This window comes from Leucoraja erinacea, chromosome 9 (genome assembly GCF_028641065.1).
Source record: "Leucoraja erinacea ecotype New England chromosome 9, Leri_hhj_1, whole genome shotgun sequence".
Lineage (NCBI taxonomy): Eukaryota > Metazoa > Chordata > Chondrichthyes > Rajiformes > Rajidae > Leucoraja > Leucoraja erinaceus.
In genome coordinates, this window is record NC_073385.1 from 40,798,636 (window position 1) to 40,932,528 (window position 133,893).

General features: G+C 42.3%; 1 protein-coding gene across 2 annotated transcripts; it reads left to right on the forward strand.

Moving 5' to 3' along the window:
• Positions 1-10,551: 10,551 nt before the first annotated feature.
• Positions 10,552-92,177, forward strand: inf2 (inverted formin 2). 2 transcript variants are annotated; one of them, XM_055640632.1, is made up of 23 exons: positions 10,552-11,100; positions 46,019-46,432; positions 50,892-51,007; positions 52,807-52,966; positions 54,737-54,770; positions 55,052-55,193; positions 56,068-56,209; positions 60,414-61,187; positions 64,634-64,779; positions 64,913-64,974; positions 66,246-66,348; positions 66,432-66,517; positions 68,793-68,893; positions 70,723-70,793; positions 72,805-72,912; positions 72,994-73,064; positions 76,598-76,718; positions 77,025-77,189; positions 83,599-83,701; positions 84,499-84,675; positions 87,205-87,906; positions 89,611-89,670; positions 91,737-92,177. In XM_055640632.1, the coding sequence occupies exons 2-22, from the start codon at positions 46,039-46,041 to the stop codon at positions 89,664-89,666; spliced, it is 3,834 nt and encodes a 1,277-aa protein (XP_055496607.1). In that variant the 5' UTR covers positions 10,552-11,100; positions 46,019-46,038; the 3' UTR covers positions 89,667-89,670; positions 91,737-92,177. The 2 variants fall into 2 exon arrangements, with proteins under 2 accessions (XP_055496607.1, XP_055496606.1); XM_055640631.1 differs by lacking the exons at positions 10,552-11,100; positions 87,205-87,906; positions 89,611-89,670; positions 91,737-92,177 and adding an exon at positions 36,366-38,224 and having other exon boundaries at positions 84,499-84,842.
• Positions 92,178-133,893: the final 41,716 nt, after the last annotated feature.

The window sequence follows — 133,893 nt, forward strand, 5'->3', positions numbered from 1 at the left end:
TCAGGCAAGAGGTACTGAAGTTTGAAAATGCACACCGCCAGATTCAAGGATAGTTTCTTCCCTGCTATTATCAGGCAATTGAACCGTCCTATCACCCACTAGGAAGTGGTCCTAACCTCCCATCTACCCCATTGGAGGCCTTTGCACTATCTTTAATCAGACTTTATCGTGCACTAAACATAATTTAAGAGGGAGTTAGATGTGGCCCTTGTGGCTAAAGGGATCAGGGGGTATGGAGAGAAAGCAGGTACAGGATACTGAGTTGGATGATCAGCCATGAACATATTGAATGGCGGTGCAGGCTCGAAGGGCCGAATGGCCTACTCCTGCACCTATTTTCTACTATGTTTCTATTATTCCCTTTCTCCTGTATCTGTACACCCTGAGCAGCTTTATTGTAATAAACTATAGTCTTTTCACTAACTGGATAGCACCCAACAAAATGTTTTCAGTGTACCTCTGTACACATGACAATAATAAAATAAACTATCGGTAACTATAGTTCCAGAAAGAACTACAGCCAAGTACAGTTAAGGATGGACGATAATCACTGGCATTGTCAGGATTCCAGAAAATGATTTTTTTTAAATGCCACCAATTCATTCTTTTTTGTATTTCTAAAATAGAAATGTTAGTCTAGGATATACTGTTAATGTGATACCTTTCTAAAGCAAAATGGATTTCCCCATCAAACATGTTTTCTGCAATTTGCTGCCTGTTTTCAGGTTCTCTAGAAGCTGCTTGACACCATCTTGGGACTCAGTGGGGCACTAATGGATAACAGAGTGCTCGTTGTTCTCCAGCTGAACCCCAGTCTCCATTCTGATTTCAGCGTGAAATCTGATTTCAAACAAACTATTGAAAATCAATGTCATGTCGACAATTCACACCATTACTAAGATAGCACCTTGGACAATTCTAATGTGTACAAAATATACACGACCTCCTCATACTTGGACATAATGTGACATAAATTGGCAATCACGAATAAGGTCACATTTTGCATTAATTTATCAGCTACTATTTTAGACTATGAAGCATTTCGATTATGAAGCATTTTCTTATCCAAATCATCTGCAATGTGCATTGAGTATAAAGCACACTGACTCATATCACCAAGGCAATTGCAAGCTTATTCCATTTTATTTTGAGCCAATTTGTATTGTAGCTGATACACATCCAACGTTAGAATGAGCTCAAAATGCATAATGCTCCCAAGGTGCACACGAGGAGAAAGGGCTTGGAAATGTATCATTTATTTATTCATGGGGTTTCCATTTTCAACTTAGCCATTCAGCTATTTATCACTATCTCAATAAGAATTCCCTATATTAAAAATAAGTGAGTGCTCATTTGAATGGTGCATTATCTTAGCCATTATGTGAATGGAAATTATTAATAACCTTGTTTACAATTCCTGCATGTTCTTTGCATTTTGCAGGCTTTGTGATAAATCACACTTGCATTAAACTCAGAACATCAACATCACAGTGGATTCAGTGCATCACATTTAACCGAATTAATGGAGTTTCCTATTCATTAACAGATTCATTGTGAACTATGTAAATTCTTACCATATACTTCCTGTGTACTAATTGAAATGTTATTGATACTCACTTTTTCAGCATTGATCATTGCCTTAGATAATAGAGATATAGAGTTTAAACAAGCACTTCGGCCCACCGAGACCATGCCGAACATCGGCCAACCGATCCTACACTTTAGAGGTGATTTACAGAGGGCCAATTAACCTACCAACCTGCACATCTTTGGAATGTGGGAGGAAATCGGACCAGCCGGAGAAAACCCACCCGGTCACAAGAACCTGCAAGCTCCGCACAGACAGCACCCGAGATCAGGATTGAACCTGGAACTCTGGTGTGATGAGGCAGCTGCTCTACTGCTGTGCCACTGTGCCATCTTGTAAATACGCCAATAGTTAACCAGAGATCAATACAGAGGTGACCAATTGCTGAAGAGGTCATCCCTATTACTAGATCGTGTGACCTTTAGGCCCAACCCATTTTGATGTTTTGATGTGGCTTATTGGTTGGCTGTCCAGATATTGGGAGCACCCCAACAATTCAGTCAACATTTTGAGCTTCATTAAAAAAAAATTATAGAATGAATGCAGTACTAGAGGGGGTTTTTGCAGACCGAGTTATTCTCACCTAATGTTTGCAAGAGTTATATAAATGAGGTACATTAGTGTATTGTTGAAACATGTAGTGTTGGTTTACAAATAAGGACATAACTGTTGGAGTAACTCAGCGGGTCAGGCAGCATCTCTGGAGAACATGGATAGATGTCGTTTTGGATCGGGGCCTTTCTTCAGAGACTGAAGAATGGTCCCAAACCAAGTTGTCACCGGTCCATCAGTCTGTAGTAGAGTCCCAACCCGAAATGTCAACTATCCATGTTCTCCAGTGATGTTGCCTGACCCGCTGAGTTACTCCAGCACCTTGTGTCTTGTTTTGCTATGTTTATTAGTATGCATAGAGTCATACAGCATGGAAACAGGTCCTTCAGCCCAACTTGCCCACGCTAATCAACATGTCCCATCTACATTAGTCCCACCTGCCTGCATTTGACCAATATATATGGCCCATGTCTTTGAACCTTTCCATATCAGTTACTTGGTTCCCTGCTATTCCTTCCCCAATCATAAGTATCATCCTCTTGCAACATGTCCTGCATCTCAACACTTACCTGCCGCCTGTACCCTTTGACCACTCTCGTGTCCACCAGTCTGGTGCACAGGTGCAACAACCCTTAGCTTGTCCCGCGCCATTCTGCTCCTCACTGCCTCTGCCCTGTACACGACGAGCTCACTTTCCTTGCTTCTTTGTTGCTCTGGTTTCCTCCCACATCCCAAAGACATGTGGGATTGTAGGTTAATTGGCCTCGGTAAATTGTGTAGAGAGTGGATGGGAATATTGGATTACATAGAACTTGCATGAACGGGTGATCGATGGTACGCGTGGACTCAGTGAGGCAAAGGGCCTGTTTCCATGCTGTATCTCTAAACTAAATGGAACTAAACTAAACTAAATAGTGACCTCGCTCTTCGTCGACTAAGTCGCAACCTCTCAGAGACCTGGTCTACTCATTTATTTTTCATCTTGTTGTTTCACTAGGGGCGCTGCATGATGGCAGCCTCTGCCAACAGTCTGTCTGTTTTTCTATCTTTTTTTCCATTTTATTTTAATAGTATGTTTTGGAGGATTTTTTAAAGATTTCTATGTGGGGGAGGGGGGTTGGGTAAGGGGGAAACCATTTCCCAGTCACTTCCTTGCGAGGATGCGACTATTCTCCGATTCGCATCTTCGGCCCCCCCCCCCCCCCCCCCCCCCCCCCCCCCCCTTCCTACCAACTGGATTGGCGCAGCCTTTCCTGCCGGAGACCGGCCAAAGCTTCAGCGGCGGCGCAGCGCTGGATACATTGCAGAGCGGGCGATGCCTTATCTGGGATCGCCTTTTGAAGCTCCGCAGTGTTGGGCCTGCTGCTTCAACATCGTGGAGCTGTGGTTTGCGGAGCTCCCAGCCGCAGGCGGCGCTGACTTCTACATCGCGGAGTCCTGGGATCCCTTTGCCGAGGGTCGCCAGTGTGAATCTCCGCCCAGCTCGGCCTTTGGTCTCCGGTAAGACGTGGCCGATTCGGAGGACCAAGCCGCTGAGAATGTTCTCCCGTTCCGACGTTGGCGTTCCATCATCCCGGCGAGATGCCTGAACACGGGGCCGCGACTGCGGAGGGTTCAGGAGGCCCCGACCACGGGTGAACAAAGAGGAAGATGACTGAACTTTGGTGCCTTCCCTCACAGTGGGAAACTTTGATTCCGCTGTGTGCGGATGTTTGTGTTAAAGACTATTGTGTTTGGTGTTCTTTTTTTATTCGTATGGCTGTATGGTAACCACAAATTTCACTGTACCAATTGGTGCATGTGACAATAAATGTCTCTTGTCTTGTCTTGTCTTGTTTTGTTGACCACCAACCTTCATGCAGGGTCCAAATCCATAACAAGCATGCAGGATCACATACTGAAATAATTTCCTTCATGCACCTAGTGTGATGGCCTGCACCATCAAAGCTGCAAAGCAATTCTGTACCAAAGAGCTCCAGATTCCTGCCAGACTCTCAAACAAGGCATTCATTGGCCCACTACATTCTGACACATTAACACATGTAAACAAGCAACGTTCATTTACTGAATGGTTTTTGTTTTGTTTTACAAACCTGCAGTTTTCTGTCATTTATTTGAATTGCCAAAATTAAATATTAACTCCATGTTAACTCCATGTTCTCTGGAGGTTGAGAGGAGACTTGATAGAAGTATACAAAATTATGAGAGACATAGATAGGGTAGACAGACACAACCTTTAACCAGGGTGGAAATGTCCAACACTAGAGGGCATAGCTATATGTGAGAGGGGGAAAGTTTAATGGAGATGTGCGGGGCAAGTTTTCACACAGAGGGTGGCAGGGGCCTGGAACGCATTGCCAGGAGTGGTGGTGGAGACAAATACAATAGCGGTGTTTAAGTGGCTTTTAGATTGGCACATGGAAGTGCAGGGAAATAGAGAGATACGAGTCATGTACAGGCAGATGAGTTCAGATCAGTTTAACTTGGCATTAAGTTCACCATAAACATTGCTGGCCTTCCTGTGCTGTCATGTGTTATGTTCTATGAGCAGAAGTGTAAATAATTTGTGGGTGAATACAGGATGTTTGAATGGCAAGGTGATATTTTATTTAATTTATGGGTGTTTTTTAAACATTATACATCATGTTACAGTGATAGCTGAAATCTTAACATTTTCATCTCCAAAACATTCTATTAGCGTGTTCCCCAAGTAAATATGTTCAGCCAGACCAACAAAGCTAATTATCTTACAGGCTGCACAAACATCAGTATTATCATTGATATTCTACTTGCATTTGTAATATTTGCAGAAGTAAACATGAAAAGCACATGAAATAAATGGAGAATAAGTAGACTACAACTTCTCAATTCACACAAGAAGTTCCTTCTTTCACTAACTAGAATAAAAATGATTAAATACCTCCTTGCAAAAATGATTCATCCCACCTGAGATATATGGAGCCAGAATTCTAGAATCCATAATCATAAATCTAGTGTACAAATTAACATAAAATGTCTACTTTTAGTGTACATCACAATATTTTATGTTTGGGTGTTCAGGAGCAAGGGCGCAATTTAGAGATCAAATTTCATGTTATTCATAACTCAGAATGATAATATAACTAAAATTATGCTTCATGCCAATTCAGGAAGCCTTTACCATTTAAAATGTTGTTGATTAATATTATATAAGTTCTATGAAAAAACAAACAGGGGAAAAATAAGGACATGCTTTCACTTTCTGGCAAAACGTGTAGTAAAGGTAGCTCTCAATTCTGTTATTGAAGCTTTCTATCCATAAAATTTGCACGGTTTAATTACATATCTATCTATCTATATATTACAAAAACACTTGTTTATTACTAAAACTCTCATCTAGTTTGGACGTCTGTCTGCATGTGTGTGTGTGTGTGTGTGTGTGTGTGTGTGTGTGTGTGTGTGTGTGTGTGTGTGTGTGTGTGTGTGTGTGTGTGTGTGTGTGTGTGTGTGTGGGCGTGTGAGTGTGCTCATGGAACTATGCCAAAACGCTACACAATAGCGCAAAAGGTTTTGCACCACCTTACTCGCCTTTGTCTCGTGGTTGTTTGTATAAAGTTTCGTTCAGATTTATGTTATATTTCACAAGTTATTGACATTTAAACATTTAAAAAAGCCCACTTTGAGAAGAATAACTGTGACTGTGCCGTGAGTTTTCTGGCAGTTGCAGCTATGACGTCACAATGGCATCTCACAGTCCTCCAATCACAATGGGATCTCATTTACATATGCTGCGTGAACATTCCGCCACTCGACAATGGGATCTCAGCTGCCACCCACCTTACTCACCTTTGTCCCGTGGGGGGGTTAGTGTGTGTGTGTGGGGGGGGTTAGTGTGTGTGTGCGGGGGTTAGTGTATGTGAGGGGGGGGTGTTGTGTGGGGGGGTTTGTCTTTGTGGGGGGGTTAGTGTGTGTGGATGGCGAAAGTGTGTGTGTGGGGGAGCGTTAGTGTGTGGGGGGTGGAATAGGGGAGAGATTTCATTTACATAACTTTTCTTGTGGGGAGTGGGATGGGCGGTGGGGGGTTTTCACATGGTAATGACTGATTGGCGTTTTTCAAAAAAAAATTCCAGTACTTTCCTCTGACTCCGCCCCCCACGTAGTGGCGCAGCGGTAAAGTTGCTGTTTTACAGTGCGAGAGATGTAAGGTTCGATCTTGCGTTTCCTCCCACATCAAACACATGCAGGTTTGTAGGTTAATTGACCTGTAAATTTCCCGAGTGAAGGATAGAACGAGTGTATGGGTGACCGTTGGTAGGTGCGGACTTGGAAGACCGAAGCACCTGCATCTACGCTGTATCTCTAAACTAAACTAAACTAGTCGTAGAAATTCCTTCTGTTCTCCCCAACTCCCATTTTTTTGTCTTCTAAATTTTCCTACGTCTCACAATAGGATCATTCTGATAAATTTCTCTCGCCACAGATGCTGTCCAATCTCCTAAGTCTTTATCGCATTTTCTGTTTTTTGCTGCAGTTACAACATCTGCAGATTTTTTATTGTTGCATTCAATCAATGAAGTAGGTATTTTACATTCACAGTCTCCTTCAAGAAACTCTGACAACACTACTGAAATCTTGCCCATGGCATATTCTCATTAGATTAAAATCTGTGCAGCCTATTCATGCAAAAATTAGGAAATCTGCCTTTAAAAATCCTGCTGCCAACTTTGTTTCTTAAAACAATGGGAACAAATATACCAATCTGAAAAATGGTCTTCACATCACTGTGGTAAAAAACAATTTCATCTGGTCATTGATTATATTTTCTCCTGAGCTAATCAGTTACAGAATTGTCTTGTAGAATTCACTGTACTTGTGTATATCAGAATAAACTTGACATGGAGTCTTAGAGTCATAGAGCTATACAACACAAAACAGGTACAAGTTGATATACTGGGATAGTCCCCTTTGTCTGCATTTGGCGCACATCCCTTTAAACACATCCTATTCATATATCAGTCCAAATTATTTTATAACTTCCTCTGATAGCACATTCCAGATACAAATTACCTTCAGAGAGAAAAAGTTGCCTCCAAGTTGCCTCTTAAATCTCTCCTCTCAAGTTTTAGATTCCTGTATCCTGGGAAACATACTTTATCTGTGCCCCCCATGATCTTGTACCGTGGCGGACTGGCCAATGGCAGATGGCAAGTGTGCCCCTGATGAAGTGGGCCCCCTATATCAAGTGGGGCCCCTATATCAAGTGGGGCCCCTGATGAAGTGGGCCCCCTTTGTCTCCTGGCAACCAATATTTTTAGACCCAGTCCGTCACTGATCTTGTACATCTCAATAAATCAAACCCCAGCCTCCTATGCTCCAAAGAGAAACGTCCTAGCTTATCCAACTTCTCCCTATGAACTCAAGCCCAGGGAGCATCCAGGTGAATCTTGTCTGCATCCTGTTCATCGATCCTAAAACTTGGTGAACACAATTGCACACTGTGCCTGGGGCGCTAGAGCTGCTGCCTCACAGCTCCAGAGACCCAGGTTCGACCTTGACCTCAGGTGCTGTCTGAATTGAGTTTTATGTTCTCCCTGTGACCTTGAGGGTTTTCACCAGGTGCTTCAGTTTCCTCCCACACTCCAAAGATGTACACATTTGTTGGTTAATTGGCTTCTGTAAATTGTCCCTCATGTGTAGGATAGTGCCATTGTATGGGGTGATCGCTGGTCGGCGCGGACTCGGTGGGCTGAAGGGCCTGTTTCCGCACTGTATCTCTACAGTAAAGTCTAAAGTGTGGTCTCGCCAATGACTTGTAGAGCTACAGCAGACATTTGCTGAAATAACACTGGAAATTTTGCTTTACTAAATGACAATAATCCAACCTATTCCTTTTCACCAGAGATGCTGTCTGATCCGCTGAGTTACTGGCAGAGAGCAGCTGAAATGTGCCCTGTAAAGCTGCCCGAAGGTGTAGGGACAGGGGTTCCAGGAAGGTATTGCAGGGAAAGAATTCAGCAGAGATCATGCATAGTTCATTTAGAGGACCTGGGGGAACATCTCATTGAAATAAAGAAAATTCGGAGATGCCTAAAAAGAGTTGAAGTTCCTTCAGAGAACAGCTTCATCCCTCTCAGCATGCCTGGTCTTTGATGAGTCTGAATTGATGTGAATAAAACTAGATACAGGGGCCAAGACTATTTTGTGTTTGTGAAAGAAATGATGCCACCTGGAAAAGGTTATACATCAGGTTAGATGGTCGAGGTCCAGGAAACTCAATGGTCCTCTTACCAGCGAGAGAGCAGTCCTAACCTCCCATCTGTCTGAAGAAGGGTCTCGACCCGAAACGTCACCCATTCCTTCTCTCCAGAGATGCTGCCTGTCCCGCTGAGTTACTCCAGCTTTTTGTGTCTATCTTCGGTTTAAACCAGCATCTGCAGTTCCTTCTTACACACCTACCATCTACCTCATTCGAGACCCTCAAACTAAATGTAATTGGACTTTACCAGACCTTTTCCAGCACTAAGCGCTAGACACTTTATCCTGTAGCTGTGCACTGTCAATGGTTTGATTGTAATCATGTATAGTCTTTCCACTAATTGGATAGCAACAAAAATAGCTTTTCACTGTACCTCGGTACACATGACACTAATAAACTAAAATGAACTAAAATGAACTAAAATAACTAAACTAAAGACGCATGGTCCAGTTAGGTGGCAATTAGTCCCATGCAGCTATAAGGAGGGTCTTGGTATCTGTTGCCATTTCCATTTTACCGTCAGCATTTATCATTCCGGCATCCACACCAACACATCAGGTAATTATTTGTGGTTATCAGGCACACCCAGCAAGGGTTCTACTCACTTAGTGATTCATGGAGAAACCATGAAACTTGTCATGTGCACAAGGATATGGGCAAGCCGAATGTATCAATTATTTTCAAAAAGCCACAGCATACTTGTTGCAGCAGGCACACACAATTTATCTTGATCCATCCGTACAATTCAGCATTCTAAATTACTGCTATTGATTACGGCAATGGCACTAAACGTTATAGCTTTTATCCTGTATCTGTGCACTGTGGACGGTTTGATTGTAATCATGTATAGTCTTTTTGCTGTTTAAGAAGGAACTGCAGATGCTGGAAAATCGAAGGTAGACAAAAATGCTGGAGAAACTCAGCGGGTGAGGCAGCATCTATGGGGCGTTGCCTATTTCCTTCGACTGCCTATAACTACATAGCGACCCCGCTCCACTACACAACGAGTTCAAAAGAACCATGCCGACCAATTTTTACTCGCGGAAAAATTTTCAACATGCTGAAAAATGTTCCTCGTCCAAACTGAGGCCTCGAGTATGCGGGAACTTACCTCGAGCATGAAGGAGAGTTCCAATGACCTCATAGGAACTCCTAGGACCATGTGTTGACCATGCTGCGAGTTTGAGTCGAGAGCAAACTCTTCTAAACTCACAGATTAGGTCGCCGCAGTGGGACAGCCCCTTAAGGGTGTGTTATTCTGAGGCTGTGCCCTCTGATCCTAGATTCTCTCATTACGGACACATCCTCTCCACATCCACTCTACCCAGGTCTTTTATTATTTGGTGGTTTTCATGAGCTACCCTCCTCATCCTTCTAAACTCTAGTGAGTACAGGCCCAGAGCTTTCAAATGCTCCTTATACATTATTCCAATCATCTCCAAGATCATTCTCGTAAAGATCCACCATATCCCCCTTCTAAAGGTACATATTTTTATTTTGAGACTATGCCCTCTCTACTTGTGTATGGTTGTCCTATGTATGGTAAAATGTTATTGAAGTGTATGCAAAAAAATAATTTCACTGTACCAAGGTACAAATGACAACGAAGTACCATTAAGCATATATATGTTGGAGGCACTTTCTAAAAGTGTCCGCTGGAACATGGGTTTTTAATTTGGCTGAAGAAATTCCTAAATATAAACAAAAATCATTTGAATTCTAAACCAAACAAATAGAATTAGGAATAACACGTGGCACAGTGGCGCAGTAGAGTTGCAGCCATACAGCATCAGAGGCCCGGGTTAGATCCTGACTATTGGTGCTGTCTATATGTAGTCTATACATTCTCCCTGTGACCACGTGGGTTTTCTTTGGGTGCTTCGATTTCTTGCCACGTACTAAAGACGTCCAAGTTTGTCGGTTAATTGGCCTTCTATAAATTGTCCCTAGTGTGTAGGATAGAACGAGTATATGGGTGATCGCTGGTTAGCGTGGACTCGGTGGACAGAAGGGCCTGTTTCCACGCTCTATCTCTAATCTAAATTAAACTAATTTGAATTAAAGCAACGGAAATTTCTCTGCACTGAACAAATATTATGTGCAGCCAATAAAGTGTTAAAGTCGCCTGAATGATTCTTGAAATGCAGCAAATAAATGCAACGCGCCACATCTGACTGCACTCACATATTTTTTTTATTAAATGAGGCTTTTAAATGGGATTTTTCATTCCCAAGCCATTAATTGTAATAGTCATTAAAACAACTTTGCTTTACTCTGAAAACGTCTGAAGTTGAAGTTAATTTCCACAAACTTTGAACAGAGGAGCAAGGATATTATTGTTAAACGAATGTCATGTGACGAAAGCATGGAATGTGTGTTTCTCTCAGTTGTGAAATATGACTCCGCAGCCTTGTTTCAGGCAAATTCTAGAGGAATTCAAAGCAGCATTTATACAGCAGACTTTCAGCAGTGGGTGAAAACTGTGCTAATGAATGTTCTGAGCACAGGCGGCGAGGAGGAGTCCAGTGACTACACCCCTGATATGGTGAGCCATGCTGATTGGGAAGGAGTGGGGCTGAGGTCATGTTTGCTGCTCAGATTGTACATCAAGGCTGAAAAAGTAACACACACACACACAACTGATGGAAGAAAGCTACATGAAACTTGGCTTTAACGGCTGCTTAAAGGAGACAAAAATCCACATCTGTACATCTGGAAGTTATTGGTAAGTGGCAAAACATTCAAATTCAGATGCAAAAATATTTTTAAAAGTAGTTTAAATAAGATCGTGATTTGAACCTCTATATTGAAACGATCCTACATAGATTTTGCAAACACTTTCAATAATTCCACAAAATATCACAAATAAACTTTCCTTTGTGAAATCTTCCAATGTTTAAATCAATACTTTTGTTCACAGTTTGGAGAAGGGTCTTTATAGTTCATTGACTCAATACATTTCAAACTCGGTAAAGAACTTTACAAAGTGTAGACATTTCTGTTTAGCAAGTACGTGTTCTGTTTAGTTTAATACAGCGTCCAGTTTGCAAACAACACATTCTACAGATGAACATTCAATTACAATACCAGTATTTTAATTTAAATAATTAATTAATTTTAAAGATTTATTAATTATTGCTGCTGTATACTGTAAATAAAAAGTAGAAATACTGGTTGAGGTATCAAAACTAGCTGTTCTTCATTCAAATGTACCATTGCATCAACTAAGTTCGTTGCAGACAGGTTTAACATTCCAGCTGTTAGCTGTCACACTCAATAGTGCACCACACCCTCGGTAACCATTAATGTGCTGAACTAGCACACGTGTCTCAATTCTATGACTCAGAATTAAGAATGTTACAGAAACGGACCGAATTTACTCTGAATCATTTAAGTTGCTATGTACTGCAGATGCTGGGTTATATCAATAATAGACACAAAATGCTGGAATAATTCAGTAGGTCAGGCAGCATCTCTGGAGAAAATGGAGTCTGAAGAATGGTCCCGACCCAAAACATCACCTATCCGTGTTCTCCAGAGACGTTGCCTGACCCATTGAGTTACCCCAGCATTTTGTGCCTATCTTTCATTTAAGTTTATTTTTCATATTGCAGAAAAGGAACCAGAGTACACTTGCGGGGTTAAAAATAAAACATTAAAAAGCTCAGCACATAATGTAATGAATGCACATTGTGGAGGTTATTATGACTCCAGACTAGACCAAGGAATGTTTACGTGTGAAAGTTACCACAGATCTGATGTGATTAAGTCAGGGCTGCCAACTCTCACGCTTTGAGCGTGAGAATAATGCATTCGGGCAAATTCTCACGCTCTCACGTTGATCACAAATTTCTCACGCTCTGTCATGAGAAATTCTGTGATCAACGAAAATTTCAAAACTCATATAAACTGCATGGGCCGCGGGTGTTGGAGAGCCGGTGCTGAAGGAGGGATGGAAGCAGAACCAACGACGGGGCCAGATGCGGGGAGCCGGCGCTGGCGAGTGTTCGCGGGGCTGGTGAGTGTTTGCGGGGCTGGTGAGTGTTTGCCGGGCTGGTGAGTGTTTTCGGGGCTGGTGAGTGGCTCGCTGCAGCTCCGGCCATGGAGCAGCCTCAGTGCAAGAGTCCCGGGCCGTCGGAGGCGTCGGAAGTGTTGCGCCGCTGCCATGAGAGTCTCTGTTCCGAAGGGACAGAGACTCTCAAAGGGAGGGGGAGAGAGAGAGGGAAAGGAGACAGGGAGAGAGAGAGAGGGGGGAGAGAGAGAGGGGGTGAGACAGAGGGAGAGAGAGGAGGGAGAGGGGGGGAGAGTGAGGTGGGAGAGAGGGGGAAGAGAGAGAGAGGGGTGAGAGGGAGGGGAAGAGTGAGAGGGGGGAGAGAGGGGGGGAGAGAGAGAGAGAGAGAGAGAGAGAGAGGGAGAGACAGGGAGAGAGAGAGAGAAGGGGAGGGGGGGGGGGGGGAGAGAGGGGGAGGAGAGAGAGAGAGAGGGAGAGAGACAGAGAGAGAGAGAGAGAGAGAGCAGAGAGAGAGGGGAGAGAGAGAGAGAGAGTGAGAGGGAGAGAGAGGGGGTGAGAGAGAGAGAGAGAGAGAGAGAGAGAGAAAGAGAGCAGAGAGAGAGAGAGTGAGAGAGAGAGGGAAAGAGAGGGGGGAGAGAGAGAGAGAGAGAGAGAGTGGGGGAGAGAGAGTGGGGGAGAGAGAGAGGAGGGGAGAGTGAGGGATGGAGAGAGAGGGGTGGAGAGAGAGGGGAGAAAGAGAGGTGGGAGAGAGAGAGGGGGAGATAGGGGGATATAGAGGCAGGGCTGCCAACTCCCATGCATTGAGCGTGAGAATCACGCATTTTGTCAAATTCTCATGCTGAGCACAAATTCCTCACGCTCTGTCGTGAGAAATTCTGTGATCAACGAAAATTTCAAAACTAATATCAACTGCATGGGCCATGGTTGTTGGAAGCAGAAGCAGGGGCTTGGACAGATGCGGACGGGGAGCGGGGCTGGCGAGTCGCTCACTGCAACTCCGGCTATGGAGCAGCCTCAGTGCAAGAGTCTTGGGCCATCGGAGGCGTTGGAAGCATTGCGCTGCTGCCGTGAGAGTCTCTGTGCCAAATTCGCCCAGGTGACCGGCATGGATCAGGCTGCGGCTTGGTGCATCCTGGAGGACAACCAATGGCTGCTGGAAGTAAGTATCAAGCACTGGGTAGAAACGGTGGAAGATAGTGGACTTCAAATGGGAGTGGTTGGAGAAAGCACCCTGCTTGCCTGCTAGATTTCCACTTACTGTAACTGCAGGAAAAAATGTTCCCTATGTTGGGGGAGTTCAGAACCAGGGACACAGTTTAAGAATAAAGGGTAGGCCAGTTAGGACTGAGATAAAGACAAACGTTCTTCACACAGAGTGTTGTGAATCTGTGGAATTCTCTGCCATAGAAGGCAGTGCAGGCCAATTCACTGGATGTTTTTAAGAGAGAGTTACATTTAGTTCTTGGGGCTAATGAAATCAAGGGATATGGGGAAAAAACAGGAAAGAGGTACTGATTTTAGATGAATAGCCATGATCATATTGAATGGCAGTGCTGGCTCAAAGGGCCGATGACCTATTCCTGCACCTATTTTCTATGTTTCTATGCTTGAGTATTTGGCAATAAACCTCGACCACTTGATTTTGAAGCATTCATGCATGGTGGAGGTATAATGTAGTCATAGAGTGATACAGTGTGAAAACAGGCCCTTCTGCGCAACTTGCCCACACCCGCCAACATGTCCCAGCTACGCTACCTGCTTTTGGTCCATATCCCTCCAAACCTGCCCTATCCATGTATCAGTCTAACTGTTTCTTAAATGTTGGGATGGTCCCTACCTCAGCTACCTCCTCTGGCAGCTTGTTCCATACACCCACCACCCTTTGTGTGGATAAAGTTACCCCTTAAAAAGTTACCTCTTAAAAATACTTCATACAAAAAACATTGAAATCATACTTCTACAATGCACTAAAACATGATTTTAATACCTTGGGAGGGGGGACAACCCCACTTCCACACCCCCTCCGCACTCGGCTGCTCCACTCCCTCACCGGGTACCCCCAAAGCCAGTGATCAGTGATCGCTCAGCCTCCCCACTTTCAAAAACGCTCCGTGGCCCCTGGTTCAGACAGAGAGCACTGCCAGATGTGAGCGGGGAACTGAGGCCAGTTGTCCATGATGTCTGGATCCCAATGCTCAGCGCTTCATGTTTCGGAGTTGGCTAATGTTATTGATTTGTAATTAGCCTGATTTGTAATTAGTTGACAAAACCTTAATTTATTAATCTGGAATATCCAGGGGGATGGGATAATTGTAATACTAAAATGACATGCAAGGTGTCAGGCTGTCTGTCACAACATACAGCCCCGATAACCCATTATTTCCTTCAGTTAAATATTGGGAAGGTAGCATTATTGTCATTTTCCACTCAACTATTATGTTTATACCTCACTGACTATTTCTAACCCCCCCCCCCCCCCCCCACCCCCCCCTAAATTCCTTTGACAGGTTGAATAGAAATGTCCCCAATCTCATTGTTTTATTAATTGAACACATAGATGAACATCCTCAAGGAGTGTAATCAGATGGAATCTGATTCAGATGCGATATTTAAGAGCTTGTTCAAAGAAGGGGAATATTTTAAAGGAGTGACAGAGATACTTGCAGGGGAATGAGGATATAATTATTTGTCTTTAGTTTTAGCTTGAACCAGGACATCTGAAGATTCAAAGTTTAATATAGTAATTGTACTGATACTGACCCCAACCAACCATGTAATTAATATCATCCATTCCAGAGGTTTTACTTTTATGATGCCATTTAAACTTCACTTGGATTTTAATCATTTCAATGTAAAAGTAATTGGGAATGGGGAGCATTGGAAAGAAAATTGTCCTTGGTACATATTAACTGTAATATAATAATGTATGCATGTTGGTAGATGCAATCAAAACAAAGATCTTTTTATCATTGTTGTGTTATGAATACCACAGAAAATATGATGTACTCTCAAGATCACATTTAATAGAATAATATTGCTTAAATATATAGTTATTGGACTTTGCATTTCGGAAATGTCCAAGCTGAGAGGAAGACAGCACAATACTGAAAATATTGGGGGTGAAAATGACTTCAGGACAGTTTGTTAGGAAAATGAAGGAAATGGTAACCGAATACTTATACATCAGAGTGAGTATAATTTTATGGATGATAAATTGTGTTCAATCAATTGATGACTTCTTTGACAAAGTAACTAGTATGTTAGATAACAAGGAAGCCAATGGATGTAGCAAACTTTGTTATAGATAATTTGGTCTGTGAAGTGCCCCATAAAAGATTTCTGCATTAGATAAGCACCTTTGGACTTGAACGTAATAGGTTAAGTCCAGGGGGTCAGATATGGGGCTTTATGTGTGGGCCAGATATATTGTCAGTGCAGAGGGGCTAGGAGCAAGGCCAAGTGTGCATCCATAGTCAAGGTCGGGAATAGTACGGGGTGTGCAGTCAAAGCTGGGACCAGGGGAGTGATCAGCACTGGGAACCAAAGCAGGTAAGCAGCTATGATCAGGCCAGGTGTAAGGCTGGACTCAGGGTCAGGAATGAGAGAAGGAATGCAACTGGAGTCAGGGTCAGGAGTAATACCAGGACCAGGTGTGCAGTGAGACCCAGGTTGGTCAACATGGGCCAAGTGTTTGATTATAATCTGATTTCCATACATGGATATACTAAGATCATTCATGTGCTGCACATGTTGATCAGAGCCTGGGCTCCACTGTGGAATGTAATTAGGAATGTAATTTAGTCTAACCCTATTCATAGCTAATCCAATTTAAAGCATATATATTGCATTCAAGTGTAAATTAAAAGACTCGCTACAGTATGCACCATATTGCACAATTTCAAGCTGAAAAATGCAAAAGTCCCGTACCAATGGGAGGTGGGACACCCTCCTCCCACCACCCCCGGTCACTACGCTCCCTCGGGCTTGGTCTCTCACAATTTCTTAATCCCAACTCTCACCCAATGTTGGCAGCCCTGTTAAGTCGCAATGTTACAAAATTTTGAGATTTAAAAAATCAACTCTGCAATTTATCCCATCAGATAAAGCATAAAAAGAAGTTTACTTTGACACCTAATTCACTTCCATATCTCAATTATTTAAAAAGTTATGGCCATTTTCATACTCGGAAATTAGCATCTTGTTCCCTATTGATTTTCTATGGACATAACAAAAAAGATGTGATCATGGACAGTCAAAAGCCCATACCTTCTTAAAAATTAAGAGAACTGAATGAAATTTTCAGTTATCATAGATTGAACCATTCTGAAACAAATATAAAATAATCTTACTTGGATGACCTGAAATTAAAGCATATAATTAGTTAGTTACCCAATTGTAGCTAATTTCAAACTTCAATTACTAGATCTAAACATCTATCCATTTCTTAATAAATGATTAACATTTTTAAATAGCCTGTGTCCAAATAATATTCACAAATAATTCACAATAAAACATGATTTTTAAATCTCATTTACATTAATTTATAGGCTAAATGGAAGGAATTTAGTGTTCAATTGCTGTAAATTAAAGTCCATTTAAATCAGCTTTCTAGTGGGTTCCTGTGAACGCGCTGGTTTAGAACGTTCACATTGCGCTAGATTTGTACCCTCAAATGCCCAGAAAAATACTGCGTGATATAATGTGCCAAAATTAGCTACTCGCAATATTAAACTTTGTATAAAGGGATCTTAAGAAGCCATTTTTAATGTAAAAATAAACAGCCTACCTCCTGTTGTCTGTTGTATGAGACCCTGCCGGTTGCCGGGGGTCGGGGGTTTAGAGGTTAATTGTTAAACTACTATAACACTTAGCCAAAGCTCGTAAAACTAATAATAGCTCAAGCGAGGGAATCTGCCAGCGAATTTTCGTTAATAATTAACTAGGCTGAATATCCTCGATTTGAACAGTCTAGAGAAAATCGCGTTTTAAACCCACCCCCCTCTAAACGACGCCAAAATCGCGCACACGGGCTGGAGCAGCGACGCATCAGGTACGCTTTGCAACATACCTATATTAAGTGGTGGCATAATTTTAGACTGCCTGACTGAGTGGAGGGAGACTCGTGTGATACAAATTTCAGTTCAACAATGTTCATTGCTAACAATTTAGAATGACATTTATATGTGTTGAGTCATTTCCTAGATTTGACAGGAAAGCCCTTGCAGACTTAGTTATGAATAGATTTATTTGCTCAATAATAACTAAGATCTTCTGAAGTAGCTTTCACATGACTTGCTTATCCTAAAGGAAGTATGGTTGTGAAACAAGATGACTGACATACAATAACCTGTTGAGAGACCACGGGACAGTTCGAATAACCCTGACAGCAACAAAATTAATTTAGTTTAGTTTAATGATTTAGTTTAGAGATACAGCATGGAAACTGACCCTTCAGGCCTACAGAAAACAATTAACCTACAAACCTGCATGCCTTTGGGGTGTGGGAGAAAATAGAAACACCCGGAGAAAACCCACAAATTGATGATACAGTGTCGTTTGTCAAAATTCACAATGACATAGAAGGGAGCCATTTGACCCTTCGGGTCTGTGCTGGCTCACAGAGTAATCCCATTCACCTGCTTATTCCCCTATAAGCCATGAGGCTGAGTGAGCTACAACGTTGGCAAGAAGGAAATGTTCTCCTGTATACTCTAGTGGCCCTATGCTTTCATAAAGGATAATGTGTTGGCAATAATTAAATTACTGACTGCGTAATTTAGATGTTCGGACTAATAAGAAGTTTTTTAAAACACCTTTTAATGGGCAACACGGTGACACAGCTGGTAGAGCCATTGCTTCACGTTTCCAGTACCCCGGGTTCAATCCTGACCTCTGGTGCTATGTGTGAGAGGTTTGTACCATCTTTCTGTGATTGTACGGAGTTTATACGTTCTCCCTCTGTGACCGCGTGGGTTTTCTCTGGGTGCTCCTGTTTCTTCCCACATTGCAAAGACGTCCAAGTCAAGTCAAGTTTATTTGTCACATACACATACAAGATGTGCAGTGAAATGAAAGTGGCAATGCCTGTGGATTGTGCAAAAACAACAGAACAGGACCAGTATTTACATTTTAGGAAAGAAAAGACACAACACAACAGTAAATTAGTAAAAATGTTTAAGAAGGAACTGCGGATGCTGGAAAATCGAAGGTAGACAAAAATGCTGGGAAACTCAGCAGGTGAGGCAGCATCCATGGAGCGAAGGAAATAGGCAACGATCCGGGTCTGAAGAAGGGTTTCGACCCGAAACGTTGCCTATTTCCTTCGCTCCATAGATGCTGCCTCACCCGCTGAGTTTCTCCAGCATTTTTGTCTACCAGTAAATTAGTAAATTAGTCCCTGGTGAGATAGAGTTTACAGTCCTGATGGCCTGTGGGAAGAAACTCTGTCTCATCCTCTCTGTTTCCACAGCATGACAGCGGAGGCCCTAGCCTGACCGTAGCAGCTGGAACAGTTCATTGCTGGGGCGGTATGTTGCTGGCCGAGCTTCAGGTGATGAACAGCTTGTGTGTGCCTGTTATCCTGACAGTTATTAAAAGTCCCAGCACAATGATGCAATTATAAAGAAAGCACATCAGCGCCTCTACTTCCTGAAAAGATTACGGAGAGTCGGTATATCAAGGAGGACTCTCTCAAACCTCTACAGGTGCACAGTAGAGAGCATGCTGACCGGTTGCATCGTGGCTTGGTTCGGCAACTTGAGCGTCCAGGAGTGGAAGTGGCTGTAGAAAATTGTAAACACTGCCCAGGCCATCACCGGCTCTGACCTCCCTACCATCGAGGGGGTCTATCGCAATCACTGCCTCAAAAAGGCTGCCAACATCATCGAGGACCCACACCATCCTGGCCACACGCTCATCTCTCCGTTGCCATCAGTTAGAAGGTACAGGAACTTGAAATCTGCAACATCCAGGTTCAGGAACAACTTCTTCCCCGCAGCCATCAGACTATTAAACACAACTTCAAAATAACTCTGAACTATAACAGCCTATTGCACTTTATCTGTTTATTTATGTGTATATATATATATATGGATTTTGCAGATTTCAAGCTCCTGTACCTTTTACCTGATCGCAACGGAGAGATGAGCATGTGGCCAGGATGGTGTGGGTCCTTGATGATGCTGGCAGCCTTTTTGAGGCAGCGACTGCGATATATATATATTATATTATATAGGGTATAGGGACACACTGATCTCATCTGTATATATGCTTACAATATTCTGTTGTGCTGCAGCAAGCAAGAATTTCATTATCCTATCTAGGACACATGACAATAAACTCTCTTCACTTGACTTGAAGTGCACTCATACATATTATGTACTACAACCAATGTATTTGTTTACTGCATGGGTAACTCAGCATGTTTGTTGACTTAGAACCGTATGGCCCAGAAATGGGAGTGGCCATCAGGAACAAAGTCTGCAGAATTGAATGAATTTCAGACATTTCCTCTGTATTCTGGCCTTAACGAATTGAGATCTGAAACTCACAGCTCCTAGTTCAGAAAGCTCAAAGCTACAATTTTGTAAATCTTCACAATAGCTGATCACACAAGCATTTTAAAAATCTGCCTCTTCTTTTAAGACTTGCATCAGAATTTACAATACAATCAGAAAACCAACAATAATATAGACTTTGTATGGGAAAAGGTCTTAGAAACATAGAAACATAGAAAATAGGTATAGGAGTAGGCCATTCGGCCCTTCGAGCCTGCACTGCCATTCAATATGATCTTGGCTGATCATCCAAATCAATATCCCATACCGGCCTTCTCTCAATACCCCCTGATCCCTTTAGCCACAAGGGCCACATCTAACTCCCTCTTAAATATAGCCAATGAACTGGCCTCAACTACCTTCTGTGGCAGAGCATTCCACAGATTCACCACTCTCTGTGAAAAAAATGATTTTCTCATCTCGGTCCTAATAAACTTCCCTCTTATCCTTAAACTGTGTCCCCTTGTTCTGGACTTCCCCAACATCGGGAATAATCTTCCTGCATCTAGCCAGTCCAACCACTTAAGAATTTTGCACTTAGCATTGTTAAGGTTCAAAATGTGTCATTTAGTGGGCACATTTCCAAAACCCTGGACTATTCAACTGAAGGCCTGAGCACAGCAAATCGGAAATTTAATTTCAAGTAACGTGGAACAAAAAGCCAGCAGGAGTGAAACATAGGGATCATTGTCAAAAAGCAAACTGGGTCAGTGTTGTCCTTCAGGGAATAAAATCAACCATTGTGGAAGGTGTCACTTTCGTTAATTAATTTTAGTTGAGTGTTTCATAGTTTACAATGATCAACTTCTGCAATACCCACAGAATCACATAGCTCTCCAATATTCTCAATTTTTCTGCAGGAATTATGTGCTTTTAGATCTTTTGTTTGAGTTTTAAAGATACAATTGGAAACAGGCCCTTCGGCCCACCAAGTCCGTGCTGAACAATGATCACCCATACACTAGTTCTATCCCACTCACTAGGGACAATTTACAGAGGACAATTAGCCTACAAACCTGCACGTCTTTGGAATGTGGGGGGAAACCGGAACACCCGGAAAAAACCCACATGGTCACAGAGAGAACTTGCAAACTCCATACAGACAACACCCGCAGTCAGGATCAAATCTGGGTCTCTAGCAACTCTACCACTGTATATATGTTAAATAATCTCATAATTTCATAAGAATTCTCTTTCTATCTCGTACTTCAGCTATCACTCCAACAAATGATCTCCAAATGCCAGGTTTGTAACTGCTGTCAACACACAAACTCCTGTTTGGATTGTTTCGTTCATAGCTTGAACTGTTATTTTATTTTTGTGTCAACTGTTATTCTCTCCTTAAATTTTGGTTGAAGATCAATTTTGTCCTGAGTCTTCTGTATATCTTGATGTGAAAAACAACTTAACTGTTGATTGCTAATGGATGACTCATTTCTAAACTTGAGGAGCCTTGTCATAATCGTTTGTACGGTATTTCTTTCACAATTCTCATTGACCACGCAGCCTGAAAGATGGAAATAATGCGTGTTTAACACCATTTTGTTTTAAAAACTAATTACATGAGGCATGCAAAAGAAAAAATCCAAATATTGATAATAGACGGCTCAATACCAAGCGCTTCCAAAATTTGTCTGCTCAACACATTTAATGTGACTAAATGTGATAATTATAATCTTATTCCCTCAACAAATCATTTTGTTAATTACAGTATTTGCCTCGTTCAGACTATCTTTTTAAAGGTTTTTCCCCCCATTTTAGAACAATGCCCATTTGTATTATTTTTAGCTATTTCCACTGCAGTCATTGGAAAATTATCTTCCACTATTTTCGGTGAAAAGGTCACACTTTCACATGCCTAAATTCTTATATAATATCCTCGGCAAGATTTATGCAACAGCACTTTGTTTGAAATGTTATGTTCTCGTATAATCATATGGAGCTGATATAATGACCGGTCTTTACAAAGTGACCCTTGTCAGTAATGCTTCTGAGGATCAAGGATTGCTACCACAGGTCACTGGTCTGTGATCAAGGTAAAAGGTTCAATCCAATAAGAACTTGTAATTTTATTTTACTTAAACATAGATGTTTGTTGTTCAGTAAGTTAGCAATCTAATCATTGAAACATAGAAAATAGGTGCAAGGGTAGACCATTCGGCCCTTCGAGCCAGCACCGCCATTCAATATGATCATGGCTGATCATCCAAAATCAGTACCTCATTCCTGCTTTCTCCACATATCCCTTGATTCTGTTAGCCCTAAGATCTTGAAAGCCAATGAACATATAGTACAAAAAGTAACAGGATGTTCACAAGAATAAGGAGAAGTTGGATAAACTTGGATTGCATTCTCTGGAACATCAGAGGTTGACGGGAGATTTGATCAAAGTACATATAATTATGAGAGGAAAAGAAAGGGTAGACAGTCAGAACCTTTGTCCCAGGAAGATAATGTCAAACACTGGAGGGCATAGCTATAAGGTAAGAGGAGAGAAAGTTTAATGGAGATGCGTGGGGCAAGTTTTATTATTACACAGAGAGTGGTAGGACCCTGGAACATGCTGCCAGGGGTAGTGGTGGAGGCAGATACGATAGTCGCATTTAAGTGGCTTTTAGATCAGCACAAAAACAGACTGCCTCGAAACTTACCACCCCAACTCAAACATTCTGAAGATTAATGCCTCCATTTTGGACTCATCAATTTTGACCATACCTCTGAAAGTTCACTCATTCTAGGTAGCACAGAATCATCTAAATCAATCTCAATTCCAAAAACAGACTGCCTCAGAACCTTGATGGTGAACTCAAATCTGACTACATATATGTGCTGATGCGTGACTATTTGGGATATCAGGAAGAAAAGCCTGTGATGGGGTCAGAGGTGTGGGGCCAAATAAAAAGGAGTACTGCAGCTTGGAGTAGAAATTTTGGAGAATGAGGCATCTTAGATATGAAAGAGGGGATGTAAATACATCAGACTCCTCTGAAATATGTCCCTGTGATGCTACTGCAAGCAAAACTTTCATTGTGCCTGAACCTTAATGAACGTGCATTTGACAATAAACTCAACTTGACTTGATATATCTCCATCCTCAACATTGGTTGGGCTTAGCATGGGAATGATGAAGCATTCACAACCATGTTCAGCCACAAATATAGAACATATCACCATCCTCCTGAGATCCTGTCAGAGCTTGCTGATTGGTCTGAATGTCCAGAAGCCACATAACCATATAACCATATAACCATATAACAATTACAGCATGGAAACAGGCCATCTCAACCCTTCTAGTCCGTGCCGAACACGTATTCTCCCCTAGTCCCATACACCTGCATTCAGACCATAACCCTCCATACCTTTCCCGTCCATATAACTATCCAATTTATTTTTAAATGATAACTTGACTTGGGCACATGCTGGTAAAAACTATGCCCAGCCATTTACAAATAAATACTTCAAACTCTTCTTTGATCGTTAGCAGCAACTAGAACAATCACCTGGAATTAAAGGAGGTATCATACTTCACGAGAACAAATTAACTAGAAATAGATGAACCAACATTGTCACATGAGTCTAATCAACCCGATCAGAAAAAATACATTTAAAAATAGATGCACCTTTTATCTTGCAAAAATTCCTTTTTAAAGAATAAAGTTTATTCTTGAGGCAGTTTAGAAATCCATCATTGATAGGATTTATCAATGTGAATCAGAGACTACCACATGGAGCTTTTACACACCTTTGCCGTTCCTGTCTGACAAACACCAAAAATCTCCCAAGGGCCGGCACAGTGGGGCAGCAGTAAAGCTGCTGCCTCACGGCGCCAGAGACCTGGGTTCGATCCTGAGCTCGGGTGCTGTCTGTATGGAGTTTGTACTGTAACCACATGGGATTTCTCCGAGTGCTCCGGATTTCTCCCACACTCCAAAGACGCAGATTTGTAGGTCAATTGACTTCTGTAAATTGCCCCTAGTGTGTAGGTTGTCAAAGTCGAATAACATAGAAATGGTATACAGGTGATCAATGGCCAGTGCAGACTCAGAACTAAACTAAACCAGGCCATGGAAACATTGTTTCGCAGTTCCTCATGCTTCCAGACAGCCAAATGAAAAGGAACATTCTGAAATAAACTTTCCAATTTGCAAGCAACTGTTTGTTTGATCTAAATGGAGCAAATTGAGAAAACCTTCTTTGAAGTCATGGAAAAAGAAAGTCTAATTTAAAATCCTTGTATGGAAAATCCCTGAGGCTGTTTTTCATTTTTAGTTCATGGTGTATGATAAATTGGTTCCGCTATGGGAATTATTACTGAATGTAGCATTTCATAACTGGGTAGCAACAAATCACAACAGTATAACTCTTCAATAAATATGGACTTTAGACTTTCGAGATACAGTGTAGAAACAGGCCCCTTGGCCCACCAAGTCCATGCGAACCAGTGATCACTAGCACTATCCTACACACTAGAGACAATTTACAATTTATACTGAAGCCAAATAACCTTCAAACCTGCACATCTTTGGAGTGTGGGAGGAAACCGGAGCACCTGGAGAAAACCCACATGGTCACAAGGAGAAACTCAGTACAGACAGCACCCGTGATCAGGATCAAACCAGGTTCTTTGGCAGCAATTCTACCACTATGCCACCGTACAACCCTATGGGCCAAATATTGATGGATCAAATGGCCTAATTCTGCCCCTATCTCTTATGATCTTATGGCCTTTGATAATAATCATACAGAGTCATAGAGCCATACAGCTCTTCGGCCCAACTTGCCCACACTGACCAAGATGCCCCATCTACACTAGTCCCACCTGCCTGCTTTTGGCCCATATCCCTCTAAACCTATCCTATCCATGTACCTGTCTAAACATTTCTTAAACATTGAGATAGTACATGCTTCAACATCCTCCTCTGGCAGCTCGTTCCACACACCCACCACCCTTTGTGTAAAAAGGTGACACCTCAGGTTCCTATGATTTCAGCCAATAAAAAACCATGACACTGATACTGACATTTAATCTTCACTGGATCACATATCATTTTCAATAACCTGAAAACTACATTACGAATTTAGGCAAAATTATCTTAATATATCTCCAATTTCCAGCAAATGTAGGAACAAGAAACTGCAGATACTGGTTTACAAAAAAAAAATAAACGTGCTGGAGTTACCTGAAGAAGGATCCCAACCCGAAATGTCACCTATCCATGTTCTCCAGAGATGCTGCCTGGCCGCTGAGTTACTCCAGCACTTTGTGTTTTTATCCATTAACTGTCATGCAGGTATGTTTAAAATGCAGGCTGCGGGTAGAAACCCCATAAGGGCCTGTCCCACTTACGCGATTTTTTTCGGCGATTGCCGGCACCTGTCATAGTCGCAGTAGGTCGTCGAAAAATTTCAACATGACCAGAAAAAGATACGACTCTTTGGGCGACATGTCGCGGGGTGCCGACACTTTGGTCGTGAGTAGTCGGCCAAAGAGTCGTACCTTTTTCTGGTTGCCGCTTGATTTTCAACGTGTTGAAATTTTTTGGTGAAATCTACTTTAGGGCGTAAGTGTGACAGGCCCTTAAGGCAGTATATTTTCAGCATATTATATATTCACGCTAATGTCAACCAGCACTTCTTTGTAGGCACAAAACATCAAAAAGCCTTTTATAAATCTAAACACGACCACCTGGTAATTACTTTCAATGACAACTGATAACTTGTTCAATTAAACTGCTAAGCAGTATTCAAGACCATAGAACTGTTGCTGCTAAATCTCACCACTGTTTGCTAAAAATCCAGTAAAAAATTGGTAGAATTATTCAATCTGAAAGAGTTATACCTGCGCACTATAAGATTGATTAGTAGAATGGATGTTACAATCCCTAAGGTTTTTCACTACAATTGACATTTGGTATTCTTGGGGATGACCACCAGGTGATTTTGCTACTAATCAGACACATCTTCAGTTGTGTACCTCAACGCCACTGGGTGTTTCGGCCGTTTATCATATAACACCCTCAGTCGAGGCAGGTCCACCGCAGGATGATCAGACCTGGGTTAGCCTCTAGATGGTCACGTGGCAGCCCAGACAGCATCTTTTCTCTTCAGCCACAGCCAGTGACTGCTTCATGCGGCTTTTTTCCTTTCATCTTCATCTCTACCGCTCTGTGGCTGGTTGGGCTCTGGACTCGTGTCCATCGGTGGGACAGTGCTTGGTTGAGCTTCGTCCTGGGGTGCTGATACCCTGTGGAACAGCTGTGGTGGTTAACCTGCCACTGGGCTTCACGCGACTGATTTGGCCTACCTCTTAGAAAGTAATGGTCAATGCGAGGCCCCTCACCAAGCTCTCCCAGGCACTTTTTCCTGCCCTGGTGGGTCTTGAGACCCTTCTCTGATGTTATCTTTTCCCAGCCACAGATGCAGCTTCATAGCTTATGTCCTGCCGGTGCTGCTGCTCTGTCAATTGCTGTGCTAGTTCTCTTATTCACAGTCGATTCCTTCCGTAGCAATATAAGGGTGGATCCAAAACGCTGATTAGCGATGGATCCTGCTGGCGTGAGGAGCTAGCCCATGCCAGCCCCGGTGGGGTTATTCCCTCCAGTCAGTAGTCTCTCCAGACCATCACTAGGTCTTTCCCTGGTTGCCAGCTGCTCTTTTGCAATGGTCACTGGTTTGATCCAGATGTTCAGATTGATTAGTAGGACTGGATGTTACAATCCCTAAGGTTTTTCACCACAACTGACACCCGGTATTCTTGGGGGTGACCACCAGGTGATTTTGCTACCAATCAGACACATCTTCAGTTGTGTACCTCAACGTCACTGGGTGTTTCGGCCTTTTATCACAAGAGACCCTCAGTCGAGGCAGGCCCACCGCAGGGTGATCAGACCTAGGTGTGTGTCTTATGGTTAGCCTCCAGATGGTCACGTGGCAGCCCAGACAACATGTTTCCTCTTCAGCCACAGCCAGTGACTGCTTCATTCGGCTTTTTTCCTTCCATGTTCCTCTCTACTGCTGACTGTGACTAAGACATATAATGCTTATTGGTGGGATAAAACAGCTGGGAAATTTGGCATCTCCAACACAATCATGATGCAATCACGCTTTCTTAGCCCAAGGTTGCACATTTTTATCTGCACTTTCTCTGTAGCTGCAACATGATATTCTGCAGTTACAATGATCTGCAGATGCTGGTTTACAAAAAAACACAACGCTCTGGAGTAACACAGCGGGTTACGCAGCATCTCCAGCATCTTTATGCCTTTTTTTACATTATAATCTATGTTCCATAGATGTTTCCATAGCATGCATGGTATAATTGCACTTAGGTATGGTATAATTTGCCTTCAATGCACGCAAACAAAAGTTTTTCACTGGATGTCAGTATCCATCACTATGACAAACCTATACCTTTTACATCATCTCCCTATAGCTCAGGTCCTCTAGTATTGGCAACATCCTCGTAAATCTTCTCTGCACCCTTTCTAGCTTAACAACATCTTTCCTATAACAGGGTGACCAAAACTGAACACAATACTCTAAATGTGGCATCACGGATGCCTTGTGCAACTGTAACTTAACCCCCCAACTTCTATACTTATTACTTTTGCCAATGATGGCCAATGTGCTAAAAGCCTTCTTACAGTAACTAAGCTATCTACCTGTAACACAACTTTCAAGGTAAAATACACCCTTTGTTCTTATTTCGTATCATCCCTAACATAATATCGTGCCTCCGGATCTGACAGGAGAATTATTTTCAACTTCAGCATAAATCATTGTAGCTCCTGCAAACTTGCAGCCAGTTCTCCCAAAGCCTTAATCGAGAATACAAACCAGATTTTACATTTGGCCAGCTTCATCAGAGACCCACGCCACTCTGACCACTCTCTCATTTCACTCCTGCCATAGTCGGGAAGAAGGTCGGAGCCTGAAAACTGTAACATCCAGGTTCAGGAACAGCTTCCCCTTCCAATCATCAGGCTATTAAACACCACAAACTCCAATTAAACTATGTACTATGAACTGCCCTGGGGACTTGGGACCGTGCTTTGCTTTTGTTTTTGCACTATATTGTGTTTTTTTTTAATTTATTGAACTCCTTTTTGTTGTATATTATGGTATCTACTGAGTACCATGTTTACATACCTGTTGTGTTGCTGCAAATAAGAATGTCATGGTTCCATTTAGGGCAGCATAGTGGCGCAGTGGCAGAGTTGCTGCCTTTACAGCGCCAGAGACCCAAATTCAATCCTGACTACTGGTACTGTCTATATGGAGTTTGTATATTTTCTCTGCGACCACATGGGCTTTCTCCGGGTGCTCCGGTTTCCTCCCACATCCCAAAGACGTTCAGGTTTGTAGGTTAACTGGCCTCTGTAATTTGTTCCCTAGTGTGTAGGACAGAACTAATGTACATGTGATCATTAGTCAGTGCGGACTCAGTGGGCCGAAGGGCCTGTTCCCACACTGAACCTAGTGCAATCAAGGCAGTTCATAGTTCAAAGGGGAAGCCTGGTGGTTGTTGGGAAGAAACTAAAACTATAAACTATATGACAATAAAACATTGTTGACTTGACAACTCGTATATCGTGTGCCTGCAGCTCAAAAGAGAATAGAAATTCAGCCTGGCCTGGATCTTGTGATTCTTGGAAATAAAGTAACAGTCCTCGCCACAGACCTCAAACAAAGATTGAGCAAGCTGCATGGAGTGGGCTTCCTGTTGCTGGTATCATTTATGGTCAGGCATCCGCTCTCAAATGTCCTTGGTATTTAGCTACAGGGATAGCATCAAGCACGTTAGGCAGCCAGTCACAAGAAAACATTCCCTTCAGATAGAAAGCCAGAAAATAAAAAACAATTTTGTTAGATATGTATATGACAAAAGGTCTGACAAGTAAGTTGGCTGATGACACGGTTAATTGGCAAAGTGGTAGATAGCAAAGAAGGTTACGAAAGGATACAGTAAGTCATAAATCAGATGGAAAGATAGGCGGAGAATTGGCAGATGGAATTTAATCCAGACAAGTGTGTAGGAATGCATCTTGCATCATATAATACTGTCAAAACATGTACATTAAGTGACACATACCTTGCAGCCCAAGATTCCTCTCTATAAAGTTAATATACAGAAGGACCTTTGGGCACAAGTTCAGGGTAAGGAATTTAAGAAATAGAGGTCAGGGGTGTAAAGCAAGAGGAACAACATTTCATAGGAATCTGAGGGGCAACATTTTCACACCAAGGGAGGTGGGTACATGGAATGAGCTGCCATAGTAAGCAATAGAGACAGGTACTATTACAGCATTTGAAAGGCACTTGGACAGGTACATGGATCGGAATAATTTAGAGGGATATGGGCCAAATTGGGCTAGTGGGACTAATGGGTTTAGATGAGGCATCTTGGATGGCATGGATGAGATGTTATGACTATAAAACTGCTGAAATTAAAATATCAGAAACACTTCTTAACATCGACAAAAATAATTGAAATACTTTGAACTGTTAATAATTTGATGGAAAATCTACCTACACATATAAAATGAGTTGATAAACACCACATTGGTTATTAAACAGTAATTGTGCTTTAAAAATTATTTACAGCTAATGTTGCATAACAGTTTCTCCAGCATTTTAGTCTACCTTTGGTTTTTCCAGCATCTGCAGTTCTTTCTTTAACAATGTACTCAGGTTATTTTACAGCATGAGCAGGTCACAAATATATCAAGTTCTCCACAGATCACTGACTTGTGAATAAGAATGTTAAAGATGATACTACGAGGAAGATGGGCAATTGTGGATCACATCTTCGGGGTTTCCGTGTTTAAATGCGCGTGTGGGAATTCCAGAAGTTGCTGTTTCACATTGCAAAGGCAGCAACTGCTGACAGTGTCACCACCAATAACTGCAAAATCCATGCCTCGGACACACGCAATTACACGCAACAGCAGAAATCTCGCAGGTTATCAAGTAGACCTAATATCTGTGCCAATGGTGAAACATCTGAGCTGGACATAATAGTGTAGCACAGTGGCGCAGTGGTAGAATTGCAATCTCACAGCGTCAGAGACCCGGGTTCGATCCTGACTGCGGGAGCAGCTTGTGCCGAGTATGTACCTTCTCCTTGTGACCGTGTGTGATTTCTCCTGGTGTTCCGGTTTCCCCCCACGTTACAAGGACATACAGTTTTGTTGGTTAATTGGCTCTGTAAATTGTCTCCAGGGTGTAAGATAGAACTAGTATATGGGTGATCGTTGGTCAGCCTGGTCTTGATGGGCTGAAGGACTTGTTTCCACACTGTGTCTCTAAACTAAACAACATTCAGCAGGGTTCCTGTGACTCAAAGTCCACATTGAGGAGAGATGAGAATGGTCAGTTGAGCGTTTGGACAGCTGCAACAGAGGGCCAAACACAGCCTTGTAAATGCAGAGGACAACTTCTCAGTCGGGTATTGAAATTAGTTATCAAGAAGGAACTGCAGATGCTGGAAAATCGAAGGTACACAAAAATGCTGGCGAAACTCAGCGGGTGCAGCAGCATCTATGGAGCGAAGGAGATAGGTAACGTTTTGGGCCGAAACCCTTCTTCAGACTGTACCATTGAAATTAGTTAGTTAGTTCATTTAATTTATTGTCATGTGAACCGAGGTACAGTGAAAAGCTTTATGTTGCATGCTATTCAGTCAGCGGAAAGACTATAGATTATTACAATCAAGCCGGCCACGGAATACAAATATATTGACTCAACAAACAAAATGTTGAAGCTCCTAGGATGGGTCATTTGCAATTTTCTTGCCTTCCTGCCCACTGTTATAATGCTGGATGCCAGTTACATATTAATTATTCCTAACATCCTGTGTTGCCATATCAATTTAATGGAAACAGTGCCAGATCATGTAATTGCCCACATTGACCAATGCCCAAAAAGGCCAGTGACACAAGGTCAGTGGAACAGATTGATTTCTCACCACTGCCTGACCCACATGCCCATGTCAGGGAGGGAGGAAATTGCATATTAATAGGCCAATCTCACGGGGCGACTTGACGCAAGATGTAACCAGAGTGAAGTGGTCGTGGTCTAGCACGATATCACACGATATAACGGGGGGTAGATAAAGAGTTCCCACGGTACTCGGCATTTCTGTTATTTGTGCGAGTGACTTGTCCGTCTCCCGAGCTTTCCCGTTAAATCTTGAATGAACATTGTGAACTGTGAAGTGCACGTGGCACAAATGATGTCACTTTTTTTTTCACACACTATAAATATCCTCCCTTGGTTGAATTGGCTCATTTGGAGACATGCCTGTACTGCCGTGACTTTACTGCAGGAAGATGCCACATTACTTAGACGATGTTAGTTGCGCCCAAGTGTAAATTTCCAACGTGTGTTTCAGAGTAAAGAGTCAGCGCAGAATCCTTGATAATCAAAAACAGTCTTAATCAGCAAGTTAGACACAAAATGCTGGAGTAACTCAGCTGGGCCAAGCAACATCTCTGGAGAAAAGGAATAGATTCCATTTTTGATCGGGACCTTTCTTCGGGATGATTGTAGGGGGGAACTGGAAGCAAGAAAAGACCGGGACAAATCAGGGCCAACAACAGATGACCTCAGCAGGGTATTTTGAAGAGGGGTCCCGACCCGAAATGTCGCCTAACCCTTTCCTCCAGATATGCTGCCTGACCCACTGAATCACTCCAGCACTTTATGTCTATATTTGGTTCCCTGATAGGCCAATTGTTGGCTAGGGATAGTGTGATCCCAAGAGGGAACCATCGTTGCAAACCTTGGACTGGTTAACCAACATTTACTGCATGGGGGGGGGGGGGGGGGGCAGGAGGGGGTGGGCGGGGGAGAGAGAGAGAGAGAGTATAAGGTACCTAAAATTAAATAATTCAATGTTTATAGTGAACACAGACACAAAATGTTGGAGTAACTCAATGGGTTAGGCAACATATCTGGAGAAAATGAACAAGTGGCGGTTGTGTCTATCTTCGGTATAAACCAGCATCCGCAGTTCCTTCCTGCACAATGGATCTCAGTGTCAGTCTCTGACTCCCGTTGGCAGGCCATTCGGCCCACAGCCCGCCCAGCGATGACTAACCCATGTCACAGGGGGATGGTGTGAAGGCGGAGTTAGACAGAGCTTGATTAATGTAACGGTTGTGGAATGGGCCATAATATGGCCAGGGAAACGCAGTTATTCGTGACGCCCCCTCCGCCCTTTCCCAGCTGTTCTCAATCGCACCCCTGGCCACACAAAAATTTATACTTTAAGAAGGAATACACGGAACATTTAAACTCAGAACGCTTCTAACAGAGTGAGCCATGTGAGCACTTTGATCATTCTCCCTGTATTTGCATTTGACAAAATAGTCGGAAATAAAAACGTTTAAAAGTGTTCATACCTTTTGCTAGGCCTAATTGGCCCTTACCTCTGCGAAAATAGTCTGATATTCCTAGGTGAAATGTCACCAACAATAATTGATTCTATTATTAATTGACTAATAATTGACTCTATTAGCGGAAAGATGCAATTCTGATCTAATATTATCAATGCCTCTGTCTTTGGAAGCAACACCAGCAATTTATTAAATCTGACTACATGCGGCACAGTGGTAGAGTTGCTGCCTCACAGCCCCAGAGACCGGGGTTCGATCCTAACCATGGGTGCCTTCTGTATGGAGTTTGTATGTTCTCCCTGTGACCGCGTGGGTTTTCTCCGAGTGCACCGGTTTCCTCTCACACTCCAGAGATTACAGGTTTGTAAGTTAATCGGCTTCGGTAACATTGTAAAATTGTTCCTGGAGTGTATAAGAATAGGTGGTCGGCGCGGACTCGATGGGCCGAAGGGCCTGTTTCCGCGCTATATCTCTAAAATCTGAAGTTAGGTAATGTCTAAAGGAACTGCAGATGCTGGTTAATACGCACAAAAGGACACAAAATGTTGGTGTAACTCAGCAGGTAAGTCAGATCTGGGAAGAAAAACATAAAAAGCTGGAGTAAGTCAGCGGGTCAGGCAGCATCTCTGGAGAAAAAGAATAGGTGGCGATTCGAATCGGAACCCTTCTTCAGACATCCTAATCGGAATTGAGTCTGAAGATGTGTCTCGTCCCGAAACATCACCTATTTTTCTCCAGAGATGCTGCTTGACTCGCTGAGTTACTCCAGCTTTTTGTGTCTGTCTTCGGTTTAAACCAGCATGTGCAGTTCACTCCTTACACGGGTCTCTGGAGAACATTGATTGGTAGCGTTCCGGACCCTGCTTCGGAAAGGCATCGATCGCTAGTCGGCGAGGACTCCGAGCTGTATCTCTCAAAGAAGTACATGTGAAAAATTTCTCACGGACCATAAAAATGCGGGACCTGTCAGTAAAGTCCCTTTTTAAAGATTATAGTTATTTTCTTAACATAACTCATGAATAAGTTGATGTCCATATGCGGATGCAAATCTTTATTTTTTAAATTCAATCCCACAGAAGACAATTTTTACTCACCTTCTGTCCCCTCTGTCCAGCTTCCGGGTTCACCGTTCGCAGGAGTTCCCACGGTAAACGTAAGAGTTATTATGGATATCGCACTGGCCACTACGTCCATATAATGTTGCAATGTTCAACCACAAGTGTACAAGTCACTCTTGGAGAAATTCAAGCTGGCTTGAATTTTCTCCCGAGTCACCAAGTTACACGAGTACCTGCCGTTAGCGCCACGGTGGTCCACGGTGGTCCAGTAATGCCGTATGGTTATCGCACGAGGTTCCCACGATGTTCAACTCTGGTTAACTCTTGCGTCAAGTCACCCCGTGAGATTGGCCTATTAGGATAGAAAATGTTTTTATGGGCATGACAGAACAATTTCTTGAGTCTTTAGTTTCAAATGATATCCCAGTGATTATAAACCATTGGTAGCCTGATGGTGACAGTTAGCCCAGGAACAGACCCTTTGGCCCACCCTGTCCATGCCATCCAGACTCCATCTATACTGATCCCATTTATCAGCGCTTGGTCTGTATCCTTGCCTTGGTAATTCAAGTGCTCATCAAAATACTTCTTAGATGTTGTGAGTGTCTCCGCCTTCAACGCACTCAGTCAGTGTGCTCCAAAATCGAGACATAGCTCCCTGCAAATTCCGCTCCAAAAATACCATTGAATATATTTTGGCTGTAAAAATATATATATATATTTTTTAAATGAATCTGACATGAACTTTCTCCCTTCTTTTCCAGTAATTTCCCTGCCTTTAATCAATTCCCTCAGATTTTGTCCTCTTTTTAAACTGGGAAAAAACACCACTGTTGGACAGAAGAACAACAAACTAACATTATAACATAACAAGGAACTGCAGATGCTGGTTTTCCAAATAGAGGCACAAAGTACTGGAATAACTCAACGGGTCAGGCAGCATGCACAACACACTGGAGTAACTCAGCGGGTCCTGGAGACCTTTGTACTACCTTTAATCAGACTTTAATCAGACTTTATTTTGCACCAAAAGTTGTACCCTTTAACTTTATCTGTACACTGTGGATGGCTTGAATGTAATAATGCATAGTTCTTTCTTTGACTGGATAGCGTGCAAACAAAGGTTTTTCACTGTACCTCAGTACATGTCCAAACACATGTCTTCATTAGGAGCATAGACATTGAAACACTTGTTAAATGCTCTGGAGCGGTCCTCATCCTTGATAGTATTTCTGCTCATGGTTAGTGCAGTCAAGGTTTAGAGAGATATACACAAAGTGCTGGAGTACTTCAGCAGGTAAGGCAGCATCTCTGGAGAAAATGATGGGTGACGTTTCGGCTCGGGACCCTTCTTCAGAGAGGAGGAACAGGCCTGAAGATGGGACCCAACCTAAAAGATTTCTCCAGAGATGCTGCCTGACTGAGTTACTCCAGCACTTTGTGTCTATCTTTGCTATAAACCAGCATCTGTAGTTTTTTGTTTCTACCTTAAGGTTTATAGGAATATTGGCCCACGCGGGCTGGTGTAGATGGGGCATGTTGGACATAAGGCCATGTGATAGGAGCAGAAATAGGCCATTCGGCCCATCAAGTCTACTCCACCATTCAACCATGGCTGATCTATCCCTCCCACCTAACCCCATTCTCCTGCCTTCTCCCCATAACTCCTTACACATGTGGGCAAGATGGGCCAAAGGGCCAGTTTCTGTGCTCTATGACTCTATGACTTGATGACTAAGAGACAGCTCTGGTGCCGATTCTCATTCTGCCCTTCCTATGAGTACAGACCCTGCTATAGCTGGAGCAAAAGATCCCATTTTGCACTCTCACTAATGTGCTGATAACAAAACAAGCTTTAGCATTTCAATTTAAGGTTCTAAAAACACCTCTTTCCAACCCTCCAGGGCAACAACACCCAAACAGCACTAATAAGTGAATGAGGAAATTACATGCCATTAAAAGAGAGCTGCCTGGGCTTGATCATTAACATTTGGCAAACTGCAGGCCTGAATTCCCCAATTTACAGGGGGCAGATTATTATCCAATGGGGTTAGGTTAGGTAAGGGTTAGGTTATTATTATCCAATGGGGTTAGGTTAGCCAAGAAGACGAAGGAAATTATTGTCGACTTCAGGAAAACCAGAGGGGGCAGACATACCCCCATCCATATAAACGGGACTGAGGTGGAGCGCGTCTCCAACTACAAATTCCTCGGGGTACACATCTCGGAGGATCTGTCCTGGTCCCCCAACACCTCCAAGCTGATCAAAAAGGCACAGCAGCGCCTTTACTTCCTGAGGAGGCTCAAGAAAGCTCACCTGTCCCCCCAGATCCTGACCAACTTTTACCGCTGTACCATTGAAGCATCCTTCCTGACCACCTGCTTCACGGTATGGTACAGCAGTTGCACCGTAGCGGGCAGGAAGGTACTACAACGGGTGGTGAAAACCGCGCAGTACATCATCGGTGCCCCGCTCCCTGCCATGGATGCCCTCCACCGAAAACGGTGTCTGAGACGGGCCGGGAAGATCATTAAAGACCCCTCCCACCCCAACCATGGACTGTTTGCCCTCCTCCCATCCGGGAGGTGGTACAGGAGCCTCAGGTCTCGTAATAGTAGGATGAGGAACAGCCTCTACAATAATACCGTCACATTGCTGAACTCGGAGTCCTGCCGATAGATTTCTCCAGTCTCTCTGTCCACATTGTTTGATTATTCTGTATTTTTATTTCTATATTGCACTATACTAAGGACTGACGCTAAACTGCATTTCGTTGTACCCATACTTGTATTTGTGCAATGACATTAAAGTTAAATTGAATTGAATTGAATTGAAGGGGGAGGTGCAGTGAGACCTGGGTGTCCTTGTACACCAGTCACTGAAAGTTGGCGTGTGGTACAGCAGGCAGTGATGAAAGCTAATGGAATGTTGGCCTTCATAACAAGAGGATTTTAGTATAGGAGTGTTGTGTATTTGGTGCTTGGAACTGACTTTAAAGAACACTCAGACACGGGAGTAAAACTAACAAGCTTCTTTATTTCAGGACGCCACCTTGAGTCTCTCCTGTGCATGTGTCCCATTGTGCAAGACATCAAATATGTTAATTACATACACCACAAAGAGTAAAGAGGTTCTGCAGTTGTATAGGGCTCTGGTGAGACCACATCTGGAGTATTGTGTACAGTTTTGGTCTCCTAATTTGAGGAAGTACATCCTTGTGATTGAGGCAATGCAGCGTAGGTCCTCGAGATTGATCCCTGGGATGGCGGGACTGTCATGTGAGGAAAGATTGAAAAGACTAGGCTGGAGTTTAGAAGGAAATCTTATAGAAACATAAAATTATAAAGGACTGGACGAGCTAGATGCAGGAAAAATGGTCCCAATGTTGGGCGAGTCCAGAACCAGGGGCCACAGTATTAGAATAAAGGGGAGGCCATTTAAGACTGAGGTGAGAAAAAACTTTTTCATCCAGAGAGTTGTGAATTTGTGGAATTCCCTGCCACAGCGGGCAGTGGAGGCCAAATCACTGGATGGATTTAAGAGAGAGTTAGATAGAACTCTAGGGGCTAGTGGAATCAAGGGATCTGGGGAGAAGGCAGGCACGGGTTATTGATTTGGGGACGATTAGCCATGATCACAATGAATGGCGGTGCTGGCTCGAAGGGCCGAATGGCCTCCTCCTGCACCTATTTTCTATGTTTCTACCGGTAGTGATAAAGACACAAAGTGCTCAGCGGGTCAGGTAGCAAAATCATGTGATGTTGACTCTATGGATTAATGTTGTTTGTTCCATTGACCCCATTACGAATGAAAGCTTTTCTGTACTGCAATGCTTCTAATGGTTTTCTGCTCCTACAAGATAGGCCTGCCTTTCTTGTGATTTGAATTGGATCCTATTTTGATTTTTTGACTAACCAGCTTCAAGCATAAGTGTCTGAATAAAGACATTTTCCAAAAATTCAGATACACTGACACATATTACACGTATCATGTAGAGACACATACACACACGAAGAATAATTCCTTAAATAATTTACCACATAATGTAAAAACTAAGTTTGCACCGAAATAAGATGTCGTCTTGTATTTCATGTGATTACAAGTTCTATCATGATCTGTCACATCAGTTGAAGTGTGTAGGAAATAACTGCAGATGCTGGTTTAAATCGAAGGTCTGAAGAAGGGTCTTGACCGGAAACATCACCCATTCCTTCTCTCCAGAGATGCTGCCTAACCCCGAGTTACTCCAGCATTTTGCGTCTACATCAGTTGAAGTACCTGATTCATTTTGTCTGAACTTTTTAAGCAAAATGCTTAGGATTAATAAAATAAAAAGTTAGCACCTGTGACAAACTTGAAAAGTTTGTCCTTACATTGTCCAAGGCAATTGTAAATTCACTACAAAATGGTTTCCACGTTTTGTGTTATTTTATTATTTTCATGTGACCCACTGTGTATACCATTCAACCAGCTTTTGAAAAGAACATCAGTCTGATGTATAATATAATCACTTGTGGGTTTTTGGCTGAAACAGCAGAAAGGAATTAGTCATTGATGTTGGCAGCCACTGTGCTGTGATTAGCAATTCAATCTCTGAAATCTGCTTGCAGAGGCACAGTGCAAGGGTTTTCGTTGCGTTAGTCACAGTGGCTCAGTACAGATGCCTGTGCAGCTAGTACACATTATCTTCGTGAAGAATTTCACTTTAGAAACACTGGCAAGCAGGATACCTTTAAAAGTTTGGTGTAAATCAAGGGGATTCATTGTAAAATCCGAGGATATTTGAAGAGAAGGCAACAGCTATTCTGCACGTGCAACTCCTGGGTAAGATCTTTCATACTGCATTAGTATTCAACAATAAGGTTATAGTTTAGAGTAAGTTAAACTTTCCAGTCATGAGGATTCAGTCCACTGAGTGAAGTGTGATGATGATGAAGTATGCTTGGTTAATGCTGTATTTCCTCTGTCAATTCAAAACAAGTATGTAGAGCATTAATTTAATGAAATGTGTGTTCATTTCATGGTTTTGAACAAACATAACAATATTAAGAATTTAATCACGTTGAATTGATCAATATATTTTTGATAGAGATTGGTCTTTGGCCAGTCTCATGATTGATTGAATCAAAGTAGATTTAAACCTGGTTGAAGAGGATTTAGTTTAGTTTAGAGATATAGCGCAGAAATACTGACTGTCCTTTCGATCTACCGAGTCCGCGCCAAACAACAATCAGCCAAATCCCACATACTAGGGGCAATTTGCAGAATCTAATTAACCTACAAACCTGCATATATTTGAAATGTGGGAGAAAACAAGGAAAACCCACGCAGTCACAGGAAGAATGTACAAACTCCGTACAAATAGCACCCGCAGTCAGGTTCGAACCTGAGTCTCTGCGTTGTAAGGCCGCACCGCAACTCTACCTCTGTGCCACTGTGCTATCCCACTGAACCACAGACCAATGGCCATTCTCCTTACCAGCTGGGGATAGTTTGCCTGCTTCACACACTCGCTCCATACCCCACCCTCAGTGCCCTGATCCCAGCCTCCAATCTCCCCTCTCCATATGACAACCTCTCCTTGATCCAGCTTTTAATCTCCCCTCTGTTTAGTTTCCATCCCTTGTCCTGATTGTAGTGTATAACCTTGCACTGCATTGAACGTTGATCTCTGATTTCCACATTTCTGAGTGATCCGCAATCTCTCGCTTTTTCGAGCTAAATAAATGTTTGGTCGCATTCCTGAATATCATCAACTTTTGAGATAAAAAACTCTGAAGATTCATAATGCAGTGTGAAGATTTTTCTGCACATCCCAGTCCAAACCAAAGATCCTTTGTACTGATATTATACTGCCTGGCACTAGGCAGGGAAAGAGAAAGGACGGCATAAAAACAGCTGTAGTATCAGTTGAAGGCTGCCAGCATTTGATGTGTGCACATTCTGTGACTAGACAGAGTCATACAGCGTGGAAAGAGGCCCTTCAAACCAACTTGCCCACACTGACCAACATGCCACATCTACACCAGTCCCATCTGCCTGCGTTTGGCCTATATCCATCTAGACCAGCCTTTTCCATGTACCTGTCTAAACGTTTCTTAAATGTTGCGATAGTACCTGCCTTAACTACCTCCTCGGCAGCTTGTTCCAGACATCCACCACCCTTTGTGTAAAACATTTACCCCTCAGGTTCCTACTAAATCTTTCTCTCCTCGCCTTAAACCTATGTTCTCTGGATTTTGATTCCCCTACTCTGGGCAAAAGTCTGCGCATTTACCCGATCTATTCCTCTCATGATTTTGTACACTTATGTGCACACATGTCAGTTGATAAGTGATTCTTCATTGAGTAGAAAAAAAGTTTGATTAGATATATTAAAAAAAAGACACTCAGAGAAGTAACTCATGTTCGCTGAAGATACTGCCTGACCCACTGATTTACTCCAGCACTTCTGGGGCAAATTATATTGCTGATACCAGTTATTGTTGATCACCACAAAGCAAATTACGCATGTACATATTGTATAATTAACTTGGAAAGTTAATGAAGAAAGACCCAATTTCTTCTTTCTATAGGTCAAATAAAATATTAATCAGTTGGAAAGGGAGGAGAATGGTTTGTTAATTGTTTCTGCTGTTATATAAAGAAGATAACATTGACAATATTATACTAACACAGATAACATTACTACTTGCTGACACATGTCCTGCTTCACCGACAAGTAAAAGATGGGAGTGGTTCTAGGCCTTTCTACATCTGCTCAGTGCTACCATCAGGTTAGCAAGCAACACCAATGATTTTAGACCTCTACTATATACCTATGTCAAAATCCTGGTAACAAATAACAAACCAGAGGAATCTGTAAGAAACATTTGTTTTTTATTCAATTGTTTATCTTTGCTACTTTGGATAAAAAGCAAGGTCAAATCCCTCAGGATAACTTTATTTCAACATACTTTGCACACAATTGTATTTGTATATAAGGTATTTACTCTCATGTCCAATCCTAATGTCACTAGTTCTCATCCCTGCCCATTAACAGACCCATGAACACATTCAAAGACATAAGAACTCAAAGTAGGGGAAGGCTCCACGTAGGATCACGGGCGACAAGTTACCTCAGTTCCCTTTTCCCCAACAAACGCTATATCCATTGTTTCTCTAAGCACACCAACACTTCTACTTCCTTAGATGGCTTAAGAAGTTTGGCATGTCCGCAACAACTCTCCCCAACTTCTACTGATGCGCTGTAGAAAACATTCTATCGGGATGCATCACAGCATGGTTTGAGAACAGCTTCATCCAAGTCTTTAATCGGACTTTCCTGGACGTGTACTAAACGTTATTCCCTTTATCCTGTATCTGTACACTGTTGACAGCTTAATCATAATCATATATAGTCTATTTGCTGACTGGATAGCACGCAACAAAAGTTTTCACTGTACCTTGGCACACGTGACAATGAACTAAACTAAACTAAATATGATTAATAAAATGAAAATTCATTAAAAATATCTAGGAGAGAGTCGCGGATGCTGGTTTATATCATAGACACAAAGTGCTGGAGTATCTTGGCGTATCAGGCAGCATCTCTGGAGAGAACAGATGGGTGACGTTTCGATTCTGGACCCTCTATTCTCCAGAGATACTGCCTGTCCTGCCAAGTTACTCCAGCACTTTGTGTCTATCTTTGGTAATATTGATTGATAGGTTGTTAATCCATTCATATGTGTACCTTGATGCTTGCTGGAATCTTCTTCTTGTTCTTCTTAAGCCCTTTACTCCTCTAGGGAGCAGGGGCCATTGACCAATTTGACTAGGTTGTTGGCAATTCTTTCGAGATCTCCGCAGTTGAGCCCACTCTCAGACATTTTTGTCTGGACACCTCTTCTCCAGCTGGTCCTGGGGCGACCACTTTTCCTTTTTCCTTGGGGGTTCCATTTCAGGGCTTGCCGAGTGATGTTTGTGGCAGGTTTCCTGAGGGTGTGTCCAATCCAACTCCATTTTCTCCTTCGAATTTGTAAGTCAATGGGGTCCTGGCTTGTTATTTTCCACAGGTCCACATTGCTTACTTTGTCTCTCCACCAGATGTTAAGTATTCTCCTAAGGCAGGTGTTAGTGAATGTTTCCAGCTTGCTTGTAGTGTGTTTTGTTGTTTCTATGTCTCTGATCCATACAGCATCACCTGTTTCATATTTGAGTTAAAGATGCATATTTTGGTGTTGAGATGTGTTTTGAGCTTCAGATCTTCCTAAGCATATTAAACACCATCCTAGCCTTATTGATTTTACTTTTTATGTCTGCCTCTGTCCCTCCGGTGATGTCCCCAACACTGCCTAGGTATGTGAATAGACAATAGGCAATAGACAATAGGTGCTGGAGTAGGCCATTCGGCCCTTCGAGCCAACATCGTCATTCAATGTGATCATGGCTGATCATCCCCAATCGGTACCCCGTTCCTGGCTTCTCCCCATATCCCTTGACTCCGCTATTTTTAAGAGCCCTATTTAGCTCTCTTGAAAGCATCCAGAGAACCGGCCTCCACAAAGAATTCCACAGACTCACCACTCTCTGTAAGAAAAAGTGTTTCCTCATCTCTGTTCTAAATGGCTTTAGTTATTTAGAAATAAATATTCTAGCATAAATGCTGATGAATGTTTCTACCTCCTCTAGAGCAGTGCTGTGCATAAGGATAGGGTTGCTGGTTTTGGAGTGGATCCTCATCACCTGTGTCTTTGCAGTATTGGGTGTAAGACCAGGTTTTGTTGCAGCTTTTGAGTCTGTTCGTCTTCTCCTGCATTTGTATCTGTGTGTGTGAAAGGAGACCTATGTCATCTGCAAAGTCAAGATCATCGAGCTGCTCCCACATTGTCCACTGAATTCCATTTCTTTTCCCTTCAGTTGTTTCCATCATGATCCAGTCAATTGCCAGGAGGAACAGGAATGGTGACAATAGACATCCCTGCTTGATGCCCATCCTGACACTTGGCCTGCATGCATAACTTTGCATTAGGTGCATGAAGCCAAAGAATCCAGCTAGGATTTGCATTTGAGCATTGATCACTTCCTGACCATGAGTAAAAGGGACATAAAATAATGGAAATGATTGACAAAGCAAACAGTGTCTTTGCAGAGAAAAACAAGGTATTGTTATCAAATAGACAATCAACCAATGGGAAGGAGACAGTTAGTTAGTCAAGGGTGACAAGCAGGGTTCCTTGGGGAGCAGCCCAAATTTGTGAGTTCGGAGAAGGTCAGGAGTGTGAACTTCCAATTTTTGGGCGTGAGAGAAAAAAATGATTGATTTGAAAACGTAAAGGCAGCTAATTTCCCGGGACAGTAAAGAAACGGCCAAGGATCTTGACTTGAAAAAGACTTCATAAATATAACTGATATTTTTATGTTGTCACACACATTTCTATTTGTCAAGTCTTAACTTCTTCACATTTAATGTAAGTGACTGCATTTCATAAGCCCGTTAGGTATTAATTACATACAGTATAATGCAGAAACTGTTCACAATAACCCAAGTATTTCAAGTTCACTCATGCTGACTTCATGGAATATAAAACAGAACAATGTACCTCAGAACAGGCTTATATTCCCACAATGTTTGGGCCAAATACGATGCCTAGCTAAACTGATCTGCCTGCACATGACCCATATCCCTCCATTCCTTGTATATCCATACATCATTAATAAAAGCCTCTTAAATGCCACTATCTTACCGGCCTCCACCACCACATCTGGCAATATGTTCCAGGCACTCACCACCTTCTTGGTAAAAACTTTCACCGCACATTCCCTTTTGAACTTTGACCCTCTCGCCTTAAAGCTATGCCTACTAGTATTTCCACTCTGAGAAAAAGGTTCTGGCTGTCTACCCTATCTATGCCTCTCATAATGTTATATACTTCTATCAGTTCTCCTCTCAACCTCTGGCACTCGAGAGAAAGCAATCCAACCTCTCTTTGTAGCTAAATACCCCTAATCCAGGCAGCACCTTGCTCCACCCAACCCTCTGCACCATTCCTTCTCCATATCTAGACTCATTCTAAACAAAGGAGGCTATTTAAACATTTGAGTACTAATATAATGTATTAACAATTAATAAGGGAATGTCTCAAACATACAATACTTTGTTAATGATTTAAACTAATATTGCCTTGGTCCGTGGTCACTGTTGGAAGTGACTGTTAGAATGATGTCATGTCATAAATATTTTGCTTTTTAAAATTTTATTTTGCGCTTCATCATGGAGTAAACTTAATACTGGATTAAATTTCACAATCTATTACTCCCACGAGGTTCCTGTATGCTCAGGAGAATTGCCAGCATTTTCCAATGCTGTATTTCTGCCATGTACTCCCTTTAGCAACCAAATGGGAGCAAGAACATGCCGAATTTAACATCCAATCTCTGAAATGAGCTCCTTCACCCAACTCTTCTGCAGAGCCATGAATTTATGAAATATCTTGGTTGACGAAGAAATAGTGAAATCTGGCTTTGACAGAGACACTCTCACTTGTGCAGGAATGAAAAATATAAACCAGATCTCAGTCTGGTGGCTTGATATCCATTTAAACTTGTCAAGCAGCTGTCAGCAACTTATTCCAAGTCTGAAGAGCAGGAAGCTGGAAAATTAAATTAGGATGCACCAACCTCCTGACTCACTGACATGACCATTTCCTCAATTTGAAAAGCTGATTTACAGTTCAATTGGGTTATTATCAAATAATAGACACAAAGTGCTGGAGTAACTCAACGGGTCAGGTAGCATCTCTGGAGAAATAGGATGAGTGACATTTTGGGTCGGGAGCCTTCTTTAGACTTCTGGAGAAGGGTCCTGACCCGAACCTTCACCCATCCTTCCTAATGAGGGAAAATTAAACAAAACTTAATGACGAAAATTCTAAAGTTCACTGCAGATTCATTCCCGAGTCATTGCAACATATTCAAAGCACTTGTGAGCAGAGGAGGTACAGACCGTTGTTCATTAGTGGAAATTAATCAAAGTAACAACAGCAGCACATTCAACATCAAACCCTAAACTACTATGTTACAGAGATTGACTTTCCTTCACTTCAGTTGTCTGAAGAGGGTTGTCGACCCAAAACGTGACATATCCATGTCCTTCAGAGATGCTGCCTGTCCTGTTGAGTTACTCCAGCATTTTGTGTCCATTTTCACTTCAGTAAGCTGCAGACTTTGGACTTTATTTACCAGAGGTCAACAAACAGCAGCAGATTAATCAAGGTAACATAGTAATGACCCCTTGGACCCACCAACTCCATGCCAACCATCAGGCACCATTTACACTAATGCTACATTAATCCCATTGTTTTCAATTATCCCTGGTTTTTCATCAATTTGCCCTATTACTCACCTGCACGCTAGAGGCAATTTACAGTGGCCAATTAGCCTACGAAGCTGCATGATACTGGGATGTGGGAGGAACAGGATCACATGAAGGACACCAGTGTGGTCATAGGGAGAACATGCAAACTACATGTAGACAGCACCCGAGGAGAGAATTGACACTGCAAGGCAGCAGTTCTACCAGGTGCACCACTGTGCTACTCAGTTCAACAGTTTCATTCTCTCTGTGTGGGATTAGTCTGAATCCCAAAGAAAACATTTATCTCGTTTCCCATTTTCCTTTTCCATTTTTATGCAGAGTATTATCACCGCAAAGATTCCGCTCTCAAAATTAGCTGGAAGATGTTTGAATCTGATTTTGGGCGAGCTCTGGCCCTATTCTGCAAGAGAGCCAGGCTGACAAGACAAACTAATTGTGTTAGAACAATATAAAATGTATGTGGGTAGACACAAAATGCTGGAATAGAGAGAAGGAATTGATGAAGTTTCGGGTCAAGACTTGTGTAGACCTATAGGAAATGATTAACAGTCAGCACAGACATGGTAAGCTAAGAGACTGTCTGAGGCTGCATGACTATGACTAAAATTAGATGTCATCAGACCAAATATGGGAATTAGGGTTTTCTGGAGAAAAATTAGGAAACACTGCTGTGTGAAAAAGGCGATGGATGTTTGGAATTCTCTTCCAGAATTGTTTTGAATCTGTTACTGAACAACTTTGTGGGAGAGCAGATATGTAGGATTAGATCACATATCACTCAATGAAGTGGATTATCGGGATAAATTACTTACCTGTGCTGTATTAGGGTTTTGTATGTTGTTTTTGTATAAAAATTGCATGTCACAGCATGACGAAATTGGGTCATTTAAAAAATGAAAACCAACAGCTGGAATATTCTGTGTTTAAGAGGGAACTGCAGATGCTGGAGAATCGAAGGTTACACAAAAAAGCTGGAGAAACTCAGCGGGTGCAGCAGCATCTATGGAGCGAAGGAAATAGGCAACGTCTGAAGAAGGGTTTCGGCCCGAAACATTGCCTATTTCCTTCGCTCCATAGATGCTGCTGCACCCGCTGAGTTTCTCCAGCTTTTTTGTGTAGCTGGAATATTCTTCTGCTGCTGGTGCAGACCTGCACTCAGGTGCAGTCATACCAGTGCTGTTGCAAGCAGAGACATATATTTGATTAACTTTCAAAATCCAAGACATTTTCTAACAAGCTCTTCACATTCTATTCCGCAGGCAAACCAAGAATACGTATCATGGCTGCAAAGCAGGAGAACAAATCGAAGAAATGGGCCCTTGTGAAAGAGAAGGTCACTAGCCCAGACACAGACAATACAGAGGCCAACTTGGAAAATGCTGAGCCCGAACTCTGTATACGCTGGCTGCAGATCCCGACTGTTGTGAACTACTCAGGCCTGAAGAAGCGACTAGAAAATAGCAGCAATGACTGGATGGTCCAGTTCCTGGAACTTGATGGGCTTGATTTACTACTGGAGGCCCTGGCCAGATTGTCCGGGAGAGGGGTGGCAAAGATCACCGATGCACTCCTGCAGCTCACCTGTGTGAAATGTGTGCGGGCTGTGATGAACTCTTTAAAGGGCATCGACTACATCATAAATAACGAAGGCTACATTCGGAAACTTTCTCAAGGTATGAACTAAACATGTCTCGGTGGACAAAATGTGTAGGAAGGAACTGCAGATGCTGGTTTATAATGAGGATAGACACAAAGTGCTGGAGTAACTCAGCGGGTTAGCCAGCATTTCTGGAGAAAAAGAATAGGTGACGTTTCAGGTCGGAGCCCTTCTTCAGACTGGAAGATAGAAAAGGCCAGAACGAAACAAGGCCGCAACAGATGACCAGGAAGGGTGGTCAATAATGGCCCTTTGTTGACATGTGCTAAGGACAGAAGATACAAGGATGCGGACAGTGGAACTAGTAGAACAACAAGGGTGGAGGAGGAGGGGAAGGAATGCAGAAGTTACTTGAATATAGAGAAATCTATTTTCATACCGTTGGACTGTAAGCTACACAAGCAAAATATGAGGTTCTGTTCCTTCAACTTGTGAGAGGCCTCACTCTGACAGTGGAGGCCCGGGACAGAAAGGTCATCATGGGAATGGGAAAGGGAGTTAAAATGTTTGGCATGTTTCCTTTTCACCAGAGATGATGTCTGACCCGCTGAGTTACTCCAGCATTTTGTGTCTATCTGTCAATGTTACTGTGGAGCGTTAATGTGCTGTTCCATTGTTAATAATGTTTCCATTATTTGTAGGCCAGGTTTATCCTCAGTGCACCAATAGATTTCACAGGACACAGCGTGCTGGAGTAACTCAGCGAGTCACGCAGCACAGTGGCACAGCAGTAGAGTTGCTGCCTTAGAGAAGCAGTGACCCGTGTTCGATCCTGACTAAGGGTACTGTCTGTACGGAGTCAGCACGTTCTCCCTGTGACCATGTGGGTTTCCTCCAGGTGCTCCGGTCTCCTCCCACATTCCAAAGATTGTCCCTAGTGGGTAGGATAGAACTAGTGCATGGGTGATTGCTGGTTGGCGCGGACTCAGTCGGCCGTAGGTCCCATTTCCACCCTGTATCTCAAAACTAAACTATCTCTGGAGAATGTGGTTAGGTGATATTTCAGGATGACGTGGCGGGTCAGGCAGCATCTCTGGAGAATAAAGGGTCCCGAATCGAAACGTCACCCATCTGTTCTCTCCAGAGATGACTTTCTTCTTCTCTCTCCTCCCCTCCCCTTACAATCAGTTTGAAGAAGGGTCTTGACCTGAAACGTCACCTAACCATGTTTTCCAGAGATGCTGCCTAACCCGTTGAGTTACTCCAGCACTTTGTGACCTTTTGTGCATTAACCAGCATCTGTAATTCCTTCTTTCTAGATTTCACAGGAAATGGAAACTAAAATGAACAAAATAAATAAAATGGAGGTTCGGCATATGATTATAATTTCTGCAACTCAATAAAAACTATTAATAATTTTAAAAAATTAGTTTGATCAGATATGACCAAAATTAACATCTTCAAACAAATAATGTTTTCTATAATCTACAATATATGGCCCAAAATTTGCACCAAATGGTAAAGCAATAGGTCTAGCCACTGTCTTTAAAGCAAATTCCCCTTATGGCATGTGCTTCTCCTTTTGCAAATGCCCACCCAGACCAGTCATCTGTCATCGCTTAGAATACATTAATGTGGAAAACTTCAAAAAGGATGTACCTTTAGGATGGAGATGATGAGGAATTTATTTAACCAGAGGGTAGACAATCGATGAAATTCATTGCCACAGATGGCAGTGGAGTAATTGAAGTTTTTTTTAAAGCGGAAATTGATAGGTAAATTAATCAGTAAGGGCACTAAAGGTTATGGGGAGAAGGCAGAGAATCGGGTTGAGAGAGCGAAATCGATCAGCCATGATAGAATGGCGTAGCAGACTGGATGGGTCGAATGGCCTAATTCTGCTCCTATATCTTATGGTCTTATGTAATTAGCTGGTTAGCCAGATGCTAACAATCACTGCACCTAAAGAACAGAGATGTCAACATCTGGCTAAACAGTCAATTGCATTAAAGTATTCTAAGGCACCACACACCAGAATCAGAAGACACAAGCCACAAGTTAAGTAACAAGAAGGCACAAATTAATTTTATAAACATGATACGAATTAAAGATCGGAACGCATGCTTGATTAAAGAAAAAGCTGAAACATCATACACTTCTTAAAATAAAGAGCACTGAAATATTTTACTTCTTTAAATATTCATGCGTGGAAATTACAATACACATACAAAAGATTGGTTTCTTTGACAGGAAGAGCTTTAGAATATTTAGAGCCAATATTGAACCAATCTTTTAATAATGTTTAGTTCAGCAAAGATAAAATTTTCCGATGATCAAATCAAGTGATTAACTGAAATACTTATAATAAATAATAATAATAATTTTATTTATAGAGCACTTTAAAAACAAACATAGTTGCAACAAAGTGCTGTACATCACTAATCATTGACAAAAAAAGTTAATACACACCAAAAATAACAATCAAAAGAAATAGTAGGAAAAGACATGTAAAATAAAGAAACATCAAAAACACCAAAAACACTGGATTTGAAGATGGACAGTGAGGGGGCCTGTCTGATGTGCAACGGCAGGGTGTTCCAGAGTGCCGGAGCAGCAACAGAGAAAGCTCTATCCCCTCTAAGCCTCCGACTAGACCTCGGTACCTCCAGGAGCAGCTGACCAGCTGACCTGTGGGACCGGGCAGGAGCGTATGGGTGGAGCAGCTCAGAGAGGTAAGGCGGGGCGAGCCCATTCAGAGATTTAAAAACAAATAACAGTATCTTAAAATGAACTAAAAATCCAGGATTTGAATTGTGTTCCACTGGTCTAAAATTATTAATTTTTAGTCTAGTTTAGTTTATACAGGCCCACCAAGTTCATGCCGACCATCAATCACCCGTTCACACTTGTTCCATGTTATTCCACTTTTTCATCCACTCCGTACACACCAGAGCAGCACGGTGGCGCAATGGAAAGTTGCTGCCTTCCAACACCAGGGCCGGGTTCATTCCTAACTACGGGTTCCAGTCTGTACAGAGTTTGTAGGTTCTCCTGTTTTTACTCCCAAACTCCAAAGACGTTTGTGGGTTAATTGGCTTGGTAAAACTGTAAATTGTCCCTAGTGTGTGTAATGTGCAGGAATCGCTGGTCGGCCTGGACTCAGTGGGCCGAAGGGCCTGCTTCCACGCTGTATTTCTAAACTAAACTAAAAACTAGGGACAATTTACAGAGGTCCAATTAACCTACCAACCACACTACTTTGGGATTGAGATGGAAACACAGCTACAGGGACAACATACAAACTCCATACACAGGCAGCACCCAAGGTCAGGATCTGGGTCTCCGGCGCTGTGAGACAGAGGCTCTACCAGCTACGCCACTGTGCAGACAACTAAAAGGCTACTACCTCATTCACCTTTAATTGTTTGGCCCCATGTCTGCATCATTCGAGGTAAAACATTGGGAGGACTGGTAGATTGGCTGTCTCTTCTGTTTAAAATAATGACAAAAATTGCTTTAATGGAGAAAACTTACGTTGCAAGGTTGAACGACAATGCTTCCTTTATCAGTGAACATGTCCTTCTATTTTAGTTTCAGAGATACAGAATGGAAACAGGCCCTTCAACCCACCAAGTCTATGACTGTCCAGAAGAGTGTAAATAGTAGCTAAATAAAGTCCATTAGAGAGCAAAAAAAAAACATGTTGAAACTGTGCGTTGGAGAACTCAGCAGTTGTCAGAAATCTGGAATAAAAGGAGATATTCATAAGTAGAATTCAGTAAAACATTCGCTCTGATGGACCTCAGTGGAGAGGACACAGTGTCTGTTTTTGCCGATTGTCCACTATACCCAAGTGAGGGGGGTAAAGTTTAGCCCAAGGCCGGGAAGGAACAAAGGCGATTAAAACAGGGGGAATTCAGAGGCCGCCTTCATGCTGCTCACTCTCTCCGCTCCTGCAACCGGAAGCTCCCGCCATGTGGTGCCAGCTCAGTGGGTAACTAGCGGAAGAGGGGGGCAGTGCAATGGGGGCTTCGGTCCACTATAACCAAAATCTGCTGTATAGAGGTCCGTTATTGCGAGTGTTTGCTGTACATCATATTTTTAAACTCCATGGAAAAAATTCAGCCACATGTTTTGCGGAAAGGCCAGTATTTACAGTGAGAATAGTTAGCATAAAGTTGCAGTCCTCATCAATTCACTCAATTCCCTCTGCAAGACTTCATTGGCTCACTGTGTTGCTGAAAACGTTATCAGTGAGTAGCAATGTCAGGATTTCTGCATTTAATTTTGCACATGAAAACTCAGATGTTTCTATCAGTTTTATGGTGCAGCAATGGTAAAACACTGACAGTTTTGCCATCATCTGGGCTACTAAATTTGGGTCCAATTTAGATTAGTGAAAATAAGTGAGATCTGTACTTAAGCTGTTGCAGAAAGTGGTAAGAACAAGCATATTTCTAACTATAAGGTTCTGTTGCCTCAGGTAGAATTTTGCTTTCGTTCAAAATAATAGCATTGAAATTTTTGATTTGCAGCATTGGATACAGCTAACATCACCGTAAAGAAACAAGTCTTTGAGTTATTAGCTGCACTGTGTATTTACTCCCTGGAGGGTCATGATCTGGCTTTGGACGCACTGGAAAACTACAAGGCAAGTATAAAACTGCTCTTCAAAACATCCTGGCAATATGTTCTTGTTAGAAACACAGGGATCAGTAAGTGATATCACCCTCCTGGTACATCACTGGACTGGCCTCAACAGGGAGGAAAGCAGCACCCTTGTATTTCTATCAATGACAACCTGCTTAAAGGTTCACGGAGAAAAATAAAACTTTAGTCATGTTTAAAATGTAGAAATCCATCATGATTTTCTGCTTAAATGAAAACACCATCTGTGCTCTTATTCAGTTACGCAGAATGATGCAGGGTGTAAGAATATGCAATTAAAACAAATAATGCTGAAGGAATTCAACAGATGCAGCAACAACTGTGTGATAAGAAACACAGTTAATGTTTCAGGTCAATAATCCTCATAGGGCGGCGCTGTGGTGCAGCAGTAGAGTTGCTGCTTCACAGCACCAGAGACCCAAGTTCAATCCTGGTCACGAGTGCTGTCTGTGTGGTTTGTACATTCTCCCCGTGACTGACAGGCCATACCTGACAAAGTTAGCCAGGCATAATTTCCCTTAATAACTTTATCTTTTGAAATGTACTGTCTTGTGTTTTCATTAGCAGTTTTTTTTTTTCATTCCACAATATAAACCTTTCCCTTAATCCATTCAAATGGTATCAGTTGTACAATATAATGCTGCTGTACATCCATAATGAATAAGGACAATTAGAGAGATGATTTCAAACTGTTTTGATACCAATGTTTTAAATATGGAGTATTTAAGTATTTAATAAAGTATTTTTCTGGACAACCATTATATTGATCATTCTATCAAATTGATCTGATAACTATTACCATTTTACCTACAGGACCACAAACTCTCTTCTGCTTTAATTCATCTTCCCTTGTTGACATTGCACCAGACAGCTAAACTATGACCAACAAGTCCACACCTCCCTCTCGCTGCTGGCTCTCCACCACTTGTCTCATTCATTCTCCCCTGGTCACCTCCTATCAGAGATTCCTTTTGTTCCCCCGGCCTTCTCTGCAGCTTATCTGATTTCTAACATTTCTCAGTTCGGATGAAAGATCATCAGTCTGATACATACATTTTATTTCTGTCCTTAGACAAGACTTTAGACATTAGGCTTTAGAGATACAGCATGGAAACAGCCCACCATGTCCGTGCCAACCAGCGATCCCTCTGTACTCTAGCATTACCCTGCACACCAGGGACAAGTTACAATTTACAGAAGCCAATTAACCTACAAACGTGTACGTCTAGAGTGTGGGAGGAAACTAGAGCACCATGAGAAAACCCACACGGTCACAGGGTGAACATGCAAACGCTGTACAAACAGCACCTATAGTCAGGATCCACCCTGTGTCACTGATGCTGTAAGGCACCACTGTGTGGTCGCCTATCTTCACAGATTCTGCCTGATCTCCAGCTTTTTCAGCAGTTTCGGTTTTTATTGCATAATGCAGTATTACACTAGAGATTGTGCAAAAATACTAAAAAGGTAACTTTTGCCAAAATGTGTATGTTTATGCAATGAAATTTCATAATTCACATTTGTAAACCTCATGAGTGTCCTTCTCTCATGCTCTGCAGAGGACGCTTTGACCACATGACCAGTCACCAAGGTACTGGACACCATTTTCACTAAATCATTAGAACATCGTTTTCATAAGACATAGGAGCAGAATTAGGCCATTTAGCCCTTCTACACCATTCATTCAAGGCTGATCTATCCCACTCATGACCTACTGTCCTATACATCCTCATGAATTAATAGCAACTAAACATTGATTTTTCTTGTATTTTTTCTTGGCAGACTGTGAAAAGGCAACAATACCGATTTAGTGTAATCATGAATGAACTCCAGGCTACAGATAATGTTCCATATATGACTATGTTGCTGAGTGTCATCAACGCTATCATTTTGGGAAGTGAGGAACTGATACCTCGTACTCATCTGCGGAATGAATTCATAGGTAACAATTTCTTGTATAATTCAGCTTCTTACCATCCAGCCCACCCATAGTAATTTAAGTATAGAGTATTTTCCTTACCTGAAAAGCACAACATAGTTGCTTCCAGATCCAAAATAGAAAATCTTTCCTGAAACGTATAGAGAAACATCAATTCAATATCCTGCCATTGTAAAGGATTCCCTCTTTTGATTCAAAAGGTTTTCAGTAATTCCAGATGCCACTGCAGTCACCTAATAACTGGCTCAGTAACTGCTGAAGAAGTGTCAGATTATTGGAACATGTTATTAATAAAATAACCAGGAACACCATAAGTAATTTTATCAATGTCTATTTAGTTTAGTTTTGAGGTACAGCATGATAACAGGCCCTATGGTGCACCGAGTCCATGCTGAGCAATGATCACCCGTATACCAGTTCTATGTTATCCCAGTTTCACACCCTACACACTAGGCACAATTCACAGAAGCCAATTAACCTACTAACCTGCACATCTTTGGAATGTGGGAGGAAACCAGAGCACCGGAGAAATCCCACGTGGTCACAGGGAGAACATACAGACTCTATGAAGACAGCACCCATAGTCAGGATTGAACCCAGACTTTTGACACTGTAAAGCAGTAACTCTACCGCTGCAACACTGTGCCGCCCATTCATTGTGAAAAAAATAGACACTTCAATGTTTTATCAACTTGAACTTAATTCAATTAGTTATAGAGTCATACAGTGTGGAAACAGGCCCTTTGGCCCAATATGCCCAAGCCAACCAACATGCCCTATTTACACAAGCCTGCATTTGGCCCATATCCCTCTAAACCTATCCTATTCATGTACCTGTCCAAATATTTCTGAAATGTCGCGATAGTACCTGCCTCAACTACCTCCTCCAGCAACTCATTCCATACCCCCACCACCCTTTGTATAAAAAAAATAATCCCTCAGGTTCCTATTTCATATGTACAAATGGCTGTAAGATATCTGAGTAATACGGTTCTTCCCTACACTTATAATTCTTAACATATTTGCTAACCAATATAATTTTAGAGAGCATAGGACCAACCAAAAGAACATGAAAAACAAAACATTTCCTGTATGGCTGTCATTTACGACAAACATCCATCCCAGATTATGCAATTCTGCCCAAAACTGTTTTTGTTATGATTCTGATAAAGTTGCTTGAGATTCTAAGCAATTACAAGCTTGATTCGTGCTCTTTCGTTGGTAATTCTCCTTAAAGGGGAACATTCTTACTTCATTAAAGTTACCTTTCAAAACTACAAAATGCAAGTCAAAGCAATCCCTTCACATTTTGATTAGAAAATAATGAATAAAGAAAATGAAGTATTGCACTAATTTCATTATGGTTGCCTCAAAACGCATTAATATAAGACCAGAAAAAAAATATTGCCACTATAAATTTTAAAATACAAACCTTTGTATAAATGAATGTCACCTGCTAAGTTTCAAAAGTGGCTTGTTCTGAAAGGCTTTGTTTGAGCTATATTTGTGCACAAGGTAATCATGTTTATTTCTAAAATAAAAAAAGTATAAATTTAATATTTGATAATATCTACTTCAATGGTTAAGTCTAGTTTCTTTAGAGTAGAGACTCCCTTTCAGATAATTATTTGATTTGCTTCTAACAAGTAACTTCAGGCTGTCTATTTTTGCACCTGCATTATATAAAATCATGGTCTTAAAAACTACCTAAACCATATTATGTGTGACTACATTTGTTGAAGTCAAATAATATTACTAAATTATTTATTTTAGGTCTCCATCTGTTGGATATACTGCCATCATTAAGGTATGTTTTATTCATGTAGATTGCCCAGTTTAAATAGATTTAACATCATGTTTACTGAATGTATGCTCAGATTTCTTGATTGTTATGCATTTTTTGAAGAATATTGTAGATTATGGTTTTTATTTTGGTGAAAATTCTAAATGTGAGTTAATTTAACTCTTGCATTACTTAAGCCTTAAGAGACATTAATTAAGAGAAAGGAATTACCTGATTGAGTTATACTGGCATTTTGTTCAAGGGAAATGCACTAACATAATCTGTATCATGATGTATTCCTTAAGGGAAAAAGATGATGAAGATTTATTAGTCCAATGTTTAACCTTTGAGGACGCTAAAGGAGATGATGATGAAGAGTTAATGCAACTCTATGGTGGCATTGATATGAATAGCCATCAAGAGGTCTTTTCAACATTGTTTAACAAAGTAAGTGCATGTTTTTTGTTGGTGTTATTTCAGAATTTTAAATGTTTAATTAGTCCAATTTTAGAGTGAGGCATTGTCAAATGAGTGATGTTCTGCAACAAATGGCACAGAGTAATATTCATATTTTTCAGCGAAATGGCTAAAGCTTAATTGTTGTGGTCTGAGAACCTTTTTAAAGTGAAACCTATTGATCTATTTATGATCCAGAGAAACATAATCAAGGTCAAAATTTATCAAAGGTTATGACATGGTACAATATGAGGGATTATCTCCAGTGTTTATGATTAAGCAAAAAGCTACTGTAAAACGTAGATTGTTATTCAAAATATTTAAGATAGGAAATTATGTTGAAGTAATGGAAATGTTATCAGAGGGGGTGTGACAGAGAAAAAGATAAAACCACAAGGAATCTTGAGTAAAACACAAAATGTTGGAGTAACTCGGTGGGTCAGGCGGAACCTCTGGAGGGAATGAATGAGTGACAATTTGGGTCAGGATCCTTCTTCAGACTGATTGTTATAAGGGGGAAGAAGTTGGAAAAGAGGTTGGGGCAGAACAAAGCCTGGCAAATGAGGGGTGGGAAGACACAAAGTGGAGAAATTCAACAGGTCAGGCAGCATACCAGGAGTACATGGATAGGTGACATTTTGGGTTGGAATCCATCTTCAGACTGACTGTAGTAAGAGTGAGAAAGGTGGAAATGAGGTGAGGGTGGGACGAAGCCTGGTAATTGATAAATGGATTCAGGTGAGGGTGGATTCTGATTGGAAACGGGTAGTTTTGATGTGACATTGTGGGTTGAAATGATGGTCTTCTGTGTTTAACTTTCTTTGATTCCAGTTGCCAGTACATTTCCCTTTGTCTCCAACTCTAGGTGAGTGGTTTGCCTGTCTCCACTCATCTGCTGTCCATTCTCCAAGGTCTCCTGCAACTGGACCCATCAAACAGCAGTGGTCCCCTGATCTGGGAGGCACTGGAGGTTTTGGTGAATAGAGCTGTCCTAGCTGCTGATGATGGTAAGACATTATCCCCCCCCCCCCCCCCCCCCCCCCCCCCCCCCCCACACCAAGTATACTGGGACATATTTTATTGTTGGACATCTGTATATCCCTGGAATGGCAGATCAAAACCTTAAAGGCCTGTCCCAATTAGGCAATTTTTCTGGTGACTGTCATAGACGTAGCAGGTCACCAAAAAACCGGCAACTGGACCCCCTACGACAAGCTACAACATCGTACAATGGAATCACCCAGTTTTCCTATAAAACGGGTTGTAGGGTGCGGTTTTGAATCATTCTGCATCATGACTACCATGAAGCAACATCAGAGGGCATTGCTCTTATTACAAGAAGAAGAATAGGTCTGTGTGGTTGAAGGCCTTGTCCCTGAAGAGACACAGGCTGGGCCAGTATGAAAGCCTGATGACTGAGTTCCAGCAAAAAGATGAGGCTGCCTTCAGAAACTTCACTAGGCACCCCCCTGAGATGTTTCGGGAGCTGACGACACAGGTGGGCCCGCTCCTTCCTTCTCCTTGGAGTCATTTTACAATGCTCAAGGTCTCCAACAAAAAAATCAGGAAGTCCATGCACTTTATTTTTACCCGATCACATGTTTTTCCAAAGTCGCTACTTGACTTCTCTTGACGACAACCTACGACAGCACCTACGTCCGGAGAAGACAAGCTACGGCAAGCCCACGGTCGCCGACTGTCGCTGAAAAGTTTTGAACATTTCAAAATCCAGCGACGACCAGAAAAATGCTACAACTCTTTGGGCGACTGAGGAGACTATTCACGACCATACAGGCGACACCCGGCGACCGTGTGGCGACTGCCTAGTCACCGGCAGTCGCCTAAAAAATCGCCTATGTGGGACAGGCCCTTTACTGTTATTGCTACTATTTACTACAATTAATCATGCTGATCCAAATTTGGCAAGGAAATAGGGGCACGGACTTCAAAAATCACTAACAGTTTCCTGTGGGAATCCTGCAATTTTACTGGTGTCAACTACTGTCTGACTTTGAAAATCCCCCAGAGTCCAGTGTGAGAGTAGAAAGTGCTTTTGTTGCATTTTAATGTTTAAATTTGCAATATAATTAATAATTTTACTATGGCTAGGTGATGTTTTGGGTCAAGATCCTTGTTGGGTTGGGACAGTCTGAAGAAGATTCTCGACCTGAAACATCACCAATCCATGTTCTCCAGTGATGCTGCCTAACCTAAGTTACTCCAGTATTTTGTGTCTTACCTTGATAAACCAACATTTGCAGTTCCTTGTTTCTACTTTCTGAATAGTTTTAGTAGTTACTAGAATGTTTCTGACAATCAGAAACAAGGGTGTTCACTAGCTTTGACAGCCAAGTCAACCACAGTTTTGACATTCAGCTACCCCAGTTATTTAATTTTCCTTTGGCCCCCTCCCCCTCCCCCTCCTGAGTTACTCCAGCACCTTGTGTCCTTTTGTGTAAACCAGCATCTGCAGTTCCTTATTTCTACATTTTTACTTCATAATAGGTTGGATCATTTTGATTTGGTCAGCGTGTCACCCCTCTCCCTCCTACCCCTGGGCTGGATACAGACAGCCTATGTCGTTACCTTGCCCAGCACTCCCTTGATTGTCTGGATGGAAACTAGATTACTGGTGTCACCAGGAATGCCCCTATTAATATTTGGCAGATGACAAAACTGGGGAAAATTCACTATTGTGTAAACATTATGAAAACTGAAGTGAATAATGATTTAAAGGAACTGAGCAAGACAGTGTCTGTTACTGTAGCAATAGGCAGTGAAACAAGCTGACAGATTCACCTCCTGAATCCGGCAGTAAGTCTAAGTCTAGAATTCCTGCATTTCATGGCACGTGCTTAAATCACAGACCGACATATTAATTCCACCACTCAAGAAGGGAGAGAAATAGAAAGCAGAAAATTATTGCCCATTTAGTCTAACCCCTGCTATTGGGACAATGCTGGAACCCAATGTGCAGTTAATAGGGCATTTTGAAAACCATGAGACAAACAAGCAAAGTAAACATTCAAAGGAAACAATTTAACAAAGTTTTTGGAGGATGTATCAAATGGTTAAAGGGAATCGGTAGCTATTCTGTATCTGGATATCCAGAAGGCATTCCATAAGGTGCTCTATTATATCATAGGTAGAGGATTGGCTCTGAACAAATAATAAACAGTCAGGATAAGCGACAAGGACACTGCAGTGGATTGTAACTTGAGCAAAAATCAAATTGCTGGAGGAATTCCCTGGGTCAGCCGGCATCCACAGAGGGAAGGTTTTGGGTAGAGACCCTACTTGAGTTTGAAGAAAGCTCCCAACCCAAAATGTCATCAGCTCATTTCCATCCACAGTTGCTGCCTGACCTGCTGAATTTCTCCATCAGTTTGTGGATCATTTTCAGATTGCTAATCAGTTTTTTTGGGCTACAGTTATTAGTTCCGGGACCTTAATTATTTACTCCCTATATTAATAATTTGATGCAGGGACAGAGTGTACGATAGTCAAATTTGCTGATGATAGAAAAGTAGGTGGGAGTAGCAGGTTGTGAGGAAAACAAAGAGCCTGCAAAGGAGTATAGTTAAGGGCCTGTCCCACTGTATGAGGTCATTCTCCAGAGTTCTCCCCTGATTCGAGCTCATGTAATGTACGTAGCGGGTACGTAGGAGCTTGTGGATGTCACGTAGCGGGTCGGCTCGTACGAGTAACGGTAGGTACTTGGGAAATCTGGTAAACTCGTGACATTTTTTCAATGCTGTGAAAAATGTCCATGAGTAAAAAAAATACTCGTGATGAAAATGTTTTTTTACTTTTTACTCGTATGAGCCCCTCTGTACCCGCTATGTACATTACATGAGCTCGATTCAGCGGAGAACTCGGGAGAACTCTTGAATGACCTCGTACAGTGGGACAGGCCCTTTAAGTGAGAAGGCAAGAAGTTTGCATATGAAGTATAATGCAGGAAAATAAGAGGTTAACCACTTTAAGGAGGAAAAAAGAATGACGAAGCAAATCATTTAAACATTCTAAGATGACTGTGTTGAGGTATCAGGCAATCTGGAGTTTACATCTGGAGTTTCTGGAGTGAAATGCATAAAGTTTGCATACAGATAAGTATTTAGATGTAAAGGCTAATGTAATGTAGGCTTTAATTACAAGGAGTGTGGAGTGTAAAAATAGGGACAATCCAAAGCACATTTACAGAACATTAGAGAAACTAAACCAGGATCACTCCAGTTGGCTTTGGTTTCCATTATTAAGGAATAGTAAGCATTCACAATGGCAGAGGGAGGTTTTACTTAAATCACCCATTTCATCCCAGGAGTAAATTGTGAATAAGGTTTGAGCAGATTGGGTCTATGCACTTTGGAGTTTGGGTGAAAGAGAGGTGATCTTATTGAAGCATTCTGATTGCAAGATTCTGAGGATGTTCTATCGAGTGGCAGTATCGGGATATAGAAGGGGGGGATAATTTCCGGATAGGTGGTCATCCATTTAACATGGAGATGGTGAGGAAGTTCTTCTCTTAAAATATCGTGAATGTGGGAATTCTATACTGCAGAGAGCTGTGGAGGTGGGATCATTCAATGCTGTCAAGACTTGGATTCCAATGCATTTGAAGCACAAACAGTTGAGGGGGATACTGAGAGAGAATGTGATTGTAGTGTTGGGTCAGCCATGATCTTATTGAATGGTGTAGCGGGCCTGGTGGCCAATTAGCCTACTCCTGCTCATGACTGTGGAGGCTAAATGTGATGCCTGGTATGTGCATCCAGGACAGGTCCAGGAAGGTTACTTCCATTGATTCTTGGTGAACCTATTTCATGGGTCTACATCAGAAGTAGGAATAGAAACTGAACAATTATCCTCATTCAGAAAGGTTGGCATTGGAAGAGTTGGGATGAAGATCCTGTTTCCATGCTGTGTAATTCTATCACTCCAAAGGGATAAATCTTCCTGGAATCTTCTCTCATTGTTCTCCACATCCATCTTTTGGCCTACACTTGTTTGGACAGTTGCTCCAAAATTCATGCCCATTAACATGCAGTGCTCACCAAGTAGTATAGGCTAACAACTATGATATATGGAAACATGGGAAGGTGGAGGAAGCTTTGCAAAATAACATCTCAAGTTATTGACATGTTGCGAAAAGATTTAGCAACATAATTGTAAGGAGGTAAACATTGATCGATGGAAAATATTTCTTCACAGCAAATGAAGATGAAGGCATTGGTCCAGTCATGGAAAGGCTTGTATTAGTTAAGAAGTTTAAAAAGGATCAGCTGGTGAAGAAAAATGCAAGTAAAAGGACAGTTGATAAAGCCGTACAAACAGAATTATCAATGCCTTTCACAGCAGCAGAGCTAAAACAGAAGTCTGGCTCGTTGAGGCCACTGTCAGCTGGTGAGGTGTTCCCTCTTGCATCTGCTCCTCTTCCAATCCCAAAAGTGGCTGATGCCACAATGACATCTCCACCCACTATTCTGCCCAGTGCCTGTGTACCACCTCCCCCACCTCTCCCCGGGGCTGGTGAAACACCCACTCCTCTCCCCGGAGCTGGTGGAATTCCCCCTCCACCCCCTCCTCTCCCTGGAGCTACTGGAGTGCCACCGCCTCCCCCTCCTCTCCCTGGGGCTACTGGAGTGCCTCCTCCTCCCCCTCCTCTCCCTGGGGCTACTGCAGTGCCCCCGCCTCCCCCTCCTCCCCCTCCTCCCCCTGGGGCTACTGGAGTGCCTCCTCCTCCCCCACCTCCCCCTCCTCTCCCTGGTTCTATGGCCCCGCCTCCCCCTCCACCACCACCTCTCCCCGGTGGAATCCCACCACCACCACCGCCCCCAGGGCTTTTCAACAACGAGGCACCCATTGTGGCTTCCCAAACTGCTAATCAACTGCGCTCCTGTGCTCCACATCGCCGACGTACTCATCAACCAAAATTGCAGATGAAGAAACTGAACTGGCAGAAAATCCCCTCACGAAATACCACAGGTACGTTCGAGTGTGAGTATTCTCAAAATGACTTGCTATGCAATCTTGAAGGGCAGTGGATATCGTTCTGTAGAATTTAATGTGAAATGGGCAGGGAAGCAATGGAGAGAGTACGTTAATGCTTCAGCTAACTGGTGGTGGTGGGCCAGTAGATCTTGTGTTTACTTGGTAGCAATTTTGGCAATGGTGTAGAAAATTAATATTCACCTTTCAATCAAAAGCATTGAATTGCAGTCCTGTTCATCTGCATTGCAAGACCCAGCTGCACTTTAAATCAATTGTAGCATGGTGGCGCAGCAGTAGAGTTGCTGCCTTACAGCACCAGAAACCCGGGTTGGATCCTGACCTCAGATGCTGTCTGTACGGAGTTTGTACATTGTCCACGTGACCGCGTCGGTTTTCTCCGGGTGTTCCAATTTCCTCCGACACTGCAAAGATGTGTGTTTGTAGGTTCATTTGTTCACTTAAGTAAAAATTGCAAATTGTCCATAGAGTATAGTATACTGCTAGTGTACAGGGATCACTGATCGGCACGGACTCCATGGGTCAGAGGTTCTGTTTCCATGTTGTTTCTCTAAAAACTAATTTATCTTGAAACTTTGGGGATATTGATCATGTGCAGACAGGGATTAGTTTACATTTTATACCTTGGTGAATCGTGCTTGTTCAGAATCTTGGCATCCTGTTCAGTGCATCCATTGCGGGTATAAGGGCTTTGTAGATTGGCATCGTGTTCAGTTTCGTCTCGACCGTATACGAGGATGTCGTCAACAATGATGGCACAAGGAAATTCGGCGAACAGCTGTTCCAATGTGCACTGGAAGACTTCGCTGGCAGAGTTGATACCAAAAGTCATTCTTAGAAATTGGTAGCGGCCGAACGGGGTGGCGAAAGTTGTTAATGGGGATAAAGCACGATCTAATGGGATTTGCCAAAAGGAGTTCTTAGCATCTAAAACTGAGAAGATAGTTGTGTTACCGATCTGTGCCGCTACATCTTCAGTGGTTCTCATCGGGTAGTGTTGGCATTTAATTGCTGTGTTCAAATCTTTAGGATTGATGCAGATGTGTAATTCCTTCTTGTCTTTCTTGGTGGTGACGACCATGGTGGAGACCCAATCGAAGGGTTTGCTGACCTCGGCAATGACTCCGTTGGAGACCATATGTTTTAGTTTGTTGTGTACTTTCTCTTGCATGCCGTGGGGGACGTGGTGAGATGCACTAATAATCGGGGTGACTGTATGGTCAACAGAGATTTTGTATATTGTTGGTAGCTTGCCGAGTTTGGCATCAAACAAGTCCTTGTAGTTGGGTAGGATCTGTTGTGCTGGTCCTTCCGCCAAAAAGAGTTTGTGGACAGCACGCCTGAAATAAACCAGACCTAAGTCTTGGCAGGCATTGATGCTTAGCAGGGTTTCCGAGCTTGGCTGGACAATGTAAAAAAGTAAGTTCTTTGCCTGTTCGTTGATGGTACTTTTCAGATCAGCTTTACCCAACGGGTGAAGAATTCCCCCCCCCCCCCCCCCCCCCCCCCCCCCCCGCCCGTAAGCATGTAAGGTGGAGGAGTCTTTTGTCATGTCAATGGTTCTTAGCTTGTTGAACGCTTTGAGTGACATGACGTTTACCCAGGCACCGTATCGACTTTGGCGATCAGAGGTTTGTTATTGATTATCATGGTCACCGCACGATCAGTTACTACGTTTGAGGTGCGCAGGTTTAGGGAAAGTATGGTAGACTCAGTGTCTGAGTTATCAGAGTCGTTCACGTGGGAAGATTCGTCCTGTTCATGGGAATCAGAATCGATCAGGTCTTATTGAATCAAGTGCAGCTTCATCCCACTAGATCGACAAAAATTAGCAAAGTTGTTGAGTTTCTTGCATTTATGACATACTTTTCCATGGGCTACACAAAACTGGCAACCCCTGGGGTGAGGGTAGTCCTTCTCAAACATTCGCCATCGCTCGGCGATATCGGAATCAAACACGAGCGGAGGAAAAGGTTGATGAGGCAGTTCCTTACCGTATGAGGACCGGGCGGGTTAGCAAGCCTCCTGTTAGATACAGTGATTATTAGATGTGGTGATTTGCATTTAACATTTTATTTACTCGTTGCAGTGGTAATGGTTTATCCGTTTTTCATTTCTACAAGAAGAGATGTAGATTGCCTATTGTGTTAGCCAATTAGAATGCTTAGTAATTATAACTCCGCCTAATTATCACATTCATCGTGAAAAGACTCGCCCACTGCCTGCCAGTAACTGTAGCAGTGTGAATGTGTAATGACCTGCTTGCATGACCTGAATAATAAAGATGCTTGTGTTTCAACCTGTGTGAGTTTGAGCTCTTTACAGGCTTGTTCCTGGGCTGCAGTGTTCTAAGTTTTGAGTCCCCTGTGTGACAACACACTAAAGAGCTGCTGATCAGTTTGGGCTCGCTTATTATGCCATCACTTGTGTTCTTGAGTTCGACACTTTGTGTCTTTTTTTTTGTAAACCCAGCATCTGCAGCTCCCGGTTTCAGAAAAGATTTGTTAGAATACTTCCAGGGATTTTGAGTGCAATGACAAACTAAAGAATCCATGGTGTGCTTTGAAATGGGCAAGTTGAAAAATAAATTTGATGGGGTATAAAATATCAGGACTGGTTTAGAGTGGATAAACAAAAAAAAAAAAGCTCCCATTTGAAGATGTTGCAAGGACATTTAAAGTGATTGGCAAAAGCTCAAGAGATGGCTGGAGAAAGTATGGTGGATACAGGTTCAATTGCGACTTTCTGAAGGGAAGTGGATTAACATTAATGGTTAAAAAATGTAAGGCTGCAATGAAAGAGCCAAGAGATTGAATGGGCCACATGCCTCTCCAATGTGCTGCTACAGAGTTAACTGATCAAAAGACTTACTTTGCTGAAGCATGCCCATGGTTCCAAAAGCCCCCCACATGTTGATCGGCTTTGTGCAACTGGAGGAGTTTCAAAATCATGACAGATATTTTACCTCTGGGAGGAAGGCAAACTTCTTGATTAGTAAGGGTGTCAAAGGGTATGGGGCGAAGGCAGGAACTGGGGTGGAGGGGGAAAGATAGATCAGCCATGATTGAATGGAGTAAACTCCATGGGCTGAATGGCTTAATTCTGCTCCAATGACTTATGAAGATGAAATGAGAAGGGTGGTATCAAAGTAGGCGGAGTGTGGATGGAGATGATGCGTTGGTGGTGGTGGGCAAGCTCTCCATGAATTTATTTGGCTGTATTTTCAACACTGTTTCGAGAGATCAGTATAAAAGTTGCTTGCCATTTTGTTCAGGGAATTTTATATGAGATACTTTACATAAGATAAAGTAATCAGCGTTAAGAGAACATGCATTATTTTCTCAATATTTCAATTCAATTCCCAGTGTGAATAGGAAAATCTTGATTTCTTTCTCCCTTTTTTTGACTGTTTTCTTCCTCAGAGACTAATTCTTTATGGGCATCCATCCACAAAACTGATGACCCATCTTTGAATCCTAATTATACCAGTATTGAACAACTCTTCTGCTTTCCTGTGTCAAACCCAAAAAAGAATGAGGAGAAAGTTAGAAAAAAGGAACCTAAGGAGGTAAATAAAATGTTCAAAATCGTTCAAAGAGGATGTTAGAAGTGGCATCAAGAAGGTGATGTAAATTTACTAAACTTGTTGCGGGAACAAAAGAAGAATCAAGATAATGATTTAAGGATGTTATTTCTGACAGATCACATTCCTAGACTCGAGGAAAAGCCTTAATCTGAACATATTCTTAAAGCAATTCAGATGGTGAGTTGCGTTAAAAGTAACTGTTACTAATATGTAGTTAATTGTATACTGTCCCTGTACTACTACGATACACATACAGCATAAGTATCTAAGATGCTTATCTAACATGTATCTAAGTGCTTATGTATAGTGATACTTGTAGTGGACTGTATACAAAAATTAATTTCACTGTTTCCTTAGTACATGTGACAATAAAGTAACATTGAACTATTAATTGTGCCGGTAATGTTTCAAATATTAAGTAATTAAACAACATTCTTAGTTGGCTTAAGGACCTGTCCCACTTAGGCGACTTTTTCAGCGATAGCTGGCAAAGGGGCTGTAGCCACATGGTCACGGTGTGATGCGGCATGACGCCTGTATTGTCGTGAGCTGTTGCCTCTAGTGTCGTGGCCTTTTTCTTGGTGCCGTTTGGTTTTGAAATGTTCAAAACCTCTATGCTACAGCTGGCTTGACGTTGCGTGACATCTCCTGGCGTAGGTTGTCGTAGGCTGTCGCTGGGTTGACGCCATCTGACGTTGGCTGTGTCGCCAGGTGCTGATTTTGGTGAATTCAAGTGGCGGCAGCCTACGTCATGCCACGCCAACAGGCGAGAGTATCGGCATCACGAGAAGTCGCGTTGTATCATTTGAAAAGTGCACTGCACCACCTGTTTTCAGTTGACGCCATCAGGGTCCTAGTTTGTCGCAGCTTGTCGCGGACTGACGTAGGTTGACCTCGGTTGTCGTAGCACGTCATCTATATTGTCGTAGGCTGTCGTGGGTGTTGCCGTGGGTTGACGTCACTTGTTGCAAAGAATTGGGAGGCCGGTTGACGTAGCTTGTCATAGCTTGACGTCGACTAGGTGGCAGTCTGTAGTAGACATTGTTGTTGGGGGCCGGTTTCTCAGCGTCACGCCACAACAGTGACTGTGGCCAAAAATGTTGCCTAAGTGGGACAGGCCCTTAAGGGTCTTGTTGTAGAGTCTTACAGCACGGAAGTAGGCTGTTCAGTCCAACTTGTCCATGCTGACACTTGTCCCACCTGCCCACATTTGGCTCATATCCCTCTAAATCTTTCCTATCCATGTACCTACATGTCTTTTAAATATTTGTCTATTTACTGTAGACCAGCTGAATGCTTGTGGATCCCTATGGAAATGTTGGCCAAAGCCAGTAGCACAGTTCAACCCCTTACTGATAACAAGTGCTCGCTAAAAGTTTGACGCTTGGAACTATTTCTTTTCTCATAGTTTTAATGTAATAATGGTTCCATTTGCAATGTTCTGCTAGTTCTAATGAAGAAGTGGCCGGCATGATCAAAATTGGGGACCGATCCAAATTTGATATGGAGTCCTTGAAGCAACTCCAGAAACTACTGCCAGAGAATCATGAGGTAAGTACGGAAGATGGGAAATACCAGCTTTTAGTGTCCATTTTCATAATTCATCACAATTTTATTTATTTGTTGATCTCTAGGTAGAAAATATAAAGGCCTATGAAGGAGAAAAGAAAAAATTAGCGAGTGCTGATCAATTCTATCTTGTGCTCCTTGGTATTCCATGGTATGTGTCATGATGTCACGTGTGTACAGTTTCATGCTTCTGTAAATTTCTGTTATGTAGCTTGGATATACATGATAGATTTGCTAATTATTCATCTAACTTTACTTATCTAGAAGTGTCGGTGCATCTCATTATTGCCATTAGAAACTGGTCATCAATCATGGAAAATGATTTAAAAGGCACCGATTCTTAAAAATGGAATGCCACCAGTCAATGTGATTACACAGGAAAGGGAATTTCATGAAATAATCAGAAAAATAGAAAGGTCCAGGAGAGAAGAACCTGTGTAAGAATGAACTTCAGATGCTGATTTAGACATTTAAGATAGACGTGCATTGCAGTCAGGCAGCTTCTCTGGAGAAAAGGAATAGTTGACGTTTCAGTATGGAACCCACAAAATGCTAGAGTAACCACCAGCGCCAGCAATGACTGCCTCGCCAACAGACAGTCGGTCCCTTCTTTGTTGTTTGATAGAATGGGATAAATGTATGTTTTAGTGTTCTTTCACTTCTTTTATGTGGGGGGGTTGTAGGGAAGCCTTTTATAATCTCTTACCTGGGCGGAGTTGCAATTTGTTTCCTTCTTTTTTCCCTCCCTTCCCCCCATATCATATCCCCCGTCCCCACTGCGGCCTAACATCGTGGCATTGGCGGGCTTTGCTGGAGACCGACTTCAGGGAGCTCCAACCGCGGCAGCCTGTGGACTTAACAACGTGAAGCACGCAATCCCTGTCGGGGATCGACCTTGGACTTCCAACCGCGGGAGACTGCGGACTTTAACATCGTGGTTAGAGACCGACTTTGGGAGCTCCAAGCCGCAGACCTTCGATCGCCCCGACACAGGAGCTTCGATCGCCCCAACACGGGGGCTTCGATCGCCCCAACACAGGAGCTTCGATCACCCCGACACGGGGGCTTCGATCGCCCCAACACAGGAGCTTCGATCACCCCGACGCGGGGGCTTCAATCACCGGCTGCGGGAGCTTCGATCGCCCCAAATGCGGATGGTTCGACTGCCCCGACTGCGGGAGAGTAAAGAGGAAGAAGATTGGACTTTATTGCCTTCCATCACAGTGAGGAATGTGGCGAATCCACTGCGGTGGATTTTTTTGTTATCTTTTATGTAGTTGTGCGTCTCGTTGCTTTGTTGGTAGTATGGCTGTATGGTAAATGAAATGTCACTGTACCTTAATTGGTACATGTGACAATAAACTGATCTTGATCTTGGGTCAGGCACACAGGGTTCCGACCTGAAACGTCGCCTATTGTTTTTCTTATGAAATGCTGCCTGATCCACTGAGTTACTCCAGCATTTTATGTCTATCTTCGCGAGAATAAGCTAATGTGCATAAACAGCCAGCTGTAGAAAAAGTAACAACGTTGCAATTTGTTTAAACTTTATCTCTAAATCTACTAAAGTCCCTGCTCAAATCTCACCGTTCAAATTCTCACTGAATTGAGGGTAAATTTTAACTTTTGTTATTTATAGTAAAACTCTATTCATGAACATAAAGAATAGCTTTACCTTATCCTTTTAACTGCTAAATGAAAATGTACTTGTACTTTTATTACGCTTGATGTACAGCATGCTGAAAATATCAACAGAAAAGCAACACGAGTAAATAGCCCCAATGTTAGGCGGCCCGATATCACTAAGATGTTAGCTGGAAGTTCCATAAAGGTTAGAGTTATTATCATATCTAAATTATTCCATATGGATCTTAGATTTGATTTTTTCCAAATGTCAGGTCGTATTGAATTGTATTATTTCTTTAAAATGCAGTAAATATTTTAAATGAGATTAATTACATATTGGTCTCTATAACAATATGGTTTCCACACATCAGTTTATAATTTTGGCTTCTGTTCAATCCATTTTACTGATGAATTAGCCAAATAGAGCAAAATCAAAATATTGTATTTCATTGTACCCATACGCATCAATTGTGTTGATTTTAGTAATATTTCCTTCATTCAACCAGATCTGAAATAATGTGTTCCTGACATTTTCTACATGCTTTGTTTTAATTTTTAGTTCTTTACCAAACAGTTTTACTTTAAAAATGTCAACCTAACCAAAAAGAGTTAATTAGTTATAACTGTGTCATTGCTATCCAGTATTGTCTCCTGTTTTTTGTTGTTGTTTTATTTGTCATTGTTCGTGTTAGCTTTTCAAATGGGAAGAAATAGTTTCTAATGCTACATTTGCTTGAGTCTTGAAATTCTGTTCAATTTAACACTCACAGCCCCATTCTCTATTCATTGCTCCACCACAGCTACCAGCTCAGGATTAACTGCATGTTTCTATGTGAAGAGGCCACTGTCACCCTGCAAATGCTCTGTCCGAGAGCAGAAATAATTAAAACTGCTTGTCAAGGTAAATCAAATGGAATGTGTCAATAAATATGGCTCTGCTCAGGTTGTAGTATACAACTGCAGAATTGGTTATAGAAGTGTACAAGATCATGACAGGAATAGATAGGGTAAATGCATAGCCTTTTAGCCAGAGCAGGGGAATCCAAAATCAGACGACATGGGTTTAAGGTGAGGATTAAGAAAGATTTAATAAGAACTTGTGGGACAACTTTTCCCTCAGAGGGTTGTGAGTATATGAAATGAACTGTCGGAGGACGTAGTTCAGGTCGGTAAAATCGCAACTTAAAAAAAACATTTGGACAGGTATATGGATAGGTTTAGAGGGATATATGCCTCAAGCAGGCAGGTGGGACTAGTGTAGATAGTCAGTGTGGGCAGGTTGAGCCGAAGGGCCTGTTTCTATGCTGAAATGAGTCTTAATCTATGACTAAGCAGCAAAGAGTTGAGCAAGATTGTGACATTGGAGATTAGAAAACTAATCATAATTCAGGTGATTTTTAATACAGTTTAATCTTGCAAGTTGTGTGACCTGTTAAGGTGTTTCTATAATTGTATGCTGCCCATTCTTTATAACAATAATGAGTTTTTTATGCCTGGTAATGCAGAGGTAGAATCTTGCAAATTGACTGAAATAATGCTCCATTCATCAAGTTTGCTTAAAAGTAATATCTCTGTTATCTATGCTAAACATGTAAGATTGTTAAGGGCTTGGACACACTAGAGGCAGGAAACATGTTCCCGATGTTGGGGAGTCCAGAACCAGGGGCCACAATTTAAGAATAAGGAGCAAGCCATTTAGGACGGAGACGAGGAAACACTTTTTCTCACAGAGAGTGGTGAGTCTGTGGAATTCTCTGCCTTAGAGGGCGGTGGAGGCAGGTTCTCTGGATGCTTTCAAGAGAGAGCTAGATAGGGCTCATAAAAATAGCGGAGTCCGGGGATATGGAGAGAAAGCAGGAATGGGGTACTGATTGGGGATGATCAGCCATGATCACATTGAATGGCGATGCTGGCTCAAAGGGCCAAATGGCCTACTCCTGCACCTATTGTCTATTGTCTATAAATGCATGTTTCTATAACATAACTAATATTATACCTTGTATTTATTTGAAAATATAATTAGAGTTATATTTATAGAGTTCTATTTAATATTCAATAGCTGCTAATCATATTGATTTTTCAAAGTGGGTTTTCTCTGGGTGCTCCAAATTCTTCCCACATCCCAAAGACGTGTTTGTAAGTTAATTGGCCTCTGTAAATTGCTCCTAGTGCAGAGGATGCAAAAGTGGGATAACATAGAACTAGTGTGAATGGACTTGGTGGGCAGCAGATATCTCTGAAACTCCAAATAAAACTAATGATAAAACATTAATGCTGGTCAACTCACTTTAAAAGCAGAGGTGAATATTGATGAAAACAGTGCATTTGTAGCTCATTTGATGGAGTTGTGACCATTGCCATGAATTTATGACTGCACTGTAGTAAAGCAGTAAAAACACCTGCAGAACAAAAGCTGACATTGAACACTGCAAGAAGATATTGATAGAGGTAATTAAAACCATGGCTTGGATTTTAAAATCCCTGAAAGCAGGAGGGGTAGAAGGATTTGGAGGAAGGGGAGGGTGAAATGCCAAAGATTGGCACCTAAACACAGGTACAAATTGTGCACATTGAGTTTGAACAAGGTTGTAGAGACATGGGATGCTTGTGTATTATATTACAGAAATCGTATTACCGTTTACAAACAGACTATGCTGGAGAAGGAAACGGAGTCAATGTTTCAGGTCAATGCTACTTCATCACAACATAACTGTTTCTTCTTTTGTATAGACACACTTTCTGCTCCAAGACTGCCCCTCTTCTGTGAACTGATTCTTAAAGTTGGAAACTTTCTTAACTATGTATGTATTCTGCAAACTACAAAATGTACTAATCTTGATATACTGCTGGAATTGTTCATCAACATCTTAAATTTTGGAACATATTTGGGTGGATAAATCCCCAGGGCCAGATGGAAACCATCGCTGAATGCCATGGGGTATCGAGAGAGGTTTGCTGGGGGCGTGACAAAGAAGTTTGCATCTTAATTGACCGCAGGCAAAGTACCAGCAGACTGGAGGATAGTTAATGATGTTCCTTTATTCAACAAGGTATCTGGAATAAGCCAGTGGACTACTGAAGAGATTGAATAGACTTGGACTATTTTTTCTGGAGCGAAGAAGACTAAGGATTATCTTTATAATGGTTTATAAAACCATGTGGCATTGATAGATTAGTTAGTTTCCATCTTTTTTCCCCATGGTAGGGGAGTTTTAAAATTTGAGGGCACAGGTTTAAGGAGAGAGAAGGAAGACTTAGGAGAAACAAGGAACTGCAAATACTGTTTTTTTTTGGGGGGGGGGGGGTTAAACACACTGTGCTGGAGTAACTCAGTGGGTCAGGCAGCCTCCCTGACCTGTATCTACCCATCACTTGCCAAGCTTTGTCCTGCCTTTCCTCTCTTCCAGCTCTTTACCCCCCACCACAATGGGTCTGAAGACAGGTCCCGACCTAAAACGTCTCCTATCCATGTTTTCTAGAGATACTGCCTGATCCAATGAATTCCTCTAACACTTTGTGTCAAGGTTTAAAGGAGGTTTTCACATAGACTGCAATGGATGCATGGAACAAGCTGCTAGAGCCGATTGGTGGAGACCGAAACAGTTACATCTGAAAGACCTTTACACAAATGCATGGATAGGAGAATTTTAGAGAGAAAAACCAAGCAGATAGGATTCGGCAAGAACACTCCCAGCCTATTCAATCTCTCTGTGTATCTAAAACTCTCCGTTCCAGACAACATCTTGGTAAATTTCTTCTGCACTGTTTCTAATGCTACCACATCTTTGTATGGAGTCGTACAGTAATACAGCATGCAAACATCCTCTCACCACTAGAATGGTGGTCAGAATTGGTTGATAACCAAAACATGCTGCCAGAGGAGCTGGTTGAACCAGATACAATTATTGCTTTAGAAAGGCAGTTAAACAGATGGTTAAATTGACACGGCATGAAAGGATACAATCCCAACGCAGCCAAATGGCAGTCATTTATTTGAACAAAAGGATCAGCATGCATATTGATTAGCCAAAGGGCGAGTTTCCATGCTCTACACCTTCCGCATCTATGGTCATTGAATTTCCTCGAATATACTGGAGAAGGCTGCAAGCAGTGCATCTAGTGATGAGGGAGAAATCACTATTTCTGGGGTCAGCTCAGTAGTGGAACGGTGGAGTTACTGCCTTGCAGCGCCAGAGACCCAGGTTCAATCCTGACTATGGGTGCCGTTTGTACGGAGCTTGTACGCTCTCGCTGTCTCTGCGAGAGTTTTCTCCGCGTCCTCCGGTTTCCACCTACACCCCTGTCAAGCAGGTTTGTCGGTTAATTAGCTTCCATTAATTGTCCTTTGCATGTAGAGTAGAACTAGTTTATGGGTGAACACTGGTCAACATGAACTCAGTGGGGCCAAAGAGCCAGTTTCCACACTGTATCACTAAATTAAACTAAACTGTCAGTATTTCTCAGTTTCACTAATGCTCAGTCCACAAGTTTTATTGGTCTCACTACGCAATGACATGACAATCTAGCAGTTTTGCTGTTATAAGTAGACCATTGTGCGGGGGGGGGAGGGACATTTCTCCATCTAATAGGGCTGTATTACCAAATATTGTTTGTTTTTCACTTTTATCTGCTTTTGCAAAAATCTATTTTTTTCTAACATGAAATTTGTCTTGAAAATATGATTGAAACATGGTTTGACCCTGATTGGGTGCAATATTACGAAAAGAATAATGCAATCTGTGTTTGATATTATTGCAGGTATTACTCATTGCATTGATTTTTATAGGTTTCCTGTTTCTCATTCTCTGCCAGGGCAGTCACATGGGCGATGCCATGGGTTTCAAAATAAATACCCTACTCAGACTTACTGAGACAAAAGCCAACCAGTCACGTATCACATTGTTGCATCACATTATAGAGGTAAAGTCTTCCAGTTGTTGTATTTTATTATGTTATTACTTTCATTTGTTTATCTAATTATTTTTATTTTAAATGGAAAAGGAAGTTGAAAAGTTCCATCCAGATCTTCTGAATCTTCCAGATGACTTGGAAAGTATTTCAAAAGCAGGAGGGTAAGCAGACCATTTGATTTTTTTTTTTTTCTTTCTACCTTGCATTAGCAACACTGATTTTTTGCAAAATAACAAGAACTATTTCTACTGAATGAAAACTGAAACGTACTGTGTACTGGCCAATAAGGCGCATAATAGACAAATGCCCAATGTTATCAAATTAACATGTGTTTTAAATCGGGGCATCACAGTGGCACAGTTAGAAGAGCTGCAATCTTACAGCGCCAGAGACCCAGGTCTGTCCCTGACCCCAGGTTCTGTCTGTGTGGAGTTTACACGTTCTCCCTGTGACCGCAAACGTTTCCTCTAAGTTTCCTCTTGCGTCCCTGTGGAAGAAATTAATTTAGAGGGAAATGAATGAAAAGCGGAGAATTTGCAGATTTGCTTCGCGATTTTATTGCATATCATGGAGAGATGGCTGCAGTTTCCTGGTATCTGGGATTAGGGAGGTGTGCAGTGCAATGCGTTTGCTTATGTTCTTGGCTGGTTTCAACAAGTTACTGTAAATAGTGGCCTTTTGCAGTCTTTGCGGAGCGCAATGGATTTGATTAGCCAACCGACTGTACGGATTGCTACTTAATTGCCAACAATATTGGATAGGTATCTTTTGCCCGTGTTCTTTCTCCTTAATTAAATTTAGCAATTAGTGTCTGCATTTGAGGGAGTTCCATAAACATACCGTCTGCAGTACAGTATAAGACTGCTCCGAGTTTGCACAGAGCCTGTCTTCCCAGTAACGGGAGTGGGGCCATTCTAGAGATTATAAAAAATATCTGTAAGGGGCTAGACACCTTCCCTGTTGGGCGTTCCCTTGCTGTAGTTGTGGGGAACATCTGCTATCTCGAGGCCAATGCCCTTTCTTACCACATCTTCAGCATGTACCTCATGTTGTATCTTTTAATTGCCATTGTTCCCTTCCTCTGACATGTTCACAAGTGCTGTGATCACATTTTCCCATGACTTAATTTGCCAATCTTGGTTAATTAATTAATAAGCTTGAGCCTGTCGGGGCAGCAAACAATTTACTAAAGTTTGAACAGCTAAAGGCCCATTTTCAGCTGGGGCACACCGGCATGTTTCTCCACTTACTCTTAAATCGGGCTATAAAATCTGGGATCGTCTCATCTTTGTTTTGCAAACATCGAACCACCTCCTGGAAATCACTATGTTTTCTTGCCCCCCTCTTATTGCCTCCTTTCCTCTATGGGCCAACCAGTGAGTGAGGGACTCATTTCCCCGAGTCTGCTGATCATCATTTGCTCTCCAATCACCATATTGCTGCCACTTGCTTTGGTGTTTTAGGCACAGGTCCCTCATTTCCCTCTTTCTGCTTAACACCCTTTTCCTCCTCTCTTCTCTATCCCCGTCCATTTCCTTATTATTTCCATCAATTTTAAAGTTACACTTACCACTCCAACTATCACTAATAACACTTCCTTGGCAAATATTAATTGTGCTCCCATCTCGCCAACCCATTTCGTTTTTTAGAGATGAGTAAGACAAAGATAGCTTATAACTTCCTCTATCTTGCCAATTTCCATTTAATTGATCTGCTAGAATACCATAAAGATTTACCGGACATTGGTCATCTCTGGAGTTTTTTTAAATTACCACTTTTGCTGGCGATCCCAGTGAAACAATGGGATCGCCGACCTTTTCCCAGTGTCTTTTGGTCATTTTTATCATCTTGGCAATGTTCTTTCTTATCTGCACCTTTATCTCCTGGACCACCTGTTTCTTTTCCTCCGGCCTCCCTCTATCAGTAGGATCAGATTTCTCCGATCGTCTACTGTTGTCTCCCATATTCTTTTCTCAAGTCTGTAAAACAAAAGTTAAGTTTCCGCGGACAATATCTTATAATATTCTATTTATAGTTTGCGCGCACCAGCTTTAATCCTTCCACAAATCTCGAAATCACCTATCAATTTTTATAGCGAGCTCTGGCACCTGTTTCAATTTATCCCACGTCCAGCGTGAGTAAATTATCTTCTTCACTATTTGCCTCAACCCACAGGCCTCTTGGCTAAGCGTGAGTCACCAGCCAGTTGCATGGGGGTTCTCCCTTCTTTCTGGTAAACCCCCCTGTCCCTCTTTCAGAAGGGGACTATTTTCTCATTCCCTTTTATTTCCCCTTGTATTCGTTCGAATCCCGCTACAATTGGGATCCTGCCGACTACGCCAAATTCTGTGGAAGAAATTAATTTAGAGGGAAATTAATGGAAAATGCAAAGCGGAGACTTTGCAGATTTGCTTCGAGATTTTATTGCATGATATCATGGAGATATGGCAGCAGTAAACTGCTCATCAGTTCTCTGACCACAGCAGAATTAGCCGACAGTTATACTGTGCAGTAAACAACCTTTGCTTACTTTTGTTCGATACTATTCTACAAAAATATACTATCTACTACATGGGTACCAATTATTTCATTAGTCATAACATGCCTTTCGCTTATGTTAATCTTATTCAACAACAGATGAAACCGAACTTGAACTTGAACTTGATTAATACGTCAAACACAATACAAGGGCATCTTGACATTATTCTATCTCACTGTACAAGCGGCCCACGTCACCATCCCCATTCCAAGCCAATCATAAGCCTCCCATTTATTGCAACGCATCTATGCTACTAACGGTAGGGGGCGCGGGTGATCCACTGTAACTCACAGAAGAGTAAACAAGCTTTGTTATCAGCTGTACTATTTCGTGTTTACATTTACCATCCACCCTTCAACACATTCCCAGACAGGAAGTAATACATCTAATCTTACTTTGCCATTTCCCACAAATTTCTTCTACACCTGGTCAAGCGAGAGATTTCCAATTGTCACCTCCAATACACCCTTTCATTACCTTGTTCAATTCCAATCAAAATTAAATAAAGGATATTAATTTTACTTCCACAGTTCCAAAGATGTGTGAGTGTGTAGGTTAATTGGCCTCCGTAAAATTGCCCAGAGAGTATTGGGAGTAGATGAGAAAGTGGGGATAGCATAGAACTAGTGTGAAAGGGTGATCGCTGGTCGACATGGACTCGGTGGACTGAAGGTCCTGTTACCACAACTTGCTGTTAGTTCCTCAGTACTTCTGAAAGGAATATTTATAAGAAGAAATACAGATTTAGCCACAGCAGTGTTTAAGGAATAGCACAATGTATTCCCTATCTAAATCCTATATCTTGTTTAAAAGTGCAACGTCTGGTGATCGGTTTAAAAAAAAACAAATTGTAAAGCCACTTATACTTGTAGCATGCCTGAAGGGGAAAGGAAGCCCGGATCCTCTGGCTGATTTAAAGGATAATGGATTCAAAAGTTTAAATTTCTCCATAGAACAATTTCAATTATCCTTTGGACAAATAGTGTGTATAGAACCAGCCTAATGGAAGCAGTTACCAAGTTATGCTGTTATTGATATATGCCCCACCTCTCCTTTCTCCTTCGTTCCCCACTTCCTCATCCCACAATAATCCAACCTTGCAGCGTTTGAGTCATTCTCAAATACTTTCCTCTCTTTATAATTATTTACTGACAGCCTTAGCGTGGACTCGCTTCAGGCTGATACAATTAATCTTTTGGAACGTCTCAAGAAGACTGGTGATATCGTCAAATCATCGATGGACGATGTAAAATTGCTGTTTGACAAGCCCATCCAAGTAAGCAAAATAAAATCTCCAAATATTTACTATTTAACTGTCTATTGTAAAACACTTTTTTTAAACAAATATACATTATTGGACTCCCTTGGACTATCTTTAATCCATTGGAGATCATCGGATTATCTTTAATCGGACTTTACTGGACTTTATCTTGCACTCAACGTTATTCCCTTTATCCTGTATCTGTATACTGATTGTAATCCAGTATAGTCTTTCTGCTGCCTGCATAGCACACAACAAAAAAGCATTTTGCTGTACTTTGATACACGTAACAATAAACTTAACTATAATCTATTATATCAGGAACATCTATCTGCAACAACTGAACTGAAGCAACATTTGGAAGAGATTGAGACCGAGAGAATGAAACTGGCTAAGTTCTTCTGTGATGACATTGGAAAATTTTCACTGGAAGAGCTTTTCCTAACCATCAAAACCTTCAGAGATTGTTTCCTGAATGCAATGAAGGTAATTCCATGGCTTTATTGAATGGACCTTCGTTTGGCACGCATCAAAGTATTTTTCTTATGTTACAAAGAACTTTATTTAAGTCTGCATATATTAAATTGTGATAAGCTCCACTATTGACATATGGAATATTGAATGATTCTTGCCACAGGTAAAACTAGCAGCAAAACATAGCAGATGTTTATGACATTAGCCCAGTATGCTGAAAGATATTGAGCTGTAATAGACATAGAAACATAGAAACATAGAAATTAGGTGCAGGAGTAGGCCATTCGGCCCTTCGAGCCTGCACCGCCATTCAATATGATCATGGCTGATCATCCAACTCAGTATCCCGTACCTGCCTTCTCTCCATAACCCCTGATCCCCTTAGCCACAAGGGCCACATCTAACTCCCTCTTAAATATAGCCAATGAACTGGCCTCAACTACCCTCTGTGGCAGAGAGTTCCAGAGATTCACCACTATCTGTGTGAAATGTACTGATTGTTAACCAGAGATGCCTTGGATTCAGTTATACTTTGTTGTCAAGCAAGCACGTGCCGTCAGGGTAGGTAAGTTAGGCAAGGTACACTGCCTAAAATTATAAAAAGGTAATTATTAAATATAAATAGTGAAGATTTCCAATTCATTTACTATTAACCATATAACCATATAACCATATAACAATTACAGCACGGAAACAGGCCATCTCGGCCCTACAAGTCCGTGCCGAACAAATTTTTTTCCCCTTAGTCCCACCTGCCTGCACTCATACCATAAACCTCCATTCCCTTCTCATCCATATGCCTATCCAATTTATTTTTAAATGATACCAATGAACCTGCCTCCACCACTTCCACTGGGAGCTCATTCCACACCGCTACCACTCTCTGCGTAAAGAAGTTCCCCCTCATATTACCCCTAAACTTCTGTCCCTTAATTCTGAAGTCATGTCCTCTTGTTTGAATCTTCCCTATTCTCAAAGGGAAAAGCTTGTCCACATCAACTCTGTCTATCCCTCTCATCATTTTAAAGACCTCTATCAGGTCCCCCCTTAACCTTCTGCGCTCCAGAGAATAAAGACCTAACTTATTCAACCTATCTCTGTAACTTAGTTGTTGAAACCCAGGCAACATTCTAGTAAATCTCCTCTGTACTCTCTCTATTTTGTTGACATCCTTCCTATAATTGGGCGACCAAAATTGTACACCATACTCCAGATTTGGTCTCACCAATGCCTTGTACAATTTTAACATTACATCCCAGCTTCTATACTCTATGCTCTGATTTATAAAGGCTAGCATACCAAAAGCTTTCTTTACCACCCTATCTATATGAGATTCCACCTTCAAGGAACTATGCACGGTTATACCCAGATCCCTCTGTTCAACTGTATTCTTCAATTCCCTACCATTTACCATGTACGTCCTATTTTGATTTGTCCTTCCAAGGTGTAGCACCTCACATTTATCAGCATTAAACTCCATCTGCCATCTTTCAGCCCATTTTTCCAAATGGCCTAGATATTGGCAACATAATGCATGAAATTGCATGCATAATTTAGTAAATGGTTATTATTTTCATGATTTCATCAATCTTAGGTAGACAGAATTGTCCCCTGCCTTTCATCCTCAGTACATATGTGCAGCTCACATGCCGTGGACGCTGCTTCAAGCCTTCACATATAACGCACAATAAAGGCAGCTGAAATTCTGCCTTTGCACCGTGGACTGCACGCATGTATGCTGTGGACTGTGTGCATGTGTGCTGCTCGAGGTGCTGCGCCTGTGTTCATCGTCTGCGTGTTATCTTGGTGTACTGTGTGTGCGAGTGTGATGTTGTTTCTCTCTTTTCCATTTTATTTCAAAATGTAACCCTTTTTCAAACATGGATAGTCAAGAGTTTTTCTAAACAATCCAGTGTTTCCACTTTGAAAGAAATTACCCGAAATTTGGGAAATTCCGGTTGTCTTCGGGTAATTTTAGGGAAATAAAATTTTGGGAAGTTTCCGCATCCGGCCCGCGGGATGATTTGGGGGATTTTTTTTTGCCCCGAAATAGAATTCCCCAATTTGATGGTATTTCCTGAAATTTTCAAACATGCTTTCTGCGTGCTATTTGTTGTTTTTCTTTCGCGAGCACACGTTAACAACACAGTAATCAAACTCAGACAATGAACAGGGTCTCCCCCAAATGCATTGGATGATTTGCCTGTGCAGTCAGCCGCGTCACAATTGAAAATGGCGTCGGTGGCGCGGTAGGGAGGCAAAAAAACGGCGTCTCTACGTGCATGCGCAGTGAGACCGAGCAGGATCAGATAACCATTTTCACTACATCGCGAGGGAGGGAGAGGGAGGGGAGAGAAAGGGATGGTGGGGAAATGGAGGGGGGGGGATTAGGGGGGAGAGATAGAGGGGGAGGAAGAGAGGGGAGGGGGAAAGAGAGGGGAGGGTGGAGATGGGGGAGGGGGAGGGAGGGAGGGAGAGAGAGGGGGAGGGAGGATTGATAAGCAGAAGAAATTGAGGATCGGTATTCACAATGTTAAGGAGAACAGAGAGATACTAAAAAAGTTAAGTGCTGCTTGCTTTATGCGCTGATAATGAAAACAAAGAATCGCTAAATCGTGGAAACGATATTGAGTTACTGATATATACAGCAAAATTGATAAAATTGGCACAACATTTCCAGAATTCATCTTTTCGGGCATTTCTAACAAGATACAAAATGACTTGATTGAAGCAGTAGGTACAGGTGTAGAAAATAACGTTAAAGAAGAGATCGCAAAAGCCCCATTGACTGATATTTCACATACAGCTCAGTGCTCTACATTATATATTGGACTCGGAAATTAAAGATGCGTTCATAAGCTTTGACAAACTTAAGGACAGAACTGCTACTAGTGTAACAGAATTCATATTAAATAATTTAGACAAATAAACTTGTAGCACAGACATACAATGGAGCAATGGTAATGGCATCAAACTTAAATGGTGTTCAAGCTAAAGTAAGAGAAAAGGCACCGTCAGCTTGATTTACTCACTGCTGTGCTCATAAGTTGAATCTTGTTCTGTCTCAGTCAGCAAAATTCATACCTGAATGTACAAGCCTTTTCAAGACCATTGACGTTCTTGCTTCATTTTTCAGTCATTCTAAAAAAAAAAACAGTTTCTTGGTGAAATAATGTAGAAACGTATTCCAAAGGCAGCACCAACCAGATGGACTTCAAACTCAAAGCAAATTCTAACTATTTTGCAATATCAAGGAGACCTCAGTAAACTTTTTGACAGCATTAACAGCAATCCTTTATTGTGGGATCCAGATACTTGAGTGAGGAGCAATGCGTTTTATGCTTGGCTAATGAAAGATTCAACATACTTTCTTCTCATGGTTTATAATAACTTTTTCATTAAAACTGACACTCTCTACAACATTTTGCAAACTAAAATGATAGATATTCCATGTTGCATTGAAAGAATCAATGAAACAATGCATTTGCTTGAGGATCTGCGCCAATATTTTGATGACATCCATGAAAAGTTTGAAGAATATTGCCTAGAAAATGACCTGACTGAATCAAAATCTTGTTCACAACGTCCAAATAAAGAAGAGAGAGCACAAATATTTGATCTAATATTTGTTGATATATTGAAGCATATGGAAGCAAGATACGGCGACTTCAAAAATTCATTTCCTTAGTTGATGGAAAAAATATTTAGAAAGGTTTAGAAATAAACTATGGTAACTTCTTTGATGTCATAAGACTGAAAGTGGATCTAGCTGGAATTTACAATGCACACGTGTTTTGGGATAAATCATTTGAAGATTTATTTGTTTTTATATTTCAAAATGGACTGGAACAAACATTCCCTGAAGCTGTGAAGCTGCTACAATTAATTTGAACAATTCCTGCTACATCAGTTTCTGTTGAGAGATCATCCGCAATCAGTATCCCGTTCCTGCCTTCTGCTTTCTCCCCATATCCCCTGACTGCTATTTTTAAGGGCCCTATCTAGTTCTCTCTTGAAAGCATCCAGAGAACCTGCCTCCATCGCCCTCTGAGGCAGAGAATTCCACAGACTTACCATTCTCTGTGAGAAAAAGTGTTTCCTCGTCTCCGTTCTAAATGGCTTACTCCTTATTCTTAAACTGTGGCCCTGATTCTGGACTCCCCCAACATTGGGAAAATGTTTCCTGCCTCTAGTGTGTCCAAGCCCTTAACAATCTTATATGTTTCAATGAGATCCCCCTCATCCTTCAAAATTCCAGAGTGTACAAGCCCAGCTGCTCCATTCTCTCAGCATATGACAGTCCCACCATCCCGGGAATTAACCTTGTAAACCTACGCTGCACTCCCTCAATAGCAAGAATGTCCTTCCTAAAATTAGGGGACCAAAACTGCACACAATACTCCAGGTGTGGTCTCGCTAGGGCTCTGTACAACTGCAGAAGGACCTCTTTGCTCCTATATTCGATTCCTCTTGCTATAAAGGGCAACATGCCATTTGCTTTCTTCACTGCCTGCTGTACCTACATGCTCACTTTCATAGACTGATGTACAAGGACCCCCGAACGTGATACATGCTGTAGAAGTCATCCTACATGTGTCAGATGAGCGCCTTGCGTAGTTCAAAGCTGAAAGAAAAAGATCAAACCCCAGCTGCTGTGCGAGTAACGGCCTAGTAACAGGCGTGATCTGCCCTCGGACTTGATTCCGTTTCATGCATACCATGACGAGCTGGTTGAAGTAGACGGATTAGTCTTGAGGGAAAACCGAATCGTAGTTCCCCAAAGCATGCGCCGGCAGATGCTGAACGCACTACATGAATCACATCTGGGAGTAGTGAAACTGAAACAACGAGCCCGCAATTTATTTGCGTGGCCAGGAATGAATGCACAGATCGAGGACACAGTGGGAACGTGCTGGATATGCCAGGCAACTAGGAAAGCACAAGCAAGTGAGCCACTTCAACCACACTTCATCCCCAGCAGACCTTGGTCTAAAGTCAGGGCAGATCTTCCATCTGGATGGAGTTGACCATTTGCTTGTAGTGGACTATTACTCCAAGTACCCAGAAATAGCGCAACTGCCAGACATAACGTCACATTGAGTGATACGAGAGATGAGGGCATGTTTGCCCGGTATGGCATTCCTGATTAGGTGATGTCAGGCAACACGAGACAATTTGACTGTGCTGAGTTTCGCAAGTTCAAGGATGAATGGGAATTTGCCCCACCTCAAGTCCCATATATCCACAGAGCAACGGACAGGTGGAGCGCTGTGTGCAAACCATGAAAAATATCATGAAGAAAGCCTAGCGCAGCAACCGTGACCCGATGTATGCCATCCTCGAATACCGCAATATCCTCCTTGACAGGACATGCGGTTATGTCCCCTCACAGCTACTGAACAGTAGACTGATAAGAAGCAAACTGCCGTTGCCTTTATCGCTCCTTCAACCCCATCCTGTCCCTTCTATGGGACCGCAACTAGCCGTCCGGCAAGAAAAACAGGCAGCATACTTCAATGAGAAGGCAAGTGCCGAGCCGCTGCTGCACCTGGAGCGACAATAACAAGAGTGGTTTCGCACCAAACCAACCGAGTAGCAACGTGGCAGATTGCGCGCAAAAACTTGGAGCTACTCCATCTCTACACTGAGTGGTACTGAGTACCGCAGAAACAGGAACAACATGACCAGCGCACAAAGCAGCTGAGCCACACCCTGGTAACATATAGCAAAAGAGCGCAAAAACTGAGCAATCACAGCCCGCATCGCAAGGTAATGCGGTGGGGGAACCCGCTCGCAGTGTGCCAAGCCACGCTCGCACAACAGAAATAAAACACAGAACGAGTCGGAAATACGACTCGCACGAGAAGAGGGCGATTGTCAACAACCCCAACTCAGTTTGTTACGTAAAATAGTTAGGCAAGAGTAAAAGAGGGCAATGGAAGTATTTTTTGGTTTGCAATGAAAGTATTTTTCCATGGGTTCTCTTTCATTTTTAAATGGAGCATTTGAAGGCAGCGTGATATATCAGTGAGTTCAAGATAGTAGTTTGCCCTGCAAGTGTCTTTTAGCTTGAGGGAGACGCTACTAAAGAGTAATTACAGAGCATGCTCTTGCTTCAGGTATACCCACACATCAATGTAGATGATTTCTATAGAGGTAATTAAGCAAGCAGGCAGTTGTACCCACTCCTGCAAACACTTGCATCCTGAATTGTGAGTGGTAGTTTTAGCTGGGTGGTCTTATTTGCATGTAGAAACAAAGAACTGCAGATGCTGGTTTACACCAAAGAGAGAGACAATGTTCTAGAGTAACTCAGCGGGTCAGGCAGCGTCTCTGGAGAACATGGATAGGTGTTGTTTTGTGTCGGGACCCTTCTTCACATATGTTGCTATCCAAAAAATAACTTTTTCTCTTATTAAAGGAAAATAAGCTTAGAAAAGAACAGATTGCAAAAATAGAGAAGCGGAAACAAAAGCTTCAGGAAGAGGAAGCTAAAAGGCAAAAGGGAGAAAATGGACAAGTTGGTAAGCAATGGTTTGAGTGATCATTTCTAAATTTCTCTGCCCGCAGCAACTCCCTGTATTACAATTTGAAATCGTGTTTTGTCATGATGTTGTTAAATTACCTGTGTTTACAAGTTTGTTTAAAGGCAAAAGATAATCATAAACTTGCTCATCAATTCACTGTTAATGCAAACTATTATAAAAACTGCTCGCTTATGAAAGGCGTGCTGTAAAATCCCTGCCTCGTGTCAAATTTCACAATTTTATTTTGAATAAGTAATGCTATTTTTCAGATGTTAATAATCTCATTCCTGAAAAGAGAAGAAACTAAGTGCTGGAATAACTGAGGTAGCATCTCTGGAGAACATAGATACGTGGCGTTTTGGGTTGGAACCCTTCAAATTGATTATGGGGAAGGTGGGGGAAGAGAGCTGGAGTAGTACAAAGCCCGGTAGGTAATAGGTTGAGAAGGGTCTCAACCCAAAACATCTCCTATTACTTTTCTCCAGAGATGCTGTCTGAACCACTGTTACCCCAGCTTTTTGTGAATATTTTAGATAATGGGTTGATGCAAGCAAGAAGGTAGTTTTGATAGGCAGATAGTTGGACAAACGCCAGAGATGACAAGACAGAAGGTGTGAGACAAGGATTGAAAAGTTGCGATTCATGAAGCTAGAGAAAGGAATGTAGGTGGAGGGAGAGCAGAGAAATTTTTGCGAGTACAGGTGGGACAAAGGGAGAGCGAGTGGTTGCATGGGGGAAGAAGGGAAGGAGAAATCCGTCGACCTCAATTACATTGTATCTGTTTTGCTTTACAGTTCATAAGTCACCCATAAAGCAAGAGGAAGAATGTATTATTGATGTTCTTCTGTCCGACATAAGGAAAGGTTTTAAATTGAAGAAAACGACAAGGAACCAACGTGAAAACCTGTCTGCTCCGAAACATTCTCTTAAAGAAGCTTCTACTGAAAAATGCTGGAGAACTATGTCACTGGGTAAGAACAAATCACTGCATGCATCTTTCTTCAAACTGTAAGCTTTACTTGTTTTAATATGTAATGCATAATCCCCATTCAGAAAGAATGTGACTTGATTTGTATTTTACTGGCATCTTTAGGTAGAAGCTAATTCATATTGCACATACCTGCTGTTTTGAACCAGATAAAATACATTGTTTTCTACTATTTTGATGCCTGCTTTATTTCATAATTGAGAATATTTTTACATTTTACATTCCTTATCCATTAATACATTAATTTAAAAAAATGTTAGGGAATGCAAACCCCAGAATAAGCAGCAAAATTGATTGCCAGCTAGCTTCAAAAGCAGAGAGTGAGTGGGTTTTTCAGTAGGTAGAAATGTTTTATGAGAATTTGTGTCTGGATTATTTTTGTTCACAATTCATACAAATGGACTTTGAATCAAAATTAATTTCCGAATTTGTGAATGACGATGGCTCCCCATGCATTCCATTCCCGCACTCGTTTCCTTCAACCTATATTCTCTTGTGCCCATGAACTGCACTCCACCCATGATTCTCCTATCACCACCTATACCAGGAGTAATTTACAACAGCCAATCAGCCTTGCAACCAGCATGTTTTTAAGATGAGGGAGAAAACAGGAGTCCTTTGGGGGTGAATCCCACACACCTAATGTTATCCCACTTTTTAAGAAAGGTGGGAGAGAGAAAACAGGGAATTATAGACCAGTTAGCCTGACATCGATGGTGGGGAAGATGCTGGAGTCAATTATAAAAGATGAGAGAGCCGAACATTTGGATAGCAGTAACAGAATCGGTCCGAGTCAGCATGGATTTACAAAGGGGAAATCATGCTTGACTAATCTTCCAGAATTTTTTGAAGATGTAACTAGGAAAATGGACAAGGGAGAGCCAGTAGATGTAGTGTACCTAGACTTTCAGAAAGCATTTGATAAGGTCCCACATAGGAGATTAGTGGGCAAAATTAGGGCACATGATATTGGGGGTAGGGTGCTGACATGGACAGAGAAGTGGTTGGCAGACAGGAAACAAAGAGTAGGGATTAACGGGTCCCTTTCAGAATGGCAGGCAGTGACTAGTGGGGTACGGCAAGGCTCGGTGCTGGGACCGCAGCTATTTACAATATACATCAATGATTTGGATGAAGGGATTCAAAGTAACATTAGCAAATTTGCAGATGACACAAAGCTGGGTGGCAGTGTGAACTGTGAGGAGGATAATATGAGAATGTAGGGTGACTTCGACAGGTTGGGGGAGTGGGCAGATGCATGGCAGATTAAATTTAATGAGGATAAACGTGTGGTTATCCACTTTGGTAGCAAAAACAGGAAGGCAGATTACTATCTAAATGGCTTCAAGTTGGGAAAAGGGGAAGTACAACGGGATCTGTGGGTCCTTGTACATCAGTCTATGAAAGTAAGCATGCAGGTACAGCAGGCACTGAAGAAAGCGAATGGCATGTTGGCCTTTATAAACAAGAGGAATCGAATATAGGAGCAAAGTGGTCCTTCTGCAGTTGTACAGAGCCCTAGTGAGACCACACCTGGAGTATTGTGTGCAGTTTTGGTCCCCTAATTTGAGGAAGGACATTCTTACTATTGAGGGAGTGCAGCGTAGGTTTACAAGGTTCCCGGGATGGCAGGACTGTCATATGCTGAGAGAATGGAGCAGCTGGGCCTGTACACTCTGGAGTTTAGAAGGATGAGAGGGTATCTCATTGAAACATATAAGATTGTTAAGGGCTTGGACATACTAGAGACAGGAAACATGTTCCCGATGTTGGGGGACTCCAGAACCACGGTTCACAGTTTAAGAATAAGGGGTAAGCCATTTAGAACGGAGCTAAGGAAACACTTTTTCTCACAGAGAGTGGTGAGTCTGTGGAATTCTCTGCCTCGGAGGGCAGTGGAGGCCGGTTCTCTGGATGCTTTGAAGAGAGAGCTAGATAGGGCTCTTAAAAATAGCAGTCGGGATATAGGAAGAAGGTAGGAACGGGGTACTGATTGGGGATGATCAGCCATGATCACATTGAATGGCGGTGCTGGCTCGAAGGGCCAAATGGCCTACTCCTGCACCTATTGTCTATTGTCAGTCACGGAAAGAATGTGCCAACTCCAAAAAGATGGCACCAGAGGTCAACATCGAACCAGGGTTGGTGTAGGTACAAATCAGCAAAGCTGTACTTTGGCACTGAAATTGCACACATAATGATCTTCAACTACCACCACCTGCTATTTTGATCTTCCATTATGTGCTATAACATGCAGTGATTATGGTTTCCAACGTAACTAAAAATAAATTGTCAAAAACCTTTCTGAAATACTTCAGAATAGCTCTTGAAGCACTCGCTTTTTGAGAAACTCTATACTTCTGTAAACTGTGATGTTTTGTGGTGGTTAGTGCATTTATTTTAAATTGAGTGAAATAGGAAAAGTTCAGATTTTGAGTATCTAAACTATTAATTCATGGGACCGGCTTTAATTTTCATAAATGCACAAATACTTGTTCATGTGTGTTTACAGATGCTTCTCCAGAAGCCAAAGAAAGCACAACAGTTTCTCAAAGCACAGCTACATCAGAAATTGCAGATGACACTTCTATTCCCATGATGACGTCAGCCACCCAACAACCACCTGCAGAGCAGAAACTTGATCGAGACGAAATAGTGATGAACACTGAGTTCCAGGCAGCTAACCACCAATCTAGCCCTGAAATAAATGCATCAGAAATTAATGCGGGACGTGAGGAAGTGAATGACAAGAAACCCGATCCACTCGCAACCGATGGAAATAAAGAAATTGTTTGCCAAGATAACCCAAAATCTAGTGGTGAATTTTTATTTGCAAATGAATGTGAACAGTTAAGACAATGTAATGATGAAGCCTGTGTGGACATTGTGGGCAAAGAGAAAGAAATACTTTCTCTTCGTAGTAATGCAGATGGGAATTTAGTGCAAGTTGATAATGAAATAAATTCCCAAAATAAAGATAGCTCTGAGCACATTGACCCTATGTGTGATGTGCCCGACTCAAAAACAAACATGGTCACTGAAATGAAAATATCACAAAGAGTGGAACAGACAATTCCTGACACAAATGTCACATGTCCTAATGAAAGGCATAGTCAACCTGGCGATGTGTCACCTACAAGAACCACTTCACCCACGTCTTCCCTCAAACTTTCTGGGTGGAAATCAAAACGCGGGAAAAATAAGAAAACCAAAGGTAATTATTTTCAGTTTCTTCAAAGTACACCAGAAAACATCAGAAAATACCTAATGTTAAAGAGTGGGATCTCTGCTAGAACTGGATCACAATTAAAACAATTCTCCTTTCTTTGTGAATTTTTGAATATTCATATTGAATATTCATATTTTTAAACCAACAAAATGGTGCCAATCGCCAAACTTGAACAATTCCTTGCAGAAGCCAGGAACTGCAGGTACTAGTTTACCCAAAAATAGAGACAAATTGATGGAGTGACTCTGGGTCAAGCCACATCTCTGGAGAATATGGATAGGTGATATTTCGGGTCAGAATTATTTTTCTGAAGGTAGGTCCCGACCTGAAACATCACCTATCTATGTTCTCCAGTGGTGCTGCCTGACCCGTTTAATTACTTCAGCAATTTGTCTTATTTTTGAACAATTGCTTGCTCTACTGCAAAGTGGATGCAAAATTGTTCTTTGAAAGGTGGCTTGATGATTGATAGCCCGTCATCTGCTTTTCACTCTATCACCACTCTTTCCTGGTTATTGTAGAATCAATACACCATAAGTGTGCTGTCCTGCAGGGGATAACCATTTCACAATTCTTTAACTGTGGTGTGGAACAGCACGCATTCTCAATCAGCTTTCCCACAAGATATTAACTAACACATTGAGTTAAGATTTATCCAATTTTTGAGCAATAGGATGAAATGAATGCTGGAATAGCAGTGGATGAATGTTCAATAAAAAAAGTTGCATATTCAAATACTATGTTTCTCTAAACCCCAAGCTATTTTGTTACTATCTTTCATAGCGGAGAAGTTAATAAAACAAACTGGTTTTGATTCTCTATTGGTGCCATCGGAATGCAAATGAATTTCCGACGTGTGCTAATTTTCTAGATATCTTTCATGTCTCTTTCCCTGAGGGACACTTGATTAGACTACCCAGAGCTACTGTGACAGATCCTGATCCTACGGATTAGGAAGAATATATTGACTCTGGTAGAACATTGTACAGGTTAACCTCTGTACACGTTACAATAAACTAAACTAAAAACTAATCTGTGGACGCTGGAAATGCTCATTGGCAGACCGCATCTGAAAGTTCACAATGTTTCAGGTTGATAACTTTTAGTCAGAAGATGCTGCATCAACTGCAGTGTATTTCATCATTTTCTGTCATTATTACTATAATGGTACCTGGGTTTTAAAATTTAAATTACAAAGACAGATTTCAATAACTAGGATGTCAGTGTGCTTGGAGCATGGAATGTTATGGGATGATTAGATTATGTTAAAGGGAACTGATTAGGATGAAGAGAGGGAAATTATTTTCCCCTACTTGTATTAGGCCTTGATGTGAAATTAGGAAACACTTCTACAGGCAGAGGGTGCTAAAGATTTAGAACAAAGATTTGGGGATTTTTTTGCATGAGAAAGACTAAATCAGGTAAAGATGTTGGATCACAAATTAGATATGGCCTCATTGAATGGTAACACCTGTTCCAGAGACAAACAACCTTTAATGTTCTTTCCATTTGGAGCGTTCATCACTATGAGTTTAATTGTACAAAACAGGCGAGGCTTGAATAAGCCATTATTAAACAAGGTAATCTAGATTATTTATGCTTATATGTTTGATTAAGTCTTGACATTTTTACTCTGAACCAAACTTTTTTTCCAAATACTCACTTGTTTGTTACTTTGTTTCAAAACAGATGACGGCTCCAAAAATAAAACCAATCAGCCCGAAAAAAAATGTTCATTGAACTGAGAAGGTATGTCTGAGTCTCATGCATACAACATTCTTAAACCACAGGATGTTTAATTATTTTCTGCTGGAACATTTAATTGATTGATACTTTTCTGCAGGTTAACATGACCAGAGTCAGTGAACACCATTGCTAAACTCTCGTGCTTTAGAATTTGCAACTCTCTAGTCCTTTTGTCTCACACCATATGTGTGTTCATCTCTGGCTTTTGTCCAACCATCTGCCTATCAAAACGCCCCCACGTACTCCCTCCCTACCCCCGTCACTTGTGTTCGCCTATGACCTGCCCGTTTTGTCCTTCCCCTCCTCTCGTCAAGCCTACTATAACCAAACTCCTGCAATCAGTCTGAAGACCCAAAAACGTCACCTATCCATGTTTTCACGGAATGCTGCTTGACCCACTGAGTTACTCCAACATTTTGTGTGTCTTTCCTTGGTAAACCAGCATCTGCAGTTCCTTGTTTCTACCATTGCTAAATCTCTAATTTGCTTTGAGAGACTGGTCATGATAAATGTTCCCAGTTTGTGTCTGTGTGGTGGAGTGAACAGGTAGAACTCTGATATGTGTGATATTGCATCAGCTATCCATTAGTCACAGCACTGATATTCAATGCCTTTGACTTTGAAGTGCGGGGCAAGTTTTTTTTACACAGAGGGCGATGGGCTCCTGGAACACACTGCCAGAGGTGGTGGTGGAGGCAGGTACTATAATGGTGTTTGAGACTTTGGGATAGGCACATGGATACGCAGGGCATGGAGTGGTATGGATTATATGCAGGCAGATGAGATTAGTTTATTTTGGTATAATGTTTGGCACATACATTATGGTCCGAAGAGACTATTCCTGTGCTGTACTGTTCTATCTCCCAAACCCCTCTGCAAACTTCTTTACTGTGTGTAAGTAATTCACTTTATGGAGTTTGCAACATTAACTCTTTCTATGGACATTCATGATATTTATACTTTTGAATTTATACCACAGAAAGAGAACTGCAACATATCTGTTCATTTGATCTAAGGCCATTAAATACGTCTTTAGATCACAATCACCCCTCATTTAGAGTGGTTGATTAGAACTCTGGTCAATCACTCCTGTGTTCATTTAAAATAAGCAGGGCATGCTATGTCACAAAGTTACACACCAGAAAAAGACACAAAGTGTTGGAATAACTCAGCATGTCAGGCATCAGCTCTGGAGAACATGGACATTTTGGATCGGGACCCTTCTTCAGACTGATAGTCCAATACTTAATCTTGAATGCTAAGTCCAACACAGATAGTCTGAAGAAGGGTCCCGACCCGAAACGTCACCCATCCTTGTTCTCCAGAGATGCTGCCTGACCTGCTGAGTTACTGATGCTGCCTTACCTGCTGAGTCCAGCATTTTGTGTCTTGATCAGGAAAATTCTGTTTCAATATCTGTCCAATGTGGAAGTTGAAATATTTGCTAGATTTCTGTAAATTCTGCAGCGATTATTCTTACAAGAGATCTGTGGCAGGTAGAAAGGAGAACTGGTTTAGCAGGAATGTCTTCCACAGTTAACCTCCTGCTACTTGCTGTTAAGGTAGACGCATGAAGTGGATGCTAATGAAAATAAACCCCAATGAGAAAAACAAAGTATTAAGAAAAGCGTGCATGGGAGAAAGAGGGAAGCAATTATTCCTTTTACTTCAACACTAAAAGCCCTGAACCACGGTATGAGTTCATTCCAAGAACTCCCCCGAGTTTGCCCTGATTCAAACTCGAAGATTTACGGTAATGGCCACTCGTCGGCACTCGGGATCTCGTGGACATTTCTCAACATGTTGAAAAATCTTCACGAGTCTTCCCATGCTTACCTGCCGTTAGCGAGTCTTCCCGAGTACCTGCCGTTAGCGCTAAGAGACGTCCCCAAGCTCCGACGATCCCACCACGTTCATTCTCCGTGCTTACCACAAGTTTGATTTTTTTTAAACTCTGGAGAACTCTTGGAATGAACTCGTACTGTGACAGGGCTTTAAGACATCAAAAGTCATTTGGCTTGTTTTTGGTTATCCGAAAAATAAAACTATGTGTTTGGTATTTATTTCAGAGGAGTGGAAGAAGATATAAAAAGAATACGTTGGAAGCATCCAAATCAAGAGTTGTCACTAACTCTAAAAAGTGTTTTCTTGAACAAAAATAATGGCATAGTTTGGCTGAACTATTTTACGTCTTCCAAGATTCTCACAAATATGTAATATTGTCGAATGTGCATTATATTTAACAGAATGCATGGCTGAGTTATCAAAATATTTTTTGCAAAAATTGAAACTTTTCAATATTTGAATGGAGAAAACATCAATCTGCTTATTTTGCTCATACTGCCATTTCAAACTCTATTAGTATCAAGGAATTAAAGAATATAATCAAACTAGACCAAGTGCAGACCCGTTGGGTCTGTTCCCCCAACGTGCAGTTGTGCGGGGGGGGGAAGCCCTACACTCGCGCTAATTACCCCCCTTGATATTATATTAATATTATTAATTTGCTTCTTTTACCCCATAAACACCTTATCTACTGACGCATAGCCCCCAACTTGCAGTCACACCTGGGGGGGGGGGGGGGGGGGGGCGGGGGTAGAGAGTGAGGGCAGAGAGAGGGGGTGGCGGGGAAAGAGAGAGGGGGGCAAGAGGGAGAGGGGGTGGAAGGGAGGGGAAGAGGGAGGGTGGGTGAGGGGGGAAAGGGAGAGGAGAGAGGGTGAGGGGAACAGGGAGGAGGAGGTAGAGGGGAGGGTAGGGGGTGTGGAAAGGAGGAGGTTTAGGGGAGGGAGGGGGGGAGAGAGGGTGTGCTGAGGGGGGAGAGGTGTGGGGAGCAGGGAGGAGGAGGGAGGGTGGAGGGAAGGGGGGGGTAGGGGAGGAATGGTGGGGGAGTGGAGGGAGGGGGGGAAAGATGGAGGGGAGAATGGGGGGAGAGGAGATGGGAGGAGAGGGGGGAGAGGAGAGGAGGGTGAGGAGTGGGGGAGAGAAGAGGGCAGGGAGAGGAAAGGCGGGGAGAACCTAAAAAACATTTGTAGAACCAAAAGAGACACTTTTTGCAAACATTTTAGAACCAATAAACACTTTTTGCAAACATTTTAGAACCAATAGACCCATTCAGCAAGCGTTTTAGAGAAGAGGGGGGGGAGAGAGGGGGGAGAGAGCGGGGGTGTGCTGAGAGGGGAGGGGGGAGGGGTGGGGAGCAGGGAGGGGGAGGGAGTGTGGAGGGAAGGGGGAGGGGTGTGCGGGCGGAGGGGGGGGGTTTCGGGGAGGGGAGGAGAAAAAGAGGGGGAGAGAGAGTGGGGGGGGAGAGGAGAGGGGGGGGGGAGAGGGAGAGGGAGAGGGGGGGAGTGGTGGAGAGGTGGAGAGAGGACAGGGGGGGGAGGGGGGGGGGAGGGGGGGGAGAGGAGGGGGAGGAGGAGGGGGGGGGGGATAGGGAGGGGGGGGGGGGGAGAGGAGAGTAGGGTAGGGAGAGAACCTAAAAAACATTTTAGAACCAAAAGAGACACATTCCGCAAGCATTGTAGAACCAAAAGAGACACTTTTTGCAAACATTTTAGAACCAATAGACACATTCTGCAAACGTTTTAGAACCACTACGGGCATTTATATTTGAGTAGACATGTGTTCAGTGTTAATCACAGCTCAGAGAAACGTGACCCTCTGCCTTCCTCCATCTTGAAGAGACTGATTGGGGCACCACTTCCTGGTTTTATAGTCCCTCCCCCCTGCCGCCAGCGGGGGCATCAGAGAGAATGGTGAATTTTGTAAAATCATTAATATCTCTGTCATTTTTCATCAATGGGAAAAATCCTCGGCACACATACGGCGGAGGGGGTCTCTGAGCAAGGTGGTCAAAAATGACGGCTGTAGGTGGCGGCGTTCTCTCGGAAATCGCAGCACAGAATGCCAAAACCGGTCAAGAACAGACTTTTAGTAATATAGATTACAACACTTCATTGTGGATACTTGAATCATAGTGACAGTCATCTCTTTCCCTTGCTTAATACTGCAAGATCTGGAATTGTGGTCTAACCTAAAACTGGATCTAAGAGTATGAGGTTCACTGGAAGCTAGCTCTCTCTAGTTTCATTGCATAGGCCTTGATGAGCGACTTGAATTCTAGAAATGTAGCATTAGTGTAAAGTCAAATGCTGTTCATTCTAGGTTATTGTTTGTGACATGAAAACAGCATGAAAGAGAAAGATGTAAGTACTTTTTGGCTTTTTGCAATCTTGCACATAACATACGGTAACAAGAATGTTACCAGGAATTTTCAGTGCCATGTTAAAACATGATATGTATCCCCAATGTTGCTTCTTACTGTATAAGGTGCACATTTACAAAAATGCCAATCTGCTCATCCAGCTCGACTAAACTAGGTAAAATATGCTGCGGGTCTTAATTTGTAACTTTTTAATGAAGAATTGTATAACCTAATGTTTTATTGTCAATCTTATTTACAGTATATTAGTGTTACATTGTTACATCAAATTTGGATTGTTCTTTTTTTTTTGAACAATAAGCTTTATATTTACTTTATTTTAATGGTATATTTTTGTCAGAGTTTTTCCAATATGCCTCAAATACAGCAGTCCTGCTTAGCTTCATAGCAATAAACTGGTACAGGGCACTGCGCTCAGTTTGACACTGCAACCTGCAACACAGTAGCTGGCTGCAGTTTGGATTGTTTCAGGAGAAAGCTAAATAATAAAGAAAATGTTCTTAAATGTTTATCATGTATTTTACACATCTATGAGATTACCTCTCAGCCACCTGCACTTCAAGGAATAAAGTCCTATTCTCTCCCTGTAGCCCAACCCTTCAAATCCTGGCAACATCCCCATGAAACTTATCTGCACACTTTCCAGCTTAATGACATCATTCCTATAGCAGGGAGAACAAAACTGAACACAGTACCCCAAGTGCGGCCTCACCAAAGTTTTGTACAATTGTAACATCGCATCAAAATTTCCATACTCATTACCGACTGATGAAGGCCAATGTACCAACAGCCTTTTTTGTTTATTTTATTGAAGGAAAGATACAATACAGCTGATGTAATGCATTATATTTCCTTCCATTTTTAATTTTAATATATAACACCAAAGTTACCCTCACCCACCCTTCCTGAACACCCCTTGGCAGTTGATGTGTTCACAATACAACATATCACAAATACATTCCTTCAATAAAATAAACAAAAAAGGCTGTTGGTACATTGGCCTTCATCAGTCGGTAATGAGTATGGAAAGTTCAGCCTTCAACACGATAGTCCCCACCAGACTGGCCGGGAAGCTACTGGAATTGGGGCTCAACACCTCCCTGTGTGCCTGGGTCCTGGACTTTCTCACCACCAGGCCCCAGGTAGTCAAGATGGGAGGGAACACATCGAAGTCCCTCACCCTGAGCACAGGATCGCCCCAGGGTTGCGTCCTCAGCCCCCTATTGTACTCCCTGTACACACATGACTGTGTGGCTAGGTTCAGCACCAATTCAATAATTAAGTTTGCTGATGACACTGTGGTGGTGGGCCTGATCTCAGACAATGATGAGAGGGCCTACCGGGAGGAGGAGGCTGATCTAGCACTCTGGTGCCAGGAGAACAGCCTCCTCTTGAACATCAAAAAAACGAAGGAGCTGATCATGGACTTTAGGAGGGCACATCATCCGAGGACGTACACTCCATTGAGTATAAATGGTGATCCTGTGGATAGGGTGAATTGTTTTAAATATCTGGGAGTCCACATCTCTGAGGATATGACATGGTCATCACACGCCTCAGCACTGGTGAGTAAGGCAAGGCAGCGCCTTTACCACCTCAGGCAATTGCGGAAATTCAGAGTGTCTCTGAGGATCCTCCAGTGCTTCTACGCAGCAGCGGTGGAAAGCATCTTGTCCGGGAACATTACCATCTGGTTCGGGAATTGCTCTGCCAAGGACAAGAAGGCTCTGCAGAGAGTAGTGCATTCGGCCGAACGCACTATGGGAACTTCACTCACCCCCCTGCAGGAACTATACAACAGAGGTGCAACTCCAGAGCAAACAAAATTATGAGAGACCTCTTCCACCCCTGCAACAGACTGTTCCAGCCGCTGCGGTCAGGCAAACGCCTCCGTTGCCATGCAGTGAGAACGGAGAGGCTGAGAAGGAGTTTCTTCCCAGAGGCAATTCGGACTGTAAACGCCTTTCTCACCAGGGACTAACTGTACAGAACGTTTTTCCTTCTATTATTTATTACGTAAAATAATATGTGTGTTATGATTGTGTTTATAATTTGTTTGGTTGTTTTGTTGTTCCGCGAGCATTGCCACTTTCATTTCACTGCACATCTCGTATGTGTATGTGACAAATAAACTTGACTTGACTTGACTTGACAGATGCACATTTTGACAGCAATACCTCTACATTCTTCCAAGGCGCAGGCCCATACATACCCACAACATGTCAGATGGTTCAGAATGTTAAACTGAACTTAGTCAAAGCTGAATTACAGAATCTATTGCCTTGGGTCTCTGACTATAAACAGCCATAAACTCTTATCCTTATGTCACACCCACTCAGGAATGTGCCATAAGGAAAGACCAAATGGGCCTGAGACCTAAGAAGATGCCCTATTTAACAAACTACTCTCTGAACACAAGATTATACCAAATACAACTTCTTAAAACGTTATAATTGCCTCAAAGCAATAAACAAAGCTATGCATGTTCAGATTAGCGTTTCCATGTTTCGATTCATCTGTTCCCTGTGTGTGTTTCTTTGTACTTTATTTCTTGCAGGGACATGTATTTCTGAAAGCATTAAGCTTTTCTCTTGCAAATTACTTAGCTCATATGAAAGTCATTATCCGAGCAGTTTTATTATATAATATTTCCTCAAGAATACACTCATTCATTATGCATCAACCGTCCTGTGAGGTAATCAACATTGGTGTAAACAAAAATAAGTAAATAAATAAAAGTAAAACATAAATAAAGGCAGATCCCCAACTACAATCAAGTGTCCTCAGTCAGTGGGTAGTTATTTTAGATTCTCAAAGTATGACAAAAAAGGTTCCCATTTCGAATAAAAACTTTTTCACAGACCCCCTCAGTGTAAATGTAATCTTTTCTAGTTTTAGAAAAAAAAATTACGTCCTCCAGCCATGCGGCAGCAGATGGAGAAGTGATAGATTTCCAGACCAGCAAAATTCTCCTACGGGCCAAAAGCGATGTGAATGCAATGATGTCAGACTGGTTTGCATTTAAACCCAAAGTTTCATCTGCTACACCGAATACAGCTACAAGCGGGCAAAGCCTCACTGTCACCCCAAGGACTTTACTGATGGTTTTAAAAACCACTGCCCAGTAGTTACCAAGTTTGGGACAGGACCAGAATGCATGAACATAGATTGGCTGGAGAGAAGGAGCACCTGTCACAACCAGCGTCTGTCCTCAGATATATGTCAGCAAGCCTAGCTTTGTTTAAATGAACCCTGTGTAAAACTTTGAATTGTATGAGCCCCAATCTAGCATATGATGATGAGGAATGGGCTCTTTTCAGTGCTTCTGTCCAGCATTCCTCAGCCAAATGAGGGGGGATCTTATAGAAACTTACAAGATTCTTAAGGGGTTGGACAGGCTAGATGCAGGAAGATTATTCCCGATGTTGGGAAAGTCCAGAACTAGGGGTCACAGTTTAAGGATAAGAGGGAAGTCTTTTAGGACCGGGATGAGAAAATCATATTTTACACAGAGAGTGGTGAATCTGTGGAATTCTCTGCCACAGAAGGTAGTTGAGGCCAGTTCATTGGCTATATTTAAGAGGGAGTTAGATGTGGCCCTTGTGGCTAAAGGGATCAGGGGGTATGGAGAGAAGGCAGGTATGGGATACTGAGTTGGATGATCAGCCATGATCATATTGAATGGCGGTGCAGGCTCGAAGGGCCGAATGGCCTACTCCTGCACCTATTTTCTATGTTTCTAAATCCATACCAAGATCATCCTCCCACCTAGTTTTAACTTTGTTCAGGTTTTGATCTCCTACAAACATCAGGAGAATATAATAGAGATCAGTCCTTTATTTGCAAAGGTAAGAGTGAATTTATCCAACACTGTGACAGGCAGAAGATCAGGAAAAGAGGGAAATGTTTTCATGACAGTGGCAGATCCGAAGATATTTAAAGAAATTATTATGTGGGAGGCCATGTTTTCTGTACAGGTTATCAAAATTATCAAATAGTTGTCGGTGTATAAATCCTTAATGCACATTAGACCATTCAAACCCCATAGTCTAACGGTTGAGTCAAGTGTAGAGGGGGGGAATAAATGGTTACTGTGAATGGGACCCATAATGGAAACTGATGTGAACTTATAGTGGCAGCAAAATTGATTACAAATTTTGATGGTGGATAGTACGACAGAATTGGATGTAAATTGTGAGGGTTTCAATGGCAGGGAGGAATATACTAAAGCTGGGAGAGACGAGGAGTAATAAGACTGTGACTCAAGCAGACACCAGTCTGTATCTGGTCGGTGGAGCCAGAATAATATCTTTTGGATATTGGATGCCCAGTAATAATGAATAAAGCTAGGAAGGCCCAGTCCACCTACTTCACAACCTCTTTGGAGAGTGCACTTATTAACCCTTGGAACATTATTATCCCTTATAAAGGAGGTTATAGATTGGTTAACTGAGTTAAAAAAATAACTTGAATATGAAGACCGGCAAGCACTGGAACAAATAAAAAAATCTGGGAAATACAGTCATCTTCACAGACTGCACTCTCCCAGCCATAGTAAGGGGTAGACTACGCCATCTCTCAAAGTCAGCCTTCATTTGGCTAACTTGAGGCGTATAATTAGCTTCAAGCAGAGATGTGAAAGAGCAGGTAATGCGTATTCCTAGATATACAAAACCATCTTGAGATAAGGGAAAAGGCAGGGATTCCTGTCGGATCTGTAGGGCTAGGTTGATGGGAAAGCATTCGCTTTTTTGGAGGTTTAGTTTATAGCCAGAGAAAGTTCCAAACTGATCTAACAAGGACACAATTGCAGGGCCGCTAGCTGTAGGGTTGCTCAAATAAAGAAGGAGGTCATCGGCGTATAGAGTAGGGCTCTATTTTTTTTTGCTGTTGACAGCCGGGCAACCTCAGCAGCTTTTTAGGTTGCCAAATAACAGTTTAGGTGGTGATTTAAGACGGCTTGCATGACGCGTGCGACAATGTGCTCGGACGAAATGCGTAGTTACCAATCGGAGTTATGGTCAATGAAGCATTCACATGTTATTTCTGCTTCAAATAAACTCACAAACTAAACATATTCACCAATCAAGACATGATATATACCACAATCACATGCAGCAAAATTATAATACAGTATCTCAACTCTTTTTACACGTTGCAATTAATGCAATTTCTATTATCTCTTTCCACTTTCAAACAAAAATCTGGTTGGATTATTCAGCGTATGATCAACCTCGGTGAGATCAAGTGCAGGCTTGGCGATCGCTTCACCCAACGCCTCCGCTCGGTTCGCAATAACCAATCTGATCGCCCGGTGACTCAGCACTTCAACTCCCCCTCCCATTCCGAATCCAACCTTTCTGTCCTGGGCTTCCTCCATGGCCAGAATGAGGCCGACTGTAAATTGGAGGAGCAGCACCTCATATTTCGCTTGGGTAGTTTACACTCCAGCTGTATGAACATTGACCTCCAATTTCAGGTAGTCCCTACATTCTCCTCTGCTTCCCAGGTCTCCCTCAGCCCACTGTCTATGCCTCTTCCGGAGAGCCGGGACACGGATGGCGGGCGGAGATGGAGAGTGACCAAGAGAGAGAGATAGAGAGGAGGCCCCGCTCAGAATTAAATGATAAGTGTCCCGGGTGCTTGCCAAGCCGGGCAAAATGGCATGGCTTTTAGGTTGCCCGGCGGGACTGTAAATTGCCATTGGCACCCGGGCAATCGCTATTTCGAGCCCTGTAGAGACACATGATGTTCCATGTTTACTCTTCTAATGCCCTGGAATAATGTGGTTGATCTAAGTGCAATAGAAAGAGGCTCAATTGCAATCGCAAAAAGAAGCAGAGACAATGGACAGCCTTGGCGAGTGCCACGTGTTAATGGAAAATAATCAGATGGCGAAAAATTTATCTGTATACATGCTAAAGGTAAATGATATAATAGCTTAACCCAGGCTACAATTTTTTTGCCAAATCCAAATCTCTCCAAGACTCTGAACAAGTATGGCCACTCCACTCGATCAAATGCCTTCTCCGCGTCCAAAGAGATAACAACCTCCGGACGCAGAGAAGCACTGGATGAATAAACCACACTGGCCAGTCGATGGATATTAGAAAAGGAATGACGATTTTTAATGAAACCTATTTGATCTTCTGAGATTATTTTGGAAAGTTAGCATTCTAAACGGCAAGCCAGTGCCTTAGCCAAAATTTTTACATCTTCATTCAAAAGTGAGATGGGGCAGTATGATCCACATTGAGTCGGATCCTTGTCTTTTTTGAGAAGAAGTGAAATAGATGCCTGTGAAAGGGTGGGGGTAAGGAACCATTTTCCAAAGATTCTTGAAACATTTCTAGAACTGGTGTGAGCTTATCCTTAAATGTCTTATAAAATTCTAATGGGCAGCCGTCAGGGCCCGGGGTCTTACCACTCTGCATTGCCATAATGGCATTATTAATCTCTTTCTGCCCAAGAGCCTGATCTAGATCTTCTGCCTCCTCTGGTTCCAAAGTGGGTATTTCTAAATCATTTAAAAAACGTTCCATATTCGTTGTATCTAAGGGGAATTCTGAGGTGTAAAGAAAAGAATAAAAGGCTGTGAAAGTATTGTTGATTTCTTTTGGATTGCTTGTTATGTCTTGGTGTGTGTCTCTTATCTGAGGAATAAGTCGTGACGCAGCTTGACGCTTCAGCTGGTGAGCCATAAGCCGGCTAGCCTTCTTACCATATTCATAATAGAGACCACGAGTCCTGAGAATTAGTTGTTCTGTATGGTTAGTAGATAGAAGATTGAATTTTGCTTGTACGGCTTTTATATAATTCACTACCCGGTTTCTGCTTTTCCCCCATATCCCTTGCTTCCGTTAGCCGAAGAGCTATACCTAACTCTCTCTTGAATACATCCAGTGAATTGGCCTCCACTACCTTCTGTGGCAGAGAATTCCACAGATTCACAATTCTCTGGGTGAAAAAGTTTTTCCTTAGAGTATTGCCTGTCCAGAACCAAGATGGATTGTGACAGGGTTTGCATTTCCTGCTTACGTTCTTTATTGGCGTATGAGGTATAAGATATGATTTGACCTCTCAAGTGAGTTTCCCAAAGTAAAGAGCATGATACCAACTCGGTTTTATTAGTCTCAAGGACTGTGTTTATGTTAGCCGATACAAAACTGCAGAATTTCGCATTGGAAAGCAAAAGGGGATTGAGTCTCCAAAGAGGTCGTTCTCTAACGTTTAAAGGAAAACCTACTCATCACAGGCCTCCAGTCTGAAAAATACCCTTCCACCACACTCTGCTTCCTTCCATGAAGCCAATTCTGCATCCAGTTTGTGCTCTCTTTGGATCCCATGATAGCTATCCAGAGCAGCTTACCATGCCGAATCGTATTAAAGGCTTTGCTGAAGTCCATATAAAATAGACAATGTCTACCGTCATCAATCTTTTTTGTCACATTTTCAAAAAATTTCTAAGTCATGATCTCCCACATACAAATCCATGCTGACTATCCCTAATCAGCCAGTCGATCCAAATACATACCTCATTCCTCAGAATCTTCTCCACTAACTTACCGACCACAGATGTCTATAATTCCCAGGCTTTGCCTTGCAGCTTTCCAAAGTTTTCTCAGTTTATTTAAATCACTTCTCAATGGAATGCACGACAGACTGAGTTAAACATATCACCATCTCCCTATGCTCCAGATCCTAATTAATGTTATTCTCAGAGACAATCAGACAGAAATATGTGCTCAGGTTGGTGTCAATGGCTCCTTTTAACTTATCTAGTAGACTGCTCTCTTTTACCCCTTACCCTGCATCTGCGAGTAGCATACAGAAACATAGAAAATAGGTGCAGAGTAGGTCATTTGGCCCTTTGAGCCAGCACCGCCATTCAATATGATCATGGCTGATCATCTAAAATACCCGGTTTCTGCTTTTCCCCCATATCCTTTGATTCCGTTAGCCGAAGAGCTATATCTAACTCTCTCTTGAATACATCCGGTGAATTGGCCTCCACTGCCTTCTGTGGCAGATAATTCCATAGATTCACAATTCTCTGGGTGAAAAAGTTTTTCCACATCTTAGACCTAAATGGCCTACTCCTTATTCTTATCCTGTGACCCCTGGCTTGGTATAATCGTAAATTGTCCCTAGTGTGTCGGGTAGTATTAAGGACCTGTCCCACTGCGAGGACTTAATTTGCGAGTTTAGAAGAGTTTGCCCTCGACATTTGGTCCTAGGAGGTCTTTGTAACTCTCCTTTATGCCCGAGAGTAGTCCCCGCATACTCGAGGCCTCAGTTTGGTCGAGACGGTTTTTTTAGCATGCTGAAAATTGTCCGCAAGTAAAAATAGGGATTTTTTTTTACTTGTAGGTGCAGTCGAAGTAGGTCGGCATGTTATTCGTAGATAATCGAAGGCAATTGAAGGTAATCGAAGGTAGTCAAAGGTAGTCGTAGATAGTATTAGTATAGTCGAAGGTGGTCGTTTTCACTCTCCACTATTCGCCGATTTTCCGAAGCTAGTCGAAGCTAGTCTTCAACATAGTTGAAGGAGATCGAAGGAGGTCTTCTACATAGTCGAAGGAGGTCTTTTACATGTTTGTAGGAGGTTCTCTACATAGTCAAAGGAGGCCATAGGAGGTGTTCTATTTCGGCGATACAACACGACCATGACACATTTTTTTTAAACTCTTCTAAACTCGCAGCTTAGGTCCCCGCAGTGGGGCAGGCCCTTTAGTGTGCGGGGTTCGCTGGACAACGTGGACTGGGTGGACCAAAGGGCCTGTTTCCGTGCTTTATCTCTAAACTTAAAAAAAACTAAACTATCTGAATTAGATAGCAAGGCTAGTCACTGAGGCTGACTTTAATGAATAATACGCACGCAACAACTGGTTATTGCAGCGCACAATGAAAGCTTTCCATTTGGACCTTGGTACACATGACAATAAAATAAAGGGCCTGTCCCACAGGTGACTTTTCTGCGGACCTTCAAGCTTGCGGCACTCGCATGAAAAAACGCGAACTGGAACGTCCACCGTCAGAGCGGAACACACAGACATGCACACATCGCAAAAGCGGGGGGCACGGAAAGCGGGGGAGCGTGTCTGAAATTCACACGGTGCAAAGCCAAGGTGATACAGACACCCACCGCGATGAACAGGAATGTTAAAGACGGCTAGCACAGTGTACGGTAAGTCCTTTAAAAGAGCGGGGAGTGGGGAGAAGGCAGGAGGGAAGGAGTGGAGACACTTTTAAGAAGCCAGACAACTTTTAATGCCAGAGATACACAGCTGTGAAATTTAGCGGGCAGTTAACATTGCCGGTCGGTTTTCCTTGGTTCTGAACGTGTTACGTTTTTTTTCCCCCACAATGAACCAATGAAAATGCCCGGTCAGCAAAGGAGATTAACTAAAACTGCCTACGACTAGCAAGACTACCTATAACTACATGGCGACCCCACTACAACTGCATCTACGACTACAAAAGTATCGATTTTCTCCATGGCGACCAATTTTTGGTCGCAGAAAAATTTTCAACATGTTGAAAAATTTGCTGCGACCATACTGAGGCTGCGACTAGTTCCCAGAATGCGGGAACTGCTCTCGACCATGAAGGATACTCACCAGAGACCACCATGTGGCAATCATGAGGCGAGCGCAGAGTCTCCTGCACTCGCCTAAAAAGTCGCCTAAGTGGGACAGGCCCTTAAACTGAACTGTACTGAACTATACAATACCCTCCACATCTGCCACTTCCGTTCCCCTGCCACAGGGGCAATGGGTGGAACAGCCACTGCCCCTCTGGGCAACTACAAGTCACAAGTTCTGTAAGCTAAGTTTCTGTTTGTATGCTGTTATAAAATAAGAATACATGGACACTGCCCACTTCATTAAGTTTTGCTTTAGGCCAGTATTTGGTTTGAAAATAGAGAGACTGCCCCAAATGAAGAGGGTAACTCTGGCCTATAAAGCAATGTTGTTAACTTTATCTAGGAGACTGTCAGCACCTGTTGATATTTTACAACTGATTTAAATGATGAATCTTTGGCTGCTTGCCTTGGTAACAGTGGCCTGAATCCAAATCCTGATATTGGGGCAAGGGAAGGGTTGGTATTCAGAGAGAGGAGTGGCAAAGTAGCTACCAATTGGGATACGGCAGACTTGAAAGGACACTCTTATTCTTAGCTTTTTTTAATTACTTCTCATACATGTTGGAACCCTTCGTACAACCCTCCCTGCGTTAGCCAACATTCTGTGCATAATTTAATAAGGTCATGCTTGTGTGTGCGCACTTTTTGCTAGTGTCTCATTTGCTTCCTATCAAGTCTATTTTTGCCATATTTCTGATGTGCTCTTTCCATCAAAAATGTCTGGGTTTTTTTTTATTCCAGAACAATGCATGTCTATTCATTTCATTTACAAATCTTGTTGCTATCTGCATCGTCCCTAATGTAATTATTTTCGTCCCCCCCCTACAATCAGTCTGAAGAAGAGTCCCGACTCAAAACGTCACCTATCCATTTTCTTCAGGAATGCTGCCTGGCCCACTGAGTTACTCCAGTATTTTATGTCTATCTCAGAATCAAAATCACACTTTATTCGCCAAGTATGTTTTGCAACATACGAGGAAATGGGGAGAAGGCAGGCACGGGTTATTGATTGGGCCATGATCGCAATGAATGGTGGTGCTGGCTCGAAGGGCCGAATGGCGTGCTCCTGCACCTATTTTCTATGTGTCTATGTTTCTAAAAACACATTTTAACATGAACATCCACCAGTCGAGTCGTTCCGCTCCCGCATCGGGGGAATGTTAGCTCCCCCGCGCTGGACGATCGAACCTCGCATCGGGGCTGGTCGAACTTTCTGCAACGTTGGAACTCCCAACTCGGCCTCTCCCGAAGACAGCGAGCTTTTGATGGTAAGTCCGCGGTGGTCGCGGTGGGAGCGATCCCAGGCAAGGGATCAGCTCCGATGTTAAGTCCAAGCCCTGCGGTGGGGCTCACGACAGTCCGAGGAGGCCTCCGGCTCCAGCGATGGAAGGCCGTGGAGCGCGCCGGAGAATGTGATCCGAAAAATAATTACATCTCCGGCAAGGTAGGAACTTGAAAAAAAGTTTCCCCCGATCCCCTCCCCCCTGCCCCACATAAAACAAACCGAAGAACATTCAAACAAACTTTTAACACACTAAAAAATAACAAAAAGAATGGAAAAATGAACAGACTGCCGGCAGGGCAGCCATTTGGTGGTCTGCAATTAACTATTTTCTTATGTTTGCACTGATATGTTTTAAGTGAAACTCCAAGCTAGATGGCAATACTGTCTACATATACACACCAGTGCAAAGTAAGTTTGTCCCTTTCAAATCTTTCAACTTTCATCTATGCCCTGTAGTTTGGGACACCCATACACTGGGGAAAAATGTGGCTATTCAGCTTATCTATGTCCCTTGTGATTTTATAAACTACTACAAGAACACCCCTCAGCGACCTATGCTGTAGTGTAAATTCAGCCATCCTAGCTTCTCCTTATAACAAATCTTCCAGATCCTGTAATATCCTTATGTCTTTATTGAATCCTTTCCAGTTTAATAACTGGAGTTTTGTTGTCTTTCAACATCAGGACTTCAAACATCCACACATCGTCTGGTCAGAAATCACTGACTGCACATAGGTGCAGCAAAAGGGTTTACAATAATAGACAATAGTAAATAGACAATAGGTGCAGGAGTAGGCCATTCGGCCCTTCGAGCCAGCACCGCCATTCATTGTGATCATGGCTGATCATCCCCAAACAGTACCCCATTCCTGCCTTTTCTCCATATCCCCTGACTCCGCTCTCTTTAAGAGCCCTATCCAGCTCTCTCTTGAAAGCATCCAGAGAACCTGTCTCCACCGCCCTCTGAGGCAGAGAATTCCACACACTCAAAAAAGTGTTTCCTTGTCTCTGTTCTAAATAGCTTACCCCTTATTGTTAAACTGTGGCCCCTGGTTCTGGACTCCCCCAACATCGGGAACATGTTTCCTGCCTCCAGCGTGTGCAAACCCTTAACAATCTTATATGTTTCAATAAGATAACCTCTCATCCTTCTAAACTCCAGAGTGTACAAGCCAAGCTGCTTCATTCTCTCAGCATTTGACAGTCCCGCCGTCCCGGGAATTAACATTGAAAACCTATGCTGCACTCCCTCAATAGCAAGAATGTCCTTCTTCAAATTAGGGGGCCAAAACTGCACACAATACTCCAGGTGTGGTCTCACTAGGGCTCTTGTACAACTGCAGAAGGACCTCTTTGCTCCTATACTCAACTCCTCTTGTAATTAAGGCCAACATGCCATTCACTTTCTTCACTGCCTGCTGTACCTGCATGCTTACTGTCATGGACTGATGAACAAGAACCCCCAAATCCCGCTGTACTTCCCCTTTTCCCAACTTGACGCCATTTAGATAGTAATCTGCCTTCCTGTTTTTGCTACCAAAGTGGATAACCTCACATTTCTCCACATTAAACGTCATCTGCCATGCATCCGCCCATTCCCCAACCTGTCCAAGTCACCCTGCATTCTCATAGCATCCTCCTCACAGTTCACACTGCCACCCAGCTTTGTGTCATCTGCAAATTTGCTAATGTTACTTTGAATCGTGGCGCTCTAAGGTTGCTGCCTTAGAGTGCCAGAGACCTCGGTTCGATGCTAACTACATGTGCCATCTGTACAGAGTTTGTATATTCTCCCTGTTACTGCGTGGGTTTTCTACAGTTGCTCCGGTTTCCTCCCACACTCCAAAGACATGCTGGGTTGTATATTATTTGGCATCTGCAATTAGCTCGTGTGTAGAATGCAAAATTGGGATACCATTGAACTAATGTACAGGTGATCGTTGGTCAGTGAGCTGAAGTGCCTGTTTCCACGCTGTATTTTAAACTAAACAAATCAAAATGTTCATCCCCAATCAGTACCCCATTCCTGCCCTATCAAAATGTCTAATCTGATTCTGTAAATATCACCTGTGTGTCTGTACCTCCTGCTGCTGACACCTTTTTCTATTATATATTTAACTCTATAGTCAACTATTCTAACAATTGCCACTCAGTTTCCTTTCATTCACTATCCATAAACTTCATTTAATTCAAACATTTGCAGGCATTTCCCAATTTATACCAAATTCTATTCACATACAGTGCCCTCCATAATGTTTGGGACAAAGACCCATCATTTATTTATTTGCCTCTGTACTCCACAATTTGAAATGTATCTATCTATCTTCTATCTATCTATCTATACAGAACTAAAACTCTCATCTTGTTATCTTGCAGTTTCCGTTGTTTTTACATTTGCGCCAAAACAGTACGCGATAGCGCTACGATTGTTCGCCACCTTACTCACCATTGTCCGGTGCTGCAAATGCACCAAGTTTTGTTCCGATCAGTGGTATATATTTTTTAAGTTATGAAGGTCTAAAAATCTTTAAAAACACGCATGAGTAGATTGGTCTCCTCTCCTGTCCGTCACAGTAGGGAACGACGATGACCCTTCCGGCGCCATCGTCGCACTAATTGGCCGCCGCTGTCCGTCACAGGCCGCGGCCCGCCTCCCTAACGGCGCCCACCTTCCTGCTGACGCGGCCCGCCTCCCTGGCGGTGCTGCCCATCTTCCTGCCGGCGCGGCCTTCCTGCCAGGGATCCCAAGGCCTGGGCACTGAGCCTGGCTCTGAAGATGCCAACGGCTGATGCTCCTCCGGGGCACGCAAGAAGGGAGAGGAGCGGCAACCTCGAGATCCTGGGGAGGTGAGGTGGGAGAGTGGGGGGGTTGAGGGAGAGGAGGGGGGTAGGGTGGGAGAGGAAAGTGGAGGAGGTGAGGAGGGAGAGTGGGGAGGAGGGGGGATAGTAGGTGAGGATGGGGTAGAGAGGGAGGGGAAAGTGGGGGGGGTGAGATGGTAGAATGGGGAGGAGCGGGGATAGAGGGAGAGGAGGGTGGTAGGGAGGGGAGAGGAGTTATGGTGGGAGAGGTGGAGTGACTGAGGGTAGGGGAAAGAAGAGGTGGGGGAGGGTAGAAGGAGAGGGGAAAGAAGAGGGAGGTGACGAGGAAGAGTGGGGGAGGAGGGGGGAATAGATGGAGAGGAGGGGAAGTGGGGCAGGTAGAGAGTGGGGAATAGAGGGAGAGAGGGGAGCAGTGGAGTGATAGTGGGGGGTGAGGGGGGAGAGGCAGGGAGGGATTGGGGAGGGGAGGAGGAGGGGAAAGAAGAGGGAGGGTAAAGAGGAGGGGGATCGAGTGCTGGGGGATGAGGGGAAATGCAGCGCACCTGCACAGTTGGGAGCTACAGGTGAGTGATGGAATATTGCGTTGGGGGAGCGGATTACGTTGGGGGACCAGGCCTCCTGTGTGACAGGACCCCAACGGGTCCCACTTAGTATAGTTTGTAATTAAAAGAATCACATGTGGTTAGATTGCACATTGTCAGATTTTAATAAAGGTCATTTTTATACATTTTGTTGTCACCATGTAGAAATTACAGCAGTGTTTATATAGTCCCCCCCATTTCAGGGCACCATAATGTTTGGGACACCGCAATGACATGTAAATGAAAGTAGTCTGTGGAATTCTCTGCCTCATTGGGTGGTGGAGGCAGGTTCTCTGGATGTTTTCAAGAAAAAGCTAGATAGGGCTCTTAAAAATAGCGGAGTCAGGGGATATGGGGAGAAGGCAGGAATGGGGTACTGATTGGGGATGATCAGCCATGATCATATTGAATGGCGGTGCTGGCTCGAAGGGCCGAATGGCCTACTCCTGCACATATTGTCTATAGTCATGTGTAGTATTTTGTTGTATATCCTTTGCATGCAATGACTGCTTGAAGTCTGCGATTCATGGACATCACCAGTTGCTGGTTGTCTTCTCTGGTAATGCTCTGTCAGGCCTATATTGCAGCCATCTTTAGCTTATGTTTGTTTTGGGGGCTAGTCTCCTTCAGTTTTCTCTTCAGCATATAAAAGGGTTCAGTTGGGTTCAGATCGGGTGATTGACTTGGCCACTCAAGAATTGATTATTTTTTAGCTTTGATAAACTCCTTTGGTGCTTTACCAGTATGTTTGGGATCATTGTCTTGTTGTCGAATGAACCGCCGGCCAATGAGTATTGAGGCATTTGTTTGAACTTGAGCAGATAGGATGTGTCTATACACTTCAGAATTCATTATGCTACTACATCATAGAAACATAGAAAATAGGTGCAGGAGTAGGCCATTCAGCCCTTCGAGCCTGCATTCAATATGATCATGGCTAATCATCCAACTCAGTATCCTGTACATGCCTTCTCTCCATACCCCCTGATCCCATTAGCCACAAGGGCCACATTTAACTCCCTCTAAAATATCGCCAATGAACTGGCCTCAACTACCTTCTGTGGCAGAGAATTCCAGAGATTCACCACTCTGTGTGAAAAATGTTTTCCTCATCTCGGTCCTAAAAGATTTCCTCCTCATCCTTAAACTGTGACCCCCTTGTTATGGACTTCCCCAACATCGGGAACAATCTTCCTGCATCGAGCCTGTCCAACCCTGTCCATCAGCAGTTGTATCATCATTGAAAATAAATGAGCTAGTACCTTCAGCAGCCATACATGACCAGGTCATAACACCCCCACCACTGTGTTTCACAGATGAGGTGGTAGGCTTTGGATCTTGGGTAGTTCCTTCGCTCCTCCATACTTTGCTCTTGCCATCACTCTGATACAAGTTAATCTTCGTCTCATCTGTCCACAAGACCTTTTTCCAGAACGGTGGTTGTTCTTTTAAGTACTTCTTGGTAAACTAACCTGGCCATCCTATTTTTGCGGCTAACCAGTGATTTGCATCTGGCAGTGTAGCCTCTGTATTTATGTTCATAAAGTCCTCTGACAGTGGTCATTGAAACACCCACACCTGACTCCTGAAGAGTGATCTGTCGGACAGGTGCTTGTGGATTTTTCTTTATTATAGAGATAATTCTTCTGTCATCAGCTGTTGAGGTCTTCCTCGGCCTGCCAGTCCCTTTGCGATTAGTATGCTCACCAGTGCTTTCTTTCTTCTTAATGATGTTTCAAACAGTTGATTTTGGTAAGCCTAAGGTGAGGCTGTATGCTCACCAGTGCTTTCTTTCTTCTTAATGTTCCAAACAGTTGATTTTGGTCAGCCTAAGGTGAGGCTGATGTATCTAACAGTTTTATTCATAATAGTTCCATTGACTTACATTGGCACAACTTTGGTCCTCATGTTGATAAACAGCAATAAAAGTTTCCAAAGGTGATGGAAAGTCTAGAGGGAAGACTAGGTGCTGAGAGCTCTCTTATACCTGCACTAAGTAGGCAATTAAACACGCCTGAGAAGCCATGTGTCCCAAACATTTGTGGTGCCCTGAAATGGGGGGACTATGTATAAACACACCTGTAATATCTACATGGTGAAACCAAAATGTATTAAAATGGCTGTAATGTATGCAACGTTTGAGTTCGTCATCAACATGTAAATGCGAGTGCCCTCTTGAGGCCATGCTATTATTAAATGAAACACACTACTCGCAGTCATCGGTGTCGGACGTCTCTTTATTGTGCTAGTCACAACCGGGTTTTACTCAAGACATTACATGGTATCAGAAGTAAAAAATGGTGGGACTCAAGCCACGGAGATCATTCTCCATGCAAGGGAACTTAGCCAAGAATTATAAGAACTGGATAAGGACGTTCCAGCTGTACGAGACAATGACAGAGCTGACGAGTAAGCCAGAAAAGATCCGGTGTGCAACATTTCCTCCCAGTGGCGGGGTCGGCCGCTCAGCAGATTTATAAAACCTTTCAGTTCACCCCGGAGGAACGTGACAAAATGCAACTGCTGAATGAGATGTTCCAGACATTCTATGAACCAAAAAATAACTTAATTGTCACGAGATACATCTTCAATACACGTAATCAGCGGCGAGGAGAGATCTTCTCCAACTACCTGACTGCAGTGAAGTCTTTAGCAAACAATTGCTAATTTGGTAGCCTGCATGACTCGTTGCTGCAAGACAGAATAGTCTGCGGCGTCACCAGCTAGTCGCTCCGGGAGAAACTATGCGATGACTTAACGCTAAAAAAATGCAGACATGTGTACGATCGCCAAAGCATCAGCCGAGCACGTGAAACAGATTGCCACAACCACCATCGAAGAGGCAGTTGATTACTTGAAACGAGACAGCGCCAGTCAGCAATGGGCCCGGGGCCGAGGCAGGGATTCGCAACCTAGACAATCACACACACAAACCCGTAATCATGGTAATGATGCCGTCAGCCGGTCAACCATCCGTGCGTAAAACCAACTCCTGCCCCGCTCAGGACATGAGATGTCACACATGTGGAGAGATCAGACATTTCCCCAGATCCCCGAGAAATAGAGCGCCCAACAGCCATCCATGTTCCCGACAACAAGACCAGCCAATCAGGCTGGCCGTGACGTCCGAGATGACCGCTTCACCGATGCCTGAGCCAGTGAATGACGACTTCGACACATTCTGCATTGACGCCGTTATTGACACCGTGATTGATACGACGTGTGAATGGGGACAGCTGTGCAGCATCAACAATTGAGTTCAAATTTGACTCTGGAGCTCAAGGTGACATCATGCCAGAGAAAGACTGGTCTTGCCTCAATCAACATTAATGTTACACTAAAGTCGTACTCTCAACACACAATGAAGCCTGTGGGACAGGCAAAGGGGAGCGGTAAATTATGTCAGAAGGAATATAGCGTTGTCTTTCAAACAGTGAGTGGGGATGTGAAACCCATATTTGGGAAACAGACGTGTGAGAAGTTAGGGCTTCTTGTAGGGTGGTTAATGGGGGTGAGTGCCAGCCCAGAACGAGCGAGAGCGCCAGCTATTAGCAAACCACACAGCAGCGGAGTGGGGAAAGCGCCAGCGCCTGACACCACCGCACCCCACAGGCACGCATGCCGCGCGAGCCAAACATGATGGAACCTCCCACATGAGCAGCGTGCAGCAAAACTCCGAGTCTGAATCATACACTGCGAAAGTCATTGAGGAAAACCGTGAGCTTTTCCAAGGGCTGGGAAGGCTAAAAAGACATGAGTGCAACATAGCGCTGCAAGAGAACATGCAACCTAAGCAAAACCCGCCCCACACTATCCCATATCAGCTCAGGATAAGGTCAAAGCCGAATTAGAGCGCATGGAAAGCTTGGGAGTCATAAAGCCCGTGAGCAAACCGACAGATTGGGTGAATTCAGTGACTGTTGTTAGCAAGTCTAATGGCGAAGTCCGCATATGCCTTGGCCCGCGTGACCTCAATGCAGCCATTCGCAGGGAGCATTTCCTGATGCCGACATTCGAGAACATTGCAGCCCGCATGCCAAAGGCAAAATGGTTCTCGAAATATGACGCTACAAGTGGGTACTGGCAGTTCCCACTGAGCAACGACAGCTCGCGCCTGACCACATTTAATACTCCCTTTGGGAGATACCGATACCTCGTGCTCCCAATTGGAATCTCATCTGCATGTGAGATTTGGCAGCGGGCGATGCAGGAAGAGTTCGGTGATTTAGAAGGGGTGGAGATAGTCATTCACGACATTCTCATTTGTGGTGAGAATGCAGCCCAGCATGATGCCAGGATGAAAGCCCTATTCACGCATGTGAAAGAATCCGACCTAAAGCTCAATCCAAAAAAGTCGGTAATGCGCTCAAACGAGAATGAATATGTGGGACGTCATCTCACAAACAGGCATGTCACCAAGCCCATCTCATGTCAGCAGTGTGCGACAAATGCCATACCCGACAAACAAGGCTGAAGTGCAAACATTCTTGGGGATGGTGACATACATGGCCAAGTTTATTCCGAACCTTTCGGAGATCACCGCCCCACTTAGACAGCTAACAGAAAAGGGTGTAGCGTGGCCTTTTTGAGCAGAAACACAGACAGGTTGTAGACAAGCTGAAGCGTCTTCTCACATCGCCACCCGTGCTCAAACTGTACAATGTGAACGCACCCGTTTCAATTGCCACAGACGCTTCCAACAGTGGATTTGGAGCGGTCCTTCTGCAAGACGAGAGGCCTGTTGCCTACGCATCACGACGTGTGAACGCGGCCGAGCGCAACTATATATGACTATAGAGAAGGAGCTGTGCGCTACATTGTATGCATGCAGGTTTCATGACTTCATTGTCGGTCAGCGCACAGTGTTCCTTACTGACCACAAGCCATTAGTAGGCTTGTTCGCTAAGCCGCTACACAAACTAAGCCCCAGACTCCAACGCATGCAAATGCACCTGCTACGATACGACCTGGAGATACGGTGGAAGCCAGGAAGTAAAATGTTTGTCCCCGGCGCCCTGAGCCGGCTGCCCAGTGCAAACACGCCTACTGAAGAGCACATCACATGGCCGAACGTGATACATGCTGTAGAAGGCATCCTACACATATCAGACGAGTGCCTTGCGTAGTTCAAAGCTGATCAAACCCTAACACTGCTGCACGAGTACATAAGAAAGGGTTGGCCTAGTAACAGTCATGATCTGTCCTCGGACTTGATTCCGTTTCATGCATACCATGATGAGCTGGTTGAAGTAGACGGATTAGTCTTAAAGGAAAACCAAATCGTAGTTCCCCAAAGCATGCGCCGGCAGATGCTGAACGCACTACATGATTCACATCTGGGAGTAGTGAAACTGAAACAACGAGCCCACAATTTATTTGTGTGGCCAGGAATGAAAGCACAGATCGAGGACACAGTGGGAACGTGCTCGATATGCCAGGCGACTAGGAAAGCACAAGGAAGCGAGCCGCTTCAACCGCACTTCATCCCCAGCAGACCTTGGTCTAAAGTCGGGGCAGACATTTTCCATCTGGATGGAGTTGACCATTTGCTAGTAGTGGACTATTACTCCAAGTACCCAGAAATAGCGCAACTACCAGACATGACGTCACATTCGGTGATACGAGAGATGAAGGGCATGTTTGCCCGGAATGTCATTCCTGACTTGGTGATTTCAGACATCGCGAGACAATTTGACTGTGCTAAGTTTCGCAAGTTCAAGGATTAATGGGAATTTACCCATGTCACCTCAAGTCCCATCTATCCACAGAGCAACGGGCAGGTGGAGCGCAGTGTGCAAACCATGAAAAATATCATGGAGAAAGCCAAGCGCAGCAACCATGACCCCATGTATGCCATTCTCGAATACCGCCAAACCCTCAACGGGACATGCGGTTATGCCCCCCTCATTGCTACTGAACAGTAGACTAATAAGAAGCAAACTGCCGTTGCCTTTATCCCTCCTTCAGCCCCATTCTGTCCCTCCCATGGGACCGCAACTAGCTGTCCGGCAAGAAAAACAGGCAGCATACTTCAACGAGAAGGCAAGCGCCTAGTCACCACCGGGTTTTACTCAAGACATTACAATGGCTTTTAATAAAATCTGACAATGTGTACTTTAACCACATGTAATTATTTCTATTACAAATCTCAAATTGTGGAGTACAGAGGAAAATAAATAAATGATGGGTCTTTGTCCCAAACATTATGGAGGGCACTGTATAGGTATGCTACAAAACCTTCAGCGGCGCTGCAGTTCTGTCACTGGCCATGTGCGCGACTTTGGCGCCTTTGAGGAGGGGGGCGGGATTAAAATGCCGTTTTCTCCTGCCTGTCCGAGATATATTTTCTCGGGCTTTTTATTTATTTTTAATTTTATTAGAAGTACAATAGTATGGTACCGTAGATACCTAGTATATAGTGACATGTTACATTTCATGTACAGCTTCTTATTTTTTTTTTTGTTTTTTTTAACAGTAAAAAGGAGACAGAAAGAGAATAGAAAAGAAACAGAGAGGTGTGTGATACCAAAAAGTGAGAAAAAGGAAAGAAAGAAAATAGAGAGAAAAGGAGAAGAGGTAGAAAGCAGAAGAATGAAGGAGAGATAACTATTTATTATTCTTGACCACCATTCACCCAATCCTGAAACAGATAATTTCTACGTTTGTGTTGCACCATATGCTTGTAAGAAGTCGACAAATGGAGACCAAATCCTTAAGAATTGGTCTGCTTTGTCTGTTAGAAGGAATCGCATTTCTTCAAGATGTAAGGTTTCCGACATGTTTGAAATCCCCATTTTAAGCGTTGGTATCGATATATTTTTCCAAAATGTAAGAATGTTTATTTGCCGTTTATTTGCCGTTATTAAACCCTAATTAAGGAAAGATTTTTGAAACATATTCAGTTTATTCTCGTCTTCCATTAATCCGAATATAATAATTTCAATGTTAGGATCAAGTTTTATCTAGTAATTTTGTGAAAATTTCAAAGATTTTGCTCCAAAATTTATGTTGTTTTATACAAGAGGAAAAAGAGTGTGTTATAGTGGGATTTTGAGATAAACATTTGTCACAAATGGGGGAAGTATTTGGGTAGAATTAATGTAGTCTAGTTTTCGAGTAATATAATCTGTGTAGAATTTTAAATTGAATTAAGTTATGTCTTGCGTTAATCGAACATTTATGTGTATATACCAAGTGTTTTCCCAAGTTTCTTTCGGGATTTTTATCAGTAGTTCTCGTTCCCATTCTTCTCTAAGTGCCTCTGTCGATGGTAATTCTATATTTAAGATGCTATTATATAAATATGATATTAATTTCCTTGAGTCAGCCTTATTGTTCATTGCTTCTTCCAATGAGTCTAGAGTTAAAGTTTGGTATCCTTGTATATATTTTTTCAGGAAGTCACGGATCTGGTATTTAAAATATTGGTTATTTTTCAGCTTGTAATTTAATTGTAATTGTTGAAATGATAATAAGTTTCCCATTTCATACATATCGCGATCCTTTTAATTCCCAATTTTTCCCGATGGCTATATGTTTTGTCAGTGAAAGATGGTTTAAATGCTGGATTATTAACTATTGGAGTTAAAAGTGATAGGTTTCTTAATTTTAAAGTTATTTTTGTTTCCAAATTCGTATTGTATTATGGATGATTCTTATATATTGTGTTGTTCAATTTTGTCGGGGAGAAGAGGATCGCTCCTATATTAAAAGGAGAACAGTCCTCTTTCTCCATTCTTATCCATTCTGTCTGTTGGGCAGAACTGTCCGACCAGTAAATATTTTTGATATGCACTGCCCAGTAGTAGTACAAAAGGTTCGGGAGTGAAAGTCCCCCAGCATCTTTGGGTTTGCACAAATGTTTTCTTTGGATTCTATGTGATCTATAGTCCCAAATAAAAATTGTAATATTAGAGTCTAGTTTTTTAAAGAAGTTTTTTGGTATGTATAATGGTATTGATAGGAATAGGTATAATATTTGTGGTAAAAAAAATCATTTTTATAGCGTTTATTCTGCCTATCAAGGACAAGTTTTGGAAGGTTACAATTATCTAAGAAGTTTGTAATTTTAATGTCATCTGCTGTGGTTTTAGATGTATACAAATTTTGATAAAATTGAGCAAATGTTTTGTTAATATCTTTAGGTAGTGTTAATAATTCACCATTCTCTGATTTAATTTTAATAATTTATTTTGCTTTTCTTGCCTTTTCAGTTGACGTGCTAGAAGTCTATGAGGTTTATCACCGAATTCAAAGTTTTCCTGTTTTGTAATTTGGAATAATCTTACTATTCTTGCAGATAAAATTCTGTTTAATTTAAATTTCAATAATGTTATCTTATTGTGTTTATCTGTGGTTGGATCTTTGGCATTATCTAACTCTAATTGTCTAATTTCATGTTCTAACTTCAATTGTTCTGTATTTTTTTATTTATTTTGGAAGGTTTGATATGAAATTATAACTCCTCTAATAAATGCCTTAAAAGTTTCCCATAAGGAAGGTGAAATACCTGGCGTATCATTAGCCTAAAAAAAATTTTCATTTGTTGTTTTAAGTATGTATAACCTTGTGGGTTATTTCAAATTTGAGGGTTAAACCTCCAGAAGGATTTTTTACCCGGCATGCCTTCAAATTTTTATAGAAAAGTTAGCAGGGAGTGGTCGGAAATAATGCTGTTATGATTTTTAGGATTAATTGGATATGGAATTAATTTTGTGTCTACTAAGAAATAATCAATTCGTGAATAAGTTTAATGTACCGCTGAATTAAATGAATATTCCCTTCCAGTTGGGTTAGCAATTCTCCATACATCCGTTATATTCGTTTTTTTTATATATGTGTTTAAAAGTTCGCTAGTCTTAGATTTTGTTACACCTCCTTTGTTTTATAGATTTGTCTAAATATGGATCTAAGACGCAATTAAAATCCCCCCCTAATATTACATTTTGATAATTAAACTCTGATATTATATCCAAAATTTTATTAAAGAATTGAGGGTTATCAAAATTAGCATAAATATTTATCATAGTAAGTATGGTGGAGTGAATTTCTCCCGAAACTATAACATACCTTCCCTCTTTATCTGATAGAACATTATTTGATTTAAATGGTATGCCTATTCGAAAGATAATAGCCGTACCTCTGGATTTAGAAGTAAATGCAGAATAAAACGTTTGACCTATCCAATTTGCCTTCAATCATATCTGTGTTTGTTGTTTCATGTGCGTTTCCTTCAGAAAAATTATGTCAGAATTGAGTGATTTTAATTGGTTCATTGGCACCCCTTATGTTCCAACTACAGAACGTAATTACTCCATTCTTTTTATGTCTGTCATCTTGCATTGTGGATCAATTTGATATCTTTGGGTGTTAGGTGGTCGTCCCGAACTTTTGCGTTTATTTGGCATCTTCTTTCTAAAGCGCACCTTAAAAAAAGATAAGAAAGTGTATTGTGATAAAAATAAAAAAGTAAAAATCGTAATAATAAAAAAAAGTGATTTTAAGGTATCTAAGAGAAGATACCTTGAGAGAAAGAGACCACCTAAGGTGTAAAAATCTTGATGGACTTCCGTTGATGTTATTCTACATGCAGCTCCACCCCCTTGACCAAGTGTCATGAAAGGCTGACAGGCCGTTTAGTATTTGTGGAATTTATCCAACCAGAGCAAGAAAAAAGAATGAGAAAGGCATTTAGTTTTAAATATATATATGCATTTCCAAGTACTCTCGTAATAAGTATTTAAGATTTACCATATGTAAATTATATGCACGTGTTTATGATATGTGAAAAGAAAGAGATTAGTTAAAACAAATGTAGGTCCCTTGCAGTCAGAAGCAGGTGAGTTGATCATGGGGAACAAGGATATGGCGGACCAATTGAATAACTACTTTGGTTCCGTCTTCACTAAGGAAGACATAAATAATTTGCCGGAAATAGCAGGGGACCGCGGGTCAAAGGAGTAGGACGAATTGAGTGAAATCCAGGTTAGCCGGGAAGTGGTGTTGGGTAAATTGAATGGATTAAAGGCCGATAAATCCCCAGGGCCAGATAGGCTGCATCCCAGAGTACTTAAGGAAATAGCTCCAGAAATAGTGGATGCATTAGTAATAATCTTTCAAAACTCTTTAGATTCTGGAGTAGTTCCGGAGGATTGGCGGGTAGCAAACGTAACCCCACTTTTTAAGAAGGGAGGGAGAAAGAAAACAGGGAATTACAGACCAGTTAGTCTAACATCGGTAGTGGGGAAACTGCTAGAGTCAGTTATTAAAGATGGCATAGCAGCACATTTGGAAAGTGGTGAAATCATTGGACAAAGTCAGCATGGATTTACGAAAGGTAAATCATGTCTGACGAATCTTATAGAATTTTTCGAGGATGTAACTAGTAGCGTGGATAGGGGAGAACCAGTGGATGTGGTGTATCTGGACTTCCAGAAGGCTTTCGACAAGGTCCCACATAAGAGATTAGTATACAAACTTAAAGTACACGGCATTGGGGGTTCAGTATTGATGTGGATAGAGAACTGGCTGGCAAACAGGAAGCAAAGAGTAGGAGTAAACGGGTCCTTTTCACAATGGCACGCAGTGACTAGTGGGGTACCGCAAGGCTCAGTGCTGGGACCCCAGCTATTTACAATATATATTAATGATCTGGATGAGGGAATTGAAGGCAATATCTCCAAGTTTGCGGATGACACTAAGCTGGGGGGCAGTGTTAGCTGTGAGGAGGATGCTAGGAGACTGCAAGGTGACTTGGATAGGCTGAGTGAGTGGGCAAATGTTTGGCAGATGCAGAATAATGTGGATAAATGTGAGGTTATCCATTTTGGTGGCAAAAACAGGAAAGCAGACTATTATCTAAATGGTGGCCGACTAGGAAAAGGGGAGATGCAGCGAGACCTGGGTGTCATGGTACACCAGTCATTGAAAGTAGGCATGCAGGTGCAGCAGGCAGTGAAGAAAGCGAATGGTATGTTAACTTTCATAGCAAAACGATTTGAGTATAGGAGCAGGGAGGTTCTACTGCAGTTGTACAGGGTCTTGGTGAGACCACACCTGGAGTATTGCGTACAGTTTTGGTCTCCAAATCTGAGGAAGGACATTATTGCCATAGAGGGAGTGCAGAGAAGGTTCACCAGACTGATTCCTGGGATGTCAGGACTGTCTTATGAAGAAAGACTGGATAGACTTGGTTTATACTCTCTAGAATTTAGGAGATTGAGAGTGGATCTTATAGAAACTTACAACATTCTTAAGGGGTTGGACAGGCTAGATGCAGGAAGATTGCTCCCGATGTTGGGGAAGTCCAGGACAAGGGGTCACAGCTTAAGGATAAGGGGGAAATCCTTTAAAACCGAGATGAGAAGAACTTTTTTCACACAGAGAGTGGTGAATCTCTGGAACTCTCTGCCGCAGAGGGTAGTCGAGGCCAGTTCATTGGCTATATTTAAGAGGGAGTTAGATGTGGCCCTTGTGGCTAAGGGGATCAGAGGGTATGGAGAGAAGGCAGGTACGGGATACTGAGTTGGATGATCAGCCATGATCATATTGAATGGCGGTGCAGGCTCGAAGGGCCGAATGGCCTACTCCTGCACCTAATTTCTATGTTTCTATGTTTACCTATACGCCCGGCGTTATGACATTGCTTCCCCCATTTAAAACCCAGTCTTTTATCTTAGACAAGAGCAGGTTCTGAGGGGTTAAACATAGTATCAAGTGTATGACTATCCTTCCCCCTCGATCACCCACGGTTATATTAGTATTATTATAAACATTTTGATTAATTACTATATATTAGTATACATCATTATTTGTACATCATTATCTTTTTTTAAATTTTATTTTTATTTTTTTTTAAAGATAGAAATAAAGGAAGTAAGGAAAGTGAAAAAGAGTCGTGAAGGTGCAGGAAAGTGTTGGGAAAAGAAAGGCCCTTAGAAAAGAAGCTATAGAAGGAAGTAAAGAAAGGAAATAGACCCTAGAAAAGAAAGAAAAAACAAAAAGAGAAACAATCGCTCTATTATAATACAAAACTCCGCAAAAAGGGATATACCAACCGTATTTTTTACCCCCCCGTTGCCAGATCCTGGCACCAATTATTTTTTAAATTGCTATTGCACCTTATGCTTGTAGTAGTTCCATAAACGCAGACCGCGTCTTTTGGAAGTGGTCTGCTTTGCCTGCTAGGAGGAGTATCATCTCTTCCAGGTGTAATGTTTCGAACATGTTTGAAATCCACATTTTTATTGTTGGGATAGGAGCATTTTTCCAGAATTTGAGTATAAGCTTTTTTCCCATTATTAGACCATAATTATGTAGGTTCTTTTGAAACACGTTTAGTTCGGGGCTACCTTCCGTTATTCCAAAATTAATCCATTCTGCTTTTGGTACTTTTATTTTAAATAATTTTGTGAAGATTTCAAATATTTAGTTCCAGAATTTTTGGATTTTTATACAAAAAACAAGAGTGCGCTATGGTAGCTTCTTGAGACTGACATTTATCACAAATGGTTGAGACGTTAGGGAAAAGTTTCTTTATTTTGGTTTTTGAATAGTATAGTCTATATAATGTTTTGAATTGAATTAGAGTATGTCGTACGTTGATCGAGCATTTATGCACATATAGTAAGTGTTTATCCCAGCTCTCTTTTGAAATTTTTATAGTTAGTTCTTGTTTCCAATCTCTTCTAATACCATCAGTTGTAGGTATTTCTATATTTAAAATAGTGTTGTATAAGTATGATATTAGGTTTGCTGATTCAGCCTTTGTCTTCATTGCTTCATTCACTTACGTAAGAATGCTGTTCATCGATTACAGCTCAGCATTCAACACCATTATACCATCAAAACTGATCACCAAACTCGGTAACCTGGGCATCGACCCCTCCCTCTGCAACTGGATACTGGACTTTCTAACCAACAGACCCCAGTCTGTGAGGTTAGACAAGCACACCTCTTCAACCCTCACCCAGAACACCGGCGTTCCACAGGGCTGTGTGCTGAGCCCCCTCCTCTACTCCCTCTTCACCTATGACTGCACACTTGTACATGGTACTAACACCATCATCAAGTATGCAGATGATACAACGGTGATTGGCCTCATCAGCAACAACGATGAGCTGGCCTACAGGGAGGAGGTCCAGCACTTAGCAGCATGGTGCGCTGACAACAACCTGGCCCTTAACTCCAAGAAGACCAAGGAGCTCATTGTAGACTTCAGGAAGTCCAGAGGCGGCACGCACACCCCCATCCACATTAACGGGACGGAGGTGGAACGTGTTTCTAGCTTCAGGTTCCTGGGAGTCAACATCTCCGATGACCTCTCTTGGACCCACAATACCTCTACTCTGATCAAGAAGGCTCATCAGCGTCTCTTCTTCCTGAGGAGACTGAAGAAGGTCCATCTGTCTCCTCAGATCCTGGTGAACTTCTACCGCTGCATCATCGAGAGCATCCTTACCAACTGCATCACAGTATGGTATGGCAACTGCTCTGTCTCCGACCAGAAGGCATTGCAGAGGGTGGTGAAAATTGCCCAACGCATCACCGGTTCCTCGCTCCCCTCCATTGAGTCTGTCCAAAGCAAGCGCTGTCTGCGGAGGGCGCTCAGCATCGCCAAGGACTGCTCTCACCCCAACCATGGACTGTTTACCCTCCTACCATCCGGGAGGCGCTACAGGTCTCTCCGTTGCCGAACCAGCAGGTCGAGGAACAGCTTCTTTCCGGCGGCTGTCACTCTACTCAACAACGTACCTCGGTGACTGCCAATCACCACCCCCCCCCCCCCGGACACTTATTATTATTTATTCAAATCGTTTGCTATGTCGCTCTTCAAGGGAGATGCTAAATGCATTTCGTTGTCTCTGTACTGTACACTGACAATGACAATTAAAATTGAATCTGAATCTTCATCAAGTAAGTCTGGAAGCATGTTATGATAGTCTTTTGTGTATTTTTTCAGATAATCATGGATTTGATGATATTTAAAATATTGATTATTTCTCAAATTATATTTCAGTTGTAATTGTTGAAATGATAATAATTTTCCAAATTCATACAAGTCTCCGAGCGTTTTGATTCCCATTCTTTCCCATTGTGTAAATGATTTATCTATAATTGAAGGTTTAAACAACGGATTGTTGACTATTGGCATTAAAAGTGATAGATTTCTTAATTTTAGATTCTGTTTTATTTGTTTCCAAGTTCTAATTGTGCTATGTATAATTGGATTTTTATTGTAATTTTTGTTATTCAGATTCATTGGTGAGAGGAGAGTCGCTCCTGTATTACACGGAGAGCTGTCCTCTCTCTCCATTACAATCCAGTCCACCTGCTGGGCAGAGTTGTCCAGCAGGTGAATCATATTTTTAATATTTACTGCCCAATTATAGTACATAAAGTTAGGGAGCGATAGAGCACCCATCTCTTTTGGTTTACTAAGGTGTGTTCTTTGTATTCTGTGGGATTTATAATCCCATACAAAATTTGTAATGTCTAAGCAATTTTTTGCAAAACTTTTTTGGAAGATATATAGGTATTGATTGGAATAAATATAGGATTTGTGGTAAAAAAAATCATTTTTATAGCATTTATTCGACCTATTAAAGACATCAGGAGTGTTTTCCAGAATTTGATTAGATTATTTAGTTTCTTAAGTAGGGGACTATAATTGGCATTAAACATAGCGTGATAGTTTCTAGTAATTTCAATTCCCAAATATTTGAATTTTTCTGTGGCTATTTTAAAGGGGAATTTCAAGAGATGTGTTGAGTCTTTCGGTTTTATCGACAAAATTTCACTTTTGTTCCAATTTATTCTGTATCCTGAGAAAGATCCAAAGTCCTCAATTAGATTTAATACGTTTGGTATACTGATTTGGGGTTTTGTGATGTACAGTAGTACATCGTCTGCATATAAAGATATTATGTTATTTGAATATTTTGTATTATAACCGTAAATATCCGGGTGTGTTCTGATTATTTTCAGCTAAAGGTTCAATTACCAGTGCAAATAACAGCGGTGACAATGAACATCCTTGTCTATTGCCCCTTGATAATTGGAATTTCGTAGATAGTTCATTATTAGTTAATATTCTAGCCGTGGGTTTGTTATATAATAATTTTATCCATGCGATGAAGTTCTCTCCCATTTGAAATTTTTGCAATACTTTAATCATATAATCCCATTCTACTTGATCAAACGCTTTTTCTGCGTCCAATGAAATGATAGATAACTCTTGTTCTTGAGGTTTGTGTGAATGCATTATGTTAAGCAGACGTCTCAGGTTATTAAATGAATGTCTCTTAGGTATAAATCCCATTTGATCCTCGTTTATTAATTTACTAACATATTTACTCAGTCTTCTAGCTAGTGTTTTCGATAATATTTTTTGATCCGTACTTAACAAAGCAATAGCTCTATATGAGCCTGGTTCTTCTATATCTTTATCTTTTTTAAGTATTAATGTGATCGTTGATTCTGCTAGTGTTTCAGGTAAGATTTGTTCTTTAAAAGCATATATGTACATTTTCTGTAAACGTGGTGTAACTATGTCATAAAAACATTTATAAAATTCATTTCTTAATCCGTCTGGTCCTAGTGTGTTTATTGTGTCTTCTATTTCCTTAGATGTAATGTGTGCTCCCAGTTCCTCTTGTTCCTTCAGTTCTAGTTTTGGAAGGTTACAATTGTCCAGAAATTCTGAAACTTTATTATTGTCTATTAACATTTTGGATGTGTATAAATTCTGGTAAAATTGAGCAAATCTTTTATTGATATCATTAGGTAGTGTTAATAATTCCCCTCTATCTGATTTAATCTTTAAAATTGCATGATCTTTTTCCCGTTTTTTCAGTTGGCGTGCAAAAGGTTTATGGGGTTTATCCCCAAATTCGAAATGTTCTTGTTTTGTAATTTGGAATAGTCTTATAACTTTCTCTGACAATAATTTATTTAGCTTAAATTTCAGTATTAAAATGTTATTATGTTTATCCATAGTTGGATCTTTAGCATTGTCTATATCTAGTTGTCTGATTTGTTCTTCTGTTTTCTGATTTGTTCGTCTTTGTTCATTCTTGTTCTTTTTCTTTTGAAAAGCTTGATACGAGATAATGACTCCTCTAATAAATGCTTTGAAGGATTCCCATAGTAAAGTGGGCAGTATATCTGGTGTATCGTTTGTCTCAAAAAATAGGTCCATCTGTTTTTTTAGATATATACTCCCTTGTGGGTCTTTTAGAATTTGCGAGTTAAACCTCCAGAACAATTTGTTCGAAGACATTCCTTCTAATTTTAAAACGAAAGTTAGCGGGGAGTGATCTGAAATCGTATTGGTGTGATATTTAGGATTCATAGTATAAGGGATTAGTTTTGTATCCACTAGGAAATAATCTATACGTGAATATGTTTTATGTACCATTGAATATAACGAGTATTCCCTTCCAGTCGGATTCGCGATCCTCCAAACGTCTGCTATATTTGTATTTTTTTATATGTGTATTTAAGAGTTCACTAGTTTTAGATTTCATATTACCTCTTTGTTTTTGCCTCGATTTATCTAAGTACGAGTCTAAAACACAGTTGAAGTCTCCTCCAATTATAACATTTTGGTAGTTAAATTCTGTGATTGTATTCAGGATTTTATTGAAAAATTGAGGATTATCAAAATTGGGCGCATATATATTTACCAAAGTGATTGGCATAGCATGGATCTCTCCTGTAACTATAAGATATCTCCCTTCCTTATCTGATATAATGTTCTTTGATTTAAATGGTATTCCTTTGCGAATAATAATTGCGGTGCCTCTGGATTTCGAAGTATGTGAGGAGTGAAATGTTTGGCCAATCCAATTCGCCCTCAATCTCATCTGATCTTGATGTTTCAGATGCGTTTCTTGTAGAAAAGTAATGTCTGTGTTGTATGATTTCAACTGAGCTAGTATCTTGCCCCTTTTAATTGGTTCAATAATAATAATAATAATAATAATAATAATAATAATAATAATAATAATAATAAATGTTATTTATGGGCGCCTTTCAAAAGTCTCAAGGACACCTTACAAAAATTTAGCAGGTAGAGGAAAAACATGTAAGGGAAATTAAATAAATAGTAGAGACATGACTAGTACACAAATTAAAGACAGAATTCAATTCAAAACACAATATGAGGCAATTCATGCACAGATGAAAAGGGAGGGGGACGTGGGGCTAAGGATAGGCAGAGGTGAAGAGATGGGTCTTGAGGCGGGACTGGAAGTTGGTGAGGGACACGGAATTGCGGATCAGTTGGGGGAGGGAGTTCCAGAGCCTGGGAGCTGCCCTGGAGAAGGCTCTGTCCCCAAAACTGCGGAGGTTGGACTTGTGGATGGAGAGGAGACCTGCTGATGTGGATCTGAGGGACCGTGAGGGTTGATAGGGGGAGAGGAGGTCAGTGAGATATGGGGGGGGGGGCCAGATGGTGGAGGGCTTTGTAGGTGAGGACCAGGATTTTGTAAGTGATCCGGTGGGAGATGGGAAGCCAGTGAAGTTGTTTGAGGACTGGAGTGGTGTGATGCCAGGATTTGGTGTGGGTGATGAGTCGGGCGGCTGCGTTCTGGACCAGTTGGAGTCGGTTGATGTAGGTGGAGCTGATGCCAAGGAGAAGTGAGTTGCAATAGTCCAGTCGGGAGGAGATGAAGGCATGGATGAGTCTTTCAGCAGCGGAAGGTGTGAGAGAGGGTCTGAGTTTGGCGATGTTGCGGAGATGAAAGAAGGAGGTTTTAATGACATGGCGGATGTGAGGCTCAAGGGAGAGGGTGGAATCAAAGATCACGCCAAGGTTGTGGGCCTGGAGAGATGGGGAGACAGTGGTGCTGTTGATGGTGATAGTGGGGTTATTGATTTGCTGAGTGTGGATTTGGAGCCTATGAGGAGGAATTCTGTCTTATCGCTGTTGAGTTTGAGGAAGTTATGTTGCATCCAGGTTTTTATGGATGACAAACAGGAGTTGATATGGGAGAGGGGGGGGGTTGTGGGGGGATTTGGTGCCGAGGTAGATCTGGGTGTCATCGGCGTAACAGTGGAAGTCCAGGTTGAAGTGGTGGAGTATCTGACCAAGGGGGAGGATGTAGATGATGAAGAGGAGGGGGCCGAGTACGGAGCCTTGGGGAACGCCTTGAGTGACTGTGGCTGTAGCAGAGGTGTGGTTATGGAGAGAGATGAAGTGGGATATGAATATAATACCCCTTATATTCCAGCCACACAGTGTGATTCTTCCCATTTTCTTTTGTTTATTGTCTTGCATTTTCGCTGATTTTAATACCCTTATTTATTACGGTGCATCCATACATCAGGACTCTGGATATTTGGGGGCCATTTCTATTTCTATATTAGTATTGTTAATTATTGTTAATTCTCTATATTTTGTAAAACTATTTTAAGATCTTAAACCGCCATTTGTCCTTGTGATGTTTTCCACATTCGGCTCTCCTGTTCGTCTCTCCATTGTGTATCAGTCTTTCCTTCATTTTGAACAAAGAATGTCCTTGAGTTGAATTCCAAAGCGTCCAAAGGAGATAAGGTGTCTAGACCAGCGCACGTGGAAATGCTCTTCCATTTTAAACTTTTTAGAAAATGGTGTTTCTTCCCTTATCTTCGGGTGTTCTCTGTGAAGTAATAAAAGGAAAGAATTTGTCCATACCGTCCCGCTGCTTTGATTAATCTTCTGTTTCTGCCACAATCTGTTGGGCATATATATAAGATGCGTTCGAATTAGTGAAAGTTTTCTCTTTTCCCTTGAAAGTAATGCGCATCCTGGCCGGATAAAAAACGCCACATCTGACATCTTTAACTCCATGGAGAATCTGTCTAGTCTGTGAGAACTTTCTTCTTTTTTTGCACGATGTCATAGGGATAATCCCGGAGGAGTTTGATAGAGTCGTTTCCAAACGTCATCTTCACTCCGTATTTGATTTTTTTCATCAGCTCTTCAAGTGCTGAAATGTCCCGAAGTTTGACTATGATCTGTCGTGGGTGGGCTGGATCTGCTTGTGATCTTGGCTTAAATCTGGGTATTCGATGTGCCACTTCGATTTCCGGTTCCACAGGTAAATTGAGTACATGTTTGATTAAGTTGGCAGTGAACTCACGGGCGTTATTCCCCTCTGCTCCCTCTGTTATTCCCAGTATTCGTAAATTTTGGCGTCTTGAGCGAGCTTCGAGATCAAGACATTTATCTGAGACTTTCGCCAGTTGACTCTTGAGGCTGTCTAATTCTAGCTTCATTCCCTGCATATCTTCAGCCATTTGTTCAACAACTGTTTCCATGTCTTTCATTGCAGTTACATATGAAGAAAGTTTCATGCACAGCCTCAAACTTCTTCGTAGACTCTTCTTCCACTTTATTAATTCTCCCCATTAGCTCTTCTTGCACATCATCAATTCGTTTTTGAATAATGCCAATGCACTCAATAACTTTTTGATTACCAGCATTGATGTTCGACATATTTTTCATCAATTTAACATTAATATTTTCCATCATTTTTGCGTTTCCAGTCTCAATATCCTTTCTCAGTTCTCTTACCGAGTTCTTTATCTCCTCCATTTCATTTTTTTCCTTAGTAGCCATCTCAGTCTTGGATCTTGTAGACATTCCAAAATCCACTTCAGAGGTCTGTTCTTCTGGTTTCTGGGTTTTCAGCAGTTGTTTTGAGATTGTTCTCGGAGGGCTCTGAGCTGGAGAAGTTTTTTTCATTTAAAAGCCTTTATCCTCCGTTTAACTCACAGCGCTTACTGATGACGTCATCAGCACAACGTCCCGGGGCTCCAGTAAGTTTTTTTTTTTAAATCGGTCCCGACCTCCAGACCCGATTTTAACGCGAAAAATCGCGAATTTTCAGCAGCGGAGCTAAATGTTGCGACTGCTAGTCCAGCATGGCGCCACCGGAAGTCATTTTTACATCATTATCTTTAAACTTAATTAAAGTTAGTTAGCGTCGTGAACTGAGCTTCCTATGGGTTAGTCATTGTTAGAATTATGTTAGAGGTAAATTAGTATTATCGAGTTAGTTAAGTTAATTGATTATTTGATGTTAATATATGATAATATGAGTATTTCTTAAATCAAAAGATTTTTATATTCCAGTCCGTTTATATATTTTTCCATGTTCCCAGGCCGACTTTGTATCTGTAGTCTTCGACTTCGTTTTGTGTCCTGTCTCCTTCACTGTGAACCTTGTTTATCTTTAAGTCTTTCATTCAAGGTGAAACATGAACTGTGCGCTCGAAAACACGTTCCAGGGAGATAACATGTCTGGCCAGTGTCTGTAAAGGAATTCCACCATCTTAATGAATGCAATTTCTTTTATTAAAAAGTCTGATCTTCGCCAGTTCTCCTCTATAGACTTCTGCTAATCAATCTTGCTCCTTTACGATGTCTTGTGCATACTTAAATGCCAGTTCTGGGTCCATAAAGGAACGTTCAGCAGAGTTATAGGTGATCCACATTTTTGCAGGATATATTACCCCATATCGTACATTGGAGATTCCTTTCAGAATACGTCTTGTCTTTGTAAATAATTCCTTTTTTTTGGCAATTTCAGGGGGATAATCGCGGAAAAATCTGGGATTATCCCCTTCATATGTCAGATTCGATCCGTAGGGAATCTTTTTCATTATATCTTCCAATGCAGAGATGTCAAGAAATGTCACTATTATCTGTCTTGAGGGGGCATCTCGTCTTTTTTGCGCACGTCGCACCCGGTGAGCCACGTCTATTCTCGGATTTTCCGACAATTTAAAAACTTGTTTAAGTAAGTAGGTAATGAATTCCCATGTTTGAACTCCGGTCTTTCGTCCCTCCTTAACTCCAACAATTCTCAAATTCTGCCGTCTTGATCTCGCTTCCAAATCCAGACATTTATCAGTCATTTTAGCAAGTTGCCCACCTACAGATTCTTGGGCTTCTCTCAGATTCTTTATCTCCTCAGCCATTTCATTCATTGTAACCTCCATCTCTTCCATTAGCAAGTCATACTTTTTAGTAGTCACGAGCATAGCATCAAACTTCTTGTTACAGTCTTTTTCCACCCGGCTAATTTCTGCAGTTAACTTTTTGTCAACGTCTTTAACTTGCTTCTTTAAAGAAGTGAGTTGCTCCTTTAATTCTCCACAAGCATCTTCAATTTTTCTAGAGAGATTATTCTCCAATGTACTGTTTCCGTCCAGTATCAGTTGGGAAATGTCCTTAGTAACAGTATTTCTTACCGACTGTTCCATTTGCTTCATCTCTCTCTCCTTCTCCTTTGAAGCCATTTCAGATGAAGAACTTTGAAAATCAACTTCTTCTTCCAAGCTTTCTGTTGTTGATTGCAGATTTTGCAGAGTTTTGCCGAGTTCTTTAAGATGGAGTCTGGTAGCAGGTTTTGTAGGTCTCTTTGGAGGCTTCCTTCTGCTCATTGAAAACTCCCGTTAAACTCCGTTATTTCGCAGTGATTTCTGATGACGTCACTTACGTGACGCCAAGCAGCTCCGGTGAGTTTTTAAAAATCGGTCCCGTCTTCTAAAACGGCTTTTTCACGATTTTAACGGGAGCGGAGCTCAATGCTGCGCCCTTACAGCTCCATGGCGCCACCGGAAGTCTTCTCGGGCTTCTAATAATAATAATATATTTTATTGTCATTGCACATCAGTGCAACGAGAGTTGGTATGCAGCTTCCAACCGATGTCAAAAAATAAAAAATAAATAAAAATAAACTGTGACGTGACCATCTGAGGGAGACAGTCCAGGTGGGATGGGGGGCACTCAGCAGGGCCGGTTCAGAGCCGCTATAGCTCTGGGAATGAAGCTGTTTCTGAGTCTGGAGGTTCGGGCGTAGAAGGCCTTGTAACGGAGCGAAGTAGTTCGAACAGTACATTACAAGGGTGTGAGGGGTCTTCATGGATGCTGACGGCCTTCCTGAGGCACCGTGTGTAGTAGATGCCCTCCAAGGCTGGCAGCTGTGTCCCAATAATCCTCTGCGCTCTGTGTACGACGCGCTGAAGAGCTCTCCTCTCCGCCTCCGTGCAGCTGAGATACCACACAGAGATGCCATACGTTAATATGCTCTCTGTGGTGCAGCGGTAGAAGGTTGTCAGCAGCTGTTGGGGCAGACCAGTCTTTTTCAATGTCCTCAGGAAGAACAGTCGTTGCTGTGCCTTCTTGACCAGCGCAGCGGTGTTGGTGGACCATGTGAGGTCCTCTGAAATGTGAGTGCCCAGAAACCTAAAGCTGGACACTCTCTCCACACTTTCCCCGTACATGGAGATTGGGGCGTATCCTCCATTATGGGACTTCCTGAAGTCAATAATTAGCTCCTTGGTCTTGAAGGTGTTTAGTGACAAGTTGTTACATGCGCACCAGTCTGCCAGGTTCTGCACCTCCGCTCTGTAATTTGTTTCATCACCATCGGTGTTCAGCCCAATCACTGTTGTGTCGTCTGCAGACTTCACGATGGTGTTGGTCTCGAATGCAGGAACACAGTCGTGAGTGAAGAGGGAGTAGAGCATAGGGCTTAGTACACAGTCCTGTGGTTTGCCGGTGCTCAGGGTGATAGTGGAGGACAGGTGCGGGCCCAGTCTCACTGCCTGCGATCGTTCCGTCAGAAAGTTCAGGATCCAATCGCATATCGGCAAGCTGAGGCCTAGCTGGTGGGGTTTGGTGGTGAGCTTGGTGGGGATGACCGTATTGAATGCTATAGTCAATGAAGAGCATCCTTACGTATGTGCCCTGTCTATCCAGGTGAGTCAGGACAGTGTGAAGAGCCAGAGAGATGGCATCCTCTGTCGATTTATTTGCCCTGTATGCAAATTGATGAGAGTCCAGTGAGGCAGGGATGCTGGATTTGATGTGGGAGAGGACCAGCCTTTCGAAGCACTTCATTGGCATTGGAGTTAGGGCAACCGGGCAGTAGTCATTCAGGTTGGTGACTTTAGACTTTTTCGGCACCGGCACTATGGTAGCTGTTTTCAGGCACTTGGGGACCATAGCCAGAGATAGACAGATTAAAGATTCTCGTGAATACCTCCGCCAGCTGTACAGCATAGTCCTTTAGTACCCTTCCCTGGACTCCATCCGGGCCTGCAGCCTTACGTGGATTGATCCTACGCAGGCCGCCCTGTACCTCCTGAGTGCTCAGTGTTAAGACCTGTCCCTCCGCCATGGCCGGGGTTATTCCACTCCTGGTGGTGTTGCCAGTTTCGAAGTGGGCAAAGAAGGTGTTTAGTTCGTTGGCCAGTGCGATATCACCATGAGGGCAGGCGGGGCTGCTCTTGTAGTCAGTGATGTCCCTGACACCCTGCCACATGCTTCTGGTGTCCGCAGTATTGAAGTGGTCTACCACCCTTTGCCTGCAGATGACTTTGGCCTTTTTTATACCTTTGTTCAGGTTCGACCTGTCAGCACTGTAGGCAGAAGTGGGTTTAAAGGCATTGTTGCGTGCCCTTAGCAGATTCTGAACCTCCTTGTTCATCCAGGGTTTCCAGTTTGGGAACATCTTTATTTGCTTGTCCACTGTGACAGTCTCCACACAGCAGTTGATGTAGGAGAGCACAGTGGATGTGTACTCCTCCAAGTCTACCTCTGTACCACTGGTAGCCTGCTGTGCAAACAGGTCCCAGTCGGTGCGATCAAAGCAGTCCTGGAGTTGTAGGGTGGCGTCCTCGGGCCATATTTTGACCGTCCTTATTGCAGGTTTGTATGCAGGCAGTAGAAACGGTGAGAGGTGATTGGATTGTCCCAGGGATGGGCAGGGGAGAGCTCTGTATGCGTACTTGATGTTGGTGTACATCTTTATCCAGCGTGTTTGAGCCCCTGGTAGGGCACTGCACATGCTGGTGGAATTTGCGGAGTGCAGCTCGTAGATCGACCTGATTAAAGTCCCCTGCAACAATTAAGGCACCGTCGGGGTGAGCATCCTGCTGCTTACTGATGGCCGAGTGCAGCTGTGCTAGCGCTAGGTTAGCATTAGCCTGTGGTGGGATGTATATGGCCATGATGATAGCCACAGTAAACTTCCGAGGGTGGTAAAACAGCCTACATTTAATCACTAGGTATTCCAGGTCTGGGGAACAGTAGCTCTCTACTGCAGTGTGGTTGGTGCACCAGTCATTGTTGATGTAGATGCAGAACCCGCCACCCTTGCTCTTACCGGAGTCCTTTGTTCTATCAGCACGATGCAGTGATCAGTTGGTAAGGTCCACAGCCCCATCGGGAACCAGCGCACTGAGCCAGGTCTCTGTGAAGATCAGCACACAGCAGTCTTTCAGGGATCGCTGGGTGTTCGTCCAGAGCTTACCTCATCCAGCTTGACCGGACATTTGCGAGAAAGACGCTTGGGAGCGATGGTCTTTGTGGAGCCCTCCATAGCCTGTCCTGCACCCCCGCTCGCCTTCCACGTTTCTGCTTTCACTCCCGGCGCTTGCTCCGTCTCCTACCCTCCAGAGTTGTGATCCAGGGGGCTGTTCTGCCAGCTCCATCGGGATTTTGGTGAGGGTGCTGTAGTACTCACAAGCCACTTTCTCGCAGCCACGTCCGATGTTGAGCAGTTCTGTGCGGCTCCATGTGCGACCCGTCGGGATTTCCTCGTCCTGGAGGTGAGTTTCTTACTGTGATTCCTGGGGGTACTGGGGTTTCTAGGGGTTCTCGGGGTTCTGAGGTTTTTAAATACCTTATTTTCACAGCCGCGTTCGGTACCGGGCTGCTCCGAATTTATTCGGACTTGGGAGCGCAAAACCGCTGCGTCTGAACGCGCCGCCATCAGTGGTTTTCTACCTGATGCTGAAAATTTGTTCAGACTGCCATTGGAATTTTTTTTTTTTTTTTTTTGTTTAAATGTGGGACAATTTCAGCGCTGGAGTAAAATAAAAAGTGACTTTTAACGCCGTCAACGCAGGCAACGGAACGGATCTCACGTATGGGACAAAGCAAGGTAAGTCGTTTATTTTACATATAAACTATGATTACTTTAATCAAAATTTCACGTTGCGGCAGTGTTTTTCCTGCCGATATGGGGTTTAAATTCACCGCAAGCTGCAACGTTCCTATCGATCGCGTTCCACAAAAACCCACTCGCAAGATGATTAACATATCCATTAATTTACGGGAATTAAACACTAAATTCCATTTGGCCTATAAATGCATGACAATGAGATTTAAAAATCATGTTATATTGTGAATTCTTGTGTGAATGTTATTTGAACACTTAGGTTATTTAAAAATGTTAACCTTTTCTTAAGAAATGGATAGATGTTTAGTAATTGAATTTTGTAATTAGGTACAATTAGGTAACTAGCTAATTATATGCTTTAATTTCAGGTCATACCAGTAAGATTGTTTCATATTTGTTTCAGAATGCTTCAATCTATAATAAATTGAAAATTTCTTTCAGTTCTCTTAATTTTTAAGAAAGTTATGGGCTTTTGACTGTCCATCGATCACAGCTTTTGAGTTAAGTCAATGGAAAAGCAATAGGGAACAAGATGCTAATTTCAGAGTATGAAAATGGCCATAACTTTTTTAATACTGAATATATGAAAGTGAATTAGGTGTCAAATTATTTTTATGCTTAATCTGATGGGATAAATTGCAGGCTTGATTTTTTAAATCTCAAAATGTTGTAACATTGCTACACTGTAGTACCTCCGTTCGTTGAAATCATTGGCT

Coding starts and splice junctions, on each gene's coding strand:
- inf2 (XM_055640632.1), top strand. CDS start 46,039: ATGGCTGCAAAGCAGGAGAACAAATCGAAGAAATGGGCCCTTGTGAAA. Junction 64,780..64,912: donor GAAAAAAGGAACCTAAGGAG/GTAAATAAAATG, acceptor TATTTCTGACAG/ATCACATTCCTAGACTCGAG. Junction 84,676..87,204: donor CTGGAGAACTATGTCACTGG/GTAAGAACAAAT, acceptor GTGTGTTTACAG/ATGCTTCTCCAGAAGCCAAA.